Source organism: Balaenoptera ricei, chromosome 6 (genome assembly GCF_028023285.1).
Source record: "Balaenoptera ricei isolate mBalRic1 chromosome 6, mBalRic1.hap2, whole genome shotgun sequence".
Classification (NCBI taxonomy): domain Eukaryota; kingdom Metazoa; phylum Chordata; class Mammalia; order Artiodactyla; family Balaenopteridae; genus Balaenoptera; species Balaenoptera ricei.
Window position 1 is genome coordinate 8,250,366 of NC_082644.1, and position 142,697 is coordinate 8,393,062.

Sequence of the window (142,697 nt, forward strand, 5' to 3'; positions counted from 1 at the left end):
ATGGATGTCCAGGGTTCTGAGGAGCACAGGTTGAAACATCTAGACCAGATTCTTCCTGGAAGAATGGTTAAGAGAGGTGAGTCCTCACTCCACCATTTACCAGCTGTGTGGCCTTGGGCCAGTTACTTACCCTCTCTGTGCCCCCGTCTCCTCATCTCTAAAATGAGGATCATAGGATCTACCTCTCTCATTATACCCAATAAATGTTGACTGGTCATGAAGGTCTGTTCAGCTCAGATTGTACACATGGTGTCAAGGTTGGCTCTTTCTTTAATCCAGAAGACTTTATGAGCTCAACTTGGCTGTGGGATGCACCGAACAAGCCTATGTCAGTTGTCTGTTTTCCCTGATCTGCCTGTGAATCATGGTGGCCGCTGCCCTCAATTCTCTCCTTGTTGCCTCTGCGGCTGGGTGCCCAGAACAGGATGTGTTTCTTCCCTGTGAACATGTTGGGGTGGAGGTCTGAACACGTGCCCACGGATGCAGACCCACCTGGGGATGGCTGGTGAGAGCCTTGGGCAAGTTAACCCCGAGGCAGCGCTGGGCAGACTCACTCAGGGGGAAAACAGAAATAGAGTCCTTTCCCCAGAATAGAGTCCTGCCCGCCCCCCCACCACCGAGACCTCCATCCAGCAGGGACCTCTCAGCTAGGCCCACGAAGCCCCCAACCCCCGGCCGCAAACAGCAGAACTTCAGAGGCACCGGCCTGAAGAGGCTTGTCACCAGCAAATACAGGGAAAAAAAACTTGGGAAACTCAGACATCAAAGAGGACTGAGGTCCTGTGGGGTCCAAAGTCACAGAAACGTGGGTTAATACTATTAAAATGACACTATCTGCCCCAAACCCATTAGGATGGCTACTATCAAAAAAACAGAAGATATCAAGTGTTGGTGAGAATGTGGAGAAATCAGAACCCTTGTGGGCTGCTGGTGGGAATGTAAAATAGTGCAGTTGCTGTGGAAAACGGTATGGTGGTTCCTGAAAACATTAAAAATAGAACTACTAGATGATCCAGGCTTGGGTCTCAAGAGATATTTGTACACCCGTGTTTATTGCAGCATTATTCACAAAAGCCAAACAGTGGAAACAACTCGTGTCCATCGACAGGTGTCCATCGACAGATGGATAAACAAAATGCAATATATACAATATACAATGGAATATTATTCTGTCTTAAAAAGGAAGGAAATTCTGACACATGCCACAACTTGGATGAACCTTGAGGCCATTATGCTCAGTGAAATAAGCCAGTCACAAAAAGACAAATATTGTATGATTCCACTTACATGAGGTTCGGAGAATAGTCAAATTCAGAGACAGAAAGTAGCATGGGGGTAGCCAGAGGCTGGAATGGGGAGTTAGTGTTTAATGGGAACAGACTTTCAGTTTGGGAAGCTGAAAAAGTTCTGAAGATGGATGGTGGTGATGGTGGTTCAACAATGTGACTATATTTGACACTTACTGAACTTAAAAAGTGCCGAAGTTGGTCAGTTTTATTCTGTGTGTATTTTACCACACTTAAAAAAACCCCCAGACAACATGAAGCCTGGGGAAACTTGAGCCTTACTTTTTTTTTTTTTTTTAATTTATTTTTAAAAATTAATTAATTTATTTATTTTTGGCTGTGTTGGGTCTTCGTTTCTGTGCGAGGGCTTTCTCTAATTGCTGAGAGCAGGGGCCACTCTTCATCGCGGTGCGCGGGCCTCTCACTGCGGAGCACAAGCTCCAGAGGCGCAGGCTCAGTAGTTGTGGCTCACGGGCCCAGTTGCTCCGCAGCATGTGGGATCCTCCCAGACCAGGGCTCGAACCCGTGTCCCCTGCACCGGCAGGTGGACTCTCAACCACTGCGCCACCAGGGAAGCCCCGAGCCTTACTTTTAAAGTACCTAAAGGAATATGAGGTGGACCCCTTTGTAAGCTAAATCACTGGAGACAGTTGTATCCTTTGCGTAAATCTGGATTATTGTGTGTGAGTTTGCTGAGAGCTGGTCCACTGGTTTTTCAGCTTAGCTTTGGTTCTTCCTTATTCGTAGATGGGAAGTTTATTCACACTGAACATTCTTGTTTTTAAAACTGGTCAGTTACAAGGATACATTGACACCTGCTGTATGTCTTGCACTGGGAAGGTAGAGTGGAAGATACAAAAGAAGAAATAATTATTATATTATGTCTATGTGTCACTATTTGCTATGGGCTGAATTTTGCTTCCCCTAAATTCCTATGTTGAAGTTCTAACTCCCAGGACCTCAGGATGTGGCTGTATTTGGAGATGGACCTTTTAAAGAGGTGATTAAATTAAATGAGGTTATTGGACTGGACCTTAATCCAACACGACTGCTGTCTCTGTAAGAAGAGGAGATAAGGACCAGACACACACAGAGGGAAGACCACATGAGGACGAGGACACAGGGAGAAGACGGCCATCTGTAAGCCAAGGAGAGAGGCCTCAAAAGAAACAACTCTCCTGACACCTTGATCTTGGACTTCCAGCCTCCAGAGCCGTGAGAAAATAAATGTCTGTTGTTGAAGCCCCCCAGGCTGCGGGGTTTGTTACTGCAGCCAAATGCACCAACTCAAAGTCTCTTTAAATCCTGAAAACAACCCTGCAAGGGAGTCACTGCTCTTGCCTGCTTGTAGAAGGGGAAATTGAGGCTCAGAGGACTTGAGTTACTACCTCAGGGTCACACAGCTGGGAAGTGCTGGGTAAACCCAGGTCCCTGACTTCAACCCCCAGGGCTGCTCTTCTCGAAGTTCTGCCCCGAGGGTGGGAGCAGTGTGAGAGCAGATCTGCCCCGAGGGTGGGAGCAGTGTGAGAGCAGACAAAGAAAATTCCTAGCAACCAATAGAGAACAAAACGCTGAGGGGCACAGTTGGAAGCCCACCCTGGGAGACAAAGAGGACAGGGGACACCTAGTTAAGGCCGTTGGAGATTGTGGATCAGGGTCTTTGAAGGCCTTTCTTTGGGGGCTGTCAAAATAATAAGAGCTCGGGCTTCCCTGGTGGCACAGTGGTTAGGAATCCGCCTGCCAATGCAGGGGACACAGGTTCGAGCCCTGGTCCGGGAAGATCCCACGTGCCGCGGAGCAACTGAGTCCGCGAGCCACGACTCCTGAGCCCACGTGCCATAACTCCTGAAGCCCAGGCGCCTAGAGCCCTGGCTCTGCAACAAGAGTAGCCACTGCAATGAGAAGCCCTTGCAGCACAACGAAGAGTAGCCCCCGCTCACCGCAACTAGAGAAAGCCCGCGGGCAGCAACAAAGACCCAACGCAGCCAGAAAAAAGAAAAAAAAGAGCTAAAGTTTCTGAGCATTTACCATAAGACAGACACTGGGATAAACATCCCATGTGTTCTATTTTGTCTAAACCTCAAAACAAGCCTATAACATAGGAGTTATTAGTGTGCCCATTTTCCAGATGAAGAAACCGAGACTCAGGGAAGTCAAGCAAAGTGTCTGAGTTCACACACCCGGGAGAGGAAGCGCTTGAATTTGAACCCAGGTGTATCCGATCCCAAAGGTCGTGCTGTTACTCATTTTACAATAGCACTGCAAATGCCCTGGCTCTGGGGAGGGAGGGAGAAGGGGAAGCACAAAATCCATGAGGGGTCTGAGGCTGGGGCGTACTCCTTGCCAGAGCTCTGGGTGGGGGGCAGCGGTCATAGGCTCCACTCTCTCAGGCCTGGGCCCCTTTCCAATACCCTCACACGGACAGCTTGTGGCTGGGAGAATACTACCTCCACAGCCATGAATAGGGGCTGGGGGCAAAGAGCGGGTTCAGATCCAGGGTCCAGCACTGGCCAGCTAAGAGCCTCTGGACAGGCCTGGTGTGTGGAGTCTCTGCTGGTTTCCTCATTTGGGAAAAGAGTTTGGGCGTAATAATGGTGACCCCCTGCCCGCCTCTCCATCCCTCCCGGGGCTGTTTGGGAACGCTCGCTGGAAACAGCAATACCCTGCAGATGTCTGTCCTCCTTTGCTTGCTTCGCAGGCCCTCCGTGAGGCTCTCCCGGCCCAGCATCCCCCATTCTCTGCTGCCACGGTCCAGCTGCTCTGCTTGGGGCCACAACCCTATCCTGCTACTAATGAGCTGTGTGACCGTGGAAACACCGCGTACGCTCTCTGTTGCTGGTTTCTTTCTCTGTATTCCCACCGCCTTGATTGTCACGTGATCAGAGGAGTCAGAAACATGGCAAGTTGTTGGCCAGAGGTCCAGGGGGAGGGAGAGAGGAAAGAATAGGTGGAGCGCAGAGGATGGCGATGAAAATATTCCGTATGGTAGTGTGACGACATGGGATTATACATCCGTCCAAACCCACAGAATACAAGGCAAAGAGTGGATCCCAGCGTAAACCACGGACTGCAGTTAATAATAATGTGTCTGTGTTATAGCTCATCAGCTGTAACAAATGTACTGCCACTACTGCAAGGTGTTAATAACATTAGGGGAAATTGGGGGTGGGGGCGGGGTGAGGGGTAAATGGGGATTCTCTACACTTTTCATTTATTTTTCTGTAAACCTAACAGCTCAAAAGAGGAAAATCTGTTATAAACAAAACAAAAACATGACACATGGGGAGCCTCCATGAACAGTGAGGAACCTGGAACCCTCCTTGGTGTTACCATCCCCGCCTCATCAGTTTAGGCGGCTGGTCCGGGCACCACCGGAGCCCAGGGCTGCTTCGCCTCCCCGGTGCGCGCACTGTCAGCTGGGGCGCTTTGCAGAGCAACGGCCCTCCCACCCGCGACCCCGACTCACACCTGGAGGCCGAGGATTTCTGAGGTGAGAGCGCCACCTGCTGGTCCTACTCAAGCTGCCCTAAAAGGCAGTGACTGTCGGGTCTGCGCCCTTGTCCTGGGGGGCTGGGGGCTTGACTTTCACCCAGGGCCGTCTGCGAGTCCCTAGCGGCACCACTCATGCAACCACGAAGGTCATGTATGCGATGTCCAGGCTTGTCACCAGGAACGACACGGGAAAGGTCAGATCTCGTGACTTTATTACGGAAAAGTCCCAAAGTGCTGGAGCGCAGTATGGGTCAGGTGGGAGCCCGCGGGACTCAGGTCACCTGCAGTAGACGCCTGGCTTTTGGTGCCAGCACAGGAAGCCTTATATGACATGATGACAAACACGAGTGTGCCAGGCATTATTCTGAACACCTTAGCGGGTCATCCTCGTGAAGAACATACGAGGTAGATACAACTGTGGTTCTTTCCCGTTGTGCCAATGAGAAGGCGGAGGCACAGAGAGGCTAAGTAACTCGCCCAGGGGCACACAGCCGGAGAAGGTTCGTGCTGAGATTGGATCCGGAGTCCAAGCCGTGACCCACCTGCCAGGCCGCTCTACCTCTAGTTTGCTCATCTGAGAAATGGGCGTGCCGACCCCTCCCTGCCTTTCCAGCCCATCTGGGGCTGAGGAAGCCGCCGGGTGAAGAGTCCTCGTCAGTTGCACACGGGCCTAGGGCTGCAGCTCGTACTGGCCCTCGGTGGCCGTGTGGAAGTCCTCGAGCACCGACTGCAGGAACTCGAAGGTGGGCCGCTCCTCGGGCCGGCTGCGCCAGCACTCGGCGATAACGCTGCTGTACAGCTCGGGCGGGCACGAATCTGGGCGCGGCATGCGGTAGCCGCGCTCCAGGTTGCGGATGACCTCGGGGTTGCTCATCCCTGGAGGCGGAGGGGACGCGGCTGAAGGGCGGAGGGGCCCGCCAGGCACCGACCGCCATCTCCGCCCTCGCAGCCCGGCTGGTGCCACCTTTACGGATCCCACAATTTACTTTCCATTGCTTGGAGAACAGCTGGAAACGAGGCTGTAGATTATCTCAGTGCGGGACAGTTCCTCCTGGATGGGACCCCACCTCGCTTACCTGTGACTGCGCGGCACAGGCGAGCATCACTCACCGCGCAGGTACTTGGTGAACAGGCCCCACCCCCTCCCAGAGGCTGCTAAGAGGCCCCAGCCCTTCGGGCCTGAGGCTGGGGGGCTGGGGGTTGACCCTCAAGATGGGGCTTCGTACCCAAGGTGCAAGACCAAGGGAGGGGCACCTGCCCTCAGCTGAGGGCAAACTAGTTGGAGGAAACCTGAGTTCAGACCCCGACCTTAACTGAATTCCAGGTTTGGGGGCTCCCTGACCTCTGCTGGATGAAGGGGACACAGCTCTGTTGCCAAGAGCAACGTTGAGGAAGGGGGTGGAAGCCCCGCCCCCAGAGCGGCACACTTGGGTTTCTGTTTCAACCATTGGGCTCCATTCTGACATGCAGGTGGGCAACCGCAGGCACTGAGGATGGGACAGCTGCCATCACAGTCATCTCAGGACAGCCCTGAGCAGCAAGGTCGCTGCAGGATGCAGCCGCCTACCTGGGTAGGGCACACGCCCGTAAGTGATGATTTCCATCAGGAGGATTCCAAACGACCACACGTCTGCTTTGATGGTGAACACCCCGAAGTGGATGGCCTCTGGGGCGGTCCACTTGATGGGGAACTTGGCCCCTGTGAGAAAGCCAAGAGCAGCTTTGTGAGGCCGTGACTGATTGCCCCTGCACGCCCCGCAACTCCCTGCCCCTCCTCCCCTCCACCCTGCCCTGCCTGGCGGAGTTAGCGCAGCTGTGCCAGGCAGAGATGCATTCAGGGAGTCGCTCAGACCCCTAGGACACGTGACCAGGAGTGTGCAGACCCTGGGGGTCCGCAGCATGAAAGGACAAATACCACCCCTGTCACCGCTTTGGGTCTTTGCCCAGTGGGCTTCACTGGGCAACCAGCTCGTGTTTCCATCTGGGATGGGAGGGTCCTTTTCCACCTCCCGTGAGTCTTGTTTACTAACAGGAACCCATGGCTTGGGAAAGTCATCTAACTTGTCCCTGCCTTAATCCTTTCCTGCAAAATGGAAATGGTGACACATGGCTCATATACCTCCTAGGGTCACAGTGAGGAAGGAACTCAAATCCTGCTGCCCGTGAAGCCCAGCGGATGGCTGCAGCCCTGGCTGGCGTCCAGAACAGACCGCATGGCCCTGCCCTTGATCACCTGCACCTTGCCTGGCTTTATCCCCTGAAGTTCCCTCAGAGAAAGAGTCATGTCAATCCTTCTCCTGCATCAACTGACTAATGTGCTGAGCTAATTATGCTCACTAACTTGCTTGATGAAATGTATTTTGATCCTTTCAAATCCTCTTGTGAAGAAGATTTTTGCCAAAGTTTTACAAAGTAAAGTAGAGTGCCTGTGGAGACCCCAATTCAGGTATTAGGTTTTGCTGCTCATACTTTAGAGCAGTGTCTTCCAAAGTGTGTTCTGTGAACCCCTGGTTCTGTGGGAGGTTCACAGAAGTTACATGGAAAAAGTATTTGGGATTCCAGTTAGCTTGGGAGACCCGAGGTGAGGCACAAGTACACTGTTCCTTAGCTGCAGGACTTCTCAGTGCCTTTAATATGCTGCTGTGGGCTGGGAGTCTCCAAGGGAGGGCTGGATGGACTGGGCAGTGTCTCCAAACTTACTCCCTCACAGAGCCACTCCTCCTGAGGCACCTGTGCTCTACAGAACACTGTAGGGAAACACTGGACTAGCTGGGGGCAAGGCCAGAACTGCATGACAAGAAGTCCAAAGGGACTTGGGGAGTTGGGAGGCTCGGCTCACCCTCTTGGGCAGTGTATTCATTGTCGATGATGCGGGCCAAGCCAAAGTCACCGATTTTGCAGCACAAGGTCTCAGACACCAGGATGTTGGCCGCCCTCAGGTCCCGGTGGATTGAATTCATCTGCTCGATATACGCCATTCCTTCTGCAATCTGAGGGAATGGGCCCCACGGTGAAGGCCAGCCCCCCTTGGGGAGAAGGACTCCGGCCACCCTCTGCATCAGAGCCAGGGGCCCCGCACTGCTCACCCACCTCTCCTCTCCTTCCAAGGGTCTGCAGGGGAGGAAGGTGGCAGAAGGCAGGCAGGAGAAAAGGAAGGTCTCTTGAGAGGGAAGGAGAAGAAAAGGAAGGGGCGTGAGAGGAGGGGAAGGCAGGAGGCTGGGGAGAGGGTTTCATTTCCTCAACAAGTTGCAAGTACTGGAGCAGGGAGCCCTGGATTGGAATCATTGCTTAAGCTCCTTGGGGGAGGGGGTGTCAGTGCCCTGGCATGGAACGTGAGGGGATGGGTCTCCAGGGCCCCAGGGTTGGGGTGAGCATTAGGTGAGACCCGGCGGAGGACCTAACCCAGCAGGATCCTGACGGAACAGAGGCAGTGAAAGAAGAGAGTTGTTTCTGTCCCAGATCACCAGCATTGGGCCAGGAGGAGCTGTTTAGCCAAAGAAACTAACTGAGGGTTTATTCACTGCACTCCCAGTGGATGGATGAAGAAACTGAGGCAGAGAATAGAAAGCCAGTTTACCTCCTCAAAGCCAGCACTGGAATTGATCCCACTCCTCCTTAGGCTTCCATTGCACTGGTTTATTCATTTATTCATTCATTTATATGTTATATTATATTTTCATATTTATTCCTTCGCTAAATCATTCCATCACACACACGTGTTGGTATGGTACTGTGAGGGTTATAAAGCTGAATACCAAATATCTTATATCTGGACAGCATTTAGCAGTATTCATCCCATTAACAAATATGTACTATATTGTATTCATGTATATATATATATGTACTATATGAGCGGTATTAGAAATTAAAAAAAAAAAAAAAAAGGTCTAGCAGGACCCAGATCTGCTTTCAAGAAGCATCCACCAGGCACGAGGCTAGGGGAACACATGACCAAGGTGCTCTCTGCACTTTCTTGTCCAGAAAAACTGAATAGACGTGACCTTGACCTGGGTCGTGAACGTTGATTAGGATTCTGCCAGCTGAGAAGAGAGTCAAAGGCATCCTGGGCAGAGGGGACATTCTGGGCAAAGGCTCCCAGATGTGACAGGACAGGGGGGGAGCTGCCGTGTGGCTGCAAAGTGGGGCACATGGGCTTGTGGTTGGAGGGGAGCTTGGCATTTCATGCCTCAGAGCAGGAAAAGGAGCGCCCAGAAGGCGGTGAGTGCGGGCATGTGTGCGTGTGTGCGTGTGTGTGCGTGTGTGTGTGTGTGTGCACGCAGTGAGGTGTTAGCATGATCAGAATGTGGTTTAGAAGCTGCTCACCTGGAAGGTTCTGATTTTCTGGTTTCCTAACCTTCAGATTCTTGACCACACCTACTTATAAACTCAGGTGGCTTTTCACATCTTTTGCCTCTGGGTGACCCAAGATTTCCCAAAGGATTGACTAAGAGACCGCGGAGAGAGAGAGAGAGAAGGAAAAGCATCGGGGGAAAAAAGAGTGGGCAGGTTGCTCACTGCGCTGTGGTTTGAAACCGGTTACCAGCGTTAATTTTCCGAGACCACCTCAGCAGCCTGTTGGACCCGGCCTGCGCTCACCTCGGTGGAAAAAAGGGGTGGTGACCTCAGTTCCTGCCCTGATATTAACAGCAGATAACGGTAGAGGAGGAGGGGAGGGGCTGGTGTGGGATGCGGAAGGGTGCCTTTCTGCAGCAGGATGTGTGTGTGTGTGTTTATGTGTCTCACGGGCTGACCACAGACCGGAGCTTTTCTGCTGAGTTCCAGTTTTAACAGATGCACACTTGGAGCCACCAGATGTGCTTTGCTGCCGGGTAGAACCCTCAGCTAAAATCCCCAGGGAGGAAAGATCCCTCCTCTTCCTTTTGCTCTTTACCTCACGCCGTCTGAGTCTACAGAAGGCATTTGTGGGCACCATCTGAGGACAGGCGAGGTCACCACAGAACACGGGCCTACCGTGTGACATGGAATTCGTGGGAACTCTCTGGGTCTCCCACACCACCCTTTCCTCCCTCTCGTCCTTAGCAATAGAACCCACCTCGCTCCTTCACGGCTGCCCAGGATAAAGACTACATTTCCCAAGCTCCCTTGCAGTAGGTGTTGGCTGGTGACCGGTGGCCAGGGGGCTGGGAGAGCAAGGGTAGTGGGTGACTTTGGGGACGCGTCTGTAAAGGGAAGGAGGTGGGCTTCCCCGCCCCCCGCCCCTCACTTCTTCTTGCTGGCTGAGGACAAGATGCTAAAGTGCGAGCAGCATCCCTGGGTGGGAAGATGACCTGCTAAGACCTGGAGGATGGAAGAAACCTGGGTCCCTGTGACTCCGAGGAGTGGCCTCGCTGCCCACCCCAGACTGCCCACCTCTGGTGTTCACACATTTAAGCCATGATGACTTTGGGCTCTCTGTCCTTCACAGCCCAGCCTAAATCTAATGGACACAACCTCTGAATAGTTGATCTTGTTAAGCCATGGGGACGGAGGAGAGGGTCTGGGGGCCTGGCCCGCTGCACTCGGTTCTCACAAACCTGGGCCGACATGTCGATCAGCCTTGGGAGGGACAATCGGTTACCTTCATCCGTCTTCAGGAAATCCAGCAAGCAGCCTGAGGAAAGAGAAGTTGCAGCTGCACTTGTGCAGAGTGACCCAACCAACCGTGGCTGGGCCGGCCTCTCAGGGTATGGGTTGCTCCCCACCTGCGGCAGGAAGTGGGTGGCACTCTGTCGGATCTCTTGTGCCCAGAGAACAAACCCACCCACAGCTGCAGGTGCCTCTGCTCTACAGAAACTCCCATCTCAGCCCTCACAGCACCCAGGAGGTGCTGATCTGCTACCGGCTGCTCGGAGGATGTTAGGTCTCAGCCAAGTTCAGGGTCGTGCAGCCAGGGGACCGGAGCAGAACATGCTCATTCCCCGCACAACATTCCAAAGCATCTTCTTGCCCCCTTCACCGCCTGTTGGCAGAGATCCTTCCTCCGAGGGCCAAGGGCACAAGAAAGCACCAGAATGGAGAGACCCGTCTCCTGGGTTGGTGCAGGGAACAAACGCAGCTGCTCTCTGGCATCTAAGAGTCGGGGGATTCTCACCAGAGGGGCGGCTGAGAGGTGAGCAGGGGAGCCAGGTGGGGCCCCTTCATGACGACCTTTAAGGAGCTGTATTAGCACAGCACGTTAGGATCTGACCAGAATCAGCGTGTGGTCAGGGCCACAGGAGGGGTGAGAAGGAGCCCCCTGCCCCTGGAGAGCGTGGCCACACCATGGACCTCAGAGGCCATCTCGCCCATCCTCTCTTTTCGTCCATGTTGTAAAATGCTCATAAGGTTATAAAACGTTCCCTGAACTAGAACCGTCTCTGGACACCCAGCCTACTGTTCTCTGGACTTTGCCTCGCTCTGTCCTCCCCAGGGGGCATCAAGCAGTGCCAGGCACAGAAGGCGCACTCCAAAAATGCTGGTTCAAGGGCTCCTGCACCGAGGACACTGCTCTGTAAGGACCACTTATCCGTCTTGTTCTCACCATCCTTCCCTCCGCCCCCCACGCACATGGAACACCCTAGACCTGAAAGATGTTGGCTAACTGATCCAGCCCATGGCTCAGTGATCTCCTGCGGAGGTCTCCTGGCCAGGCAAACCCACGGCAGCAGATCAGCCTCAGCCTTCTCGGCCCCCCAAGCCTGGACTCCCACCCTCAAGCCTCCCTGCCTCTGTCTGAAGGATGCAGTCCCGGGCAGGGCACCACCTCTGGCCATGTACTCGGTCACGATGTAGATGGGCTCCTTGGTGACCACGGCGTAGAGACGGACCAGCCTCTCATGCCGGAGAGTTTTCATCAGGTTGGCCTCACCCAGGAAGGCCTCCGGAGACATGGTTCCCTCCTTCAAGGTCTTGATGGCCACCTTGATGTTGTTTTTGTAATAACCTGAGCCCCAGGGACGGAGAATGAAGAGGACATTCAGAAGACCCAGAGGCTATGGGAGGTGATCCCTTAACCAAAATCGACCTAAGCTTCCAGGAGCCATCCCTGCTCTATAGATGGGGCACTGAGGCCACAGCCGCCCCCGCCCCGCCCCCGGAAGTGGTCCTGGGCTGGAATGACAGCTCCTGAGAGAGATGGATGTGCCTGCTTACCTTGCGGGATGCCAGCTTGTCCCAGCCTCCCCCGCCAGACGGGAGCCCCAGGCAGTGGAGGAACTTACCCGGCCTGGGAGGGGGGCCATTTCACCTCCTTGCCCCTACGCCTGGGTCTGGGGTGCATCTCTTGTCCTTCAAGTAGCCTGCCTCCTACCCCTACGTAATGAGTCTCTTCTACCACCTGATAGCTTCAGCGTGGCAGGGAGCATTACAGCCCACGACAAAAGCATAGAGAACGCAGAGGGGGCCTGGGGACTCCTTCCCCCTTTCTGCGCCCTGTGATGTTTCCCTTATAGCGCCGGCACCTGCACACACCCACCCCCACCATGAGGTCCCCATCCACACTGAAGGGAGAAGGCAAGTCATGACTCAGACTTGCAACAATCCAGGTGGAGCTCCTGCCAGGGGCACCTCAGGCATCAGTCCTGGGTGCCAGAGGATTCGGGGGGTGGGCAGCAGGATCCCACCGTGAAATCATGCCCAGAGACACGGACCTTTCCAGGGATAAAATAAAGCACCTTGTGTTCTGAGAGTGCCCATGCTGAGGAGAGGAGCGACCATCAACTGTAATTGAAGGTGAGGCCACAGGGGTCCAGAAGTTAAGGGACTGGCTAGTCTCACAGCTGCAAGTGGTGGCTTTGGTCTGTTACCAGAGTCTTGGGGCCCCTGGTTCACCGCTCACCACGGTTAACATGCTGTTGCCACTCTATGAGTTAGCAAGGCGTTCCAGGTCACACAGAAATCAATGGCAAAGGCAGCTCTGGGCAGCAAAGAACGAAGGAGGGACTGGGCTGAGGGGGTGGGAGAGTTGGATTCTACTCCTGCTTCACCATCATGTGCGGAACAGCTGAGGGCAAGTCACTTCAGTGGTCTATGCCTCCATTACCTCATCTGTAAAATGGGTATATAGCCCCAGTCCCTTCCCCCTCATAAGCCTTTATGGGAAGCATGATGCCCTGTGCAAATCCCGAGACTTCTGTGCTTAAGGACGCAGGACAGGGAGAGAGCGGCTCCCGGCGTGACACATACTCACCCATCCAGACTTCGCCAAACTGCCCAGACCCAAGTTTCCTGAGCAGCTTGAGAGACTGCCGGGGGATTTCCCATTCATCCTGGGCCCAGGGGTTCTGGAGAGCCAGGCTCACACAGGGTTGGGTCAGCCTCTGGCACAAACCATCCCCTTTCTCTGCATTAGGACAGAAGAGGTGGGGCTGGAGCCAGACTGGCCTCATTCTCATGGGAGCCGTATCACTCCCAGCTGTGTCCCTGCCCCCTATTGCCCGCCCTACCCCACCCCGACCCCTCGTGCACACACCACACACACACGGCTCTCTGCGTTCGTTTCGCATTAAGCAAGGAATGCTATCATTGTCTTGCTGTCTCTAAGACTGAAAATACTTGTTACTCTCCAAGTGGTCACAGCCAGTAGAGGGGATTAGGGACACAGAATGTGAATCATTATGTTGACAGTTGTCAACTCCTTAGGTCCAGCCTTGGGATAATCCTCCACCCCTCCACCAAGATGGCACCAATAATTCACACCATCCTGAGATCTTAGCGATAGAGAGATACAAGGGCTCCTCTGGTACAAGCCCCCCATGCCCCCTCATCAGATGCCCCCTCTTACTAGAATAGTGCTGCACCAAAGCCTGCAGGGTGGGGAAGGTGTTTCGGGGGGAGATGTAATAGCCGCCTTCATCCAGGGAGCGGATCTTATAGTGTTTGATCACCTCCCCCTGGGTGGTCACATCCTTCACAGACAGAGAAAAGGCACCTGGAGGGTTAATAAAGACACATACATGAGAAGTAAGGCATAAAGAAGGAAAACCAGGACTGGGATTTGGGCTTCATTTCAATACCCTGGAAAAAAGTTCCCCGAATTCTGCTCTCCATTTTGACCACTTCCATCAAAAGTTACCTTTTCCTTCATCTCACCCTCCACCCTCCTGGAAGCCTTTCCTCGCAGCTCCATCTGACTCTGTCCTTGACGTTCCTCCCCAAATCTCCAAAAACTCAGCCAGGGAATCCCAGAACTCTGGAGCAGGCAGGATGTTATCTTAGCAATCAGGCTGTCCCCCAGCTTGGGCCCTGGGGCTTGGGGACCCTTTGCCATGGGATATTGAGAAATATAGAATTGTTGGAGGGACTAAGAGATTGACTCATTCATTCATTCATTCATTCATTCATTCCAGCTGAAAGGCTGACCCTACCCCACATGCAATAGCAAATTACAACCCCAAGCACTCCTGTCCATGGGGGAGAACATAATAAGACACTCCCCAGGGGTTCTGTTCAAATCCATACACACATCTAGGTATTCTGTCTTCTAGGTTAATGTAGCAGATGCCAAGGGTTAAGAGCAATTTAGGTGGCAAGAGTTTTCAGCTGAAAAACATTCCACGAACTTGATGTTTTTTACAAAGCGCCTCTGTCCAGCTCTCTGGGCACCACATTCCTCCACTCTTATTTGGAAGATGAGGAAGCTGAGGCCCAGAACGGGGATGTCGCTTTGCCCCAGGGCCCTCCGCTGGCCAGCGGCTGGCTTGGGGGCTCCCGTGCCCTTCCTAAGGGCGCGCCTACCGCGAGCAGTACCACCCTTTCCCGCCAGGTGTCAGGCTTGGACACCTCTTGTCCTGGGTGTGGGCGCTTGATTTTGCTCTGCGGTGTTTATCTTCAGGCGTCTTTCCTCCCCCATCAGCCCATCAGCCCATCTCAAATCCCTTCTCCCCTAACCCTTGGCCATTGCGCCTCTCCTATTGCCCACCTGCAAAAGGATGCGGAGAAGCCTTGCGCCCCGCGGCGCGCCCTGCCTCCGCCACAGCCCGCCCCACGCGCCCGACCCCAGCCCAGCCCGCACGCGGCAAACTGTGGCCCCGACTTCGCCCCGGGGGGGTGCAACGCGCCCCGGTATCTCAGGAACCAGAGAGTGGCTCTAGTGAGTCCATTCATCCACGCGTCACCCTAGTGAGGAAAGGGGCTGTTCTCCCCATTCCCTCCGCTGCACCCTGCTTGCGAATCCTCGAGATCAGCCAAGGAGACCGGGCTCTCCTCCAGCAGTGCCTCTCTCTTGTGTGGGCTCCTCCTAGGGCCTGTCCCGAATATCTTTTTACAATCTGGCATTCCTTCCTCTTAAAGGGGACTTCAGTCCTTGCAGTTCACAAAATCTGGATCCCCTTGTCCTGTCTCCACGCTGCGTGTGGGCTGCGCTGGGCATAGGCAAGGCTGGGATCCCAGAGATTGAGATTTCTTAACACCGTAAGGACCACCTGCCCTGGAACTGGGAAACGAGTCAGTCCTCACACAGATACCAATTAAATGAAGCTTGAGAAGCTAAGGGATGTCCTGGAGGCCTCTCGGGGCTAGAACTCGCTCCCTGGCTTCTGGGGGCAGTGTTCCTTCGCCATCTCCCATCCTCTGTCTGTGGCCTCCAGGGGCTTTGGAGTTCGGTGGAGTGTGGGCATGTGTATGCGGGGATGTGTATATGTGCGTGGGGTCCCGAAGCCTCAGCTCCATCTGGCCAATCCCAGCCTGGACTAGCTGGGGAGGGGGGCAAGGGCAGGAGGAGACACCCGCCGCCCTTAGAGACCCCTTCCTCCTTCACACTGAGGCTGGGGACGCCCTTTCCCTCCAGGGGGCCCCTTAGCAATAGGCAACAATTAAAACATCATTTCCGGGTGAAATGACGTGATGTCTGGGATTTGCTTCAAAGTAAGAGTGGTGGGTGGGGATACACACAAAACGAGATTAGCTGGGTTGATTATTGTTGAAGCTGGGTGTTGGGTACAGGGGCTCCATTATACTGTTCGCTTTACTTCCGTATGCGTTTGAAATATTCTACAGCCAACAAAACACTTATGTCATCTCTAATGATTCCCATATTGTTTCTTGGACATAGGTGCACTGCTATTCACATGGAGTAGTGGCAATATCCTAATATGTATGTGTATATAATTTAATGCATCCATGGGTGCATCTCAGGAAATTCTGCACAGAGCACTCCAACGCACCATTGCACCCCTCCACCTCCCCAACCTGGCTCTGACCCTTTGAGGGGCAATGAACTGCGGGAGCTCCCCTGAGCCTCCAGTGGGTTGTAAGCAGCTCTCTTTGTCCAGCTTTTGCTGCTTTAGTGTTTCCACTCACTGCAGTTCTCAAGCCATGGATGGAGCTGAGGGGTAAGCCAGAGGGCAGGGGAGGGGGTGGTGCTCCCACCAGGAAAGCCCTGTCCATTCTCTTTGCCCCAACACAGGGGGCCAGGCTCACAGTCTAGCCACCCTCTCTCCCCTTCACCTCCGATGTCGCTGCCGCCACCTCCTCTCCTGTAACAGGTCCCTCTGTGCAGTGTCCTGATAGCAAAGGCTTGCTTCATCCTGCTTGGGAAACTCCCCTCCATCCACCCAGGTTAGGCCAGTTTGACACGTTTTAGAGCTTGTGAAGATTTTCGGTGCCCCTCAGATGATCTGGGCCCTGACGCTTGTTCACTGTTGGTCTTGAATGAGTCACTTCTTCCCTCAGGGAGTCAGTTTTCTCATCTTTCAAATGGGGGTATTGGCCCAGTATCTCAAAGATGGAAGACTAGTGGCAAACGTGTACCAGGAAGCATATGTAACAAGGTTCATAGCAGCACGTTCATAACAGCCCCAAACTGGAAACAACCCCAAGTCCACCAACGTTAGCGTGGAGAAATAGCAATAACTTATGGAATATTCATATACTAGATTCCGTATAGCAGTCAAAGTGAACAGACTGTTGCTATCCTCAACAACACGAGTGAGTCTGTCATGGGCTGAATTGTGTCCCCCCTCTCCCCACAAATTCCTGTGTTGAAGTCCTAACCCCCAGTACATCAGAATGTGGCTGTCTTTGGAAATAGGATCTTTAAAGAGGTGATTACATTAAAATGAGGTCATTGGGGTGGGCCCTGATCCAATATAACTGGTGTCCTTATAAGAAGAGGTCACGAGGACACAGACACACACAGAGGGACAACCGTGTGAGGACACAGGGAGAAGACGGTCATCTACAAGCCAGGGAGAGAGGCCTCAGGAGAAACCAAACCTGCTGACACCTTGATCTCAGATTTCTAGCCTCCAGAGCTGTGGGAAAACACATTTCTGTTGTTTAAGTCCCCCAGTTCCTGGTACTTTGCTTCAGAAGGCCTGGCAAACGAATACAGAATCTTACAGTGTTGAGTGAAAGGAATAGGACACACACAAAAACTAAAATAGTATGATTCCATTTGTATAAAGGTGAAAAACAGACAAAACATGGGTGGTAAAACTATAAAGAAAGATAAGGAAGGATTTCCATCCAAGTCAGGACAGTGGTGGCTTCTCTGGCGGGTGGGGAGGTGAGTCAGAAAGGGGCACCGGTGGGGCAGGGAGAGGTGCTCTGGGTGTCTGGAATGTTCTCGCTCTTGTGGTTACACAGGTGTTTACTTAGCATGACTCTATAATTATGCACTCATTTATAATTTATGCAATTTTTAGATGTGTTTTATACTTTATAGCAGAAAGAACTTTGAGGAGGAAAGACAGAGAGAAAACTAAAGACAGAGAAAGAGAAAACCCAGTGGCCTGAGGGTGGTGGCAGAAATGTTCTGCTCGGTCGGTGGGTTTGAATCTATGAGTCCCCCAGATCTCAACGATCACCGCCCCCTCCTTGTATATCACAAACTTATACCTCACAGGCTCCTGGAAGTGTCTGAGTCACAGCCTCTAGCTGAGATTATCTCTAAGGATTCTTTCAGCTCCCAAATCCTTTGATTCCAGACGTGGCCCTGGGTCACACCCCCTCTTCCGCCCCCGCCAGCCTCAGCACCCCTGCTGACCAAGGCGGTGTGAGACTAGCCCGAGATGGGAGCTGCTCTCGTGCTGGGCACGTTTCCAGCGGGGCCCTGGGAGAACTGTCCATGTGTACAGCCCCGCGCTCAGTTACCGGATACCCGTGGGCTGTCCTGGCTGGCCTGATGTGGGAGGGACCCCCCGGGGCGGACGCTGCCAGGTTCTCCTGCCTAGCACCCCACACACTGGCCCCCTCCCAACTCCCAGAAGCACGGCCGCAGGTGGGGTTCCCGGGCTGCACAGGGAGGGCAGCGGAGGCCCAGGCTTACCTTTGCTGGTTTCGCTCTCTCTAATAAGAAAGGAGCCGGCCTTATTGATTGGAGCCAGAAGCTGCCTCTCGGCATCTCTCCGGCAAATTGATCTAAAGAACCACCTGGAAAAGAAAAGCACAAAGGCAGACAGACCTCAGAGAGTGGCCACACTCCCGGATATATTGTCACCCAAGTCCCTTCCCTCCAGAGATAAAATGTGTTCCTGTTGCCAACTTAACCCTGAGCTGAGCCCCTCACATTTTGCTACATGAAATGCCCCTCGGTCCCTTTCCCTGCTGTCAGCGATGGACTTGATGTTTTCTTGAAATGAAAGGAGAGCAGTATTTGGTGCCCTTTGTTAATTTCGCTCTGGGAGAATGCACCTGACACCTTCCCTCACAGCCCACCCTCCTTGGGGTCGAGTCTCTAGTGCCCCTTGAGCACAGGCTGGTCAGGGTGGATGTGCCCCGGCCTCACGCTGGTCCAGGGCCAGGCACAGGGCCGGGCGTGCTGGGCAAGGAGCCCTCCTGAGGGCGAGCATCTCTGGATGGGAACACTAGGCGAGGCGGCAGACCCGTGCCAGCTCGTGAGTTTGACAGACTCTGAGCTCCTTCAGGGCAGGGGTCACGTCATAATGGGTTTTGCATCCTCCCCGGTCCTGGGCAGAGCTGGGGCTCTGGCTCTGTTTGCTCTGGGCACTAATGCTCGAGGCCGTGGCTGGTGCCGTGTGCAGGTGGGTTATGAGGATGCCGGGGCGGAGCTGTCCCCTACGGCCCCCATCCTGTGAGTCCCCCGAGGTGCAAGCCCTGAGTCCTGCCCTGGAGGCAGGCAGGGGAGGAGCGTGGCTGATCAAGGCGGTGGGACATGGGGTCGTCTCTATCAGGTTAGCCAGGAAATGGGCAGCTCCCATTTCACAGATGGGAAGGGTGAGATGGGCTCCCTGAGTGACACCCTCAGTGTCACACAGAGATTTAAACGTTGCTGGGACATTAGACAAGCCTTTCCCAGCGGCACCAAGTCCCCACCCCTCTCCTGCCCCCTCCGAGCCGGGTTCACACCCTGCTCTGCTCTTTAGCTACTTTCTGGCTCCGCCCTGCACAGACTAGAAGCAGCCAGCACACGCCTCCGCTCTGAAGGGCCGTCTGTCCACCTACTTTTCCACTTCCAGGGTCTCTATTCGGGTCACAAAGTTGCTGGGCACGTAGCCTTCTCTTCCTGTGATGAGAGACTTGGCCAACCACCAGTCTCCAGCTCTAGGCGGGAAAGAAAAACAAAACAGGTGGCGGCTCCCACGGGCCTCTCTGGGCAGCTCACCGCCCACAGCATCTCAACCCTGGGAGGCAGAGGATTCGAGAGGCAGGTGGTCGGGCAGAGGGAGGGAACTGGGGCCGGTGGCTCAGTGATGCGGTGTGTCCAGGTCATTCCAGCTCGCCAGCATCCGATGGGCCCAAGATGCTCCTGGTCCAGGGGAGGAAAGGGAACAACGCAGCCTCCAGGGGAGGTTTGTCTCCATAGCCTGATCCACCCAAGAGGGCCCCAGTCCTCTGGTGAGATGCCTTCCTCTCGATTAATGGGACACGTTTAGGGTTTGGGGAGTGAGTTTGGACTGGAAGGGAAAGACAGAAACAAGGAGGCCTGCGGAGGAGAGGACCAACCGGAGCCCACAGGTGGTCAAAAGGTCAGGGCCTTCACACTTCATCGCAGAACATCAAGAAATAAAGGAGCCCTCAGGCTCCACAGGACAAGCCCGACGTGCGAAAGAGTAGCTTTAGAGCAGTTTCTGAGAAGAAACCCTGGATAAACTAAAGCTGAATTCACAGGTAGGGTCTCACGTGAGATCTTGTCTCGCAAGGGAGACAAATCTGGACCCAACAGACTCCAGCCCAGAGCTGTGATGGAGCAGCCAGGCAAGCGCTGTGGGCATCAGGAGGGCTTCATGGAGGAGGTGACGTTAAAGGTGGGTTTTGAAGGAAGAGTAGGATTTTGACAGCAGAGCAGGAGGTAGTGAATACGAACCCCTACTACCGAGTGACTGGGCTGGGCTGAGGGGCAGGGCACTGGAGAAGATATTCTGGAGGCAGCCGTGCAGGGCGGCGTGTTGGGGAAAAGGTAGGTGGGCGGGGGGTGGGGTCCTGCAGTCACAGGGACGGTGTCCGGGACACTTACTCCTTCAGGATCTGCAGCTTCTCCCCCTTCAGCATCTGCAGGTCCCGGTCGTTCATGGCTTTGTAGTCATACAGGGCCACCACAAAGTGTTCCTCTAGGGTGAACAGGGAAGAGATGGTCACTGCTTGGGCTGCTAGAGCGATGGTAGGGGCTGGAAAAATCCCGAAGATCTAGGGAGATCGGCTGTGTGGACCTGAGGGCCGCAGACCCATGTCTGGGAACCATCCCTTATCACTTCGGAGGCCATGACCCTCCCCTCTCTTCCCCTTCTCCCCCTGCCCTCCCTGCCTCTGTTCCAAGGGGAGTAGTGGTCTCGGAACGTAGCAGCTGTAACTTGGACCTGTAACGGTACCCAGGGCCCTGTCACGGTACCCAGACGAACTGCTGGTCCCTGGAACCGAGTGGGCTCCGGAGCTTGGCTTAGCGTCTTCCCAATGACCACTGCTTTTCTGCACAGCTCGGGGGGGCCAAGACCCCCCGCCCCGGAAAAGGTCACCTGGAGACCACTTAGCGTCCCCAGAAGTAGATGACTCAGCTTTGTCCCCAAAGTGTGGCTGTTCACCTCCCCTCGGCGGGAAGGGGGGCTGGAATAGATGACACAGGCGTCCTCCGGTTCTGAGATTCAAGTTCTCGTGCCAAAGGCAGTTGGTTTTACTTCCTTCTCCTGGGCTTCCTTCCTGGAGATGCGAAGCCCCCGGCAGGAAGTAAGGATCCCTCCTAACGGTAATTGACTGTGATCCTCCGCAGGATAAGAAACACCAGGCACCAGGCGAGGCCACTAACTGGATTCCAGCTCTTGACTGACAGACTCTGAGCTCCTTCGCGGAGGGGCCCCATCGTAATTAGTTTTGCATCCTCCGCAGTCCTGGGGCAGAGCCGGGCTCTGGCTTGTTTGTTCAGTGCAGCCGTGCGAGTGCTCTAATGCCCGAGGCCTCCCAGTGCTGGATGCAGGTGTGTTATGAGGATGCTGGCGCAGAGCTCTCCCGGAAGCCCCATCCTGTGAGCCCCCTGCCCAGGCCTCAACCCCCGACCCCAGAGGGCCGAGGTCATTCATTATGTCACCTCCACAGTCCGGCCCATCAGAGTGGAAGTGGAGACCGGGGGTGGTTAGAAGGCCGGCAGGGGGCCTTTGAAAGCGGGCTGGGAAACTAGATATGGGAAACTCCATATGCAACAGAGCAAAGGTTGGGACGCAGAGCCATCGACCTTCGCCCTTGGAGGTTGGGAGCTAGAATTTTTGAAAGCCTGGGTTTGACGATGCTGTTTGTATTTGCTGTAACTCTTTTGGTGCTCATTCGTAGTTTGTAAAGTCTTTAAAAAAAAAAAAAAGCCCACCCAGGCTCAGGTACACTAAATGAGCTGGTGCTTGGCTCCTGGAGAGACACCCCCCAAGGGCAGGTGAAGCCTAGGGCACCTCCCTCAGCCTCCAACCAGGCCTTCTCCTCTCCGACCCTCGAGGGCCCGTCTTCCCCAGGAAGCCGCTCCCACCTCGGCCCCTGTTCCAACTGCACGAAGCCGGGGCCCGGAGGATGTGGCCAGGGGAGACTCAGCTGCCGAAGCGGCCCCTTCTTACCTTGGTCCGGGTGCGTGGTGCCAGGAGCGGGGGGAGCCAGGTGGTTAAACACGATCTAGAGTGGAAATGCACGCGCTCTGTGTTAGGTCACGGCCCCGAGGCCTGGGCAGGGCAGGAGGGGTGAGACTGCTGGGTGCCAGCTGGAGGGTCTGGGGGAGCCTCTCTGCTGGCCCAGGAGGCTGCACAGGTAAATTCTACACATGCTGCCTCAAGCCCCAGGTGCCAGTGCCACCTCCCACAAGCCGGGACCACCTGCCCAACCACACACGCGGCTGGAGGAGGGGTACATGGGAATGCCCCAACTTCGTAAGAGGCAGCTGTGGAACTGTGAGGGGAAGCCGTATCACCCGGGTTAAAATCCTGGTTCTTCTTTAAAAGACGAAATTGCAAAAGAGTATTTGCTCTCAAGGGAAATTATTTTAAAAGCATATTTCCCTCAAACTCAACAGATGTATTCCCAGGTATGTACCCTGTAGAGAAACCTTTGTACTGGAATGCTCCCAGAAAAAAAATTTAAAAAATAAAAATCGTTGAAGTTTGGTCACCCTTTGACCAAAGATAGACGAATAGACAAACTGGAGCAAGTTATGCAACGAAACCCGGGGCGAGTTCGTGGCCACAGCACCAGGCATCCACGTGGGTAAAACCCACAAACGTAACGGAGATCCAAAACCCACGCCTCGGACGAATACGTGCTGTCTGATTCAAATGATTTAAAGTTCACAACGGGTAAAATCAAACTGAAGAGTGTTTAGAAACACATACATATGTGATCACACCGAAAAAGAGAAGCTAAGGAATGATAAACACCCTCAGGATAGTGGGGCCTGGGGTGACAAGGATAGGCTGGGGGCAGCAGACAGTCTCAACCGGTCACCTTCTACTTCTGAAGATGATGGGGCTCTTCATTTTGCTCTTTTTTCAACTTGACATATGTGTTACAAATTTTTTTTTTTTTGGCCATGCAGCATGTGGGATTCCCCCACCAGGGATCGAACCCATGGCCCCTGCATTGGGAGCACGGAGTCTTAACCACTGGGACCGCCAGGGAAGTCCCCAAATATTCTTTTTGTATTCCATATTTATTGAACACAATTTTGAAGTAGCATTTTGCAAAATGGCATGTATAGCGTGGTTCCACTGACAATATAAACATGTAATATAAATAACCCACAGATAAGGGGTCTGGAGGCAGGAGCTCTGAAGTGCTAACTCCAGGTATCATTGGGCAGTGGAATAATGAGTATTTATAATTTTTTTCCATAATTAATAGATATGACGTGACTTTTAAAAAAGTTTAAAACCTTCCAGGCTCTACTACTTATTAGCATATAACGAACACAGTCGAAGTCGGCGTTTTCCCAGTCGATCATTCATTCATTCAACAAACATTTCATTGCTACCTGCCAAGCCCTGCACTAAATTGGGACATGGATAGATAAGATTTCTCTAAGAAACAGGATTGGCAATCCCCCCTCCCCTCCCCATCAGGTCACTGTCAGAATAAAGCAATGGCCAGTCAAATGCACTGGTGAGGGTTGGGGGACCCAGGCATGACTCCCCACTGCCCCAAACCAAAAGGGGGTAGGTGGCCGGGCGGGGGAGACACGAACATCATTATCTAAAAGTGTCTCTTTGGGAATGCTACCGTCAAAGGCTGCCAACCGCTTTGTGAACAGACCAGAGCTGCATGATAGGCCCATGAGAACTTGAGGGCCTGCTGCGGGGGAGAGGGCCCCCCCAGTCCTAGGCTGCCTTATCCCGGGACGGCAAGCTGCTTGGAATGCCAGCAGCAGTGCCACGAAAGGGGACAATGACCATCAGGAGCTTCTGGGCAGGGGGTGGGGGCAGCAGATGTTGCTGAATGCCCCAGACCCCCCCTCACCCCACCCTTTCTTCAAGTTGACATTTTTGATATCCTTTCCTCTTCAAGGCTGCCCGTGTGCATTGAAAACTGGCTAAGAATTACCGGGAGCCCCTTAGGCCTGGTCCTGTGCCTTGCACACCTGCCTATGGTCACGTCCCCAACAGAAAGGCATTCTTACTGTACCCATTTTACAGATGCGGACACTGAGGCACAGAGGAGTTAAGTAACCTACCTGGAAGCACACCGCTCATAGATTTAAGCTCGGCAATTTGGCTGCGAAGCTTGGTACTATGCCACCGCTGCGACGTGGGCCAGGGTGGCAGTGGGAGGGGCCTACTTGTTGGAGCCCTGCGTTGTCTAGAGATGGCGCTGGTGCTGGCTGGAGACGAGCAGCAGCCCCCGAGCCGTGCGGGGGGGCTCCGTGCGCCCCTCTCCCACCCCCTCCAGCTGCGCACAGCAGTCACTCACCAGGGGCGGCAGTGGTGGGGCCTCTTTGCCCTGGGTGCCGGCCTTCACGGGGCTCCATCTGCCCTTTCCCTTCTCCTTGACCTGCCTTTTGCTGCTCACCACTCCCATCCTGTCGGAGAGCACACAGCAGATTGGCGATGTGAGTAGGTTTTCAGAGCCTCTGTACACAAGAGCGTCCCCAAACCCCTTCCGGCTGCCGATTAGAAAGGTGGGGAAGCAGGGGGGCAGTGAAGGTCAAAGTCAGAACATGGGGTCAGAAGTGGGTTGGGTGGGCTAAGCTTGCCTCCATCTTTTTTCCCAGAGCAGGAAGAAGTGGCCTAGAGAGGAGAGACTCCTGGGTTTAGGACACAGAGATGGTCTGGCCTGAGGAAACTTCCAGAAACCGCCAGGGTGGATCCCAGGCCCCTGGGGGTAGGAGCCTTGCCGTCTAGAAAGAGGCTGACCAACGTGTCTGGTGGTCTGGGTTTCAGTCTTCCCTTGGGAAAGTCACATTCCCTCTCTTGGCCCATGTTAGAACATTCTGAGGTTCTTTCCAGCTCAGGTTTTCAGGTGAGATGCTGTAATTTAGGTCACAAAGACAGTACAGGCATCTAATGCCAACTTTTCAATAATATCGGGGAATCTTCTTTAGGGGTGAGTGAAATATGATCAAGATTTTTCTTGGGTAAAGAATCTTCAAATGACAGATGTGAGAAAGACCCCGGGGACCACGGCCAAGAGCACCGCCACTTCACCACCAGCCCCATTCCAGGAGCGGCTGTTCAAGGAGAGCTTACTCTTGACCAAGAACTTCACCTATCTTGTATCATCCTTTCAAGTCTCTAAAATAAGGGTAAGTAGGAGGTCTGAGATGTTAAGTAGCTGGTTCCCAGTCAAACAGTTAACCAATGCAGAGCCAACTCTGGAGCCCTGGCTGACACTTATCCACATTTTGCGTAATGAATTATGGGGTTGTACCAGGAAGGGCTGCTGAATTTTATCAGGTGACTATTTAATATCTATTTATATGATAATTTTTCTTCTTTGATTTGTTGATGTAATGAATTATGTTGATCAGTTTTCTGCTACTGAAACATCCTTGCATTCTGGAATAAAAGCTATTTCGTTACAGTGCCTTAGTCTTTTTGATACACGGATGGATCCTATTTGCTAATATTTTATTTTGAATGAAAATCTATATTCCCGAGTGTGATTCGTCTATAAGGAATTAACATTAAGATGATTCTGGCTTCATAACATACCGGGGATCTCTTCGTCTTTCTTCCTATGATCTTGAATCGTTTAACAACATTGGGGCTATCTGTTCCTTAAAGACTACGTGGAACTCAGCTGGTAAGTCATCTGTTCCTGGGACCCTTTTAAATAGTAGATCTCTAAATAAATTTCCAGTTTCTTCCACAGGAATTTGTTGCCACTTTTCCTCCTTCTTGCACCACTTTGATAATTTATAAGATTTATAGGACATCTTTGATTTCCTCTCCATTTCTAATTTACCATGAAGTTTTGTTTTTTTTTTTTAAATTTATTTATTTTTGGCTGTGCTGGGTCTTCGTTTCTGTGCGAGGGCTTTCTATAGTTGCGGCAAGCAGGGGCCACTCTTCATCACGGTGCGCGGGCCTCTCACTATCGCGGCCTCTCTTGTTGCGGAGCACAGGCTCCAGACGCACAGGCTCAGTAGTTGTGGCTCACGGGCCTAGTTGCTCCGCGGCATGTGGGATCTTCCCAGACCAGGGCTCGAACCTGTGTCCCCTGCATTGGCAGGCAGATTCTCAACCGCTGCACCACCAGGGAAGCCCAACCATGAAGTTTTACATCGTATTGTTTTGTAATTATTTTCATCTCTTCTCTTTCTTGATTATGACTTATTTGTTGTTCCCAATATAAATTAAATGTACTTTCAATAATGACAACTTTTAATTGGATAACATTATCTGAAGGTTTCTATGACCAAATAAAGTCTCACCCTAGCTTTAAAATTATGAAAAAGGAGAGTAAAATCAAACCAGCATGAAAGTGGAATAGGAATAGACATATCATCAGTGACGCATAATAATAAGAATGCAAACAGATTCCAGTACATATGGAAACTGCATATATGAAAACAATGGCATTTTAATTCAGTGGAGAACTGAGGGTTTATTTTAATAAAAGGTATTGGGGAAATCACTATCTACCTAGAACAAAATACAATTGGATGCCAATCTCACACCATATTAAAAAAATAAATTCCAGGTGTATTAAAACAATATATTAAAAATTTAAAAATTTTAATTGGAAGAAAATTTAGGAGACTATACATATGACCCAGAGCTTGGAGATAACAATTAACAAAGATGGAATAGCTAGAAGCTGAGAGAGGACAAAAAGACATATTCATAACAAAAGGACAGATTCATAAATGTTAAAGGTACTACACAGTAAAAGAAACCATCATGAAGATAAGCAATAGATTGGGGAAAAGATTTGCAAAGCATACGGCAAACAAATGTCCACATATAATATACACAGAGCTCATGAAATTTGGCAAGACGTATGGGTTTAGCATATAATCTACTCGATAGAAAAATGAGTAAAAATTATAAATAGACACTCCATCCAACACAAATCCAAATCACTAAATAGGCATGTGAAAAATGTTGAAATTACTTACCAATTGGAAAATGCAAATCAAAGTAACAAGAAAACAGTACGTTGCATCAGTAAGATAGGGAAATATATAAAAGGAATGGTAATACCAATTGTTGATGGTAAAGAAAGGGAAAATTGTGTTTTCTTGTTTTCTACATTTCTGGTACAAAAGTATTTATTATTGTTATTTCATCCGTTCTTTCCCACTCCATTTCTAAGATGAAACCTCTGTGAGGTCTGGGATCTTTGCATTATACATTGTTAATCCAAATTGCTAAAACAGTGCCTGGCACGGAGTAAGTGCTTAATAAATATTGAATAAATAAAATATGAAATATTGCCAAACTTTTAGAAAGCAATCTCTCAAGTTCTATTAAAATGAAAAACTACACATATCTTTCGATTTACAATCCCACTTCCAAGAATCTCACTGCGTACCAAGACATCTTTATATAGGAATATATGAGATACAAACACATTTATTGCCGCAATAGTTGTAGCAACAAAAAACAAAACAAAAGAAACTTTGTAACTGCTCACCAACTGGGGAATTGTTGAGTAAATCTGCACTTTAAAAGTCTCTAAAATATTATTCATCTATCAAAAAGAACATGTTAGATCTTTACCAGCGAGGCTAAGAGGAATTGCTACAACATGTAGTTAGGTGAGAAAAGCCGGATGTGAAGAAGTGGGTGAGGCTGTCCCATATTCGGAAAAACCAAAGAATGAGACAAGAAACCCCTATGTAGGCACATGCACGTGTTTTTATGTTACATGGAAATAGGTTTGGGAGGATAAACACGAAGGTTTAGGTTTGGTGATTGGTGGAGGAGGTAGAGACAGAAGGGGAGGCAGAGACAGAAAGGGAGGAAGCATGCCCGCACCCAACAGAAAAAAAAAGCAAATTTTAAAAAGTGCGTGTGTGGGCGTTAATGCAAAGCAGGACTCCAAAAAGATATTTCCTAAAATGTTAATATTGTTTATCTCAAGTAATGAGACCTCGTGCGACTTTTACCTTCTTTCTTATGATTTTATATATTCCTTGAATCCTTTAACAGGAAGCATAATCTTATTGGTACAAGCAGAAAATGAAAAGAGACGTGAATGACTTGCCGGGGACCAGAGCGGGCGTAAGCTCTGGACCCGGGTCAGCCTCAGCTCTGGAGAACGGCTGCCTGGGCCTCAGGCCTTTCCTGCCTCTCCCAGCCTCCTGGCGCAATGAAGCGTCAGAGGGCAGCAGCTTCTAGAGTTTTCCCGACTTGGACACCTGCTTCTGCCCCTGCCCGAATGACCAACCCTATCTGGTCAACCATACTGCCACCAATTTTAAACTTCCTGGGCAGACCTTTATGTCCACTTAGATAGCAGAACTGAACATCTACATAACTTGACAGGAAGTAAAATTCCTCAGATTAAATCACCACTACTTACACTTCCTCGTCCTTCGACTCCTTAGCAGTGTGTATGCAGATGCTTTTCCATGGGTTTTATAAACACATCGGTTCTCTAGGGTCCCTCCACCCCAGAGGCTCTGACCGGAGCCTGAGTTACCCAGGAAGCCATGTGACAAGCAGAGCTGTGTCCCCGTGCTCGGGCTGCCACCCCGCTGTGATATTTTAGCAGTTTCAGGCTGGGTGGAGCCAGGAAACAAACGCAGAGTCCACGCAGAAGCCCAAGGCAACACGTGCGGCTCCCTGGGGGTTCAGGGGGCTTTGCTGCACTTAGAGGGCACCGGCCTCCTCCCAGCGGTGAAGGATGGATGGGAGAAGGATGTGAGTTGTGTGTGTGTGTGTGAGAGAGAGAGAGAGTGCACACACGTGCACCTGCGTGTGTCTGTGAGTGCATGACAGAGCAAGCATGTGAATGCACCCGTGTGTGTGCTTGTGTGTGTGTGTGTGTGTGTGTGTGTGTGTGTAGTGCAGGGGGTAGGGGTTAGAAAGAGGAGGGGATTGTGGGGGAGGGGACCTCTGCTTGTTTATTTGAAATGAATTAGACGCCCCTGCCGACCTTGACCAGAGCAGGGAGATCAATGTAGGCCCCAGGGGAGATGCTTAAAACGTGAAACACAGCCTCAGCCTGGCAGGGGATGTGGCAGAGGCAGTAACTAAAAATAGAGAAACTGGAAACCCTTTATTTACAGTGGCCAGCATTTCACAGGTTGAAAGCACTTGACATATATGATTCATTCAATATTCATGTAGCATCCATAGGGTGGTTACAATTACAGTAAGTCCCCTACACACGAACGAGTCCCTTTCCGAGAGGGCTGTCATAAGTCCAAAACAGCCTAGGTACCCAACTAACACAGTCGGCTATATAGTACTCTACTGTAATAGGTACATAATACTTTTCACACAAATAATACATAAAAAACAAACACAAAAAATAAACATTTAAAATCTTACAGTACAGTACCTTGAAAAGTCCAGTAGTACAGTACAACAGCTGGCATACAGGGGCACGTTCGCATCTTTGAAAGTTCGCAGCTTGACGGTTCGTATGTAGGGGACTTACTGTATTCTCATTTCACAGCTGAGGATGGAGTGGCGAGGTGGCTTGTTAAGGTCACACTGAAGGTGGCAGAGCCAGGTGCTGGAGGGGGGTTCTCAGCCCCCACGCTGCCCCCGACCTCCGTGCCCAAAGCAGGTACATGGGTGCCCTGCCTGGGGTTCCATCCCCTGGGCCCACAGCTCAGGTTCAGACGCACAGTCCTCTCCTCTGTGCAGGCTGCACTTGCCTCCAAAGCCCTCCTGCCCGGAGGAAAAACCTCCCGGGAGCCGCTGGACGTGGTGGGGGGGGGGGGGTCTGGAATTCCAGGCAGAGCCTCGTACAGCCGGCTCCCTCCTCCCTGGCTCTGGGGGGCGTGGGTGGTCCAAGCAAGCTGGGCTCAAAAGCAAGCCACGAATTGACTGCGTGAACCTGGGCAAATCACCTCATCACCTAGGCTCAGTCTCCGGACCTATAAAATTGGGAAGTATGAAACTACTCCTCGTTTTCATACATAAAGACTTCCTGAGAAAACATACTCAAAGGTGAACGCCGAAAAAAGCCAAACAATGGACTTTCCTGCCTGGGGGTGAAGGGGCAGTTCTGTTTCTGTGGAATTAAACCAGGTTTCAGTGCACTTTTCTGCTTGCGATGCCCTATCGGTGCGTTTCCTTCATCCTGATCCTGGCTTTATGGAATGCCATAATTTTAGCATGTTTTTAAACAAAAACTAATAACGTGTCAATTATGTCTTGCCTATTTGGCAAATCTTTGTCTATTTTTAGCCTTTCACAGATGCCTTTTAATTATGCACTTACCCATGATTACAGGCGTAATTCCAATGACTACTTGTGTAAGATTAGGGGGCAAATGCACCAAATCATTAAAACAGTTGTGCAAACGCTATTACCCAGATGAAAATGGTTGTCCTGCCAAGACTGAGCTGTTGGCAGGCGGGTGGCAGTTCATTCACCAGCTGACGTGCTCAAGTCCGAATTCAACACGAGGAAAATGTTTGGGGATGTTGACATAATGCACAGCTACATAGGTTTTATAGAGTTCAAGGACCAACAGCCTGTACATAAATCACATGGTTGTCATGCGGCCCAAACAAGATGAGGGTCAGAAAGGAACGAGAGCAGAGAGGGTGCTAAATAAATTCTAACTGGAGGACGAACTGGGTGACAGAGGAGAGCTTCATGGTGCCCTAAGCTGCCACTGGGGTCCTTTGGGATTTCCTAACCTTTCCTTTGGGGGTGAGAGCCTGGGTGGTGGTGGAGATGGTAGGTGGGGGACAGAGGCCACCGTGGATGGTGGGCTGTCGTGTGGCCCCGGGAAGTGTTGATGGCTCTGAGTCCCTCCACCTGAACTGGCTGCTCCAGAAACAGGTTATTTGAGAGGCAGGAGGATGATTTGGTGGGAAAAATCTTCTGCTTGAAATCAACCCTGAAATGCACATGGTTGCATGACAGAAAAATCAGTTTGACTCTGGTTTACTTTCTTTAATTTAATTTTTTTAATTGAGGTATAGTTAATTTACAATGTTGCGACTCTGGTTTATTCTTTTAAATAGCAGGTACTGTCATGTGTCAAGCGGTCCCCCTGTGCCAGATACTGAGCCAGATGCCCCATGAACACTGTCCTGTTTGAGAGAGACCACAGAGCACCGTTGACACGAATGCTGAGGTCTGAATCCTGGTTTCGCTACTTTTGACCTGTGTGTCCTTGGGTAAGTTGCTTAACATTTCTGTCTCTTAGTCTCCAGATAGTAACAGTTCCTGCTCCCAGAGTGCGGTAAGGATTAGATTAGTTATTACATGCTACTGGCACATCTTAGAACAGTGCCTGGCCCATAGTGTTTAATAAATATTTTACTATCATTCCACATATACAAATAATCAACCATAATATTTCCTTTAGTAACTGTGAGACAGGCAGTGCTACCTTCTTTCTACAGACGAGACGGACTTGAGACTTGAAGCCAAGGCAAGCTAGTAAGCTGTGCAGCCAGCCTTACGCCCACCCCTGACTGGTTCCTAAGTCTGGGATCTGGAAACATTGCCATGTTATTAGCCGAAAGTTCTACCCTCTGACTTAACCTGCCAGACATGGGTGGGCAGCTTCAAGTTGGAACAGGTAAGCCTATGTGCAGACCCAGGGCCCATCCTGGGCGTTGGGAGTCATGATGAGACGCCAGCCTCTCATTGGCGAGTTCCTTCTGCCCTCGTGGAACATTTGCCTACTTCCAAGCATTCCAAGGCCTGCCCCCCACGAATCCACTAGTGCAATGGCCATTTCCTAGATGAGAAGAGTACAGTGATGGGCCTATGACTCTGAACTAAAGAAGAGGCCAAAGAACTTGAATTGAAACTTATTGTTCGAGTCTCAAGTTCAGGATAACTCAACTTGAATGAGGCTACATCGCCTTTGCCCATATCGCTCCCCCCAACATGTGATCATGAAACAGCTGCAGTGTTGGCTCTTAGAAACTATATTCTTGTGTTCATTCAGTCACTGTCAACCGTGTACTGTGTCAGACACAGTGAAGACATGAAACAAGGAAGGCGTCTGTTCTCGGGGGACGATAAGAGGTGAGACATACACTCAAGTCACAACAAGCAGGGTAGGCAGATGACATACAGAAGAGAGGTCTTGTGAGCTCAGCAAGAAGAACTCACTTCCACCTGGAAGAAAACACTAGCTAGTCCTTAACGGATGGCTTAGATATCACTTTTTTAGATTAAAATTATTTTTAATGAAAACTTTCTAAATATAAAAATAAAGAGTGTAATGAACACCTCCATACTCATCCCCCTAGATCCACCAATTATCTTTAGAAATTGTTTTCTTGATTGAAGTACTTTAGGTGTTTTAAGACAAATCATTTTATACATAAAGGATTGAAACTTTGAAATGAAATGAAACTCATGGCTTGAAACATGCCGCGTCACCTGCACATACTCTGCACGTGTCTTTAAAACATGGAGACGTTTTCTCACATAACCTCTATGTCATTATCACACCTAACGAAATGAGCAATAATTCTGCGGTTTCATGTAACATCCAATCCATAATCAATTTCCCCAGTTGCCTCAAAAATGGCTTCTTGCTGTTGGTTTGTCCTACCCAGGATTCAAACAAGCTTCACACATTATATGGGATGGTTGAGTCTCTCTCCAGTCATCTTTACCGGAACTGCCCCCCAGCCCCTGCTTAGGTTTGCTTCATGCCACTGAGTTATCAAGTCCAGAGTGGTGGTCCCGTGGAATGTTCTACGTGCTGGAGTTTGCATCCTCGAGATGGCTCACAACTGCTCCTCTATCTCCCTCTTTCTCATACATAGAACTAACTCTGCAGGGCCCACTGCATTCAGGTTCATCTTTTCCTGGTAGGGATGCCTTATGGGGGTGACATGTGCTCTGTGTCACAACCTATCTGGAGGCCCAACTGTCCAGCGGCACCGCTTCAGTGATGCTAAGATAGATCTGGGTCCAGGTGATGCTGGTTTGATCCTTCCATTGATCAGCTCCTCATCAACATTTCAGCGAATGGTTCCATGAGGGGTCACTAAATACTGACGTGCTAATTCCAGCATTCCTTCCACACTTGTTAGTTGGGAGTTGAGAGAATCAAGGATGAGAACGAGAGAACACCAGGAAAAAATGCTGTGCATAATTCCACCAGGGTTGGGTAGTATCTGCATATAGAGAAATGGTGCTTTCCCAAAGACATCGACGCAAGAACCTAGTTCAGAAAACAGAGTTTTTCCACTGGCTGGATTCTAATGCTAGAATTAGTTCAAGAAACCACAGTTAACACCTTGTGCGATATTTTCAATACTAGTAGAATATTTGCCCAGTGCTGGCATAGGACCCACTGCAGAGTTGTAACTCCTGCCTGAGTATGTCAGGGCCACCGGGTGAGCTAGCAGTGGACTTGGACTTGTGTGTTCCCTTGGTCAAAGTGGTCGCCAACTTAGGCCCAGTGAAGAGGAGACACACATATGGCTATTTCAATTTTGTAAACTGAAAATATTTCTGCAGTGGAAATTCACTCCCCGCAATGGTAAAGTTGATCAAAATGATTTTCAGGTGGTAAAACGTTTGAGGGTGCTGAGCGAAACTTCAGGAAGGAAGACAACCTTCTTGTGACAATGTGTTAAGTAAAATATAGACACATGCTTACCGTGTCACCGACATTTGATTCTGCTGACATAGGCAAGCTTGAAATTTGTTAGGCAATTAGGCGGAAAATGGCACCATGATGATATTTAAATTCTTCTGATAATTACTAGCTTGTGAATAAAATTCTTTTATTGGGAGACACCACGTACATTTATACTAAAAAAAAAACAAACCACGGGCTTCCCTGGTGGCGCAGTGGTTAAGAATCCGCCTGCCAATGCAGAGGACACGGGTTCAAGTCCTGGTCAGGGAAGATCCCACATGTCGCAGAGTAACTAAGCCCATGTGCCACAACTACTGAGCCCATGTGCCGCAATTACTGAAGCCCGCACGCCTAGAGCCCGTGTGTTGCAACAAGAGAAGCCACCGCAATGAGAAGCCAGTGCACTGCAACAAAGACTAGCCCCTGCTCACCACAGCTAGAGAAAGCCCGTGCTCAGCAACAAAGGTCCAATGCAGCCAAAAATAAATAAAAATAAAATAAATCAAAAAAACAAAAGACAAACAAACAAAAAACACACAGTAGTGATAAGTAAAACGTGCTACCGATATGTTGAAACCTACAAACAAAAAAACTACTGGTGTATTTGGTACTGATGGGACCGTGGACCTTAATCTACTTTTAAGTTTCAATTTTTTTTGCACTGATTTTATTAAAAAATTAAATCATGAGTTCGCTTCCTAATGGAGTCAGTTATGATTCGTTAGCACAGCAGTTCCTAAGCTTGAATTATCAAAGCTGGGAGCTTGCAGCCAGTTTGAGGCCCAGTCCCAGCAGTTCTGACACGTAGGTCCGGCCTGGAGCCCCAGGATCTGCATTTTTAATTACTGCCCTGACCACGCTGATGCAGACAGGTTCATCAACCCCACTTCACGAAGACCCTTTCTTTCATTTGGCTGCTTTTCTGGAGTATTACTTGCAAAAAGGATTAAAAGATAGTCCTGAAGACCTTGGGTATTTCTTCATATGAGTCCCTCGTAAATAATGCTTGTAGTTTTCCTGCCTGTGATCCTCTTATCTTTAAAAGGAATGATTCTTTTTGTCCTCCATACACGTGTCCCTTACATATTAATATATTTCTACATAGTTTTTTTGACATGGGGAAAATCACTTCCCTTTCTATGACAGCAACCAGCATTGCTCTGATACTTGGCAGTTTGCAAAGCATTTTCACACATGTATCTCAGGAGCCTCAAAACGACCCTGTGAGCTGAAGAGAAACCTCATCCTCGTCCTCAGGAGGCTGAACATGGAAGTGAAGAAACAGAAGAAACTGAACAGGGATTTGTGTCACGTCTCTGACGTGAAGCCTTGTTCTCTCAAGCTGAGGCTCACAGGTGTCCTCCCAGATGCGCGTCTGTTCACGACCTGAATTGCTTTCAAAGGCACTATCCATCATCAGTCCTTTTGAGCCGCCTCTCCAATGTTTATTATGCACAACTCAGAAGTGGAATTTGTAAACAGAAGGGAGGCTTGTGCAGAGAAGCACCTCTACCAGGCTTGAGGGGGCGGGGAGACATTCGGACTGAAAAAGCTGGCTCTATTTAACGTTTGCAAACAGGAAATTGGAAAAGGTTAAAGACAGAAAGAAAAGAAAAGAATAAAAAAAGGTCTTAGGTCCCTGACATTTTTTGGGTTAACTGTAATTATTGTGAGGGTCTACAGACATGGATGTCCAGCTAGAGGCCCAGAGATCTAAAATTAACTTATAAAACTCTTTGTTGTAGGATTTGCCTATCACACGGGAGCATGAATACTAATGATTGCTAGCACTGGGCCTAGTATTCCTTCCTACTCAAGGCTGGACACTCTGCCATGTGCTTTACATATAGTATATCTAGACCTGACAGTAGACAGACTCCTTCCCGTTTTATAGATGAAGAAACTGAGGCTCAGTGAGGTCTAAAGACTTGATCAAGACTGCACACTGAGTCAGAGACTAATATTTAAAAACCAGTTCTCTGGCTTTGAAATCTGGCTGCATCTACTGTGTTCCAAAGTATGTGAAGTAATGAAAATGAAACACCTGTGATGACATCTGTGAAAAACATGAAAATGATTAGAAGATTATGTATAAGTAATAAGTGATAAACAAGTAAAAGTAGATTATGGTAGGATTTTAGAACAGGATGCAGGTCTTAGAGATTGTAGACATAGCAGCAATAGAAAAAGAAACTAAAGTGAAGTGCTCTCAATAAATAAAGAGAAATAAAAACTAGAAAAAGAACAGGGCACAGCGACCTGTGAGACAACTGACCACATTAAGTGGTCAAAAAACACGTAATTGGATTATCAGAAAAGGGATGGAAGAGAAAAAAATTTGAAGAAATGAAAGATGGAAATTCCAAATTTGATGAAAACTATAAACCCAAGGATTCAAGAAAGTCACTCAACCTCATGTATGAAGAAAACCACATCAAGTTACATCATGATCAAATTGCTGAAAACTAGTGATAAAGAAAAAATCCTAAAAGCTGCTAAAAAAGATACATTATAGTTCTAGAAAGAAATCATAGGGGAAAATCTTTGTGATCTTGGCTTAGGCAAAAAAAAATCTCTTAGAACATAAAAACATGTACTATGAAAGAAAAAATTGATAAATTAGACTTTTCCAAAGTTAAAAATTTCTGCACTTTAAAAGACACTATTAAAGAAATGAATACACATGAAACCACACACAGGGGAAAATGTTTGAAAAACATATATCTGATATGAGAATATATAAATAATTTTTTCAATGCAATAAAAGAAGGCAAACATTCAACTTAACAAATACTTGAATAAAGAAGATACTATATGATTGGCAAACAAGCACATGAAAAGGCGCTCAACATTATCAATCATTAGAGAAATGGCAATTAAAATCACCATGAGATACCCCTACACACCCGCCAGAATGGCTACGATTAAAAGACCGATCATAGCAGATGTTGGCAAGGATTGGGGGACACTGCAACTCTCATACAATGTTGACGGCAAAATGAAATGGAACAGAAACTTGGGAAAACAGTTTGGGATATTCTGGTTATTCTATGATCCAGAGATTTCACTTCTAGTTATTTATCAAAGAGCAATGAAAACAACTGACACAAAGACTTGTGCACATACATTCATAGCAGCTTTACTCATTAGCTCCCAACTGGAAACAACCAAAAGGTCCATTAACTGATGAATGGATTTCAAAAATGCAGTTGTAATTGACCACAATATCTGTAACAACATGTGAATCTCAAGCACACAGTGCTAAGTGAAAGAAACAAAACACAAAGAATATATACTGTCTGATTCCATACACAGTCCTCTTTCATTATCCATGGGGGGATTGATTCCAAGAGCGCCCATGTTTACCAAAATCCCCCCGTTCTCAAGTCCCATAGTCCGCCCTTTGTATTTACAGGTTTTGTATCTGCGGATTCAACCAACCGCAGATGAAAATTTCGATAGAGAAGAGAGGGTACAGGTGGAAGGCAGGTAAGGAAGGGCTTCTGCATCTTTCATAGTGGGAATCAATATAATTAGCCCAGAGATATATTTAAAATCAGGCACTGGTATTCTCTAAAGTTGTAAAGATAACAAAAAGGAGATTTAAAAACAAAAACTGTTATCATCGCTTATTTCTGGGTTGGGGGCAGTAAGGGCAAACTTTTAATTTTCAGTTTAGACCCTTTGGAGCTTTCCACATTTTAAAAACAATATTCATGAATAACTTATACAATGATAAAATCCAGTTCAGTAAATGAGTGGGTAGACATATTAGTAAAAGAATAAAAGATCTAACTGACCAAAAGTGCCTGGAATACATTATTGTTAAGTGAAAGAGTTTATTGCAGAATACTTTGTATAAAATAATTGTGGAAAAGAAAAAAAAGGGAGTGTATAAATATATTTGCAAATGAAAAGAAAATGTCTGAAAGCCCTTGGTATAAATGAAACTGCTAACAGGGCAGCTTCTGGAGAGTGAAATTTACAAGCAAAAAGATGTTACATTTTTGCTTTACATACCTCTGTGTGGTTTGGATTAAACACAGAACGATATGCTTAAATACATAATACCCTTAAATATTGTTTTTTAAATGTGAAGTTAAAAAAAAAGAAAATAGGCAATTACCTAAAAAAATATGGGGCTTGTGCCCCTGAGCAACATTCTAAAGGATGAAAGAAGTGACAGAATTCTATCCCTAATGTGTTCAGGCCATGCTTGGAGGACCCAGCCTCCTCTGATGAATCATATTAAATATAGTATCCTCTTCACACATGTAATTTGCTGGTAGTTATAGGAAATTCAGAAAGTAGAGAGGAAGATAAGAATTACTTACAACACCATCATCCAGAGATAATCACTGTTAGTTAACATTCTGATATGTAATGTTCCACTGGCATTTTTAAAAAACGCAAAATCGGGATCATTATCTACATCTTGTTCTGTGACCTGTTTTTAAGGGTGTTTCATGGCCACCTTTTCCTGTCGTTACCCGTTTTGCCTGTAGCATCACATGCACGGTTGTGGGGCATCTTATCGGAAGGTTGTACAATGCTTATTTTACCCATTCCTCTGGTTACACACCAAGCTGTTTCCATTTTTTTAGTATAGAAATAATGCTGCAAAGATGTCCTTTGTTCATGTATTTTATCCTTGTTCATGTTCCCCATTAATCTTTGTTGAGGTTAAAAATCCTAGAAGTGGGATTGCTGGGCTCGAGAGTGTAACACGTTTTAAGTCTTCTGATATATTTTGCCAATTGTCATTCAGGCATTTCACACAAGTGTATGTGAGTATGGATTTCCCTGCACTTTCTCTAAGAAAAGTTATTATTCTATTTATACTTACTAAATTACTTTATTTTAAAAAGCTATCTTTTACTTTTTAATCTAATTTTTTATAAAGCAAGTAATATACACACGTTGAAAAATCAGAAAATTCAGATCTACATAAAGAAAAAAATTAAGATGGCTTGACATCCTACCACGTATGGAGAACCACTACGAACACTTTGGAGACGAATTTCCAGAGTTTTTACGTATGCATATACACTTAAGAAAATGGAGCCGGACTGTTTATGCAGTATTATAACGTTATTTCAGTAAACACTATGGTGTAAACTATATATACATAAGTACAGTTTGGGAACCAATATTATTAATTGCATGTCATCTACAGACTTAACATTAATTTATTTAATCACTACTGCTCAAATAAGTTATTTTCAACCTTTGACTATTATAAATAAACCTGTAGTAAACATCCTTATAGAATATATGTTTAGTTGTTGGGCCAATATTTTTAAAGCTGTATTTCTAAAAGTGGAATTACTAAGTCAAAGAAGATGCACATTTTTAAGGATCTTGAGCGCTGATGCTAAATTAATTTCTGCAAAGGTAATACTGATTTACATTCTCACAGCAATGAAGAAAGCTCATTTCCCTCGTTCTTTGTCAGTAGCTTTTATCAAGTTTCAAAGAAACCTTTGCCAATCTACTAAGTGAAAAATGATAAACAACATGGCTTTAATTTTCTATTAATATTTATCATGTATTTATCAACCACTTGTGTTTCTCATGTGATGAATTGGTTGTCCATGTCCTCTACTCATTTTTACATTGAGGTGTTCATCATTTTTCTTAATTATATATAGGACCTCTTTATACCATAAATATATTTAATTTATACATTAATTTGTCATATATATTATAAATATTTTTCTCATTTTATCTTTTGCTTTTTAATTTTGTTTGCAGTATTTATTGTGGACAAAAGATTATCATCTTTATCTAGTCAGTTTACTAATCTTTCTTACCGATCTTTGCCTTTGGTGTTCCTGCTTAGAAATACCTTCCCCAACCCAAGATTATAGATATATACACCTAGGTTAAGGTGTATATATCTATTAATTTTCACTATTAGTTTTTTCACAGTATTTTATATGCATAAAAAGCTCAGAAACAAATGTAACAACACTAACACCAAACAGATATTAATATTTTGTCACACTTACTTCAGTTCTTTTTCCTCCTCCCGCTCTCTCTTTTTATGTCACCGATACAACTAAAGCTTGATCATTATTTTCTCCTTTCTTTGTCTCCAAAGTCATCATTATCTTGAAATGAATGGGTGTTGTTACCACGTATGCTTTTGTACATTTATAACATACAAATAAACAGCCACAAGCAATGTATACTTTTGTATATTTTGCAAAAAAATGGCTTCCTAATGCACGTAACCTTTTGGAAACCGGCTTTTTTTTTTTTTTTTTTACCCAAACTTGTTCTTGAGATTTGTTTATTTTGCTATACAGGTCCCTAGTTCTTCGATTTTTAAAAATCTTATTCCATTAAGTGAATAAACCTCATTTTATTTGTCCATTTATTTATTTTTTACCAAGGAGCAGTTGAGTTGTCTCCACTTTTTCACGATGACAAACTGCACCGTGAGGAGCCCATGTCCCTCGTGCACACGTGTGAGCATTTCTCTGAACAACGTGGCTCTAGTGTGCTGTGAGGACCCACAGGGCCGTCGGGTGAGATCCTTCAGCTTTGTTGCGGATTCCCAAAAAGGGTCTCCAAAGTACCAACTTGTCCTCCTCCCAGCAATACCTAAGAGTTCTCATTTCCTCATATTCTTGCCAAAACTGGCGTTATGAGACATTACTTTTTATTAATCCGATGGATGATAAATGGAATATTTTTGTTTTAGTTTGGTTTTTTCTCAATTATTTTTGAGATGCTTATTGATTTATATGGACTTTTCCCTCTGTGTATGGCCTATTTATATCCTTTGACCATTTTGAAAAATGCAGTTTTCTTTTTAAAAAAGAACTCATTTCTTTTTAGTTGTTATTGATCTTTTTCTACTATGGAAGGTATTTAGAAATTGATGAAATTTTGCTATGGTCCGTAACCAAGATATGTACAAAAGGATTCCCTATCACATTTGAAGCCATGCGCATGAAGGCAATGGCCAAATTCCTTGAACTGGATAAAAGAAATTTAAGAGGCAAGAGAAGTTTGTGTAACATTCAAGTACTGATCAACACCATCATTCAAGCACCTTGTCATGGTTTAATTCTAAGTGTTGTTTTTTCCCTCAGTGCTATATAAATAAAAGAAAGACATGTCCTAACCAAAAAAAAAAAAAGAAAACAAACTCATTTCTAAGAGGTATAAACTTCCAGTTATAAAATAGATAAGTCATGGTGATGCAATGTACAGCTCATTACTATAGTGAATAATATTGGATTGGCTACTTTTGAGATTTCCCCCTTTTGTTCAGGCTCTCAGAAGGAAAGTCACTTTGCACCAACACCAAGGAACAGTTTCAGGACTCCTGGTCCAAACTGTCAGACTGCTTTCCTGGGACAACGTAGGCTGCCAGCATATGTGGGAGAGGGCCCACCTGGGGCAGTGTGGCCCTGTGGCACCAGGCAGTGCCACGGGGAGGAGGGACCCCCTCATTTCCTGTGAGGATCCCTTTCTCCCAGATGGAGGCCTGTGAGCACAGGTCCTGGGCACGCGGTGGGGAGAGGACACCAGAGATGGGCTCTGGAGCTCGTGTGCTGGCTGGCACAGCGGGCAGCCAGCAGGAGGCCAGACAGCGAATAGCAGAGGAAATGGCCATTTCCGAGAGAGGCGAGTCTGTGCAGAGAGCAGCGATGGTGTGACGGACTTCCACAGAGGCCCAGGGCCATTCCTCGAAGGAGAGACCTCCCCAGGAGCGAGTGACTGGAGGCAGCTCCCCGAGGTTGGAAGGGCAGGGGGATGGCAGGAGGGGAGGCCCTCCGGGGGCTCGGCCTGGAGCAGAGCTGGCAGGGAGGCCGGAGGCGGTGAGGGCAGAGAGGAGGGCAGGCGAGGGAGCCGGGCTTCCTTTCAAGAAGCCACACGAACCCCTGGAGGGCTTCCAGCGGACCCACTTACCTGTTAGAAGGATCACGGCAGCTGCTGGGTGGAGATGGTGGCGCGACACCCGGAGGCAGGATCGCCGGGTGGGAGACAGTGCAGGGGTTGCGGTGAGGGGTAATGGACGAGGGTGTGGAGATGGGGGCCGGATGCCAGCACAAGGTGACGACGACCTTCAGATGTGGGAGGGGCTGTCCGTGGAGGGGAAAGAGACGCCCCTCCTTCCCCCCACGCCCCGCCTCCCAGATGTCTGCGCTCAGAATTGCAACCCAGTACCCAGCAGGGACTTGACAGGTTAGTTTTTAAAAGTTGAACGGGCTGAATAAGCGCACATGAAACTGGGTGTTTGATGTCAGAAGCCAAGGTCTGCCAGGAGCACCCGCCCTCTAGAGCCTTAGCCGGAGCCTGAATTTGAAAGTGCTCTGTGCCTCGTTTAGGATAAAGTGACCCCCCCAATGCCTGTGTGAAGCCAAGGGTCTGCTCAGTGGCGGGCGGGGGCTGCCACATCCTGGGCAACTGGGAGAAATGGGAGAACTGGGATCCAGACATGATTCAACCGTCAACCCGCTGTGGACACTGCATCTTCCCCCACCCTCTCCCAGCCTTGGTTTCCCTGTCTGCAAAGTGACCTCTGAGCGGCCGGTATCCATCACTCCCACAGTCAGCCAGCATCTGCGTATGCCCGGCTTCCTCCTCCTGGGCTCAGGGCTGGGCTGCTCTCGAAGCTGCTACAGGGGAAAGGTACCTCGCTGGCTTTCCGGAAGTCACTCTCAGCTGAGAGGCGCCCCTTGACTCAGGATCCAGTTGTTGGGACCTTGGGGAAGAGGACCCCACCATGTAACGGGGCCAAAGCTCTGAGTGCAGAGCGGGGGCTGTACTAGCAGCGGGCAGGGTCCCACAGGAGCGCGCTAGGCGCAGAAGGGGCGTGACCTTCAAGAGCTGGACGGCTGCCTCCTGCCCCCAGAAGGTGCGGCTCACGCCCGGGGAAAGCGCTCTCTCAAATATGACTCAGGAAGCAGGCGGGGCACCGAGGGCCGAGGCCCAGGCTGCAACAGCGGGAGGCTCTCGGAAGCCTCGGAGGCATCCGGAGGGTCCATGATGCTTGGAGGCCGGGAGGGCCATCGTGCTCACAGGGGAAAAGAGCTGGAGGAAGGGTCGGCAGAGCTCAGAGAACGAGCTGACTGCGTCACCACGTGTATTGCCACTTGGATTTCTTAGTAAACAGCTCAGACTTGAAATGGCCAGAACGAGCCCCTAGTTTTCCCCCCAAACCTGCTGGTCTCAAAGCTTTCCCATCTCTCTAAACGGCGACTTCATCTTCAAGTTGTTCACACTCTTTCTCCTACATCCCACAGACAAACCATCACTAAGTTCTGTGGGCTCAACACACAGCCAGGATTGGACCACTTCTGCTTCCACTGTTGCCATCCCAGTCTAAGCCGGGACCTTGCAGTGGTCTCCTACCCGGTCTCCTGCTCCTCTCCCTGCCCTCCCACCAGCCCGATGCTGGGAAATGTAGGTCAGACCATGTCAGTTCTCCCCCTAGAACCCTCCAACGGCCACCCCTCATTCAGTGTAAACTCCAGTGTCCTGTATAGCAGTTCCTCAAAAAAATAAACATAGAATTGGCATATGATTCAGCAATTCCACTTATGGGTATATACCCCAAAGAACTGAAGGCACAGACCTGAACATTTGCTGTACACCAACATTCATAGCAGCATTATTCAATATGCAAAAGATGGAAACAACCTGTGTCCATTGATGGACAGATGGATAAACAAGGTGTGTATATACACACAGTGGAATAGTGTTCAGCCTTACAAAGGAGGGAAATTCTGACACAGGCTACAACATGGATGACCTTGAAGGCATTACGCTAAGTGAAAGAAGTCAGACACAAAAGGACAAACACTGCATGATTCCACTTATATGAGGTCCTAGAGTAGTCAAATTCATAGAGACAGAAAGTAGAATGGTGGTTTCCAGGGGCTGGGAGGAGGGGGAATGGTGTATAATGGTGTGTTCGTTTGCTAGGGCTGCCACTCATAAAATGAGTGGTTTAAACAACAAAAATTAATTTTTCACAGTTCTGGCGGCTAGAAGTCCAAGATCAAGGTGTCGGAAGGCTTGGTTTCTTCTGAGGCCTCCCTCTTTGGCTTGTGGGCAGCCGTCTTCCTCTGCTGTCCTCACATGGTCTTCCTTCTGTGTGTGTCTGTGCCTTGATCTCTTCTTATAAGAATGCAGTCAGATTGGATTATAAAATAATAACCTTATTGAATTTAATTACCTCTTGAAAGACTCTGTCCCCAAATACTGTCAATTTTGAGGTACTAGGGGTTAGGACTTCATCATATGAATTTTGGGGAGGAGGGGGAAGGTGGGGTATAATTCGGGCTATATCAAACGGGTGCAGAGTTTCAGCTGGGGAAGATTAAAAACTTCTGGAGGACGATGGTGGTGATGGTTGCACGACTATGTGAATGCACTTAATGCCGCTGAACTGTGCAGTTAAAATGGTAAATTGTATGTTATGTGTGTCCTATCACAATAAAAAAAAGTCCAGAGCCCTTACAATGGCCTCCAAGACCCCGGATCTCCACCCGTCTCTCCCCTCCTTGTTTCCTTCCGCTTGCCCCCTCTGCTCCCAGCGCCCCGACTTCCTTCCTGGGCCATATACTCGCAAACCCACTCTCACCACATGGCCTTTGCACTTGACCTTCCTCTGCCTGGAACATCCTCCCCCAGATGTTGCTCGAGTGTCACCTCATTAGCAGAGGGACCCTCCTTGACCTTTGAAAATAAAGGTGAACCCCACCCGCCCCTATCAGGCACTTCACTCTACTTCACTCCATAGTCCCGTTCACCACCTGACACTACATAGACTTCCTAATGTGTTTAGTGTCCGTCTTCCCCTATGAGGAGAGGGCTTTGTTTTGTCCACGGATGTGACTCCGAGTCTCAGGAAGAGCGCACAGGTATTCCTAGTGAGAGAACGGCCAGCTCCTCTTCTGACATGGCCTCCTCCCTGCGATAAAAAGACACAGTTGAGGGCTTCCCTGGTGGCGCAGTGGTTGAGAATCTGCCTGCCAATGCAGGGGACACGGGTTCGAGCCCTGGTCTGGGAAGATCCCACATGCCGCGGAGCAACTAGGCCCGTGAGCCACAATTACTGAGCCTGCGCGTCTGGAGCCTGTGCTCTGCAACAAGAGAGGCCGCGATAGTGAGAGGCCCGCGCACCGCGATGAAGCGTGGCCCCCGCTTGCCACAACTAGAGAAAGCCCTCGCACAGAAACAAAAACCCAACGCAGCCATAAATAAATAAATTAATTAATTTAAAAAAAAAAAAAAAAAAAAAAAAGACACAGTTGAAGTGTCGTCAAATTCGGACCCTGAAGCAGCCCTTGAGGCTTCAGGGTTATTAAATGGTGTGCCAGGATGAAAATCTCTCCCTCATTTTGGTCCACTGTCTGTTCACGTCACCTCATGGCCCAGGACTACTGTCACCACCTTTCCTGAGGTAGCAGGAAGACGAGGGACTTTAAATCACAGCGGATGCATTTCCGTCACAGCCCCGCCTCTTGTTAGCTGAACGCCCCTGTGCCCCTCTGGGGCTGCTGCGTGAAGCTCGCTGGCAGCACCTCACGTGCGCAGCTCTTTACTGACGCTACCAGCCAGGTGTTAATGGCAGCCGCTCCTCTCTTCCACCTTCTACAGGCTCCCCTCCGAAACCGTCAGAGAGAAAGAAGGTCTCCCTCTGGGCGAACCTGTGGGGCAGCTCATAGCCACCCCTCCTCCCCCAGGGACCCCAGTGTCCTTCCTGAAGGCCCAGCAGGATGGAGTGCTTTTCCCTGTCACGTTCCTGGAACTGGCCTGAGATTCCCAGACCCCCGTCCAAGTCCTGGAAAGGCTTCCAATGAGCCTCTGAACTTCCTGAGGTTACAGAGGGTTTAGCTATACTCTGCCAGCCTGAGAAATCAAGACCACATCCATCTTTATTCTTCCTTCCTTCCCTTCTTCCTCCCTTCCTTCCTTCCTTCCCTCCCTCCCCCCGCTCCCTTCTTCCCTCCCTCCACAGTTATGGAGTAAATTAAATACATGCCATTTCCTTTCTCTCCCACATCCATGGAGTTTTCTGAGTTTAGTTCCTAGGAAAATGGGAGAAGATGGAGAAGTACAAGACCTCCTAGAGTATCTGTCTCTCAGCAGACATTAATAAGTGTCTCCTCAGTGGACCAGGAAGATGCCTTGGGAGGAAAGGTTGATAGAGCGGCAGCTGCCTTCTGCTGCAGCCCCCGGGCGAGGGAGGGCTCCACCACACAGTTTACGAGAAGCCTCAGTGGGCTGTGTGGTCTGAAGGCATCCACTGTGGCGTTTGCCAATGTTTTTTTCTTTTTCACTGTGACCCTCGGTAAGAACACCTGCCAGATGGAACGTACCAAGGTGCACATGCATGCCCCACGCCTTGAAACAAAGGCTCATGTGATATTATTTGCCCTTACTTCAAGCAAAGCACTTGAGTATTTTCTATTCTATTGTATTTCCCTAAAAATTTTTTTTTAATTGGATAAAATACACATAACATAAAATTTACCATCTTCATTTTTAAGTGTACAGTTCAGTAACAGGAAAAATATTCACATTACTGGGCAACCAACCTCCAGAACTTTTTCATCTTGCAAAATTGAAACGTTATACCCATTAAAGAAAAACTCCCCATTTCCCCCTCCGCCAGGCCCTGACAACCACCGTTCTACTTTCGGTCTCTAAGAATTTGACTGCTCTAGGGACCTCATAGAAGTGGCACCATACCGTGTTTGTCCTTCTGTGACTGGCTTATTTCATTTAGAATAACGTCCTCAAGGTTCATCCATGTAGTGGCATGTGTTTGAATTTCCTTCTTTTTTTTAAGGCTGACTAATATTCCACGACATGTATATGCAACCATTTATTTATCCACTCAACCATGCGGCTATTGTGAATAATGCTCCTGTGGAAATAGATATGCAAATATCTCTGAGACCCTGCTTTCTCTTCCCCTCTCAACGCCTCTCTGATTTTATCACAGCCCACGAATCACCTGTCTTCACTTCTGCTCCCTCAGCCTCGTTCTGCTGTCTTTGCAATCCCCACCTCCCAACCTGTTGACACTTCCTTTAAGATTCGGGGACCCCAGTTCTGGAGCCAACCACACAGTGTCAGCAGCAGCCCTAGCAGGGCCCAGCATGTGGACGTGCCCTGGGACCCAGGCACGCTCTGCTGGGGTTCAACACTAGAGCAAATCCAGGTGGTGGGCGTGGAGGCAGGGATCCGGTAAATTGTGTTAGAGTATGAAAATATTCTATCTGGGACTTCCCTGGTGGGCCAGTGGTTAAGACTCCACACTTCCACTGCAGGGGGCAAGCCTTCCATCCCTGGTTGGGGCACTAAGATCCCTCATGCCCTGTGGCATGGCCAAAAAAAAAAAAAGAAAGAAAGAAAAAGAAAAAGAAAATATCCTATCAAGGGCAAAAAAAACCCGGGAAAACTGCTTCAGTCTTTCTTGAATAATTAATTACTTTTTTGGAAAGGCAATCATGCTTTTTGCCCAGAAAACCTTGAAAGTGAATAATCTGGACTCATCTATAAGATGAGCAAAGGCAAAAAAGCCAAAAATACTTTTATGAAAGCAAGTTCCTGAATGATTTTATATTAAATAAGTTGAACTATATAACTTACTTACAATAGTGCCTTAACACATAGTAAGCACTCAATAAATGTCAGTTATTATTATACCATGGCTTGATAATATATTATTTTACAGACCCCCAAACTATCAAGAAATATTTATATTTGTTTATTTAGAAGCTTGTGTGATTTGGGGGAAGATTTTTAAGTCTCGCTGAGCCTCAGTTGCTTTATCTATAAAATGGGGCTAGGGATATGTTTCCTGCTTGCCTTAAACGATCAAATGAAAATCATTCAAATAATCTGTAAACTTTAAAGTACGATACATAATAAAAAATCTCTGTTAAGACCAAATAATAAAACCTAAAAATTTAGAACTGTCCATCTTCTAGACTATCCACATCCCTACTGGATAACTAATATGTCATCAGGTGGACTTCAGTGCAGTATTTATTTTTATTTTACTTTTTTTCAGTGCAGTGTTTAGAGTGAAGTTTTTTTTTTTTTTTTAACATCTTTATTGGAGTATAATTCCTTTACAATGTTGTGTTAGGTTCTGCTGTATAACAAAGTGTATCAGCTATACGTTTACATATATCCCCATATCCCCTCCCTCCCACCCTCCCTATCCCACCCCTCTAGGTGGTCACAAAGCACCCAGCTGATCTCCCCGTGCTATGCAGTTGCTTCCCACTAGCTATCTATTTGACATTTGGTAGTGTATATATGTCAATGCTACTCTCTCACTTCGTCCCAGCTTACCCTTCCCTCTCCCCGTGTCCTCAATTCCATTCTCTACGTCTGCATCTTTATTCCTGTCCTGCCCCTAGGTTCTTCAGAACCTTTTTTTTTTTTTTTAGATTCCATGTATATCCGTTAGCATACGGTATTTGTTTTTCTCTTTCTGACTTACTGAGTGAAGATTTGTACATGCTAACGATGATATTGATTAGACCACATTAAGGAATGATAATAAGTTCTGGAAAAGAGCTAAGGAAACACCCACCATGATTTTCTTGGGTGTTGGTCCCTGGGTCTGATTGAAGAACCAGTTGTCATTCATGGCATAGCCCATCCATCATCCTGGCACCCTGTTTCCATTACGTCACACCCTCCCCTGGCCCACAGCACTTCTTACAGCACCAATCACAGTCCTTTGGGCTTCTGTTTAATGCCTGCCTTCTAAATTAGACTTTGTGAATGCCTCAAGGGAAGGGGCTTTTTTTTTTTCTCATCTTTGTATCTTCAGGACCCATCTCAGCACTTGGAACGTATTCTAATATGCAGTAGAGCTTCCTCTTCTTTTGAATGAATGAATCGATCAGAGAGAACCCAAATATAAGAAAATGCCTACTTATCCACTTCCCCCTAATATCTCGCTGCCATAAAGAGTAATCAGTTTAATTTACCAGGACTATAGTAGAAAGATGCCATTTATACCAAAAGCCAGTGTTATTCTATGTACTGATTATCGATCCCTATCCAATACTATGGGGTCAACAAGGCACATTGATCTAATGTTTAACATTGTATTACATCTAAGATGCCCAAAATGAAATAATTTACTCTTTTTTATTTCCCATATTTCAGGAAGTCTTTCGCCTTTAAGGGCTGCCAATTTTCAGGAATAATAAGTGGTTAACTTAGCAGAGATTCTCAGAGGAAGCAAGGAGACCTGAGATTGAATTTTGCCCCATCTTCTTGCCTCCAGGTACGCATGCTTGTGTTTAAGGAGATTCAGGACAGGATTACTAAGAGAGAAAGGAAATCAAACACATTGAGGAAGCCAAAGTCACTTAAGGGTGCCAAATAGTTTGTTGTTACTAAAAACATCTGTTTGAAGAGAAGAGGCCCCTTGGTATTCAGGAAATCATGGGCTGAAGTCTCCCACCCGTTGGGTTGAACTGTTGGGTTTGGTCTCTTGGATTTCAAAGTTTCTTTGGCTCCTTAAGCCTTGAGTGATAACATTTCCGTGTGATAAACTCAGCTCATCTCCTATGGTTAATTAACCAACCACAAATATTTCTGTGTCAGTCCAACTCCCTGGAGAGAAATGCAAGGCCAAAACATTTCCTCTTGTTGAGAACCAAGGATGGCCATAATCATGGCAGAGCCTCTTATTTGAACACATTCGCAATTGGCTTTGGTTAAAGAAGTAAAAAGAGAAGCAACTCTCCGAACCATAAGGCACTTTAGCACAATGGGTACGCACACGCAGAGCTGGCAGTGAGATAGGCTTGGGTTCGAATCCAAGGCTCCCCAGATGGGGATCATATGGTCACCATTCCACGCCTGGACTTCCGGTATGGAGACACAGATCTTTTGGATTCTTTTATTTCAACCCCAGACTCGCAAAAGGGGGTGGGAGGGGAGGAGAGAGAGAGAAAGAGAGGTCTGTTGTTTTTAAAAACATTTTGGGGGCCACAGCCTCCTTTGAGAATCTGACGAAACTACAGACACCTCCCCCCGCAAACACACTTATGTGCATACATGTCCAACTGTGTGCTCATTCTCAGGACCCTTCTTCCCCAAAACCCTCACAACGATTCATGGACCTCTGATTAAGAATCTTGGTTTAGACTATGGGACAAATGAGGCCAAAGCCTTGGGTTTTGTTTCCTTATGAGTCATTTCATTTCACAGAGAGGAAAGTCTGTTTTCCGGCCAAAGACCACATCAGTAACCCTGGTCAGCGAATATAGTTGCTGACAACGAGGGAGCTAGATGAGAGGATGAAAACTCAGGCCACTATCACCACGGCTTCAAATGCAAGTCCAAGTCCACCCCACTCCACCCCCAAATAAGCATTCCGTCTCCCTATATAACTGTCATTCCTTGGACGGACTAGAAAAGAATACTCTTTGGCTGACTGATGTAGTTCAGAATGACTTTGCAAGCTACATGTTATTTTGTTTTTAATCATAGCCCTCTAGGATGTTAAAAAAAAAGGAAACTAAATGTCCAGTTTGAAATAGAGTTAACACAATGAGATATTATGCAGCTTCAAAAATGATCACTGTGAAGACATGTAGCCATGGGAAAGATGCTTATGTTAAGATGAAAAAAAGAAAGCAAGGAAGAAACCTCCAGAATCCGAAGGTCTCTGTCCCTTATGATTCCAGCAATGAGAAGCTGCATCGTATGAACCAAGACAAGCAAGTCTTGGGTAGAAATCAGAGGTTAGTGGAATTATTGATGGCTCACATTTATTTCCAAAAATGTTTTGGTATTATATGATTCTTATAGTTCTAAAGAAAGGAGGTAAATGATACATCTGTACAAAATCAGCCTATTCTTCCAAATGGCTGTGGCGGATCTCCTGCTTCTAAGTGGCCCGGCCCTTTCTGTGGCTTCCCTGTGAGCAGGTGGAGAAGGAAGGCCCCCGGCGGACCTGGTCAGAGCTCCGCAGACCTCATGGAGCACAAAACCCCAGGCTGCAACTGAAAGAGCAGAGAGAGCACATCCTCATTCCTAGGCCTGGGTCCTCGTCATCCGAGTCTGGGCTGACAGGGAGACTGGTTCCCGCAAAGAGCAGGAGGAATTTCACGTCTAAATGGACGTGACCTCCTGCGTTTTAGATTCCCCCCACCCACAACCAGAGTCAGAAATAAAGGACACACCCAGGTGACAGACCACTCCCCTGCCAAGCTGGAAATAGACACAGGGTCCCCGCAGGGTCCGCATGGGTCCTTGGAGTTTAGCTACTCTCACAACAGCCACCAAGAGAAAATTGCCAAGGATCTTCCTGCAGTGCAACCAGCTGGGGGGCGGGGCGGGGTGGCAGCAGCTTCATCAATAAGGACTTGACCTTCTTAAGGTCACGGTCAGCACACTAGTCATTAGCATGGAGGCGCCACAGCCCAGCTCTGACCTCAGGCCTGGCTCACGTCCCTCAGGCGAGCTCCTAACCGCCTCCCTCTCATCTCTGCAGCCCTGCAGCTGGGGGGGTTGTGAACAGCGAGAGCTGCCATCACTGCATCCTGCAGATGTGGCTTTCCCTTCCCAAAGCGCTCAGCACAGGCAGGGCTGCCCTCCTTCTGCAGCTCCTCCACCGGCCTCTGCTGGCCCCTAGAGAGATGAGTGGCTACCTCGTCTGATGGCCCCGAAGCCCGTGGCAGGACCTGGGTGACAGCCCCGTCACAGACAGATCAGATAGGGGTGGGCACAGTGGGTGCACATCTGACCTCACAGAGACTCTCGTTGCTGCGCCCTCGGGGCCTCGCATGAGTCTGGCTTAGCGCACGTGGGTGTGGATGCCAGGATGTGGTACCCTGACAGCCCTGACCAGGGGCAGAGGCTGGAATAAGACATCCCAGCAGCGGCCTGCGTGGATTGACGAGGAGGATCAGATAGACCGCCTCAAAGGCCTGATTCCCTTGAGCTCCCCACCCCCAAACTTGGACCCAACCCTGGAGAAAGGGGGAGGGTGCTGAGCTCACTGGGGTTTTTCCACTACCCGGCAGAAACAAAGATGCTCAGACTAGATGTTCTGTTTTTGCACACTGAGTGCGGCTGAGATTCATACCCTCCCACGTGGGTCCACACTCTGTCCTGACCTCCCTGAGCCCACCAGATGTCCTTCCAGAGGCAGCAATACCTTCATCATAAACTTGCTCAACCCGTGCTGCTACCTTCTGTGGAGCTGGTGTCCTTGTCAACAATTTCAAAGGTTCCCCTTAGCGTCATTGTTCTCACAAGCAGGACATTCTTCTTCTTCTTTATTTGGGGGGCGATGATCAATGAGCCAGATACTTACTCCTGAGTGTTCCCAGGCTGTGTGGCCTTGGGAAGGTAAAAGAGGATAAAGCAAGGGGACAAGCTTAGCACTGCTCTGCCCTCCCCTTAGCTTGGCAAGCGCAGCATGGGAAAGCTTCAAGGCAGTCTTAAGGCCAGACAGACAGAAGTGAAGAGTGACGAGGTCCAGCCCGAGGGCCAGGACAGTCACCGATGATCTGTGTGACCTCGTGAAAGGTACTCTGCTCTCTGGGTGTGTGGCTGGGAGTTGGCGATACAACTGGGGTGTGTAAATGGGACCTGGGATGGAGACCGTGCCACCCAGCTTGAAGCCCAAGGCGCTTTCTCTTAAGCTCCCTGCTGGGCTCCGTGGAGGGAGCCACTAGCCAGGCCCGGGCGGAGGCGAACGGCCATAAGAAAGAAGCTCACGAGATTTTAGAGCTGGACCTTCAAGGATCCACAGGGGCTCTCCCTGGGGAGATGGGCATTTCAGGCAGAGAAGAGGATTTAGCAAAAGCTCTGAGTTGTGATGGGCACAGGGAGCCCTCAGGGACAGGACCCCTGGGCCCAGTGAGCCTGGAGGTGGACGCCAGGAGGGGAGCTGGGGAAGGAGACCCAGACTGTCTCGTCTCTGTTCTCAGGCATCGAGGAGTCAACAGAGATTTTACCCTGAGTGGTGACAGGGCCACATCTGACCTTTAGAAAGGCCTCACCGGCCACACGCAGGAGGGACTGGCGTGGAAGAGACTGGAAGCAGACAGATGAGCTCCCAGGGTGTGCAGTCATCCAGGCTGGAGTGGGGGGACCTGCGCTAAAGCGATGGAGACCTGGGGGCGCACTTGAGAAGGCGAAGTCAGTGTGATCCCCGCGCTGCCCTCACACAGGGAAGCCTGGGGGAGCTCCGGCCGTCCTCGGCCTTGGCTACGACTCCTGCTTCCCCTGAACTTCAGGGCTCCTTTGTAGGAGCAGAGTCTCCTCCCGGAGATGCCACCTTAGCGGGAGATGGGAGGAAGGAATGGCAGGGCACCAGGGGATTTCAGACCCGGCCTCTCCTGCGGAGTGTGGAGTCAGGCCGAGGAGCACCAGCCCCCGAGGACGGGCGGGCCTGGCACCCCCATCCTCCCCTCTGACGTGCCCACAGCCCAGTCCCAGCCCGGTGCTCCCACAAACACGCCGGGCCCGGCTCTGGGTGGGGGAGTGGTGGTGGCTGCTCTCGGCCCTCCCAAGACCCACTCGGAGCAGAAGAAGACATGTTTTGCCATTTGATGACAGAAAACATTGTGCGGTAGAAAGTAGGAAGCAGGAGAAGGACTTTGGGGAAGAGGTGCTCCAGCGACTAGATTTCTCCAGAATAGATGAGGCCTGGAGATCTCTTTATGGGGCAGAATGGATTCATTCACTTCTGTTGCAAATGCAATTTGTTGTGCTGGGTGGTTTCTTGGTGTTGTTGACAAGTGTGTGTGTGTGTGTGTGTGTGTGTGTGTGTGTGTCCATGTGTACGTATGAGCCGGTGTGTCTCTGTGTGTGCTTGTGTGTCTGTGTGTGCGTCTATGTGTGCATGTGTGTATGTGAGCACACCTACATCAACAAGCCCCTTGCCTGCAACAGATTTTCTTTTTCGTCTTTCTAGTATAAAATTCTTAAAACAGGGTCCAAAAAGGACTACCCCCCCCAAACACTGCCTGCCGGCAAGGTCCAGCCTCCTAAGGCTAAAACCTCAAGGGGTCCTGTCTCAGGGGTGGGAGATGGGGGCACGCTCCCCAGTCACAGGGCCCAAGGGAGCAGCCATCACCACACGGGAAACATCTTTTGAGCACCTGCTCAGGGGAGATTGGCTAGTGGTCCCTCCCACCTGCAATGAGCTGAAAGTATTTAACCAAGAGAATTCATCAAAGACCTTAAAGATAAAACTTCTGACAACATCATACGCCTGGACAAAACCAGCTCCTGAGGCCCGTGTCTCTCTCCAGCCCTTCTCACACCTTTCCCTTCCCTTCACTGTCAAGGCCCTTTCCGATCAACAGGACGAGAAGGACCACACGTGGTGACGGTGACCCTTTCACAGGCAGGCAGCCTCCGCCGCAGTTCTGATGGCACACAAACAGACGGGAGGAGGGCAGGGTGCACGTCACGAGAGAGTGGCTTTCTGTGCAGGCTGCAGGTAGAGGTTCCACGCGCCAGGATGAATGTGGCGGAGCCATTTGCACGGATTTAGCAAATGCCGAGTTGCACCCACCTCGGTCCACCTGCGCGTCCCGCAAGGGGCCTCGAGGAGAAAGGTGTTAGGCCCTCCCGACGCCACCAAAGTGTGACCTTCCTATGAGCAAACTCTTGTGCAAGCAACTGAGATCCTCCTGAAGACCAGAAGGAGGGAGACAGTCACAGGGCCTGTCCCCTCGGCTCTGGGCCAGGAGCCTCTCTGGGGGTGTTATTTTCGCTTCCCGTTTGCGAGTTCTCGGAGGGCACTTGTCTTGGTGACAATGTGGCGTGGAGGACCCTGGGAACTCCATCTGACCAGGAGGGGAGGGTGGGAGCGGGCGCCTCTCACTGGCTGCCCAGGTGGGAGCAGCCTCAGCGGGGGTCAGGCCGTGGCAGAAATATGGGCTCGATGAGCCACATCCCTCCTCCGCACCTGTGACAGGGCCACCGGGCCCGGTTGTCAGGAGCGACATCTGCAATCTCAGCCTTGACAGCTGGGAGCCACAGCACTGTGTCCTGCACTGAGCCCCGGGCCCCTCTAGGAAGCGTCTCCGCCCACACTTCTAGGTGACACGAGTGGCAAAGGCCTCCCCTGCGGGGGCCACCTTGCCTCATTCTTGGAGCAGGTCCCAGGAGCACACGGAAAAGCTGCCTTCTGCCCTTGGAAGTCGAACACAAGCCAATCCTTCCCGTGCCAGCAGCCCCAAACCTTCCTGCTTTGATGAAATCTGATGAAAGCTGTAAACGATCTTTGCTCAAGACCTGTCCATTCCACAAAAGCTTGCATGCAAGTTCAGGGAGGTCACAGGCTCCATGAACCTCAGCAGGGGTCCATGATCTCCAAGACTTAGGTCGCCAGGTGCAGCAACAGGTGCAGAGACACGCCTGATGTGGGGAGAAGGTCTCCATCCAGGGCCCTGCACCCCTCCTTTTTCCCTGCCACCAAGCACACAGCAGGACCACTGGATCCCTGGGCTTCTTCTGCCAGGCTTGGGACTCAGGAGAGCCCAGGAGGCAGGTTGGTCTCTACTTGGCCCTGCTCAGCAAAGCCCAGATACAGACAAGGCGCAGATCTGTGCTTTGGCACTGAGATATTATGCCTCTCAGGCAGCCATGTGCTGGAGCCAGCTCACGCTGGTTTGTAAGAGCCAATTGTTAAATTTGGGGGGTATTTGTGAGCGGTTTGTTAAGTACATTGTTATTCAAAATTAAAATGTACCAAATTAAAATTACATAAAATATAATTAAATGACGTTAAAAACGGAGGTAATACACACTCAAGCCTCATCACTTCCTAGATATTTTACTCTTGTCTCTGCTCCAGAAGTTATTTATATCAGTTGTACCTGTAGGGTGGACACAGTGTAACAGTGTGCTACCTCGCCTCTTTCCGGCCTCCCAGCTTCGTGTTCAGCCAAGTCACGTCGGTGGCTTGAAATCAGCTATGACGAGAGTGTTTACACCACAGGAATAGGCAAGGGCTACACATCTGGGGTTGATCTGTTGCGCTGATTTTCCCAACTTAAGACAGTGATGGAGAAAATGTTGATAATGTTGATTTCATTTAAAAATATTTGTAGCTGTGAATAGCACCCCCCAGAATGGGGAAAAATTTTAAAGTAATAAAAAACTATTTTCCAATTTAGTAAAGAAGTGGGTCACCACGCAGACTAACAAGTGCAGTTCCGACACGTCTTTGTGGTTTCAGTCTGATCTTACTTCTTGGCATAAATGAAAATATCAGTGAAGTTCATGTGCATCTATGGCAATCATAGTTTGACTTTGGATACAAGGGTTTGGCAAAAGTCCACAAAAGCATTCTATGGAGAATCAATGGGCTATATGGTAATTATAAGAAAGGATATTGTATATATTAATGTTTGTAAATTATGCATCATACATCCTTCATACCAGTAAAACTGATGATTAACTTATATGTGTGAATGTGTATATTTGCTTCCCGGAAAGCTGGTGGTTAAGCATGTGCCAGCACGTCCCTGCTCTCAGCCCTGAAGATGCCTATCTTAACCTGACACATCCCTGACAGCACTGACAGGTGCCAGGGAGTCTGCCAGACCGACCGACAGACAGACAGACGGACACCACAAAATAGAACTGGTTCTTTCTCATTAGGAAAAGGAGACTTCAGCCTTTCCCATATAGCCACCCAAATAAAATCATAAAATGGCTTATTACTTTTGGTCCTATCTTCAAATGCAATACTTTTTAATTTTTATTTATTTTATTTTGCTGTGCCGGGTCTTAGTTGCGGCACGTGGGATCTTTGTTGCTGTGTTCAGGATCTTCGTTGCAGCATGTGGGATCTTTGGTTGCGGCATGTAGACTCTTAATTGCGGCATGCATGTGGGATCTAGTTCCCCAACCAGGGATTAAACCCGGGCCCCCTGTGTTGGGAGCACAGAGTCTTAACCACTTGACCGCCAGGGAAGTCCCCAAGTGCAATGCTTTTTTTTAAAAAATGAATTTATTTTTTTAAAGTCCCATTTACTTTAGAAATGGTAGGAATAAAAAGAATCTTACCATGAAATAGTTTTATATAATCTCTGTAACAATAGAGGCTAGAATAACTGTAAAAACAGACAGTTGAAACAGGCTATTTGTCTAAGTATAATAGACTCACAGCTGGATATCTCACAATAGGTTGGCCCTCTTGTTAAAAAAATAAAGAAATGGCCTATGCTTTGTACACAGAAAGGGAGCTAATTCTTATTGAGTACCCTCACCATGCATCAAGCTCTTTCCAAAACACTGTCCTGTTTTTGTTTACTTATTTATTCATTTCCTGATGTTTCCAAAAAGATTTGGGGCCACTTATAAAAATAAATATGAAATAATAGGAGAGAAAAATAGACAAAGATATCAGACGAAAGGGTAAGTTAGGGCAGGAAAGCAAATTTGACAGTAAGGCAGGTTCACAGAAATACAGACCCTGAGATGGGGCTCCCCAACTGCTAATATGGTTAGATGGAAATTTGGCTCTAAGTGTCCTGGAGTCTGAAGCAGCGGGTGGGAAATGACCCGTTGGAAGAGTTGGCGTCTGCTGCTCGGGCGAAGAGCGGGTCTCCCGGGTCTGGAGTCTGAGAGTAATTCTCCCAAGGCTCCTTTTAGGGTGGTGCTGAGTGCAGTGGTGGGCGGCGGTCTCAACAGCATTGCAGCAATGATGCCACAGTGAAGGGCCTGCCTTGTTTCTTACAGGAGCCTTGTGTCCTTGCCAAGCTGGGCGCCCGGGCCTGATTCAGGAATGTGGTTCCCTGAACAGCCCAGGCACTGAGATCCAGACACAAGCTCTCAGCCCAATAAGCTCGACACAGGGGGAGCACCCAAAGTACCTAGATTTCATGTTTCTCAATCTTATTAAACCCATTTCCTCTTTTGAGAAACCAAATCACACTCTCCCTTTTCAAGATTTCAAGATAAATGTTGTGCATACAAATAAATCTAAGAAGTTACAAATGTGAAATGTGCCTTTTCAAATTACAACGACTCCTTTTACACGGAGAATTGATTCTTCCATGAAGCATTGAATAGAATCTAGATGGAAATATTGTGTCCTCCTCAGCTTCAATTCACCAAAGAATTAGGGCTTTGGAGTTTAATTCTTATAACATTGTGATGTGCTATTATCAACAAATAAAGAAATGAGACTTAAGGGTATAAGTCCCCTACTGAGATAGGTGAGGCTGGCAGTATAGTGTGAGGTCAAACAGTTGTTATTTCAGGAAGACATTTGGTGACATGCCCGAGGTCCAACAGCCAGGAAGCGGCAGGACTGAACCTTGAACTTGGGCCCTCCGTTCCACAAGCCCAGGCATCCAACCTCTCAGCTATAGGACCTCTCAGCCACGGCTGCTTTGTCTCTCTCCTATGCCCAAGTCCCTTCCCCTGCCTTGTACATACAACACACTGAGATAAAATTAAATAATCCTTCCTAACCATCGGACTTGGTGAGTCCAAATATTTCAGGGTGGACGGATCCTTTTGGGAATCTGATGAAAGCCATAAATGCTCTTTGCAGAAGAATGCTTGCGTCCACACAGTTCAGGGAGCTCACGGATCCCGTGAAACCTAAGAGGGGTCTGTGGTCTCGAGGTCAGAACTCCTGACTTAATCCATTAAACACAGAGCTACTCATACCCGTGCAGACACACGTGAACATACTCGACCATCCCCTGCACCTGAGCGATCCTGAGAGGGTGAGCCTCTTTAAATTCTGTACCCTCGGAGCCCCACTTGCCTCACCCTGGTCCTGGCGCAGCAGCCCAGGTAACAAGGTGTGCAAAGAGGCCAGCAGAGAGTGGCCTTGACAAGGCACCCGAGATAACTTCTTTCTACCCCCATGGTTTTAGGAAGCATCAGGGCTTTGGTGAGGGGGCACCCACAAGCCACACAGTGGCCCATGGGGAGCCGAGGGGCCATGGCAGAGCCTCCGTGCTCCAATCATCTCGTTCAATTTAGTTCTCACTTCTGTACCTGGAGCTGGGTGCAACTGTTCCCCCTTTACAGAGAGCTAGGTCATTTGCTCGACCCTCCCAGATCCCCCGTAAGTGGCAGAGCCTGGTCCCAGTGCAGGATTGGCTGGCCCCAAGGCCCAGCACCTTGCCCTGGTCCACTCTGCCTTGCAGGAGCAGAACATGCTGAAGACCTGGTGACACCCCATCTCCTTCCACAGGGGCCCCCATTAAAGCGCCGCTGTGGCCATGGTCCCAGAGTCCACTGTGACTAAGGGTGATCGTGAAATCTCACATGCTTTTCCTCCTTCCAGCTTTCTTCCTCATGTCTTAAGCTTATTTGCATTCAAGAATGTGTCCTTGTTTCTGTCCCTCAAGAACCACTCCACAGGGAATTCACCCTGCGCTGGGCACTGTTCTGGGTGCTGGGACCCAGAGGGGAGGGAGGAAGGGCCTGGTCCCTGTCCTGGAGGAGCCCAGGTCCAGAGGGGCAGCAGACCAGCAAGCAAATAGCCCTACGCCTGTGCTGGAGGCCATGGGGACACAGGGATGGGTTTGGGCACTGGTGGCAGAAGAGAAGACATTGGTGCTGATCCTGAGAATCAGGACAAGCGGGACTTGCCTGGATGAGGAAGGGGGGAGGGGCCCCAGTCAGAGGGCCCAGCAGGAGCGCGGCCCCGTGGAGGAGGTCCAGAAGCAGTGAGGGAGCCGGAGATATGACAGGGAGGGGACTGCAGGCCCAGTGGTAATCTCCGCTCTCTAATTTTGATCTTCATCTAAGTGATGTGATTTTCATCTAAACGCTATCTCCCCACAGCTTCATAATTCTTTCTTCTTTCTCATCTGCTTCCGCAGCGTTTCTCTAATCTGGCTGAGATATCACCTTCGAACAAGGGCACACCTGCTCTGCCGGGCCTGTTGGGGGTGTGTGTGTGTGTGTGTGTGTGTGTGTGTGGTGTGTGTGTGTGTGTGTGTGTTGGGGAGGTCAGGCTTCTCTGTCTCCCTGGTACCTTTCCAAACACCTGACCCTCTCATCTGAATGCTGCAGATTCTAGGGCAGTGCAGGAGCTGGCTCTTCAGGAGCCCCAGTCCGGCTCTGCATCCCTCTGGAGATGCTCCGCTCATGGGAGAGCGCTGGCCAGCACAGCTCACTGTTGCTTGGCTGACCACAGATTCTGTGGGGATGGCTGAGGAGTTCATCGGGTATTCCATGCCGGGTCTGGGCCCTCCCTGGCCTCCACGCCCGGCCTCTTACTTCCTCACCGGTGAGGGGCCAGTTGTGGGTAGCTAGGCATGTGCTGGGGGCCCAGGAGCCTGAACCAGCGCAGTGAGCTCTGCTAGGAGACAGAGGTGGGGTATCGGCCCTAAGTCCCCTGACACAGAGTGAGGGCTCAAAAAATGTGTGCTGCATGAAAACATAAATGAATCATGAGAAATACCACGCGGAGAGGGAAATAAGGAGCTTTCTGGGAATAAGGTGGGGAGCCGGGAGAGAGGATGGCAAAAAATGCAAGAGGCTTGCTGGGTTCCAGAATGCTCAAAGAGAGGGTGGGACCCCCGGGCCATGGAAGCCAGTTTTCCTAAGCATGCTCAGGTTTTGACCATTTCTGCTCCAAGGCAGGATAAGCATAGTTTTGTTTTGTTTTGTTTTTTTAGCTTTTTACTTTGGAATAACTTTAGGTTTACAGAAAAATTACAAAGATAGGATAGAGACTTCCCATACATCCTTCACCCAGCTTCCCCTAATGTTGGCTTCTTTCCCAACCATGGTACATTTGCCAGAACTAAGAAAGGCACATCAGTACAATGATAGTCATTAAACTCCAGACTTCATTTAGACTTCACCTATTTTTCACTAGTGACTTTGAGGTTGTTGTTGTTCCAGAATCCAATCCAGCCCGGATGTGAATTCTGGATTTAGTTGTCATGTCTCCTTCCTCTCCTCTGATGTGTGACGGTTTCCCCATCTTTACTCATTTGTCATGACCTTGACAATCTAGAAGGTCAAATAGTCTGTAGACTGTCCCTCAATTTGGGTTTGTCTGATGTTTTCTTATGACTAGACTGGGATTATGGGTTTGGGGGAAGAATAGCACACAGGTGAAGTACTTTTCTCCTTGCAGACAAAGTTACGCAATAAATACGTCTTATCCCTGGAGATGTTAACCTTGACTTTGTGACCAGGATTCTCCACTATAGTGTTACCGTTTTTCCCTTTCCATACACTCTACTAAGTCCAGTTCTCACTTAAGCTGAGGGGAATCAAGCTCCCTTCTGGGAGGGAGGAGTATCAACATATATTATATGGAATTCTCTATAACTACAGAAGCGCGGTGATAACTCTTTAGTTCATTGGCAATGTGGGCAGTTGAGGCTAAACACAGTGGTAAACACAGTTAGGAAATGACTAGAAAAGTTGTCAAAATCCTAGAATTTTTAAAATCCTTTCAAAATATGTTGTCAACTGTTCTTTCCTTTTCACAGTTGGTCAGATAGATCTCTTAGCCCAAAAGGTCATCGTTAAACCTATTCCATCACCCTACCCCCAAATGTCTGAAAAATGGAAAACCTTATTTAAAAAAAAAAAACAACCCAAAATGAAACAAAAGCAACAGCCAATCATTGACCTTGAGCCAGACACCCCCGCGCATCACCGCTGGCCTCCATCAGCTCTGCACCGTGGTACCTTTACTCTCGTTTATAGGGAGGCTCTTGCCTGGAGCCCACAGCTGCCGTGAGAGCCCACGCATCTCGCCACCACCCGCCTCAGCCTCCTCCTGTCTTTCCTCCGTGGCACATTCACCACCTTTTCCAGCTTAGAAAGCCTGAGAAGCAGAATCTACCCTGGATGGACGAACTTTTATAAATCAAAAAACTCTCTAAAACAGAAATGAACAAACAAAAGGGCAATCTGTTCATAGCTGTGGCTCGGATCCTAAGAATGTCTTCTCTCTCCGCCCATAACCCCCATAGCGATGTTCCTGCCCGGTCTCCCACCCACAGGCCTCCGGGCGCTGTTGGCACCATTTGAGGAAATGAGATGTTCGGGAAGGCGGAGACTGCATCTTACCTTGGCAGTGCTCAGCGGCCGCTCACCATAGCTCTTCAGGTCCCCGCGCCTTGTGGGGCAGTGTCCTTCCAGCTACAGCCAGCAGCTCAGAAGCAATCCCAAAACAGGAGCCCATCCCAGGTGTCTCAATCAGTTCAGTAGCTCGTAGCTTCCTGCTGACGATGGCAATCACCCGGCCGAGGTGGCAGGCTCCCCGGTCTGTGGTCACAGCTGCCCCCAAGGAGCCCCGCCCCTCCCGCCAAGCCCTTCAAAAGCTTCCGTGGGCTCACTGGGTCCAGGAAAAAGCCTGTGAGGCAGGACCACAAGCAGCTGGTCTTTGTCTGGGCCTGGGCCACATCGGTAACAACGCCCCTCTGCCACTGGGAAATTTTCTCATGGGGTTTTGATTTAACAACACATATGTTGTTTTTCCTGCAGCAAGCCTGGCAGAGTCCGTAACCTCCAAGCTAACTCTGCCAGGTACTGCGCTCTGCTTTGCAGCGTTTGTCTTCAAGGCAAGAAGGAGCTCGGGCTCTGCTGCCTTGTGCCATCTGGGTGAGCAGGGTGGCCATTCTCCCAGGCTTGCTGGTTTTTTCTTGTCTTCCAGATAGTCCTGAATGACACCTAGCCCATGGGATACTAAGAGCACAAATGATAGAATGAGTGAGAGGCGGCACAGAATTAGCTAATTCCCTTGTTTCTAGCACCCTAGCCAGTCCTTGATTTTGATCTCAGAGCCTCTTCAGTTGTGCTATTTCACTCAGCTATGAAAACTCAGAGGAGCAGAGAATGAAACAGGTGATGGGGAAGGACCCTAACACCTAGAGTGGTGAGGTGCTGTCCTGTACCACACCGGCGGAGGGACCAATGGGACCAAGAAGGTTGCTGAGATGACCTCTGGAGACTTGCTGGTCCAGCCAGACGTGGTGAGCCACTGGTCACCTGCTTTCTGATGCACAGACAGAAGGGAGCCAATGGGTGGCCTCCTCTCCTGCCTGTATGTCCGGGAACCTCAGTGAGGGTGCGGCAGGGATAGAATTCAGACAGGTCTGCTTCTACTCCTGCCCTGGGACCACAGTCCAGAATTTCAGCTTCCTTATGGAGTTTCTCTCCTTGGATTTTAGGACTAAGACAATAATTCTCTGTGAGCTCCTGGTAGGAAAGAGCTTTTGGACAGATGTTCATGGCATCAGCAGCGGCAACATGGAGTTCGTGGGTTCTAAGGCTCCTTGGAAACAGTCTGCTTCATTTCTCCCAAAAGGTTTTTTGTGAGAATAAATGGATTAAGGTATAAAAATTTCTATTACAGTACTTAGCACGTAGTGAACTCCAAATAACTGGTAGCTGATGCGAATATGCCTAATCTAAGTCCCAAATCTGATCTTTTTAAAAAAACTGCTTTGTCTTCTTCCATCCTTGAGAGCAAAGGGCCCAGAACAGGGCCCAGAACCAGCTGTGCTCAGTGAATCATAGGTGTTATTATTTTTGTATTCACTTCCTGACACTTGAGAGTTGGACCTAAACATTTAAACACAAGTTCAAGGACTCCCAAGCTTATGATTTAAAAGTTACTATTTGAGATGAGATGATTCAGTCTTGTTGTTTCAATTCAGTTAACACAACAAACTTTGGTGACTGTTCGCTCTAAGCACACACCAGAGGCCAGGGATACGGATATAATAGGCACGGCTCTCCTCTGAGGGACTCAGTCTAAGGAGCCTGGGAAGGGGTCTGGTAGACAGACAAGTATCATGGGATGTGGTAAGTGCAGCCATAGACGCCTCAACAAGGCACAGTATTAGAGCAGAGGCAGGAACAATAACTCCATCAGTGATTATTGGGGGGTGTTACCAAGGAGACGGCTTTGAACATGGTTTATCACTAAGGATCCTGCAAATTCTCAGAGGCAGACACCTGGGTTGAGTCTTTTACTAACCAAGGGTCCAGTGATGCTGTCTGAATTACATCTAATTTTTTTTTTAATCTGTGGGGTTTGAATCTGTGAGTTTTGAAGAACTTTAAATACTTGGACCCAAGGATACAGAGAATATAGCAGGGAGCAGGAAATCCACCTTTCTAAAGAGAAAATCCATTTCCTCAAACTCCGACTGATCTATTCAAGGTTAGGGTGAGAGGGGATGTGAGAAGTTTGCAGGGAAGGGAGTTCAGGTAAGCTGGTTTTTACATGATCTGGGGAAAAAAAAAAACTTCACCTTTCTGTCCACCCCCAACAGACAGGGGTCGGAAAAAAAACCGAAAATGTATTCCAGCAGCCACTCAGAAAAGAACAAGGAAATGACCTTGCTCTTGAGTTTCAGTTGTCTAAGCAGAAGTGAAAGTTACTTTCTGCCACTTTCACCCTGACAGAGTCATAGAATCCATGAAAAAGGCAGGGGGAGGTAGGGGGCGAGGCAGGGCAGAAGATGGGCAGCAGCAAGATGTGTTAGGTGAGGCTAGGGGTGTCCTTAGAAGAAACTTTTGTTAGAGAACCCTGGAGAGGGCTCCCAGGGCTGCGCTGAGATTAAACCCCAGCTCTGAAACCCCCAGCTCCGTGTTCAGCCTCGCTGGCTCCCCCATTTATTTTTGCACATTTAAAGTGATTTATGCAAAATTCGGAGCTATCCTTCTATGTGTTTGCACCAGCCTTCTGACATCAGTACATTTCTGAAAAAATCAAAAGCTGTGGGCAATAGAATATTTGAAAGGAAGAAACATTGAAATAATCCAGTCCAAGATTCACTTAGGAATGGTTGTATGAGAAGCTGGTCAATTTCCCCCTGAAATAAACAAGTAGAAAAACCAGATAAAGTTGTTAAAACCCACCATTTAAAGGCACTGGAACATGACCAAAGGCAGAACAACAAATTGAGAAGTGTTTAATCTTGAAAAACTGCTCTTGCATCAGAATGGCCATGAGTCTGTGGTCTTCTTGCTTGGAGTTTCTATCCCTCGCTCCCACACCTTAGCTTGGGTGATGAGAACGACAGCTTTACTCGTGGGAATGATGGACTTGTTTGAGGGCTGTTAGTGAAAACCAACAGCCAGGTGGAGGTGACAGATCTGATCTGGAATGGGGAGGTGAAAACCTGCCATTTATGGGTTAAAAGGTCATGGAATCAGTTCAAGACCAAAGTGAAAAATTGCAGCTTTTCTGGCTTGAGAATATAACTTCTGTTCAGAGTGGCCTGCAGATCACCCAGGAATGTAATGGGGGTAAATCCTGGAAGTAAGTTAAGACAGCCCCCAAAGGGCTGAAATAATAAACTCCCCACATGTCCCTCACTGACTCCTAAAATACACACGAGTCACAGAGACCAGAAAGAGTCCAGCAAAAAATGAAAACCAAAGGAAACCTAAGAACTTACTGTAGATTTGAATTTGTTCCTCCAACCATACACAGCTTGGGCAGCGGAAGGTAGAAGGCTCACATGTTCAATGTCGCTGAGCATAACTTCTCTCCAAATTAAATAGTGCACCAATAGGGAATACCCTTAGGGAGCCAGACTAAAAAACAGAGTAAATTACTAAAAGTAAAAACTACACAGTGATATCAATGGCTGCACACCATGGAGGAGACCAACTTTGCAATTCAAGTGCAGAAAAGTTAATAAAGCAAAACACATCTTTCAGGCAAATGAAACAGAATTCAGATATACAACAGAATTCACTGCAATGTCCAATTTTCAGCTAGAAATTACTAGACACACAAAGAAACAAGAAATTCTGACCAGAAAAAAATCAACATTATGATGCCACATGGATCCAGATGCTGGATTTAGCAGACAAAAGCTTCAAAGCAGCTCCTATAGTTACGTTCGAGAAATTAAAAGAAAATATACTCAAAGAATTAAAGGAATTTATGTTAAGAATGTGTCAACAATAAGGGAATCTCAACAGAAAAATGGGAGTTGTAAAGAAGAATCAAGCGGAATTTCTAGAGTTGAAAACTACAAAAACTGAGTATTTGTTTTTCTCTTTCTGACTTACTTCACTCTGTATGACAGACTCTAGGCCCATCTACCTCACTACAAATAACTCAATTTCGTTTCTTTTTATGGCTGAGTAATATTCCATTGTATATATGTGCCACATCTTCTTTATCCATTCATCTATCGATGGACACTTAGGTTGCTTCCATGTCCTGGCTATTGTAAATAGAGCTGCAATGAACATTGTGGTACATGACTCTTTTTGAATTATGGTTTTCTCAGGGTATATGCCCAGTAGTGGGATTGCTGTCATATGGTAGTTCTATTTTTAGTTTTGGAAGGAACGTCCATACTGTTCTCCATAGTGGCTGTATCAATTTACATTCACACCAACAGTGCAAGAGGGTTCCCTTTTCTCCACACCCTCTACAGCATTTACTGTTTGTAGATTTGTTGATGATGGCCATTCTGACTGGCGTGAGGTGATACCTCATTGTAGTTTTGATTTGCATTTCTCTAATGATCAGTGATGTTGAGCATTCTTCCATGTGTTTGTTGGCAATCTGTATATCTTCTTTGGAGAAATGTCTATTAAGGTCTTCTGCCCATTTTTGGATTGGGTTGTTTGTTTTTTTGATATTGAGCTGCATGAGCTGCTTGTAAATTTTGGAGATTAATCCTCTGTCAGTTGCTTCGTTTGCAAATATTTTCTCCCATTCTGAGGGTTGTCTTTTTGTCTTGTTTATGTTCCTCTGCTGTGCAAAGGCTTTTAAGTTTCATTAGGTTCCATTTGTTTATTTTTGTTTTTATTTCCATGAAATGACATATTTAAAGTGCTAAAAGAACTGTCACCTAAGAATTTGCTATCCAATAAAACTATCCTTTAAAAAATGGAGGTGAAAGAAATACTTTTCCAGATAAATAAAACAGAGAATTTGTTTCTATCTGACTAATACTATGGAAAAAACTAAAGGAAGTCGTTCTAACTGAAAGAAAATTATACCAGATGGTAACCAGTTGACAAAAGGAAATGAAAAGCACTGGCAATGGCAAGCATGTAAGTAAATTTAAGAATATATAATAATAAAAAAAGAATACATAATGATATATTATCTTCTCTTAACTTAACAAAAACATATGATTGCTCAAAGCAGAAATTATAACATCATACTGTGGGTTTGTAGCACATATAAATATATACACCAATAATAGCACAAAAGAGGGGGTAGTGAGAAATGGAGCTACATTGTGCAGAGTTTCTTTTTTTTTTAATTTTATTTATTTATTTATTTTTGGCTGAGTTGGGTCTTTGTTGCTGCTCGAGGCTTTTCTCTAGTTGAGGCGAACGGGAACTACTCTTCGTTGTGGTGCAAGGGCTTCTCATTGCGGTGGCTTCTCTTGTTGCAGAGCATGCGTTCTACGTGCACGGGCTTCAGTAGTTGTGGCTCGTGGGCTCAGTAGCTGTGGCTCGTGGGCTCTAGAGCACAGGCTCAGTAGTTGTGGCTCATGGGCTTAGTTGTTCCGCAGCATGTGGGATCTTCCCAGATCGGGGATCGAACCCATGTCCCCTGCATTGGCAAGTGGGTAATTAACCACTGCACCACCAGGGAAGTCCCCAGAGTTTCTTTTTGTCACCAAAAAATCAGTATTAATTTAAAGTAGATTGTGATAAATTGAAGAGGCATACTGTAATCACTAGAGCAAACATTAAGGAAAGAAACTGAAGAAAGTTAAAAAAGTAAAGAGGAGAAGTGATCTCAGCAAGTTAGCACACTAGGAAGTCCCAATGCTTGTCCTTCACACACACACACACACACACACACACACACACACACACAAACTAATAAAGAACTACAAACAGATGAAATAGCATAGCACTGGCAGAGCTCTGAATGAAAGAAAGAACTTGCAGCAACTCAGTGGGGCACGAAACCCAAGGATGACTGCATAGAAAAGCGTAGGAGGCATCTTCCTGGGATCACCGCATCCCCCAGTCTGGCACAGCTCAGTGGCAAGAGGGATGCCCTCAGCAGGACCTTCCCACATGGGGGAAGGGAGATCAGGAGGACCACAGCAGCCCTTGTCACCACTGAGACACCAAAAGCTTTCACCACTGAGGACTTCCACAGGGTTTGCTGACACTGACGCCAGCAAACGGAGATGCTTGGAATCCATACTACTGTGTCCCCCTGGAGAAGAAGCCACTGCTGCGCTCCCTGCCTTGAAAGGAGCTGCCGTTGCACGCCCCCCAGGGCCAGAGCTGCCATGTCCCCACTCCATCCTCCCCTCTCCAAAACAGTTGTACCCACGGCCAAGACCCTAGCTCAGAAGCCACTCTGTATACGCTTGACATTGGCACCACCAGCACCACAGCAAGTTCACTGTGCCCTGAACCTCAGAGCCATAGTCACTCCATGTGTGCCTGCATCTTGGACACCAGTATCATTGTCACAGCAAGCCTGCCTGCACCCTGGATCTGGAGGCCACAGCCGCCCTGCACATGCCAGACCTGGTCCTATGACCACGGCACACACGACTGCACCTCAGACTCCAGTGCCACCATGGTAGTGAACATGCCTTCATGCCAAACCCAGCACCGAGAGGGATCTTCTTGACCACAACATCCTCCTGTGGGGAATAAAGAGAACCAGAGCATCCCAGCAGCCTTCTCCAAAGAGGACCCCAGCCAACTCTCACCACCACCAAAAACACCCACTGAGTGTTCAGCATGATGGATAAAATAAAGTATACTACTGCATCACAGAATTTCAGAACAATGAAGTAAAGAGAATACCCATCCACAGGCCTCCAGAGAGAAAAACAGGGGACAGAAGACCAATGACCAAAATACAATAGCTTTGGACTCCTCAAAGTAATCATGGAAGCCAGAAAATAATGGAACAATGTCTCCAAAATTCTAAGGAAAAGTTATCTCCAACTTAGAATTCTGTCTTAAGCCAAACTATTAATTAGGAGTGAGAGTAGAATAAAGACATTTTGGGGCATTCAAGGTCTCAAAACATTGGTTCCACGTTGCCTTTCTCAGGAAGGGACTCGGTGATGTGCACCATTAAAACGAAAAAAGAAATCAAGGAAGAAAAAGACTTGAGATCCAAGAAAGAGAACAGCCAAGATGAGAGAGGTGAAAAAGATTCCCAAGAAAATAATGAAGAGAAATCTCAAGAAAATAACTGTGATGCAGGCTTAGGAACAACCCATGCATTTTGGAGTAGGTCAGAGGGCTCTGGGGGATTTCTTCAAGAAGGTGATATTATCATGTTGCCCAATATATTCGAATGTATTAAGAAGAGACTTACACAACTAGGGACAACTAGCTTGGAGGGTTGAATTAATGATAAACACACAGATAATGAAGCAAATGAAAAATTAAGTCAATTATATCCAGGGAAAGTTTATTATTGTGTTTGAAAAAAAAAAGTATAGCATACTACATGGCTCAGCTGTGAGTAGAATTTACGTAATCATAATACAGACACTGAATACTTATAAAAATTACACGGCTCTCCTGGAGAGATGGTGAGATAAGAAGGGTGTGCTGGAGAGATTGAAAAGAGCTAAATTTGCTTCATAATAAGAAATCAAAAGGTCATGTCTGAAACTGAAAAAAATCAAGAAGTAGCAATCTAAACATGCTACTGATATTTGGCGAAATGGGGGTAAATGTCACAAGCATCTGCTGAAATTTCTGAAAGTACGGGCTCTGGGGAGCAGAAAAGAGCAGGCAGCCGGCAGAGGCAAAGGAGCCCTTTTTTCGTGGCAAGCCTCTCTGAGTCTTCAGACTACATACATGTATGACCCTGAGAGACACTAAAACTAGATTTAAAAAAAAAGGAGAAAGAGAGAGAGAGAACAGGATGACACAGGTTTTGGGGCGGGGGGTAGGGGGCGGGGGAGAACTTCTGTACTCACAGGTGGACTATTGCCCAGAAGCAAAGGGAGATTCTGGGACGGCAGCCCTGAAAAAAATCTTGAGGCAGCAAGGAAATGTGATTTTTAGCAGTCATCCAGAAGTTCACCAAATTGCAGTCTTATCCCTAATCCTTGGGAACTCCAATAGGAAAAGGACTTGTTTTTTCAGAAATAGTTCCATTCAAAACTGGAGAGGGTACAGGGCCCATCATTAAGGCTTTGAAAGTCATAACCCCTGGGCCCTAGAGGAGGTGCCTGCAGACAAAAGGCCTGGGAAGCACACAGCAATGACTTCCAAACTTTTTTTATTGTGACCTGCAATTTACATTACAACCCAGTACACACATGTAAATAACTAAATCCAAAGTTTCACCCCAAATTACCTATTCTTACCTTTCATTTATTCTACTGTGTTCTATTCCTATCCCTTCCCCTTTCTTCTGTGTGCTTTGTTTTATTTCATTTTTTAAATGCTGGTTTTGACCTACTAAATTACTACCACTCAGACATCAAGCTTACAAAGCCCAAAACACTGGTGGGAAACATCTCGAAGGGACTTCTGTGAGTCTGGGAAGCACTGGTCCCAGAAGGGAGAGCACAGGGGCAGCTAAGAGTTAAAATCTCAGTGTTGTAAACTTGTTGGCTGTGAGATTCTAGCTGCATCACCTAACCTCCCGGGCCTCAACTTCCTTGTCTCTAAAACTAAGATAACAAAACCCAGCTCTTCAGGTTCTGGAGACGACAGGTCTGCAGAGTGCCTGGCCCTCAAAAGGCCCTCAAAGATGTTCTTTTCTTATAAGTCAAAGGCATGATGCCCCAGTAACATAGACCCTTATGAGTGAGTCCTCACGTGTCCTTGAAATAGCTTAGTGGTCAAGACCTTGGCGTCTGGAGCAAGACAGTCTGGTCAAACCCTGCAACAGACATTTAAAGCACAGACAACTGGGGCAAGTTGCCCGACCTAGCTGGGGAGGACAATAATACCTGTCTCTTAGGGTTTTGTGAGGATTCAGTGAGCTGACATAGACAAAGCATTTTGAATGGTTCCTGACCCGTGAACGCCGTGTAGGCGTTTACCAGTATCACTGTGATCGTGTTGGCTGGACACATGAAACAAGTGACAGCGAGGCAGGCCCCACGGCTCCCGGGAGGGCATGAGCCTGGACGTGTGGCGTGTCCCCACGGGCACAGCTGCACTGTGGTTTGCAGTCAGAGACTATGCTGACAGCATTAAACCTTTGCACTTCATTTTCTTAGGATGGCCTGTTGTATCCACTGCCTCCCAGATAAAAATTGGATGTCACAGGAAGGCTCTCCAGGCACTTGTGAGCATGCGTTCTCCCAGCCAGGAACCTCACTGCAAGTTGGTGTTTAACGGTTCCATTCCTGGCTAAGGCCTTCCCCAAAGCCCCTGGCCTCACCCTGGAGGTGAGGAGAGCGTGGCTATGTCAGAAAAACTTAGCGCCGGTTCCACCGCTGACAAGCAGTGGCCTTGGTCAAGTGACTTCAGTCCTCTGATTTCTAATTTTCTCCTTTTCAAAACGGGGTAGCGATCTCTAGTCTGAAGTAGGGCTGTTATTAAGAATAAATGTGAACGTTTGTACAAAGCCCGGCACACAGTCAGAAAGCCCATTCCCTCTCCTTATTCTGAGTAAGGAACAGATTCAAAAACCAAGAGCCTCTATTACCATGACCTTCTCCTGCCTGTCTAAACATGGGGGCATCCCTGGGTGCGGGCTTTGCTGTTTACAAAGCATGTTTATGATCGTGATCGTACTTTGAGTTCTCAACAGACAGCCCAGCGAGAGAGAACTCCTCACCTACTTCTTACAGATACAGACATTGACTGCCCAATCCACGCGGCTTAGCAGGGCAGCCCCAGGACTCTGGCCCTTGTCCTGCACTGACTTATTCTGTGCCTCTGGACAAAAGGCTGCAGGACCCTGAGCTTCACCTACAAATTCCAGGGAATGGACTTGGTGATTTCTGAAGTCCTCCTAAAGTCTGCGTATTCTGTACATCTCAGAGTTCTGTGGGTGGAATTAGTTTTTGGCTGAACTGTGTCCCTCAAAAATTCATATGTTGAAACCCTAACATCCAGGACCTCAGAATGTGACTGTATTTGCAGATAGGGCCTTTACAGAGGTGATTAAATTAGGATAAGGTCATTAGGGTCGGCCCCAGTCTAATCTGACTGGCATCCTCATAAGAAGTGGAAATGTAGACACACAAAAAGAGACACAGGCCGTGCACATGCACAGAGGAAAGGCCACGAGGACACAGGGAGAAGGAGGCCGTCTGCAAGCCAGGGAGAGAGGCCTCAGAAGGAACCAACCCTGCTAACCTCTTAATCTTGGACTTCCAGCCTCCAGAACTAAGAGAAAATAAACGTCTGTTGTTGAAGCCACTAGTCTGTTTTACTTTGTTATGGCAGCTGAACAGACCAATGTCACTCCTGTGACATTCAACTATGGATGGTCCCAGGCTAAGTGCTGTTGAGGTTAAGTTGACCACCACCGTCTGAGTCACTAGACTAAACAGTTTGGGGCGATCTGTGGAAGATCGTGGAAGTTGTTGTTTTTAGCTTTGCTTTGGTGTTTGTTTCGCTGGTTTCTATGTGCCTCCCCAGATTTCCCTTCCCTCTTCTTCTGGTAAGAGGTGTGCTGCCCGGTCACAGGGAAGGGCGATGGCTCCTGGCCATAATACCCACCTTTCTGACAACAAAGATTGGCCTGCGGAGAGGTCTGGGGCCCCAGCACGGCCAACAAGAGCACCCCTGGGGTGGCCGTGCAGATGATGGTAATGACAGCTGACTTTGATGGCACGTTGCTGTGGTCACCTACTGTTTTTAGCCCTGTACAGCTAGTATCTCCTTGAGTTCTCAGACAATTCTATGAGGTGGTTTATTTTCTATTCCTTGAGAGGCTAAGTGACTTGCCTAAGTCACAAGGTGGTAAAAAGGCTGAGCCGGGATGGATACGCAGAGAGTCTGGCTCCGGCGCCCGTGCTCTCTGCTGAGGACACTAAGCTGGGACCACTGGTGGGTGTTTTCTCACTGCACAGAGGAGGCCTGTTTGGAGTCAGAGAGGCTGGGTCATTCGGGGTGATTGTGCCCAAAGAACAAGGCAGACGCACCATATTTAAAAACCGAATGGGAGGCAATGGGATAATATTGGCCTCCTCTCTTCTCCACGGGCTTCCTCTGCCAGCACTGAGAGGGGACTGGCCCCTGGGTCCCCTCGAAGCCCCTCAGCGTGAGCTGTTCCCTGCGGGACCCTTGGGCAGGTCGTAGCTCACCTGCCCCCCGGCAAGGGTAAAGATCCCAACTCAGCCGACAGCCCCAGGTCCCTCCTTAACTGGCCTTCCTGCCCCTCGGTTGCAAAGGGAGATACTGTTACCCACCAGACAGAGTGCCCATGGGCTTTAACCACGAGCCCACTGTCTCCTATCGGGGAAGGAGCAGGTGCTCATTAGGGACCCCCATCGTTTTAGCGCAGCTGAGACAATGGCGCGCCTTCCTTGAATTGCTAAGATGTTTCTCTATCCCAGAGTTCACCGACCCTGCCTGTATCACCAGAACCCAAACCTCCACTTTTCACACCTGGGGCAAGGGTGAGAGCCGCCTTGCGGAGTCTCTGGGACACCCTTTCCCAGGGGCCAGCAACCTCTCTGTCTTCTAAAGCTCCCTCAGGAAAAGGGCTTTCCCCCGCCCCGGGAATCTCCGCACACCGGGATCCGAGGCCTCGGAGGGTCTGAACTGCTCAAAGCCAGGCCCCCAGTCAAAACACCCAGCACCTCCATCTATGAGGCCTTTGGGCTGGGGCGGTGTCCGCTTGCCTCTACACAGCCACTGCCCCCTACGAAAGAGGGAAAAATGCCCGAGCAGAGAATAAGATGTCCAGAGTCACTGACACCTCAGTGGACAGTAGTCTGCGGCTGCGTCCCTACTGGTCAGCTGACTGGGGGCCAGGCTGTGGATCCAGGAGGTAACGGATGTGGACTTTGTGCTGAGAAGTGGGAACGGCCCCAGAGCCACCTGCAGAGGAAGTTTGGGGTCAGCACTGGGGTGCTCACGGCACTTGGGCGGGGATGGGGGCGTGTGAGGGCGCTTGAAAGGGGATGGGTGGGTGGGAGGTGTGTAAAGAGCCCTGGAAACCTGCGTCCACACCTCAGGAGACCTTCACCGTGTGTGATCCCCTCCTATCTGCTCTGCAGCTCGCGCCACGCTCCGAAACGGGGCGCCTGACTATCCTCACCTCATCCCCACTGGGAGTCAACTCAGCGTCTCTGACCTCACATGTCCAAGACCAGTATCTCAATTTTCCCTCCCAGACCCACTCGTCCCCCAAATCAATGAATCAACACCACCGCTGACTCTGTAGCTCCATCCAAAATGCCCAGAAGTCACCCTCTCCATCTCTTTTCCCCAGTCACAGTGGGTCCTATGTGCTCCGTTTCCACGAGATCTGGCATCTGCCCGCTCACGGCCACCCCAGCGCTCTCACCCCGCGCAAGGCATCACTGGCCTGGACGGTGGCGTTCTCTGGACACTCCCCCGACCCCGGTTCTCTCCCTGAGTCACCCTGTTTTGTTTTCTGGATGGTACTTATCCGTAAGTAAAGTTACCGTGTTGATCGGTTTATCTGATGGTTACTGCCCATCCCCTTCGCTGACTAGAATACAGGTCAGCCCCACAAGAAAGGGCCTTACCGTTCTCGTCTGTCACTGCGTCCCCAGGGTCTCCAGCAGTCCTTGGCACACCGAAGGTGCTCGGTCATAGCTGCTGAATGACTGGAGAATCCTCATCTGGGTCCTACCGTCCCCATTTTCCAGGGTTCAGAGAAGGAAAGAGATCTGCTCGGGCTGCCAGCTGGCGAACAGGAACACCAGGACTGGATCCCGGGGCCCCTGACCCACAGGCCAGTCCGCTTTCCTCTCCAGTGCGCCGCCTCCTAGAAAACTCTTCCCAGACCTCCAACCCACAAGCCCACTAATGACCGGCTTGAGCTGACAGCAGCTGTTCCGGGAGCTTCAAACCCTGAAGGCTGAGCTGCCGCAAATCAGACTCTCTCTGTAGTTTAAAGAGAGATCAGCAACGTCTGCAGCTTGGCGACTCGGGGCCCTCCCTGGACCCCTGAGGGGCCACCCCGGCCTGCTGTGGCCACCCCTGATGGGACACGGCTGAGTCAATGGAAGGGCTTTTGGGGCTGAGTGCCCAGGACGGTCCTGGGCCCCATGCAGAACAGTAGCAGAAGCTGAGACCAAGCCTGGTGACTCAGTGGAACCCAGAGCAGGAGCTCGAAGGCCCAGGGGGAGCAGGGAGAAGGCACAGGCTGCCTGCGTCTTTGGGGCCCCAGCCCTCCTCTCAGGCTCCCAAGAGGGGGATCGCCCCTGCTCTGCCCTCAGTACCCTCCACTTAACTCATTTCTTTCCCCAGACTCCGGTCCTGCCTCAGCCCTGCCCCACATTCCAGCTTAAAACAGTCTCCCAAACAGGACACACGGGAGTTTCTAGCCTACTCGGGGGCCTACAGCCAGAGCGGCCTAAGTTCTCGCTCACCTGCTTCAGCATTGGGAGGGACCACCTCCACACACAGGACTGAATTCCAGGCCCGGAAAGGTACGGGGTAGGGCACCTCTTGCATGGCTCTGCCCTTGCTGGGCTCACACACACTCCAGACACCCAGGTGCAAACACCTCAGCCCCCGGGCCTTGAGGAAAGGTGGGGCAGGTTGTGGAATTTCCCCAAGTCACAAATGGAAAACATTTTAATGTCCCGAGCTCAGCAGTCAGGTTCCCATGCAGGCTGTGGGGCACTTAGGCAAGTGCCCACTCTCTCCTCGGCCCCTCCATCTGCAGAAAGGACAGAGCAAAGTTGACCCTTCGCTGATTTCCTGCAAAAGGAGATGGTATAATCTACTACCCTCTTTTAGCTCCTGAGAAAAGAGGATTGATCACACAGGCCCTTTAATGACAGGGGAGAGAGAGCCCCTGCTGTCTTTCTGTAAGTCAGTGTCAGGGAGGCTAGTGGTGGCCAGACCACGTCCCAGGTGAACTAAGGGAGCCACGTCGACTCGTGCCTAGGACGGGAGAGGACAGACGACCCAGCTCTCAGACTACCCACCCCGTCACCAGCGGCCCATCCGGGACACTCTGGCATCCCCGGCTTAGTTTGTTGCCTTCCATTTCTTCTTTGGCAGAGGAAACTAGACACAAGGGTTTATAAGAATGTGTGCTCATTCATTCATTCCTTTGTTCACTTATGCAAGCATCATTGATTAGTCACCCTCTGTGTCCCAGTCCTGTGCTGGCATTGGGAACATTTCCAGGGATGGAAATGAATAAGACACCACCCCTGACCTCGCAGGCTTGGAATCTATTAGGAGAGACAGACAACAGGTTGGTGACCTCAGGGTGAAGTGTCAAGAGTAGCATTTTGTCTCGGGTGACAGGGAAGCGTAGATGAGCGGTACTGATTCAGGTTAAAGGGGTGGTTACTGGGGAGAGGAAAGAGGGTAATAGAATCCACAATACACGTCGGGAAAGATTAGAGAATCGATGTATTCTAGGGCCTGCAAATAGGTACATCAGACCAGATTTATTAACATCTTCTCTATTCCCTTCCAACACTTAAGTAGATCATACAAGTGTAATTATCTAGCCCAGAGCCTAGTGTTTTGCAGGTACTAGATATGTTTGCATGGGCATGTTGGTATGTGAGTGGGTTTTAGAAAGCTAATGGTTCTTCTGAAGGCAAGATGTCTTTTGTAAAGACATAATGCAGAATAAGATGTTTGGGTTTTTAAAAAATATTTATTTATTTATTTATTTATTTTGGCTGCACTGGGTCTTAGTTACAGTATGCAGGATCTTTAGCTGCGGCATGTGGGATTTTTTTTTTTTTTTTTTTTTTTTAGTTGTAGCATGTGGACTTCTTAGCTGCGGTATCAGGGACCCAGTTCCCCGACCAGGGATCGAACCCAGGGCCCCTGCATTGGGATTAAAAGTTTGGATCACAGCTGTATTTTAAACTTGGCTTCTGCCTGATTTCTTTTGGGCTCCATCTGATTTCTCTTAGACTCTGAGTCCCATAAGACTTGCATTGTTTGCTTAGCTGGACTTCAGGGTAAGAGGGGCCAGTTGGGCGGGCTTGGGTAGGGGGAGGATTTTATAGTTCCTCTAAGATGCTGTTCTCTCCCAACTGCCAATGCATTATTTTTCCCCCTTGGAAAACTTCAAAGATAATCCACCCCCTTCAGCGTACGAGTCCTGACTTGCAAGGATGCAGAAATGTCCACAGGGGAAACTGGCTTGGAAAACTGAGGTCAGGTCCAAGGAGAACAGGGTGGGCCCTACAGAGAGAGAGCATAGTGAGTCTGCCTCACTCGGGGTGCGCCAAGGCGGGAGGCACTCGCTGCAGAATTCCCAGCCCCAGGCTGACCTGACCCTTCTTGTGACAGCTAAACCACCTGGCCTGCATGGACCACGGCCTTCCTGAGGGGCAGGGGGAAGAGTCAGGATGTTAGGTCGTCCTGGCAGTGTCCTGGTCACTCACATAGCTCATGACCCCGGGATGCCAGGCCACTGAGGAAGAATATATCCCACCGTCTCAGTCCATTCAAGCTGTTCTAAGAAAATAGCACAGATTGGGTGGCTTATAAACAATAGAACTTTATTTCTCACAGTTCTGGAGGCTGGAAGTCCAAGATCAAAGCACAAGCAGATTCGGTGTCTGGTGAGGGCCTGCATCCTGGTTCATAGCTGGTGTCTTCTTGCTCCGTCTTCATGGGGCAGAAGCAGCGAGGGAGCACTGTACGGTCTCTTTATAAAGACACTAATCCCATTCATGAGGGCTCCACCCTCATGACCTAGTCACCTCCCAAAGGCCCCAGCTCCTAACACCATCACAGTGGGGATTAGGATTTCAACATATGAGTTTTAGGGGGGGTACGTTCAGACCATAGAACCATTCTGAATATTTTCCTTCTCTTCTCTTTTCCTCCTTTCTTCTCCTCCCCCTCCTCCTCTTCCACCTTCTCCTCTTTCTTTTCCTCTCTCTCTCTCTCCCCCTTCCCCCTTCTCATAAGCCTATGGCATCATCACAACAACCATTTTCAAGGAGGGCTGATTCTGTTTCTAAACATTTTGATCCTATAATGAAGCATTTACCTGAAAGTGACTCACAGGGGGTTCTGCAGAAGTAATTTCTCTGTGTGTTCACCATCTGTCACCCGTCCCTTGGTTTCCCACATCCTTGAGAGCATTAGTAGGCCCATCTCAGGGTGCCTCTCCCTGTCTGCTGCCGGTTCTGTCCTTGGACCAGAAACAGTCCTAGTCATGAGATGGTAGTCAGGGTAGTGGCAGGCTGCGTCCCCGCCAGGACGTGCCCTGAGTCTGTGCCTGAGGACTGTGGCTGAACCACAGGGTATGTTGTTCTACTCCGTGCTCTGTCCTATTTTCCTCGTGTCAGGTTCCAAACAGAGCTACTTCATGTTCAAGGAAGACAAACAAGGCAGCTAAGACATTCAGGAATCCTGCCAGCTTGATTGTTTCTTATTTGCTCATGCTGGGGTTTAGGCTAGAATGAGCAACACGCACGACCCTTCTCAGATGGGGCACAATCAGAGAATCAGTTGGCGCACAGATATGGTAAAAAAAACACATCATTTATTGGGTTCCTACTCTGTGCCAAACTTCTGTCAGGCGTTTTATAGGCATTGCTTCTAATCCTCACAACGACCCATAGTGGGAGGCATTGTTACCCTTGATGTGTAGGTGAGGAAACTGAGGCTCAAAAGGGTTAGATATTTGCCCAAAGCAGCCCAACAGCAAGTGGCAGAGCCAGGATCAGACCCAAGGTTCCCAAAGCCCGAAGTGGGCACTCAGTATACTTCGTCCCCTCCTGGCTGGTCAGGATGGGGTGGAAGAGAAAGTGTGTATCCCATTTGCTTCAACTTCTATGGGGACAGTCAGTTTGAGTTGATTTGGGGAGAGCAGTGAAGTATAAGGGAGATTACGGAGGTCTGTCCTTGCAGTACAATTCTTGGAAAGGGGGTGAACATGAAGACCCACAGACTGGTTTCCCCCAGAATCCCTCCCCAGTGATCGATAACAAGCATGCCGTTATCTTTTTTGACTTGGCCCTGTTTCTGCCTCTAAAGCCCATGCTTATGGTCTAGGTCTTCTTAGTGATAGAAAGATCAACTTTATCCCTGTATGTGACAACTTCTCCTGACACCCATCCTTGGCCTCTGTATCATTAGAGATTGGCTGGTGGAAATGAAAAGAATAAAGTCATCAGCCACTAGGAGCACTGCCGAGTTCGTGAAGCAACTGGGAATCGGCCGTGCTTCCATCAGGGGCAGACTTCTGCGGCAGGCCCTAGACTTCCTCATCCTGCCTTCTGGTCGGGAGCACCTCACCACCCCCACCCCCCCACCCGCCAGATTAAAGCAAGGCAGAGAACAAGCAGGCGCTACCCAAGATATGGGGGTACAGCCTGGCCCGTGAGTGTCTCACCTGCTGGCTCTCACCCCAGCCTCATTGCAAACCCACAGGACTCTTTCTCTCTGTCTATCTGGCCTTGACCTCTTGCTGACCCAGACTTGAAGTATCTGCCAGGCCCTCCCACTTTGCAGCTTCTGGTCCTGCCTTCTGCCCAGCATGATACATTCTATTCGGTGGGTGGGGAGGATCATGGAATCCTGGGTCAGAATCTGCCAGAGCTTGAACCTCTCGTTCCAGTGATTTGACAAAGGTCTAATTAGTAACAGAGCCAGGACCGGAGCCGGGATCTCCCAGTTCCTATCCAAGGCTCTTTCCATCGTTCAAAGGAGGTGAGATGATGCTTAGAAGAATCTAGAAGGCTCTCCTCTGACCATCAGGGCTGCTTCACCTCCATCATTAGTGGCATCGTTTCTGCTTTCCTTCCAGAGCTGGGAGTGCCAGAGAGGCCTCATTCCAGCTGTCACTCAAATGTGCTGGTGCTGGGCCTGGAAATACTCTGCAGCATCTTCTAGATGGTGAGTCTTACAAATGTCCATAAGATAAAAGTGCAAACTCTGCAGGACAAGCCACGGTGGAGAGGAGAGTGACCGGGTGACAAGAGTTCACACTTGCGGGCAGTGTCCTGGGCTTCTTAAACAAACCAGCAAGCCGGGCCTGTAATCAGGCCCACCCTCAATGTTCGAGAGGTCTAAAGCCAACACATAAATGGAGGCCCACGTGCCATGTGTCCAAATATTTGAGAGTTGTAAACGAAGCTAACAAACTCTTAGACAATGTTTGTTCTTTCCTCTTGCCTGGACAAACATATCTTTATAACAACCTCAAAGGCAGGTTTCAATTCCAAATCCTTGGACTCCTGGAACGCCAGGGGCAGGGAGGTGAGGTCTCAGCCCCACCCGTGGCCTTCCCCCTTTCCTTTCTGACCTGAGGGCCCTTGCGCTTATGCAGGAGAAGCCCCATCCTGAGAGTCCAACCTTCACCCACACTCCAGAGACCAGGAAAGAGGCCTGCACAGGCCCAGATGCTGGCCACTTGGGCAGGAAATTCCTGGATCCTGGATGCTTAGAGCACAGAATAGGGAAGGAATGGATTTGGAGTGGGCACGTTCTCTGGCCTCATGGCCCCCTTACCTGGAGGAGACCCAGAGCAGGGCTCTCTAAAGCGTGGGGTCTAAGGCAGGCCCTCTTGCCCATGTATAAGGCTAGTATTACTAAAATGATTTCCATTTTACAGATGAAGTAACTATAACTATAACTTGAGTGACGCCATATAGGCACACGCCAGTCACAGAAGAGCTAGGGCTTCAACCCCAGCCTGCCGGCCTACAGATCCCCTGCTGTGCCCCTTCCCCCAACACCGCTCTCCCCTCGGTCCAGCATCCCCTGGGAAATGCAGTGAGCCACTCCCTGCCAGGCTCTCAACACTTCTTGCCGCTAGCAAGATGGAAACAATCTCTTTATTGGTCTCCTTTCCTCCCGTCTTGTCCCCTCATCCATCCAGGTTTTCTAAGACACAATAGCCATGACCCTCATCCTTCTTAACCCCCTGCCTTCAGGGTCATGTTCAAAGACCTCACCTTGGCCCATCATGCCCTCTTGCACTCTTCCTCTCAGCCATGGTCAAGCCCCTTCTGGCCTGAACACACTCTTGCAAATGCTGTTCCTCTCCTGCCACGCTCCTTGTCAGGCCTCCCCACTGCCTCTCCCAGCCAGCTCCCTCGTCCTCCTCAGCTGGGCTTAGACGGCATCTGTCACCTGCCCAACTCCAGTTCTAAGGTGGATGCTCTTTGTTAATTACTTCCTACACCAATAAACGGCAGGCACCGCACCCGATACTTAGCACCGGCTGGCACAGAGCGAGCCGCCCATAAATGCTCATTGACCCCCCTGGGCTCCCTACAGGATGGCAAGTTGGTCCCCACGTCCCTTCAGTGCTTCTGCCTGAGTCAACCTCTTCTGAGAGATAAGGGCAGCAAAGAGCCATTATCCTTGCCAACATCAATGCCTCCAAATGACAAACACTTCCTGGATCCTCTTAAAATGCCGGGTCCATGATGGAAAAGTCACTCCCAAAGGCAGATGGTAGAAACTAGAGGACTCTGGCCGGGGACTTCGAGCTCTAATCGCTCCCTGGAGCAGGGGAGGGTGTCATCATCCTCCGTGTCTTCCGGAAATAGAGCCAAACAGAAATTTCTTCTTTCCTTCCTTCTCTCATTCAATGAATGGGGACCAAATTTTCATCACCAGCAGGGATACACAGGAGCCTCAGACAAAGGAGTTTGTCCCTGAGTAGCTTAAAAAGGCTGGTGGGAACAGGTAAGACTAATTTAGAGAGTGCTTTGTGCTGTGGGAGCTGAAGACAGCAAAGACCCATCCCAGGTGTGCATTCTTTGCATTCCCTGGGGGAAAGGCGAGTCCTTACAATGGTCTGTCAGGTCCATGGGATCTGCCAGCACCCCTGCCCTGTCACCTCCCTGGCATCATCTCCCACAACTCTCGTCACCCACCCCTCACCCCCGCACCACACTCCCGCACGAGGCACCCCTGCGCAGGCACGTGTGCCCACAAGGTGCCTTCGCATTGGCTGTTCCCTCTGCCTGGAACACCCTTCCTCCCCTCACCTCCTGACCAACTCCCTCATCTCCTTCAAATCTCTGCTCACAAGTCACCTTATTCACGAGGTCATCCCTGGCCATCGCACATGGATCGAGCGCATTGTGGTTACTGAGGCTGCCTTGCCCATTGCTTGGAGGGACCGCGGGGTCAGCGCGGTGCAGAACAAAGTGCCCTAGATTCGGGGTCAGACCAGCTGGCTGACTCTGAGTAAGCCCCCTAACCTCTCCAAGTTCGGTGTCCTCACAGGTAAGGTAGGGAGAATAGATCTTGAGTGCCCTATTTCACAGGACTTCTGCAGGATCAAAAGAGACAATGCCTCACTCATCTTGCCTCTTGAAGATTAAATTGGATCCATAGGACTGATCCAAAAGGCAACTTTAGAATCGGTGTGTTGTCACCAAGTCCAGACTCACTCTCCCAGGCTCGGCCCAATGTTCCCTGATCCAAAGGGCCACTGGGGGGGAAGAGCTCCCAGGTGGCCCGGCTGCTCTGGGCTCCAGCCCAGCCTCACAGCACCTCGTATAAAAGACAGCTCCATTCAGAGCAGGAGACATCAGGTATGTACCCCGAGCACGGGGCCATCTTCTCTTTGTCATAGTGTTTCTTGACATTGCTAATTACAAAAACTATTCGCTGCAGAAAATGTAAAAAATTAATGCAAGTCTGTAGAAGAAATGTAAATCCTCTGTTATTGCGCCATCCAGAGAAAAACCACAGCTAATATTTACATATACCCTCCCAATCGTTTTTCTACACATATAAAAGAATTAGATATTGTTAGAATTAAAGCTTTCATCATGTCTTATTTACTTTGACATTGGATGTTCCAGTCTTATTTATTTAGCATGAGATCATTAGCATTTTCCTATGTCATCAAATGTTTGTTGAGAATGTTATTTGGATGGTTACATGCTATCCTGTGCTAGAGCGCGAGCTATAACTCCGTTGACCCCGTCACATGGTTAGGTAGTAGACTTGAGACTGTTCCAGCAGAGATCGGGCTCTTCTTCCTCGTCTTGCTCATCTCTGCCTTGCCGACTCTCCTGGTCCTCATCCAGGTCTGTATGTACCAGGCAGAATGGGAAGCAGGGGGCAGAGACCCTGCCTGCCCTGGACAGGCTGCCTGTCTGTGTGAAGACAGAAGACAATGTACTCGCAAGAAGCAGGAGCTCCATGCCGAATGAGGGGCTGGGAGGGTGAAGACGGGAGAGAGCATTTCCAGATGGGGTGGGACGGCTCCACTAAGGAGACACTGGAGCATCTGCCACATGCTGGGGCCGGAATACACTGGTGAGCAGCGGGGCAAACGCTGAGTATTCAGCCAGGGTCGTGTGGCCAAGGACAGCCAGCCCAGGAGGATGCCGAGTTCCTGAGTGGGACCACGTCTTCTGCCTGCAGACATGATTCCTGCCCCTCAAAGCCTACAGCCTCGGAGGCAGACAGATACTAATCAAATAGCCTCACAAATAAAGATAAAGTGACAACTGGCCCAGGAAGGAGAGGATCACCTAGTTTCCCTCAGGAGGCAGAAGTGTGGCCTGCCCCGTGCCGGAGGAGCAGGTGTAGAAGGACCTGGAAGAGCATCGGTCTGGAGGGCGGAGCGTCAAGCTAGGCCAAGCCCAAGAGGTAGGCAGAGCCAGACCACACGGGCCCGGTGGCCATGCTGGGTTTTGATCCTGGAAGGGATGGGAGTTGTTGGGGGGCTGTAAGCAGAGAGAAGCCAGGATGGGCTTTCCATGCTGCAGCGTTTGCTCTGGCTATGGAGGAAGGGCTGGCTCAGGGGAAGAGGTGGGGAGCCAAGAGCGGGTGCAGGGCCGTGAGCAAGGGGCTGGCGCTGGAGCTGGGGCAAGCCCACGTGAGCCAGGGCAGTGGCACAGGTGATGGGAAGAAGTGGAAGAATTGGATCCATATTTAGCAGCTAGAGTCCAGAGGTTGGGTCAACGCTGTGACTCTCCAGAAAACCCCTGTTCGAGTACACTTGCTGGTTTAGCACCACCAGCCCGTTCGCATGAAGAGGTGCTCCCATTAGTGGGATGCCTCCTTAGACAAAGTCCTTAGCGGACGTCCTAGAGAAGAGGGAAGGAAGGAAGTGGGACAGGGCCCAGATGGGGAGTTGCAGTGAAGGACACGGGCACCAGGGGGCAGCACAAGGGTCTCAGGCACAGTGGGGGCCGAGTCCCACAGAAAACAAGGCCAGCCACCTTGGGTCACGTCACTTTGCAGTGTGTACACCTACCCTGGAAATAACGACGCCTGCCCTGCACCCCCAGTGCTGTTGTGAGCATGGCAGATGAGATAACTTTGAAGGACCCTGCAAACCCCAAGAGTCTGGGAAAAGAACTTGGCCATGTCTAGGCTGCCGCAAGAGTAAGGCAAACTTCCAGTAGTCAGCCCTGGGGGACAGAGGTCCCAGGAGGAAGCAGAACACCCCTCACCCCCTCCCTCCCCTACCCCCATCTGAACTGGAGTCCCCTGTCTGCCGTCAGAACTGATCCTAAAGGCCAAGCTGTGGTTAGTGGGGGAAACACACGGTCTCGGGCAGGCCCCCCTGGGCTACTCCCATCTGGTCTGGGAGACAGATCTGGAAGAATGTCTGTTTCTACTTCTCCTCTCTGAGCCTCAGTCTCCTCATCTGTAAGCTGGGGGTGCCCACATCTGCCCCACCGAGTGGCTGTGACGGTGTTGTGGCACGTGCTAGGCACTCAGTATGGGCCTTGCTGCCGGCAGCTGGAACTCAAGCCGCTGGTGGGTGGAGTGTAGGCTCTCAGCCTGCCGATACCGCTGCAAGGGGGTTCTCCTGCCCCCTCCACGCAGGCAAACTGCTGACAGCGGCGAAGCCACGTGGCCACGTTTGGAGGAAAACTGCCTTGGTTTCGGTTTTCTGTGTTTTCGTTTTGTTTTGTTTTTTGTTTTTTTAAAGTCTATTTGGGTTTGGTTTCGTCTAGGGTTTGGCCATCGCGTGTGCTTTGTTTCTACTTGCGGCAGGGCGGCTGCGCTCGTTCGGGTCCTGGCCGGGAACGAGCCGCTGGAAGGGCTTTAGGACCCGGAGCGCATCTTCTGGCCTGGCGCGTCCCCGTCCCCGGAGCCGCGGGCGGAGAGACTTGAATGAGAGGCTGGAGGGGATCGCGACTGAAAGGCTCTCGGTGGAATAGCTCCGCCGTCGCCAGGCAACCGCCCTGACGCAACGCAAAAAAAAAAAAAAAAAAAAAAAAAAAAATCCCTTAAAAAAAAGAATAGTGCTGAGAATTCCCAGGAGCAAGAGAGAAAGGGAGGCAGAAGCCGGCTCAGCCTCGAAGCGGGGGCCTTGGGCTGCGGACGAGCTGGGAGCCCGCGTCGAAAGGAGGAGGCGGGGACCTCGGTGACACCCCTGGATTGGGCCTCGGAGCGCCCGGGAAGGTGGGTTTGCGGCAGGGCGGGGACGATCCCAGGTCTGGGGGCCGGACCGGGGGTGATGTGTCTGTGGCCGGTGGCACTGCCAGGGGAGGGGACTCGGGGCGCCGCAGGTCCCCAGAGCTGGCAGTGGCGGGGAGCAGCCCAGTCCGGGGCTGGGGGAGCACGGACCCCAATGCGCCTTGGAGCGGACACCGCCCCCCCCCCACCAGCCTGCAGGAGATGAGGTCCTGCCTCACCCGCTCCTGGGGGCTCGCTCCCCTCAGGGGGAGCGGAACAGCTCGGCTGGACTCCCATCTCCCATATCCTGGCTGGCCCCTTCCAGGGATAAGATCTGGGTGGAGATGTGAGGTTTGAGGTCTGAAAGGGAGGAGCCCCATTCAGTCTCTCCGGGTCTACTCCCAGACTGCTGGTCACCTCCAAGCCCACCTGGTCCCCTCTGCCTACTTCAGGCTCAACGATGTGGTTATTCCTGCCCCAAGGATGCAATCCCTAACTCAGGAGAAGTGACCCAGGGCACTTGGGCCCGAGGGTGCTCTGAAAGGCTGAGGCCAGTGTGATCAGAGGGAACTGTACAGCCAGAAGGGCCCCGGGGAATGAGAGGATCAGCCCTGCGGCTGGGCACCCAGGTCACTGGGAGAAGGCGGGAAGGTCTGTGGCCCGAGGCCAGGGGGCAGGTGTCTCTGTGCACCAAGTCGGATTGGCTGTTCTGCTTTTTAAAAAATCCCTTATTGCTTGTATCTTTTTTTCATTCCCTGTCCCTCCGGAGAATCCGGAGAAGATCTGGAAGGTGGGTAGGTTCCAGGTCGGTGGATCACGGCCACTGTCTTAAACCCACAGGCGCGTTCTCCCAGATTAAGTTTCCACCAGCTCCCAGCGGTTCCTGGTGAATCCCTGGTGGAATGAGCCCAGATCCCACCAACAGGGCAATCCCCAAAGTGCCCGAGGGAGGCGTGGCTCTAAAGCAGCTTCCTTTCCAATGCCCCAGAGACAGTCCTGCCGCCCACCAGGCGGGATGGAGAGTGGAGAGCTGGGCAAAGTCCAGGGAGAGCAGAGGTGGCCTGACCGCGTCTGCAGGGTGGGAGCTTCTGCTAGCGGAGTTTTAAGGGGCCTGGCAAAGCAGCCGCAAGCTGTTCTCAGAGTGCATGACGATGAGGGCTCTTCTTTCCTGAGTGCACTTGCCAGTCAGGCACTGCTTGAGAACCCTTCACACCCGGCGGTCATTTGATTCCCACAATCACCCTTTGAGGGAACATTATACCCCCATTTTGCCAATGGGTCTCCGAGAGATTCAGTAACTTGGTGCAGCTCATGGGGCTGGTGAAAAGAGCAGAGAGATTCAGCCAACGTGCTGACTCCTAAGGCAGTGCTCTCAAAGGAAGGCTGCTTTTGGACATCTGAGCAGAGAGGCCAGAGAGGGGGAAGAAACCAGTCAGACCCAGACCAAAAGATAGCTGGGGGACGGGGCTTGTCCTGTGACCTGGGGACATCCCTGGCACCTCGAGGGCCCTTCAGAGCCAGGAAAGCAGCCAGGCTCTGCCTTCGACCTGGCTGGCTTCAGTCCTGCTCCCCTGAAGCCGAGAGAGAGAAGGGTCCTCCCTCACCCCCCTTTTCCTCCTTGAAGACCCCCAACTTCTCATGCACTCGCTCCTGTCTTGTCCTCCCAATTACATGCATGGATTTCCACTAAATTAACAGTCCCACCTCCGTGTCTACCCGCTTGGTCTCCTTCCAATATGGACTCTGGCAGGGAAGTAAATTAAGGGAGCGCCTAACTATTGCTGAGAGACACCCACTGAGCCCCAGGCCAGCGAGGACGAAACTGCTTGTCGGGCTCCTCACCCACACACGCAGGCGGCTTTCTTCAGGTGAATTTTGCCCATGGACAACTCCCTCAGCCCCACAGGAGCGTCTGGAATTCCCAGAACCCTCTGGGAGCTGCGCTCTCCCCAGCAATCGCTCTTTGCCTGCCTGGGGCATAGAGCTATTTGCAAAGGTGGAAGATGAATGATAATCGGAGCAGCTTGCTCCCTGGCTTGTAGACTAGGGGGACAGAGTTCTCACTCACGAATTGGAGACCCTCTAGGATTAACCAGGATGGCTCTTAATAGGCGCACGTACCCTGGGATTTGGACTGGGGCGAGGAGAAAGGAGGGAAAGGCAAATTCTGAAGAAGACCTCGAAGAGGCGAGCATGGGCTAAACGGAGGGCAGTGGGCATGCGGACCCGGAAGGATCTGGAGGTGGGCAAGGGGTGTAGAAGGAGCTTTGCCATCAGCCTGTAGAGTTTGAGCCGCCACAGGGGGTCGAGTTGCCGACAAGAGTTAGGAAGACTGCAAATGTCAGCTTCTACGTGGCTAGGACAGCTGCCCTGGTGCGTGAAAGCCCGGTGCTTCCCCACTCTGCCCCCCAGCCCCTCCACGCTTGTCTCTGGAGAGGTGTGGGAGCGGAAGGAGAGAAGAGGACAGAGAAATGGAGAGGAGAAGTTACAAGTGTGCGCTGCCCCACTCCCGGCTCCTTTCCTCCTGAATGCTACCCGACGGTCCCCCCCCGGCCCCCCCAGCTATGCTCGCCCATGAAAAGCTCCTTAAGGAGGGGAACGCAGAGCACAGCAGCTGGCCTCCCTGCGGGCACACCCCTCCAGGAAGGTGGGGGGCAGCGAGCTCCCCAGCGTCAGGGGCCGCTTCACTCCTGACCCCTGTCCAGCAGCCTTGGCAGAGCCCTGGGGAGGGGTGGGGTTCAGCTTCTCCCGGGGCACAGACTGAGCTCCCGCTTCTTCAAGGCTGTCTCTCCAGTATGGCCAGAAATTCCCCTCGGGTATCCTGATCCACATGTGGGAGCTGGTCGTGGGTTCCCAGAGACTTTGTCATAGGGCTCGTCCCTTGGGACCTGGAAGGCCCAGCCCAGAGCCGATTTCCAGGTACATAATGGGCCCAGACGGTGACCTCCACAGAGGCCACAGCTCAGGGCCCACTGAAGGCTGAGCTGTGTTTCCTCATTCCAGGAAGCCAGCAGGGCCTGAGTGTGAGCCGGGCACTTCAGCCGCAGCAGGCCAGCTGGGGTGGTCCAGGGTGATGAGTGTGCAGGAAGGTTCTAGATCAGGATCCTTGAGCGGGAGGCCACTTCAGGCCCTGGTCGCCCCTGTCCATCATCAAGTTAAAGTGACACTGTCTCCCTCGTCCTGTGAGCATTTCCATGTGCCTCACCCGGGGGACACCGCCTTACTGTACACTGTCCTACTAGTTTGGTCCAAACTCTTAGGTTCTGTTGTGTTGTTGTTTGTTTACTTGTTTGATGGCAGCCACTGACAACTTTGAGGAAGGTGAGAGCAAACCTCCCTATCAGGCCGGATGGAAATAAGCCTCAGACTGAATTCTGCCACACACCTAGACATTTTTTGAACACTGTTTATTTGCCAACGGGTCCAGCAGAGTTCACAAGGCCTGTTCTGTGGGCTCAGTGAAGTCATAGCCATCTGTCTCTCTAGGAGCCCCGACCATATCTCCCCCCGAGGTCTCACCAGATGCTTTCACTCTGCTCCTTCAAGAGTCAAGAGTGTCTCAAAATTCGTTTGGCCCGCATATCTTGAATACCTCTGTTTTCACCTAGGAGAATGCGCTTCTAACGTTTACTCTGCCCGTTCTCAAATGTCTGGTGCTGAGCGGTAAGAAAGACAGCCAAGCGCTTCCCAGAGCCCCCTCTGCAGAGGGGACCGTACACCAGGCTGCCAGTGCCAGCCGGGGTTGGGGTGTCCCTCGTTGAATGCGGCTGGCTGCAGCTGGCCCGCTGATACCACACAGAACATCTCATGTCTGTGAAGGGTTTTAAGATCAATCATTGACATCCCACCAAGGAAGCAAGACAATGGCCCTGTCCTCAAGGAGTGCAGTGTCTGATCAGAGCTGCCGACGAGAAAAGACCACTCGTGCAGCCCAGAGTCCTGGACAGACAACAGAGTGATGTCCTGCGCATTCTGGAGTGCACAGAAACGTGTGGGCTAACTTTAGTGGTTCTGCAGCCAAGGAGAGGTCCAGCCAAGGGCTGTCATGGGCAGGAGGTGACCGTCCTGTTAGAGGCCTAACTAAGAATTCACATACACTCTATCTCATCGGATCCTTCCAAGGCTTTGCAGTTGATTCCACTATGATCCCAAGGTCATAGAATTAGTAAGTCGCCGGGCTGGGCTATCAACCCACGTCCACCAACACCCATCCCTGCCCCATCCCTAACCTGCTCCATCTCTTTCTCCGGCTCCCGATTCCTGCCCTCTGTGAAGTGTGAACCCAGGCAGCTCAGCAGCCCAGCTACGTTCAGCTCAACTGACCTGAGAAGGGAGCAGGGGTACACACCCTACTTTCTGTTCTCCTTGGGCCCCAGAGGGGGTGCAGGGCTGCACTTTGGACGAGCTGCAGACAGAGCTGGAATGGCCCCTCTCTCCCACATCCTTACGACGGGCCCTGCCCAAACACAGGGCAACTCTGAGGGCCCTCCAACCCCCTGAGAGGTCAGCACGCCCAAACAGACTATGCAGGTGAGGTGACCTACATAAGTGAGTGAAACGTCTTAGGAAGTCCTTGCCAAACCATTGGGCTCTGGAACTTTCGATGCAGAGTAAAACAGAAAGCCAATCGTCCCAACAGTCTCCCATTTGAGCCAGAGCTGGTTGCTTCTGCATATTCGAAGTTGGAGCCCGTTATTCTGTGGACTCGGACAGTCCTAACTCTGCCTTGGATGGGGGCCGAGACAAATGCCAATTAGGAGGCACTTTGGTGGGGCGGACGTACCCCACGGGGGAGGATGTATAGCCCCAGCGTCTTTAGCTGTGAAATGGTGCCTGAGTTTCGCTCAGCTGTGAAACGTTCCCAGTTCTTAGAGCCAGAGCACCCGCCCGAACTGCCTTCTGCTTTGATCTCTGCAAATTGCTTTAAAGGCCACTCTGTGTCTGCTTTCTCCGCCCTAATCCCCGTTGCCATGGCCTTTGGCCAGAAGAGTCCTGCGGCCACATGCAGCAGTTGGCCGGGCGGCGGCGACAGGCTGCCTCACCCATCCTGAGCATCTGCCTTGTCAGGGTTCTCACGGAGGAGAATCTCTGCCTCGGACTCTGCATTTCCCATGGCTCATCCCCCCACTCCCCCCGTGGGACCCTCCGATTCTCAGGCACCTTTCTCCCGGCCTGTCGGGGTGGAGCAGCCCTTTCCCAGGGCCTCGCGGCCTTGGGAGGGACACGGCGGCGACGCCGGGTGACCCAGCAGGCCCCCCGCTCCTTTCAGCGAGGCAGTAAATTAGATCTGTGGCTCCTGGGAGCCCGGGCCTCTTCCCGACCCACAGGGACGCACAACTCTTTCTTGGCGGTTTTCTCAGCCACCTCTTTCACTGGGCGAAAACGATAGGGAAGTTCTCCCCATCCCCAGCCTCGCGGCAGGAGGCCCGCGCGCAGTTCTCTGCGGCAGGGAGCAGGGCCCATCAATTATTCAACGTGGACCGAGCACTTTGTGCAGAGGCCTTAACAAGTATTTTTATAGACTCTTGTCTCACGAGGTCCCAGAGAGACAGAGCAAGGTTTCTAGACAATGGAAGCTGCACTTGGAGTGCGAAGACGCAGGTCTAAGCCCAGCCAGCTCCCCGAACAGAGCTGTGTGACCCCAGGCAAGCCTTGCAACGTCTCTGGTTTGTGATTTCTCTGAGGTCTAACTCTCAGGAAAGCCGCTCCAGCCCAGGCCATCGAAAGTGGGGAAAACGTTTGTAAACTGCAGTGTGATTTCCTAATGTTTGTGATTGCTCCTGTGATTCCAGGTGTGGACGCGGGAGCTCTGAGTGATAAGCTGAGTTGTGGCCGTTAGCACAGGACGTTGCAAACCGAACTTCAGTGAGAGGAACGCCTGAGAGAACGCTGGTGAGTGGGTTCCTGTGCCCCCTGCCCCCTGTGGGTGCGATTTCATGACGAGGTGACAACCCCAACGGGTGCTGTGGTCTAGGCTCTGTGCTTATTGGGGAGGAAGGAAGTGTCAAGGCCGTTCCACCCAAACCATGCATTTCACAGGGGAGAAAAAGAGCCCTGAGGGGAAGTGAGTGGCCGCAGTCACTGCGCTGGGGGTGGGCATGGGGTCCCTGGAGCTGACGCCCCAGTCAGGGACTCCTGTTTCCCACCCGCGTTGGGCCTGTCCAAAACGGTGGCCCCATTCCCCTTCCCTAGCAGCAGTGCTGGGACTCCTGGAGCAGGCAGTTGGGGGAGTGAGAATCGCAGCCCCCCGGGCCTCTCACCCCCGGTATAGAGGGCTGTAGAATGAGGTGGTGTTTGAACTAGGCTCAGAGACTCATCAAATGCAAACCTGAGGCTACGGGGAAAGGCTAAAACATCAAGTTGCGACCAGTCTCCCAAACCACCCCGTCCCCCCACTCAGACTCTCTAGAAACATTCTGACCTTGAAGCTGCAGGAGGTCTTCTACTGGGCAGGAAACCATCTGGAGGTGTGAATTTGTTCACTAGCTCACAGCACCGCCATCCTCAGCATTTATTGAACGTCTGCTGTTTGCAGAGCCCTGTGCTCAGGACACAAAAGAGAAAGGAATGCGCTTCCCATCGAGGAGCTAGACAGTGGGCAGGGAGCCAGACACTCCCACGGTTCAAGGTCATACAGACCACGGTGCCGTGTGCGTGACAGAGGCCAATGCTGGAAGCAGTCAGAGAATGGCCTGGAAGGTGGGGTATCCTGGAGGGGTTTGGCCAGCCCTCAGATGAGCTTCAAAGCAGAGCTGTAGACCCAGTGAGAAGGGAGTTCCCCGAAGGGCCTGTGATGGACAAAGGGATAAAACCGACTGCCCAGAAAGTCCTCCTTCTTTCATTCATCCAATCACTCATTCATTCATCCAACAAGTTTACTGAGCATCTACTATGTGCCAGGCACTGTTCTGAGTGCTAGGATCACAGCAGTGAACAAGAGAAAGTCACTGCCCTCAGGGGACTTACATTCAACGTGTAACATCCTAGTTCTGTGAGTGAGGAGAGCTATGAAGAAAAAGGAAGCAGGGACATCTCAGTGGGCTGGTCAGAGCTGGTCTCTGTGGAGGTGATGTGTGAACGGCTGCGTGAGATCAGGGAGAAGCCAGTTGATGGAGCAAGGCATGAGGGCGGGAGCACAGCCTCAGGCTCTTAGAGGAAATGGCTGGAGTCTCACAATGGTTTGTGGCAGGAGGAATGATCCAGGCGGCAAACGGGTGGCTTCCAGGAAGTGGAAAGCGGAGGGCTCTCGTGGTGGCAGCTCGCAGCCCCTGCGGGCGTGCCCTCCCCTGAGGGGTGCATCACCGGTGCATGGGAGGAACCCAGGTACCACTCCACTTCCCTCTCTAGCATCCCAGAGCACACACGCAACAATAAAGCCCCCCCACACACACACCCCACACACACACCCCCATCCCAGCTCAGTTTGCCCCCGCCGTGCACGCACAGTTTGTACCCAGGGTCCTGTCTCTGCACCATGCCTTCCCCCCCCCCCCCCCCATCTCTGGCGCTCCCAACACCAGCTCTGACCAAGACCTGGAATAAAGATGAGCTGGGAAAGATGATCTGTGAAGGGCCAGACCAGCGGGTGTCCCCTCCTGCTTCGGTCACCATGGCAACCTCAGAGGAGGCGAGAAAACACGTTCTCTGGCAGCTCCTGGAAGCGCCCTGGTGACCGTGGGCCGCAGGGCTGTGTCCCCCAGCCTCTCAACCCCGGTCGTTAGGGCTCCCGTGAGTCTACAGAACACAGATGGGATTTCACAGCCTCCATCGGCCACCGGAGGTCAGTCCTGAGGCCCAGCCCTGCGCGCTCAGTTTAAGATAAACATCGGGGTTTTATGATTAAACCTAAAAAAGCCTGCCTCGTCCCAGCTCCACCTCCTTGTCCCAGACCTACTGACCTGTCACCCACCTGGAACGAAGAGGGACTCGCTGCTTTAGAAAAGGAAAGCAAAAGGCTCGGGTGTGCGCCGTGGCCTGAGCCACCCTGAAAGCTTGTAAGACGCAGTGCAGACGCTGGAGCCCTTTTCCCCGCTCTGTCCTCAGCCCGGCGGGAGCGGCAGGGTGGACGCTGCAACACCTCATTTCGAAAGAGGGGCCGGCGGAGACCCAGACAGGCGAGGCGAGGTGACTCCCCAAGTCTCAGAGCTCCCGCCGGAGAGGGGCTCCGGTCCCAGAGGACAGACCCGCAGCCCGGGAAGCAGGGGTCCCCTTTGTCCTCAGCCCTGGCAGCCCCTGAGCCACTCTCAGGTCACGGCCTGTGGGTAGAAGGTGGGGATGCGTGGCCCTGCCGAGAGCTGGCAGGCGGGCCTGGCCCGGCTGAGGCCACCGTGGGTACCGTCCCTCCCTTCCTGCAGCCCCTGCTCTCAAGACGCTGGGCGGCCCCCGAGCCCTGGGCCCGAGTCCCTCCAGTGAGCGTTTGAGGCCTGGTGACACATGTAACGCACCCACAGGGCGGCTCTCTTTGGGGGACTGATGGGTCGGGCTCATCAGCCGGGGGCCTGAGGCCCACAGAGGTAGAAGGCAGATGAGCTGGGGCAGCAGCAAGCGCGGCAGCGGACACAGAGCCAGCGGCCCTGCCCTCACACCCCCTGCCCCGGGGAGTGGGCCCCGCTGCTGGCTCTGTGTCCTGCGGGGACGTTTCTGCAGTGAAGAGTCGGCTACGCTGTGGCTAAGGCCCTCCCGGGATCTGAATTTCCTCAGCAAGGCAGGTCTGGCAGGGGTGGGGTGTCCTAAGGGTCCGTTCCTGCCTTTACCAACCCCGCCCGCGCCCCCTGTGTGTTACCCACTGCTCTGCTGCTGGGGGCCAGGGCCGGGGTGCACAGTGAGCCGGGCCGCACAGTGAGCCGGGCCTCACACGCGTGTGCAAAGCAGTCTGCGCTGCGTGTATCACCAAGCCTAAACCCAGAGCGTGTCAGCTTATGCACGAGGACCCACGGGTGGCACTTCTGCTGGAAGGAGCGGCACACGTGTCAATTTATCCCTGTGGAAAACTGTTACTACAGCCTCATCAAGCGTTGCCTGTAGTAGATCGTAATTTAAGAAACATATCAGGGACTTCCCCGGTGGTCCAGTGGTAAAGAATCCGCCTTCCAGTGCAGGGGACGCGGGTTCCATCCCTGGTCGGGGAACTAAGATCCCACCTGCCGTGGGGCAACTAAGCCCACGCGCCACAACTAGAGAGAGAAAGCCCCCATGCCACAACTAGAGAGAAGCCCACGCGCCGCAACGAAGATCACGCGTGCTGCAATTAAGACCTGACGCAGCCAAAAATAAATAAATAAATATTTTTTTTAAAAAAAGACAAGAAACATATCAACTATGAATGTAGATGGACTCTTAGTAAAAGCTTCTTTGAGTCCACAATGGTCATCCGCTCTCTGGTTCTCAATTGGAGGTGGCACCCTCTAAGGGACACGTGGAGATGGGGGGACGGAGCCTCTTTTGGTATTCAGGTTGTTTTATGACACTGCTTAGCTCTCCCGTCATATGCTTTGCCTCCCCAGATGAACTGTATGTTCCCCCTCATTTCAGTCAGCGCTCTTGGCTATAAGCAACAGAAAGCAGTGTTATCGTAAGGTGTACACAGAATTGGCAGGAGGTAGAGACCCAAGAGAGAAAACAGGCAGAATTGGGGCAGCTCAGAAAACCGAGAGGCGAGAGGGCCCGTAGTGATCTGTCTGAGACCCACTCATCGGGGCACTAGGTTTTTATTCACACAAACACCCCCGCCCGGAACACTTCTGACACCAGATGTGTGAGTTTCCCACCCCAAACGATCCTCCAGTTCTCTGCAGACACCAACTGGGTGTTCTACGATTTAACTCAATTTTGACACTATCCACGTAAAGGTAGCGTCAGATCCCACAAGTTAAGGGCTCAGTCCCACAAGACTGTCCCCCACTTCACACACCAATTGCAAGTCCCAGGTTGTCACCTGAACTTCTGACCAACTGGCTGTAAACCAGGAATTGCCCACAACCCCTTCCTCAGATTCAGTCATCTGTTAAATAGCCCACAAAACTCAGGGAAGCATTTAGTACTCGTATTTACCATCCACATGAAGAGGTCCATAGGGGGAGGGGTGCAGAGCTCCCGTGCCCCCTCCAGGCGTGCCATCCCCCCAGCACCTCCGCGTGCTCACCAACCTCATTGGTGGTTGGCGATTAGGTCAACCTCCGGCCCCTCTCTCCTCCCCAGAGGTCAGGGATGGGGCTGGAAGTTCCAACCCTCTCATCACGGGTTGGTTCCCCTGGCAACCAGCCCCCATCCTGAGTGGTTTCCAACAGTCACCTCATTAACATAAACTCAGGTGTAGTAGAAGGGGGCCTCTTATTAATAACAGACGACACTCTTTCCACCTGAATGCCCTGGAGCTGTTTCAAGAAGTGGGAAGAAAACTGAGATACTCTAACAAAAAATACTCTTATTGCTTTCATCATGTAGAAAATTACAAGAGTTTTAGGAGCTCTGTGTCAGGAACCAGGGATGGAGACCAAATACATATTTCTCACTATATTACAATATTACCCTCCCACAGTCCTTCAGTAAGGATGGTTTGCCTAAGATGATGCCACGTCCCCCTGCACTTGACATCTTCCTCCAAGGCTCAACGTCCCTCCATCCTGGCCTCACATGCCCCAGACTCAGAATCCTGGGCCTGAGCATCTGATCGGCCAAGCTCAAGTCTCATGCTCCACTGTCAACAAGTATCCACTGTGTCATTTTATGTTCTTTGTCCAACACACGCTTATGTTGGTTCCAAATGTCAGGAACCCGGTTCAAAGTAGGAGGATATATAAAGGCTCTATAAGCAAGGTCAGGTGGAACTGCTTCCCACAGGGCCCAGTTGAGGGCCTCAAGCTATCTCATCTGCTTGGCTTCGTTTGCTAGGCGGACCCTCTCCCTGCGGTGAGCAGCGGGGCCACGGCCGGCTTCTGGGTGGTTCTGACACAGCCACCCAGGGGGGCTCTGATGGGCCAGTTTGAGTCATGTGGCCACCCTGAGGTGAGAGCTGTGACTTCCTCACAGGAAACAGAAATGCTCTTTCCAGGGGAGGGAGGGGACACTGGGCAGAAGTCACCTCACCTCACGATGCTGGACCTGGAGGAGGTGGCCGAGCTGTCCCTCTCCGTGTGCCAGCTCCCAGTCCCGCCACCTGATGCAGGGTCTCCTAGGGCCTGACAGCCTGTGTCCAGGCGCCCGAGGTCAGGGCAGGTCTCGTGAGGACAGGTGGGGAAGCCCAGATCCCCTCTGCCTCGCTGAGCCCATCCAGATGCGGGGGGAGAGGCATCTGTGCTCTTTGCTTGTTCACTCACAAACATTTAAAGAGAGCAGCTTGGCCCCTAAGGGCTGGGGGTTCCAGGGTGCAGAGCCTGGTCCTCGCCCTCTTGAAGCTCAGAGTCCGACAGAGGAGACCATGGAGAAAGTTCCTGGTAGAAATGCTGTGGCCTGGGAGGGCCGCTGAGCCCAGCGTTATGAGCCAGCCCGGAGCCGGACTGCAGGGTTTCGAATCCCACCTTCGCACTTAGTTCTGTGACCCCGGGCAAGCTACTCAGCCTCTCTGTGCCTCAAGTCTCCTCATCTGGGTCATGGAGACAAGAATCATATTGCCTCGTGGGGGCATTGTGAGGATTAAATGTGTTCGTGCACATTAGCTCTTAGAACAATGCCTGGAATGACCCGCTCTGAGTAAGCGTCAGCTAATATTGTTGGGATGACATAATTGTTTCCCCGATGTGGTCTCGTTGCATCCCGGGGGCACACACAGCCTGGGCAAGTCAAGGAAAAGTTGAAGGGGCAAATCCCTGAGAACTGAGGCAGAGAAGGGAGGGAAGGGCATTCTAGGCTGAGGGAACAGCTTGTGCAAAGTCACGGGGGCCGTGACAGGGCCTGGAACTCAGTGTTGGAAGGATTGCGTATCGTGGAGAAGAAACGAGAACCCCGTACTGGAAGGAGCAGGCCCGAGCCTGGGGATCCAGACGGGGAGAGAGTGGCTTCGAGTTTCTTAGGAAAACGTAGGGCAAGAGGGAGGGAGGGAGGGAGTGTCCCTTGAGAGAGGGCGGGAGAGACAGAGAGAGTGAGACAGAGAATGGGCCAGCGCACCCTTCCCTGCCCTCGGAGCCCCTCTAGGAAGTGGGTTTGGAAGTTGTCCAAGTGGACGGATTAGGTCACGATGAGACGGGGTGTTGGCCGAATGACGGGGCGGCGCCCACCTGGCGCCCCCAGCAGCTGGGGGAATTAGCTCATGGCTGGCACGGTAATCTGCGAGGCAGCGACGGTGCGCCCAGGGCGAGCCAGGAGCATGTTTGAACAGCAGTCCTGTGTGCTGCGTGGGTCCCGAGCGCTGGCACGTTGCTGCTGCAGGAAGGCTGACGTGCCCCCGGGGGTCGTCTTCTGCTTCAGGAATTTGGTGTTCCCCTGCAGCCCGGTGGCCTGCCTGGCGGGGCATGCCTGGGCCTGGTCGGATTACCATCTGGCCTTGTTTTTCCGGATGCCTCAGGCCCCAGGTCTGGCAGCATCCTGTGGCTTCCCTCCTCCGGCTCTCTGCCTCTGCCACGTCCCCAGTGAGTGTCACTTTGTCTAGGGCTTAACTGTAGACCAGGCACTGTGAAGGACTCGATATTTGTCACTTTATGTAATATTCAAAATGACCTGTGAGGTTGATGTTATTACCCTGGGGCTGTGGCTTCGTGAGCCAGGGACCTGGGCAGCCCACAGGCCCCTTGAAAATCTTTTTTTTTTTTTTTTAATTTATTTATTTTATTTATTTATTTTGGCCGCATTGGGTCTTCGTTGCTGCGCGTGGGCTTTCTCTAGTTGCGGCGAGCGGGGGCTGCTCTTCGTTGTGGTGCGCGGGCTTCTCATTGCGGTGGCTTCTCTTGTTGCGGAGCACGGGCTCTAGGCGCGCAAGCTTCAGTAGTTGTGGCTCGCAGGCTCAGTAGTTGTGGCACACAGCTCAGTAGTTGTGGCGCACGGGCTTAGTTGCTCCACGGCAGGTGGGATCTTCCCGGACCAGGGCTCGAACCCATGCCCCCTGCACTGGCAGGCGGATTCTTAACTACTGCGCCACCAGGGAAACCTGAAAATCTTTTTAGTTAGTACTTTTTAACGAGGCACCCTGATTGCATTTTGCACCAACCCAGCAAATTGCATAGCTCGTCCTGGTTCTCCCCACTTGTCAGGAGAAGACACAGAAGCACAGAGTGGTCATGCCCAAGATCACAGAACTGGGACCCTGGGGGGGGGCTGACCCCAAGGCCTATGCCCTCTGGAGTAGAAAAAGGCTGACCCGAGTCCCTCAACCTCGATTTTGCCATTCTCGAAATGGGGTGACCCCTCCTGCTTCTCGGGGCAGCTCTGAGGCTGGAGAGAGGACGTGCACACTGGCTAAAGCTTAGCCGATCAAGGATCAGCACCGCTGATTCTCAGCGCACTGGCGTTCCCGCCAGTGTTTTCAAGCCATCCTGACGCCTTCTGTGCAGGTCTTCTCTGAACTGATTTAGAAACCTCTAATTAAAAGAAGCTCCCCCCGTCCCCCGCCCCCTGCCCAGGAGGCAGCTACAAGAAAGCAGTCGTAGCTGTCCCCTCCACACCGCCCCCTACCCCGCGGCGCTGAAGGAAGGCCCTTCCTAACAGGTCCTCCCTCCCTCTGCAGGCAGGGTGCAGGTGGCGGAAAGGGGGAGGGAGACAGACGTCCCAGAAGCTTCTTCTGCTCACAAATCTCAGGGCTCATCTGCGACTAGATCCTCTCCAAAAAGCTTCGCTGGAAATAACCAGCGCTCCTGGTCAGTGGAGGACGCCCTGTAGGTTAAAACCACCCCGGCACACTCCAAACAGACTCTGGCACCTTAGCAAAGAGGCAGACGGCGCCTGGGAGGGGCCCCAGACTGCGGCTAATAAATAGGTCTTTAGATTTGGAGAGATTCTTAAGAGGCCTGTGTGACGGTGAGGCCGCACAGAAGACCCCCATGAGAATACCCCAGATTTGGAGGGCATGCTAAGCCTGCAGAGGGTACATACAAACCTTAGTTCTGCCGCTCCCCCAAACCTAGGAGGTTGGTATTATCACCCCCATTTTACAGGTGAGGAAACTGAGGCTCAGCAAGCCTGGCAACGCCTACGGCTGGACCGTCTGACCCCAAGTCTAGTGTTTCTGTCTCAAGACCAGCGGCTCTCAGCCCTGGTCATCTCAGGTTACTTGGGGAGCTTTAAAATATGCCGATGCCTAAGTCCGGCCACAGACTTCCTGAATCAGGACCCCTGGGACGGCCATGGGACTTGTGTTTGTGGAGGTTCCTCAGGGGATTCTCATGCGTGTGGCTGGAGGCAAGAGCCAGGTTTCTGTGCCGTTGGTTGGGGTGGAAGATTTCTTCTCATTCCCGGGGCCAGGCGCAGAGCATCCCTCTGGTCAGATGCCACTGCAGGAAGGGGTTGCAGGAACCATCCAGAAAGACAGCAAGCTCAGCTCTTCTTGAGTAGCTCCAAGCCTCAGTGAGAGAGGAGCCCACAGTCTCCCTGGTGGCCCAGCCTGCCCACCATCGCCCCATGCCTGGTCCCCATCACCCCAGACAAGCAATCACAACTCTTAGTTTCAGCTTTTCTCCTCAGGCACACACAAGTCAATAAAAATCTCTTCCTTCCCCGCCTTTTCCACACCAAGGGTGGCATCCCCTCCAGGCTGCGAATATATATATTTTTTCCTGTACGCTTTATCTTGGACCTTGTTCCAGACTGATTCAGTCTTTTTCACGGCTGCACGCCCTCAGCACAGATTTTTAAAGCTCACCCTGAAAGCCGAGGGCTCCTCTCCTTGGCCCAAGTCAAATGTCTCCTACTCTGATGGCCCATCTCCACCTGCCGGACACCGTGGGATATGGAGGCTGGGAGCCCAGGGCCTAATTCTGGCTCAGAGCTACTCCTCTGCCTTGTGACTCCTAATTATGGGGCAAGGGCCTGGCTCACACCTCCTCCCGGGCGGTGGGAAGGCCAAAGCGGATCAGAAGACTGCAGCCCTGGCCGGGGAGGCGCTGCTGTGTGGGCATTTTAGGTGAATGTGAGAACCATCTTTCTAGAAGGTGAGTCACCGCCTCGCTCCGTTTAACAATCCGCCCAAGTGCAATCGGCTCTCCCTCAGCTGCTGCAGGTTTACTTGCTTCCTCCTCCTCTGACGAGGTGAGAGATAAGGTGCTGTTCTTGGGGAAGGAAGCTGGGCGTGTGCAGGAGGACTTGCCCCGAAGGGCTGGAGCCTAGGACGGGGCTGTGGTGGACGGGGCGGGGCGGGGTCGGGGGGTCCCTGGACCCAAGGCTCACCTGCGTCTGCATGGGGACCCCCCTCCGCCCCTCCAGACAGCCTGCGCTCAGAGAGGCCTGAGACCGGCTCTGTCCTTGCTAATCACTGGGAGCTCTTGGGTGAGTCATTTAACCTCTGGAGACTCAGGCTCCTCGTGTGTAAAATGGGGACAAAAAGAAGTAATTACAGACTTGCAGTGAGGAGTAAATGAGGTAATAGTGGTGGAAACATTTCATAAATGGTGAGACAGTGTACAAAGTCAATACTTTTATGATTAACTTTTTTGCATGGACTTAGGGCGTTGAAGTAGCCTCTCTTCCAGTCCTGAACTAGCAGCCAGCAGCCCCGTGTCTCCCTGAGCCTCAGTGTCGCCTTCTGAGACTGCATCGAGGGGAGGGATAGGCGCTGACATGGTTCCAATCCTTCCTGCAGGCCTCTCACCAGCCAGCAGCTTCTCGCCGCCTGCCCTTCCCTGTGCGGAGGGGGCCCTGTCCCACATCCCCTCCAGTCTTCCATCTGCCTTCACCTCCAGCACTGACAGATCTTCTTGGCAAAGCTGCCTCCAAAGATTCCTGCTAACGCTTGTCTGTTCCTGCCTCTTGCAAAGCATGGCGCCCACAGCATCTTAAACCCAGATTGTCTGCAGCTGCTCCGGTGGACACTGCAGCTTACCCTTCCTCCCTCTGGACTCCGGGAGCTGCGCCGGTCCTAGCGATGCCCTCGGGAGCCTCGGCCCCAGCTGGATGAGACCCTTCCGGAGCAGGACCCGACCTTGCCACCCACCAAGACTCCCACGGTGCCCTCCACCACCTCCCATGTCTGGCTGCCCAGGCAGGTTCTAGCATGTCTGTGCCCCAGATCCGAGTAGAAGACGCAGCCAGTGGGGAGGAAGGGCCGGCAGGAGCAGCCCCGCCTCCCGACGACCACCTCCGGAGCCTGAAGGCCCTCACGGAGAAACTGAGGCTGGAGACCCGCAGGCCCTCCTACCTGGAATGGCAGGCCAGGCTGGAGGAGCGGACGTGGCCCTTCCCGAGGCCGGTGGCCGGGCAGCGGGGCCGCGTGGAGGAGGAGCCCTCGCTCCCCCCAGGAGCACCCAGGCGGCACCCTCCACCTAATGGGATGGCCAGCCAGGACGACGGGGCCCCGTCCACTGGCAAGCTGGAGGGCTTTGAGAGCATCGACGACGCGATAGCCTGGCTCCGGAAGGAACTGGTAAGTAAGTGGCTGTCCCTCCAGGGAGCCCCAGAAAAGATGCCGTTCTCTCTCTGTCTCCGTCTCTGTCTCCACCCTTCTGTCTCTCCGTCTCTGTCTCTCCCCCATCTCTCCCCCTCCCAACTGCACATTTTCCTGTTTAGTCAAGGGTGGGCCTCATTACTGTGTGGTCCATGTGCCCATCAGCCCCCAACCACAGGTCCTTGTGGAGAGCCTGAGCCCGTGTTTTTTATTTTTATTTTTTTGGCCACGCCTTGCAGCATGTGGGATCTTAGTACCCCGACCAGGGATGGAACCCTCATTCCCTGCATTGGAAGTGCGGAGTCTTAACCACTGGACCGCCGGGGAAGTCCCCCTGAGCCTGTGTTTTGAAGGTGTCCCCAGCCTTCCCCAATGCCACTCCTGGCATCAGAGTCCCACGCACTCCTTCCTGGATTGTGACTGCCCCCTTGCTCTCTGAATGCCTGTCGCCCTGCCACCCGCCCAAGCTGCCGGCCGCTCCTGTGGCCCTTCATGCAGCAGCCAGCCCCGCCCCACGGCGCTGCTCTGGGCAGCGGCGCTGCGTGGGGCAAGCACAGGGCAGCGCGGGCGCTGCTGTAAGTAGCTCGGGCTCAGCCCAGCAGCGCTCTGCCCACGCTGACGGGTGTACAGGGAGCTGCCCAGGGGCAGCGTGGCTGATCAGGCCCGGCGGGGGGGAAGGCTTTGGGCTGAGGCTCGGAGGCTGAGTAGGAAACTGCCCAGAAGTCAGAGCTGGGAGGGCATCCAGGTGGAGGCAGTGTGAGCCCTGGGCGTGCGTTGGGAGCTGGGGCCAGCAGCTCGACCTTTTTTCTGCCCGCGGGCACGGCAGGCTCCCACCAGGGGCGTCGCTCAGCACATGAGAAGGGGGTTGGCGTGCAGAGCCGTGTGCCCGTCGCCCAGGGGAGAGTCACTGGTCCTGGGCATGGCGGTGTCTCAGCAGAGCCAGCTGTGATGCTAATCATGTGCTTTCAACTCCTGCGCCACCCAGCCCATCACCTGCGGCCCAGGTCACAGCTGCCCAGTCGGGCCACTCTGGCCACAGGTGAGCCAGCAACCGAGGGCCAACCGCCTTCCAGAGCCTCCAGTAACTCCTGGTCCCACAGGGTAGGCAGAGGCCGGCCTGGTTTGCTGGGCAGAATCCTGAAAAATAAATCGCCTTTGGGGCCTGGAATTCCTTGTGAGTTAAGATAAAGAACTGGGGCCAGGAGGGCTCAGGGACTCAAGTATCTGATTAATCAGACATCTTTTTTGGTTTTAATCTTTGATGTTGAGGCTGTTTCTCAAAAGACATGTCTCCACTATGTCTGTCCTGGTGACTGGAGTGTTAGTTGCTTGCAGAGAAGACGCGGCCCCTGGGGGTTCGCGCTGCATCTCCAGACTCCCCATCGCCACTGGGTGCTCTCGGGGCATGTAAGGGGTGAGGACGGATGGACACAGAGCTGCTCTTTAAATCCTTGAGGCTGCACTGCTTTGATTTGTTTTCATAAAGAGGAACCAAAAAATAGTCCCATCAATCAAGGATTCAGTTTGTTGGCTTTGGGTCCATTTGAGGTTTGATTGCTTCTGGGAGTGGAGGCTTTTACTTTCTAAGTAAGTTAGCATCCCGCGTGGGTCCCCGTTGGGGGTGGAAATCAGAGAAGGAGTTTCCTGGGTGTGAACCAGTAGGGCATTCTCTCAAGTTGTCGCCCACGTCCTCTGGATGAGAGCCGCCTGTCAACCCTGGCTGTATGTTACACTTACCTGGGAAGCCTTGAAACCCCCAAATCCCAGACTACACCCCAGACCAGTCAAGCCAACATCTGGGGGTGGGACCCGGTGTCAGTAGTTTTTCAAGCTATTCTCAAAGTACAGCCTGGGTTGAGAACCACTGCCATAGACCTACAGGCCGTGCTCATTTTTCTTGCCAAGCCCATTGCAAGCCAAGCAGCACGAACTGCCCCGGCCGGCCGGAGTGCACTGGCTGAGGGGAGGAAGGTGGACCAGGCCAAGGGCACCCAGCGGTGACGTTTGGAGTCATACTCCACAGGCAGGGAGAGGAGTGTTAATCGTCGGGACTAACGTGGCTGCCTAAGGCTGTTGTAAATAAGTACAGGGAACATCGGCATCATTAATAATGCTTTATATTTGCATATTTCCCCCCTTTCCATGCCACTTCTCTGTGCTACCAAAGGTGGGTAATAAGCATAATAATAATAATATCAAGATTTGTTACCAATTGAGTGATTACTGTGTGCCAGGTGTTTCACATGCATGACTTACCTCTTCCGAGTGTCACATCACCTTCCTGTTGCCCTGTTTTACAGAAGAGGAAACTGAGGCTCAGAGGGGAATGTAGCAATAAGTGAGAGGGTAGAAATTTGACCAGTGGCCTGTCTGGTTGCCTCGCCCAGGCTCTTCTTAGCCACTGTACTACATAGTGTCTTCCAAAGGCCGTTGATTTTGTTCCGTGATTTCACAAAGATGTCGGCAGTCAATAGGTGGGGCAGAGGGAGAAACAAAACTGAGAGTCCAGCCCTCATGCTGTGGTCTCTTTTGTTCCTACAGCAGACCTGTGCGATTGCTGTTATGTCTCCATTATCCAGATGAGTAAACTGAGGTTCGTAGAGTCAGACGACCTGCCTAGAATTATATGACTAGTAAGTGGTGAACTCAGCCTTCACCTTTGAGAGTAGAGCTTTGGGGAGAAAGGCAGGGGGTGAGAGGTGTCCCTCCCACAGGGCCCCATCGGGCAGGCCTCCTCCAGCTGCAGGTAGAGAAACTCTCAGAGCAAAGACTCTCCAACTCTAATGGGAAGATTCTGATCTTGTTAAAATGAAGATTCTGATCCTGCAGGTCTGGGATGGGGTCCATGATTCCGAATTTCCAACAAGCGCCAAGGTAGTGCTTGCTATACTGCTGGTATACTTTGAGAATCAAGGACTGAAAGGCAGGCAAGACTGGGGTCAGAGAACCAAGAAGGGACCTCAGAGGGAACCCCCAAGGGTCCCCAAGCCTGTGCCCTAAACCCCGTCCCTGCTGTAACTGTCCTTTGGGCTTGGGCTCAGCCAGTGGGCTCCGGGGATGAAGCCACATCATCCCACACCGAATGGTCCAAGAGCTGAATTAGTCCAGAAGACTTTAAGTCTGAGGTCAGAGCGGCCCAAATGCAGACCAGCAGGCAGGCCAACTGAAACGTGCAGTTCTGCCCGCTTCTGAGATTAAAGAGTAACAAAGGCAACCTATAAAATCCTTTGACTGACTTGAAAACAGAGTTGAACATTTGATCAACACGCCCATGCTCCTGTTTTAAGTCTCAGTCAAAACATTAAACTTCACATCATTGTTTTCCCTAATTCGTCATCTGTTAACTCATTGAAGGTGTCATTAAAAATTAACCTGTTTTTTAAAAATAGTGATTTCAAAAGTGGTTTCAAATAACCTTTGTTTTATTTTAAGCCCAGAGTCAAGTTTTCTCTATACCCAGGCAGGCTCTCTCTACCGATTTATCAGACCCATGTGCAAATTTGTCTTTTCTCTTGATGTGGCCAAGGAAACATGAAAAATCTGTAATTCAGTCAGCTGTGTAGCTGTTTGCCCCACATGATGCCAAACTCACTTGGCTGGTAGTTCGGGCTCAGTCGTGGGTTTGTGCCCTGAACGGGTCTCTGACCATCAAGAGCTTATACCGGAGCAGTTGATGAAACCAGCGAGGTTCACGTTGTCAACGCTGACCCTCCTAGAGGCAGGCGATGTCGGGTCTGGAGGATGGGTGGTCCACCCCTACCTCCTAGGAGGTTAGCTCAAAGGCAGAGAGTGACTGCCTGAATCTTGGCTTATTTCCAAGGCCAGAGAGGGTCCTAGCAGCTCCCTCAGGGTCCACCCTTCCTCTCAGCTTTCACTGCAGGGAAAGTGCAGTCGCTCCTGACACCCCCAGGGACCTGCAAGTAGAGGGTTTTCCTTCAGAGTCACACGTTGGGGGTACAAGGAAGGTGGGAATCCTTAAGCCCTGTTGGCACTGCTCCTCCAGCCAGGAAGGCTTGACCTTCATCTCCCTGTGCATTCAGGAAAGGTGTCACCATCCGGCCATGGCAGGCAGGGCTGCCGCCTCCGTGCCCGGCAGCTTCGGGCCACCTGACACCCCAGGCTGAGACCCGGCATCGTTTTCTGGGGAGACCGACTCAGAGCCTAGTGAAGTGACCCTCTGCAGCTCTGCTTGATCCAGGCTGCTCCCGCTGCCAGAGGCCACAGCCTCCAGCTTTCCACCTTCAGGGTGGCCTCACTAGGTCCAAGTGGCCTGGAGTGGGGCTGGGGCAATGCTTCAGGAAGGGGTGAGCTAGAAAGGACTTGGCCCTGAAGCTGTGGGTCTCAGCCCTGTAGCTGAGCCTGAAATTCAGAACATATCACAAACCTCTGATTGCGTTTGGCCCCAGAGCTTGCAGCCCGAGAGAAAAAGGGACACTCCCTTCTGCCTCTCTCTTTAGTCCTGCTGAAACGCTCCCCTTGCCAACCTGAAGGATAAAGAAAAGGGAGAAATCGTCTACTTGGCCTGTGCGGTGCCAAAACTAAAACCAAAACAAAACATTCCAGCTTCCTAAGGCGTTGTCTTTGTAGCGAGAATCCGTGGGCGTCAACAGATATTTTTCTTTTAGCCTCATGCAGGTGTTTGATCCCCACAGACATAGCCCCCCCGCCAAAAAGGTGTTTATGGTTGTTAGAAAAAGGGAAAGGAAACCTGACAAGTTTTAATTTTTCTAAGGCCTGCCGTGGCAGGAGGCCCGTAGCCCTGGACCCAGCTGGCCTCTCCGGGTTAACCCTTTCTTGCCTCTGCTGCCCGCTTGACAAGCACGTGACTGGTGTGTCCAGGCACAGCCCTCTGAGGCCAGTGTTATCCACTGCTACTGAATGATAGCGGCCAAATGACAGTTCAAGCTCATTGAGCATCTTCTGATGGGGATGGAGGTGAGAGGCGTGAAGGTGATAGCCACGTTAACCCCGCCCATCTGGGGGAGCATTTTATGGTCCTCAAGGCATGTTTACGTACAGTATCTGAGTGAGACGGCTTGGAGGTATTTGCTATTCCCGTTTTACAGATCGGAAGACTGAGGCTCAGAAAGGTGATGAGCCTGAGAGTCAGAGAGGTTAAGTGACTTGCCCAAGGTCATATGTAAGGGTGTGGCTAAGCCAAGACACAGACCTGCATCTCCTGGCTCTGGACCCAGATCTCTTTCCTTTGTACTGGGTACAGGTGCTCACATCAAATGTTCAAGTCAGTGGGCCCACGAGTTGTCAAAAAGCCTGCATTTAAAACTCTGCAGATTTCAGAACGGGGGGGACTTCCCTGGTAGTCCAGTGGTTAAGACTCCAACCCTCCAATGCACGGGGCGCAAGTTCAATCCCTGGTCGGGGATCTAAGATCGTGGTGCGGCCAAAAAAAAAAACCAAAATCAGGCCTTGATTTTAGAACGGGACACGTGTAAGGGGTCACAGAGAGTTATTAGCAACATCTCATAACAACCCTATGGCAGGGATGCGGGCAGACATGCCCGGTCCATAATGAGGATAATAACTTGCTCAGAGCTACCCAGGGGGCTGCTGGCTGAGCTGGGGTTTGATGCACAAGAGTTTCTAGCCCAGGTGTCACTTTGCCCGAGGCTAGGTCTTCTCCGCATAGCTGGGGCTGTGCACCCATCCACTCCTGCAGGAGGAAGACCATCTCGTTAATCTGGCCAGATACCGCCCTTTAGCGGTTACTAAAGAATTGCTAAACAAAGGGGCCCACAAAGGAAATACTCCAAAACATCAATGATCTTTACTTCTGGGAGCTGATATTATCCTTTGGACTTTTCCGTAGTTTCTGAAATTTCCAAAATAGAAATATATATGATTAGGGAGAAAAAAAGATTATAAAAGTAAAAGACAAAAGACGGGAAAGAACTGAGCTCCTCTTCTTGCCAGTGTAATTGGCACACATGCCTCCCCTCATAGCTTCCAGATTAAATAAGGCATCGGATCTCCTAGAAAAAGATAAAAAATGAGATCTGCCATCGCCAGACATCCCCCACTCGGCATTAGGTGGGAACTGTCGACCAGTGGGATGAAGGTGGTTCCAAATCAGGAGATCCTGCCTGCTTTCCATCTCTTGGCCACCTTGCAATGCAGAGAAGAGGATGGGAGAGGGAAGGAGAAGACACCTGATGGCCGCACTTAACCAGAAGAGCAGCGCGAGGTGGTCCTGGGGCTGTAAGAGGCAGGCGGGCGTCCTTCGATCCAATTTGTTCTTTCAGTACGAGCAGTGTTGACAGAATGCCTGGGCTTAGGTGCTGGTGCCGGTGGGGACAGGGCCCTTGTCTTTATGGGGCCCCCCACTTTGTGGATGAGACAAACATGTAAACAGTGACACCGTGAGACAAGAACTATGCTAGAGGAACAGTAAATATAGTCCCCAGATGCTTTGGGGTGTGAGGCCCATGTTGAGTCATCACCGAGTGCCAGGCACGGTGGACTTTGAAATTAACCAAAGGGAAGTACACATCCCTGACTTCCTTAGCAACCACATCCGCGTCTCCAAGGCTTGACATTAGCCTTCTCCTTATTCCCATTCCCATTGTCCTGTGATAATTAAAACCCGGCTCCTTGGAGGGGCACCCTCCCAGCTGTGGTAACTACCTTCCAGGCTGGTGTGTCGTGACTGCTGGATCAGGCACCCAGTGCATTGGGTAAAACCACGGATCCCTCCCAGCCCTCTGTGGAAATTCAGATGCCTGTAAGGCTGGGACTTCACATGTGCCTGCAGGTGATTCTAATGTGACAGGGCCAGTAACCGGTCACAGGTGGAGTCAGCAAAGCATGCAGTTTGTAACTAGATTAGACGGTCCCGTCAAGTTCTACCTCATCCTGGCTGTGTGAGTTTAGGAAACCCCGTTAGCCTGGCCCTGGGTTTTGTCATTGTAAAGCGGAGATTATACATCCTACCTGGCAGGGGGTTGTGACGGGACAGTGAGGAGGGCACAGAGGGCAGAGGGCACCTGCTGGGCTCCTGAGGTGGGCAGGCACTATGCACACACATCCATGTGCCTCTTCTATGGTGGCACTATTACTACCCCCATTTTATGGGTGAGGAAACTGAGGTAACGTGACTCGCCTGTGATCAACCAGCAGAGCAGGGATTGGAGCCCAGATCTGCCGGCCTCAGAACCCCTGCTGCCCAGCCAGGGGCTCCCGAGGTCAGAAGACGTGAAGGCGCGTCGTGGTTCACGAGGTTTTGGGCCGTCAAAACCTCAAACGTAGTTCATGAGTTGAGCAGTCAACACGCTGTCTCAACTCCTGGAACTTTGGGCTGTCGTTCTCCAATGTTTCCCGATTCTACACTCTTTCAGGCACTCTCCTGCCTCTGAGAAGGACGCTCGTTATCCTGACACAGAGGGTGGCACACAGGGCCTCGGGACTGTTCACGTCCAAGGTGCCCCTGGGCTGGACTGTCCGTTTCTGAGGTGTGCGTTATTTTACAGGCTCTGGACCCACCCTTGCCCTGGGGCTCCTCCAGGGGCTGAAAAGCCGGCACTGCCCCGAGGTGTAGGCCGTGTCCCCAGGCTCAGGCGTGAGCCAGACTCAGCCCGAGAGCTGACAAAAGCCAGGGAAAGGCCACCGAGGCTCCCTCCAGGTGGTTAAGCCCTCGGCAGCAGGGAGATGGTTTCCAGAGCTGCACCGAGGGTCTGGCACTTGGGGGGCACCGCTCCCGGCCGCTGGCAGGGCCAGGCCAGGCCCCGAGGTGCCCAGGAGCAGGGGAGGGGCCCGAGTGGCAGGCGGCCCTGGCTTCTCTACCTCCCACGTGGCTCCCCCCCAGGGTGGGTGCCCCCCCGCCCCCCCGCCCCCCCGACCCCCGGCACAGGGACTGAGGAGGACAAAGCCTCCTCCTGCCAGAGCAACTGCTTCTCGCCGTGCTGGTTACAACTGTGGACAGAGCCATCGGTGCTCGAGCAGGAAGGAACCCAAGGGGTGGTGAGCCTTCACTTTCCAGCCAGAGAGGGAGATGGGTGGAGAGGTCCTGCGAGTGTCCGCTAGCAGCTGCTGCTCGTGGGCTCCCCCTGCCCACTCTGGCCTCTCCCACGCTCCGGCCGGCGGCCCCACGTCGGTGCTGGCCACACCGCATGGCGCTCAGCAGTCCCCGAGGTTTCCTGAGCACCCAGGGTGTGCTCAGGCTCACCCCCTAGCTCTGGCACGTGAAGCGGAGCCAGGTCACGGACACCCCACGGGCACAGCAGACACCCTCCTGAGATGGGCTCTGAGTCCAGTCCAGCCCTGAGGCTGCTGTGAGGCCCCTCCTGGGATGAAGCCCAAACCATCATTCCCCCTAAGGAGGCAGGTTCCAGGGTAACGGAGCGTGAAATGACTTGGGAGAGCTAATGGCCTTGCTCACACTTGCAGAGAACAGATTTGCTTCACTTCCTTTTGAAGGCACAGGTGGGAATCTATATATAGAAACCGCAGGTGCAGGGGCGCCTTAATCACTCATAGGAGACCTAGTTCCACAGGGCTCGCTTCCTGACTCTTGGGCAGCAAGGGTTCCTGGCTGATTCCTGGGCTCACTCGGTGTCAGACGTGAAACTCCCAGCCCATCTGTTTCCAAGCTGGGGAGCCTAGAACCCAAGAAAAGTCTAGAAGTCCCAACACAGGTGCTCCAGGGGTCTTCTGGGGGCTCCCTAAGGATGCCAGGCACCTCAGCCCTGTTCGATCACATTTGACAACGGCCCTGGCTAGAGCTGGTCTCCACGCGATCCCTTAATGAAGCGCTACTCCTGCCTGCGCTGGTGGGTGCTCCCTGCAGGTGGAAGTTCAGGAGGCAACCCAGGGAGCTCACGGCAGAGCAGGAAGTGCCAGGGGGTCTCGTCTCTGTCTACTCTCTCTCCTAGAGACACCCCAGCAGGAGAGGCGGGGGCCAGCCCTCCCTGCAGTCTTGCTTGGGGCTCAGGGGGAATAGCTGTGCTGTGGGCCCCACTCCAGCAGCCTGGCACGGGGGGCACCATCCTGGGGCTAGCTGTTGCCCAGCAAGGCCCCCACTTGCTGTCCAGGGCAGCGGCAGGGAAGTTGGGGAAGTCCCCGGCCCACCCTGCGGGCCTGAACCCATCGTGTCCAAGCTGAGGACACCCCCGCCTGGGAGATGCCTCCACGGCAAATGCTGAGGTGCTTCGGCGTTACTGGCTCTGTGACTCTGGACAGACCACTTGGTGACGAGATGCCGGCACTGCCCTACCAGCCCAGCTGGCCATACTTGGTATTGATAACAATGTGAAGGGCGACACAGGTGTCAGGTGTGAGCAATCACCCCCAAAGTGTGTGGGAAGCATGGGTTGGTGACTAGTTCTGCTCCAGGCAGTTGGGGAACAAAGGAGAATCCCACTGTCCTCCAGAACTCCTAAACCTAGTAGGAGAGATAAGAATGTCGTATGGGAAATAAGAAAAAATAACTGACGGCTTAGCTCTGACTATGAAGAATGGATAAAGTGGAACTAATATTTGTGGAACCCCATGTCCCGGACCAAGTGTCTTATATATGTTTTATTTATTTAATTCTCAGAACAGACATTATTATTGCGCCCATTTCACAGATGAGGAAATTGAGGCTCAGGCAGCTTGAGCAACTTGCCCAGAGGGGCACCTCCAGTGAGTGGTGGTGAAGGACTTTGGACCCACAAGCCAATGCTCTGTTCATTCTACTCGAGGCCTCTCCCCAGGCCTGGAGGGCAGCCTGGGTGGGAAAGTCAGGGATGGTGTCCTAGGATTGTCCCACCTGTGGAAAATCAAGACCTGGCTCTAGGAGGATTGAATTCATTCATTCATTCATTCGACCAATGCCTTTTTTTTTTTAACTTAAAAAATATATTACTTTATTCCAACTTGTGTTTCCACCTCAGCCAATGCCTTCTGAGCACCAGGCCTGATCTCTCCCGCGTGTTTTACTGTCTGGTGAGGAGACAGGCAATGCTGTGTGTAGGTGTTGCCGTAAGAGGTATCTATGGTTGGGGTGTCACCCAGCCTGCAGGGATGGGAGGCAAGGGCTGAGCTGGGCATGTGGATGATGGCGTGGGAAGGAGTGGTTCTGGGGGAGGGGACACAGACCCAGCGTGGCTGCCACAAGGCGCCAGGGGCTCAGAATGGGAGTTCAAGGCTGGAGAGAGCAAGGGAGCCAGGAGGGCCGCTTGTACCTTTGAAAGGTTTGAAGAAGGGGAGAAACCTGGCCGCTGGCCTCTTGACTGCAGGGCTGAGTGCAGAGAGTGGGAGGGGGGCAGGGAGGCATGAAAGGATGCCGAGGTGCGGGCTGACAGGTGAAGGTGGGTGTGCTCACCTGGGCCTGTCTTTCCCGTCTCTCCCCTCTCACAGAATTCCTTTCTTGGGTGTACGGCTTCTAGGGCTCCCTCACGTCCAGGATGCAACCTTATGAGGTGGGGGGAGGTGACGAGCATCCTCTTTCCACAAAGGGGTCACATCTCCTGCCCCGGGCCACTCATCTCCTTATAGGCTGAACTGGGACTGTCTTCATCCATTCAGGCCGCTGCAGCAAACCACCTCCGACTGGGTGGCTGATAAACCACAGACATTCAATTATCACAGTTCTGGAGGCTAGAGGTCTGGGATCAGGGTCCCAGCATGGTCAGGGGAGGGTCCTCTTCCGAGTTAAAGACTTCTCGCTGCATCCTCACATGATGCAAAGGGACGAGGGGACTCTCTGGGGTCTCTTTTATAAGAATAGTAATCCTATCATGAGGGCTTTACCCGCATGACCGCATCACCTCCCAAAGGCCCACCTCCTAATACCAACACACTGGGCTTTAGGGTTTCAACATATGAATTTGAGGGGGACACAAAGATTCAGACCAAAGCAGACTAGAACCCAGAGCCTCTGGGGACAGACCTGGGGGCCTTCAGAATGCACCACCCTGTCTTTCCCAAAGGTCAGCCTCACTTGTGCAGGTGGCAGTTTGGCCTAGGACCTTCCAAGTTTGAAAACCAAAGACTTTATCATATAGTATGTAGAGCTTGACTCTTGCCATTGGGGACGGAGAGTCCCTGCTGGGGCCTGAAGCACCCCCTGCTCTCTGTCCTGGCTCTGGGGCTCTGCTCCGACTTTCCCTCCCGGCGGACAATGGCTCCAGGGGCATCAGGAGAACCCATATTCAGCCTGTACCTGCCCCAGCGCCAAGGCTGGGGCTGCAGAGCCAGCGGAGGCCGAAAAACATGTTCCAGCCTCTGCCTGAGTCAACAGCATCCCCTGGAAATCAATTCACAAACCCAGTTTGGTTTCTAGGTGGTATTTGAAAAAAAAATTTAATTTTTCCCAGCACCTGAGGTTGTCATCCAGCAGCACACCTCAGTGACAACCCTCACTTTCTTTCCTCACAGCATGACTCTGGCTGTTTCTCAGAGGCCAAACCCAAGATCAAATAATGAATCATGTTTTATCCAGGCTTCTATTTCTACACAATGCTGATTAAAACAATAACTGGACGTTTAGTTGAGCTAAGTCATGAGACAGGTTATGAAAACTCTTCCCATGGTTCAAGATTAAGTCTCATAGAGAAGGGAGCATGTTCTGAGAAATGGCCTGGATTTTATACCCAGTCTCTCTTCAGCATCAATCAGAGACTAACTGTAGCTGTCGGGCTGGGATAGCTTAGATTCCAGCCTCAGAAATCAGGATTGAACAAAATGCCCTTGATCACCTTGGGATTTTTGTTTTCCTGTCTGCCTGGATACTGTCCATTCCAAGAGCTGTAAGAAGGAAATAGATCATAAGTAATGTACCATATAAACCGAACAACACTGGCCAAAGAAAAGTAAGAATTTCACCACGTAGGTCCTTTCTCTCCAGGCCTAGGTGCAGAATGTTGAAATTGGGCAGGGCCTCCCAGTTTTGAGCCTTTATTAAAAAGACTTAGACGCTGGCCCTAAAACCTGGCCCTGGTGACTCAACTATCAACATGAGTTTAATGCTCTCCCTGGCAAAGGCTCAGCTGTGGGATATGCCGATTTCAATCCCCCCCTCCCAGGGTGGCCTGTTGCCTCTGCAGGATAAAGTTACTTGTAGGATTCTCAGAGGCGCGGCCTGTCACTCCAGCAATCCTCCAGTAGCGGTAATAGTATTTGGTGAAAGGGTGTGTTCCCACGGGGTGAGAAAGCACAGGCACCACGGGGGTGGAGGCTGACCCGTGGCCCTGTTGCAATAGCTGTGCTGTGGTCAGTGCTTGGCTGTAGCCAACACACGTTTGATTCTCTGAGTCAGATAAGAACGGCTCTTAGGAGAGGCTGGTTGTTTCTAAGGTGGAAGGTGAAACCCCAAGGGAGCGAAGAAGTGACTAAAGGCGGTAATCAAGCTGCTCTGCAAGAGGAAGAGGGAGATTTCTTGGGTTTTGCTTGAAGGGATAAGGGGACATGAGGGGCGGAGAGGCTCTGAGAGTGGGGAGGGGCTAGAAAGGGAGCGTCAGGGAGGGCGGCGGTCGGGAAACTCAGGACAGAAGAATCTAAGCGTGTAAGTGGTTTGCTGTGATGTCTCTTTATCCGAGTGCCGTGGATCACTAGTGATTTCCTGGAGAATTAAAAGAGGGGCCGACTCCTGCCTCTGGACTGGCTGGAATAAAAACATTTGCTGCAGTAAAATGGTGCAGAGAACGGTATGGCGGTTCCTCAAAAAATTCCGCATAGTATTAGCATAGGATCCAGCAATCCCACTTCTGGGTATACTTCCAAAAGAAGTGAAAGCAGGGACTTGAACACATACTGTGCACCTGTGTTCACAGCAGCACTATTCACAAGAGCCAGGAGGTGGAAGCAGCCCAGACATCCATCCACGGATGAAAGGATAAGCCAAATGCGATGTATACGTTCAGTGGGATATAATTCAGCCTTAGAAGGGAAATTCTAACATGTGCTACAACGTGGATGAACCTTGAGGCCATTATGCTGAGTGAAATATGGTATTCACAAAACGGTAAATACTGTACTGATTCCACTTACACGAGGTAATTGGATAGTCAAATTCACAGAGACAGAAAGTAGCATAGTGATTGCCAGGGGCTGGGGGGAGGGAAAATGGGGAGTTATTATTTAATGGAGACAGTGTTCCAATTTTGCAAGATGAAAAGAGTTCTGAAGATGGTTGGTGGTGGCAGTTGCACAACAATGTACAAGTACTTAATGCCACTGAACTGTACACTTCAAAATGGTTAAGATGGTAAAATTTTATGTTCTGTGTATTTTAACACAATTGAAAAAATCCTGGGGGAAAAAAAAAGCCTCTTAGCCCTGCACATTTTGCTCAGGTTTCTTCGGGGGCTGAGAAAACTCATTTCTATATGGATTTGGCTTGATTTCAGTGGAGTTACCTCTTAAGCGGGGACTCAGTTTAGGGTTTAAGGTGTGGAGTCCCCCTTGGAAAATTCCTGTGTGGCCCACAGAGTAGGTGGGAAGGGGGCCAACACTGCTGCTTTTCCTTGTAGCCCTGGAACGAACACTGTGTCTTTGAGCATCAGGGGCAATGTGGATTTACATTCATGAATCATAACAAAATATGTCTTGCAAGCCAGTCCTAGGGTGGGCTGCTCACGCTGTGATGGGCCCTCAGGACCCTCAGGAAACAGAATGATCAGCCTCTTCTGGTGTTGGGCTCCAACAAGTGGAGGGACATTACCTTCCCCACTGGAAGCCGTTTCCTTCCCCTTATGCAGAGGCGAACGCCTCCAAGCTCAGTGGGTGTGTGAGGTGGCTCCACCGAGGTGGCCTTTGTCCAGCCCAAGGAACCTGGACAGATGCCTTACTATCAACCCCACCCCCCCTTTCAGCTGACTCTGATGGGTTTTCAACACTAAATTGTTCTCTGACCTTGGACCAGACATATTGGCCATAGAAAAATGGCCCCTTCCCCCCACCAGGCCTCCCTGCTGACCACATCTCACAGGTACTTCCAGACACCTGCTCAAAACTGAAATTCTCCAACTTAAAAGGATCTTTTCAGATTGAAGATGCAATTCCTGAGGCCAATTCCTTGGTTCACATCTGAGCCATAGGGTTCCTAGCTTTCAAAGAGATATATCTTCAAATTACAGGATACCCCAAAGAGAAGTGGTTCAAGCCAAACTCACAGAAGACCATATTAAATAAAGCAGTGGTGTGAGCTGGCACTGACTTTCAGACAAATTGGACCCCCATCTCCTTCAGAAGGGCTTAGGCAGCACCTAGCCCAGTTCTAGGCATGGCTGGAGGCTCCAAATAAGTGAATGAATGACCAGCTGCCCTCTGGTGAGCCCGCCAGCATTGATTTGGCACTATTCTAGATCAATACAATTTCTGATTGGCAATACATTTGGGTTGTGATGCCCAAGGATTGAGAAGTAAACTAATGAACAGGACGCTATGAATTTTAACCCCGTTTTGCCATTAAATACTTTGCTGATCCCCAGGCAAGACTTTCTATCTTGGTTTTTCTCACCTATAAACTCTGTATAAAAGAGATCTGTAGAAGTACATCAAAACATGGAAGAGAGAAAACAGCAATGAAATGCTTATTGGTGAAGTTGCTAATTTTTCTACCCCGAAATGCACTTGGTTCCAAGCCCGAATTCTTAAATATTTAAAATGCATTTAAGACAGACATTCTTAAGAATGCAGACATTCTTAAATGTTTAAAAAATAATGTGACTGCATACCCACCACCCAACATAAGATACAAAACATCATCAATAGAGTTGAAGCCCCTGAATACCTTCCCCAATTTCAGTCCCTCCTTCCTGCCCAAAGGCAGCTGTGCTCCTGAATCTGGACAAACGTGATAGCCACTACGCTACAGAAATGACGCCTGAATTTGGTATTTATCATTCCCATGCAATTCTTTATACCCTTACTCCATTTATATATATCTGTAAACAATGAGACACCCGGAAATACCTTTAAGCCAGGACTGACACGCATGTCTTCCAGAAGGATTTTGACACAGTATCTAGCTTAGCACAAAGCATTGTTTGGCAAGCACATCCTTATTTGTCACCCCACTCTCTGTGTCTTTTCACCTCCCTGAGCTGGGAACGGGCTACTCTCTCTAGGTGGACCCCAAATGGTGATGCAAGCCCTTCATTAGGTCTCGTGTTAACGGGCCTGGGCAGGTCCCGGACTATGGAGCTGAAGCACCGACCCCCCCACCCCTCTCCCCGGCCCAGCTCGGCGCTGACGCCTCCCCCCCCCCCCCCACCCCGTCTTCCTTGCAGACGGAGATGCGGCTTCAGGACCAGCAGCTGGCCCGGCAGCTCATGCGCCTGCGCAGTGACATCCACAAGCTGAAGATCGAGCAGACCTGCGACCTCCACCGGCGGATGCTCAACGACGCCACCTACGAGCTGGAGGAGCGGGACGAGCTGTCCGACCTCTTCTGCGACGCCCCGCTCGCCTCCTCCTTCAGCCTCTCCGCGCCACTCAAGCTCATTGGGGTCACCAAGATGAACATCAACTCCCGCAGGTTTTCTCTGTGCTGAGAAGCCCTAGACGGGGCGGTGGAGCCGGAACGAGGGTTTGGGGGGGGTGGGGGAGGGCGTGGGAAGGAAGCTGAGGCCCAGCTACCCGAGTGGGTCTCCCCGAAGGCAGGGCGTCCCCAGGACCTGTGACACGTGCTCTCAGGGCCCAGCTGTGGAGCTCCGTGTCCCCATGCCTGGCCCTGGTTTAATACCCAAAGAGTCCTGCAGAAGGGCTGCTGCATCCGCTGTTCAGTGAGACCTGGGTCCCCAGGGCACACGTCTCATCCTCCCCTTAGTGACCCATATTCCTGTTTCCGGAATCACTGGTGCTATGACCTGGGAACCCAAAGGGGGACCAAAGCTGTGATTCTTGCACAAGGCTTCCCCAGGGGCACCGACCCCCAGGGGCACTGACCCCAGAGGGAGGTGATTAGATGTCAGCCGTGCCCATGCCACTGTTGCTGTCCTCTAAGTACTGGCTCAAGTTCACCCTAAGTGGGTGACTCAGCAGCCTCGACAGGGACCCACCAGCAAAGGAAGACCAAAAGGAATAACACGTGGAGCTTGGGGAAGCAGGCCCCAGAGCCGCAGCCAGTGCCCTGGATGAGGTCTTCGACCTCGGCCCTACAAGCGCGGGGTACACTGTTGCCTGTGTGTGTGGTCCCACCAGTGTAGCTGGGGGGCAGCAAGCACACCCGCCCTCTGCTGCCCGCTCTGGCCACATACACCAGTCCCAACCTCCAAAGAGCCCCTTTGCTGCCACGCCACAACCCTGGGGAGTGCCTAGGAGTGGATTCCCCCCTGGGAGGGGGGGCGGCCAGCAGAGGCCTCCTGGTGGATTCCGACGGGGTCACCTCCGTCACCTTCGTGCCCTCCCCAGAAGCTCGTCCTGAGCCTCCACTGAGATTCTGTGCCTGACTTAAACAACTAATTTTAATTGAATCAGACTGTTACTAACCTGTGGTTAACTTGTCAATAACTGTTTGATTTTTGTCCAAATGGCGAAGCCAGTGGGTAGGTCAAGTACAGAGGTTCAGGGTTTGATTTTAGAAGATTCTCCCTCAAGACAAGTGGGAGGACCAGCAAGGTAAGGACTGAGACCTCAGCAAGTTAGGAAGTTAACCCAGTAGAAGGCCCCGTGCCGGGGGGCTGGCCTGTGACCCATCTAGCCGAGCCCTCTGCTTCATAAGGGAGTGAGGCCAGGGGAGGGGAGTGGTCTCCCTCAGGCTCCACGGCTCTTTAGCGGCTGTAGAATATTGATGTGTTAATAATAATCATTATTAATTACGCTACACAGATCACGTATCCATGAACTTGAACTCCAAAGATGGTACTAATGCTTTGCCAAACCCACGAACTGCCAGCTGCCACTCTCCACTCACGCAGCCCCGTCACCTCCCGAGTTACGATTCCCACTGCCGTCACGGTTCCATTGTCCATGTGAGGCGTCCTCTTGCTCTGTCTTTCATGCTTCGTCTTCCTGTAGAATTTCACTGGGGCCCAGGCACACACACGCACACGCACCGTGACCCACACTGGGGAACGGCTGCTTTTCTCTTGTGGGCCAGGAGTGGGAGTTTGTGGATGATCGGTCCCTAGTTAGAAGAGAATTTGGTGTTTCCTTGTGACTTCCAAGAGCCGGAGGGTTTATGCTTCCTTCAAAGACGGTATTACCACGCAGCCAAGATCTGTTTTTGCTTCGACTCTGAGCGGTGGCAGAAGTCTGAGACGCAGAGCATTTGTCCGTGAAGAAGCCCTCAGTGGAAGGCTAGGCCCCCTCGGGCCGGCCCCGCCTCAGGCAGGAAGGAGGGAGGTTTTCTCTAGCTAGTGCAGCCTCTCCTCAGGGGCTCTGCATGAGCACTGCCAGGTCCTCCAGAGGCGTGCCTGCCAGGCGTCCTCCAGAAGAGCCCTTGAGGTCTTGGGGTGGCAGGCCAGCCTACACGCACGCTCACTCTTCAGAGACGCGCACATACACACACTTGAACCCACACGGGCAAGCCCATTCCACAACTGAAAAAAAAGGCCAAACTGATTACTTTTCTTTCTAGGAACCAGTCATTACAGTAACTAAAAAAAGCTGGGTCCAGCCACCGCTGAGTGATTTCCCTGAGTTTCGTCAACCCGGTTGAGTTGGAGTCAACTGGGCAATTTAGTTGCTCAGTTGACCTAATGATTCTTTGAGGTCAAGAACACTTGATGGTTTTGCAATAGGCACACTTTTTGGAATAGGTTAGATGTCTCAGCTATTGTGCTTAGTTCACGCCAAGGGAATTTTATTTGGGGATAAGGGGGGAGGAGGAGTCGGGAAGCGACGTGCAGGGAAAAGACAGGCGTGTTTTCTTACTCACTCTCCAGTGTCTGGTAGCATCCTTATTTCCACGGTGAGCACAGACAACTAACCAAGTCAGTTCAGCTTTGTGAAGTCCCTGCCTCCTGTGGGTCGAGAGATGCCCGAGTCAGTCGCAGCCTAACCTGCGTGCCCAGCTCCCTAGGGCAGCCTTCCGGCTTTACCACGCGTATATACGATACTGTTGCAGTTTTACTCATTATCTACCGTCTCCCTGCCATCCCTCAAGGACCCCTGGGTGTAAAACTCGAAGTCTCCATGACACTGCCTAGCAGGGTGATGTCTGACGCCTTCGTGGGCCCAGCAGTGATCACAGGCCGGGGGAGCCCGGGCAAGCTTGAGATGACCTGACCCAGCCTCAGGCCTCCTCCCTGTAGCAATACCAAGTGCTATTACGTAATCGATGGACAATTTATAATTTTATTTTTTATGATTGTTTGTTTCTATATTGCTGTTAGAAAAAGTGAAATTAAAATATTTCAAAAGAATATATTTATAAAGAGGAGAAATGTGCTTCCTTTTACCTTGTTCCTGTTACAGCACACACAGGGCCAAGCACTAAATTGAAAGAGAAAGAAGCGGGAGGAGGGAGGGAGGGAGGCGTGGAGCGAGGAAAAGTCACCTGAATCACTCTCCTTCCTTTATGGCACCTTCCCCCAAGGAGGGCTGCTTGGTGGTGTTGCCATCAGGAGCTTCCCGGCGTGGGCTATGTGAGCTCAAGATGTGAAATTAAGAGATGCAGGCATTCATTATTCCTGAATTTGACCAAGGCCAGAGCCAAAGCAAATCCACTCTCTCTTACATTAGCCACTTCCAAAGGTGACTCTGATTGGATTCAGAATATATGGGTCAAACTCAGAGCACTGTTGGATAGCGGACCCACAGGACATGTATTTCAAATCACAATTCTATCATCCAAGTACGGGGCTTAGCGTTACTGTCCTGTGCAGAGAACTCGTGTCAAACTTTTTCAACATCTTAGGTGGCGGTGCTCAAAATGAAGCCTGCATGAGGATCACCTGGGGCACCTGCTGCAAATGCACATTCCCAGGGAATTCCTGGGCTCCACTCAGAGGTTCTGGTGTGCAGCTCTGGCACGGGGCCTAGGAATCTGTTTTTAACAAACACTCCAGGAGACTGACAGGGGTGGCCTGCAGACACTTGGAGAAACCTTTAAAGGGACAAAGCAGGCAGGGAAGGCATGTCTTGAATGGCTCCTGTCTCTCGTTCCCGGGAGAAGTCCATGTCTGCAGGTCAGAGCAGGTGTTAGGAATCCCATTCTGTAGAAAGAACAGCTGGAGAGAAGCGCTCTAGCCGTTCGTTGAGATCGTATCCCCTGCTTACACCAAGCGGATGAGTGACTGAGATCTGTCTCCTGCAAAGGGCTCCCAGTATGAATTGGTGCATGGAGCACAGGCCATGAGCTGAGGGACGGATGGGCACCTGGAGATCCGCCGTCACCATCGGCCATGTGGTTCACAGGGCGCTAGAGAAGCCACTGGGCCTTTCCACCCCTGCAGATGGGACCGCACACTTTTTCAGCCCAAAGGGAAATGACTCTAATTTGGCCTCTAAACAAGTCAAATACTTTTAAGTGCCACAGAGAAGGTAAAAGGTGACAGCAGTGCCCTCCCTTGTGTGGGAGGGGGCTGCTTTTACCACGTGGTCAGGGAAGGCTTCTCTGAAAAGGTGCTCTTTCAGCTGAAACTGCAGCCATGCAAAGATCAGGAAAAAGTGTTCTGGAGAGAAAAACAAGGACCCAGATTCTGAGGCGGGAGGGAGTGTGGTGGGCAGTGCGGCTCGAGTGGGGTCAGCCTCGTAGGTCAGAGTAAGGAGTCTGGGTTTTACTGGGATTGTGCCAGAAGTGTTTTGAGGTCTTTGAACAGGGGAGTGATGTATGATCTGATTTAAGTGTTAGCAAGATCTATGTAGAAAGTATGGGGGATGTGGGGCAGATGTGGCATCCCCCGGAGGTCAATTACAGTGGACGCGAGTGACTTGGACACCCATGGCAGCTATGAACAGGGTGACACACGGTCTGATTTGGGATTTACTTCGGGACCTAGTGTGGGATGTATTTTGGATACTTTGGAGGTAAAGCCAACAGGGTCCACTGGTAGCTTGGATGTGACGTGTGCAGGAAATAGAGACTAAGGATAGCCCTCTGGCCAGCAGCTGGATTGGGGGGCGGGGGGCTTACTGAGATGAGAAATTTTGAGGGGAGCATGAGTCGGGGAGACAGGTAGCATTAACAGTTCTGTCTCAGCCGTGTTATATTTAAATGTCCATCACACATTCAAGCAGGAAGTGAGTAGGTGGTTGGCTATAAGGACCCGGACTTCAGGAAAAGGCCAATGTCAGAGGCATAAATTTAGGAGTGTGGATATGGGTGTTTGGATGATATTAAAAAGCACCATACCTGGATAAACTCCTCTAGGAGGAAAGCATAGGCATAGAAGAGGGGGCTAAGTACAGCATCGTGGGGACTCCAGCACCTAGGGGTGTGAGAGAGAAATAAGAACAGTCACAGGAGACTTAGAAAGACTAGCTGGTAAAGTACAAGGAAAACCAGATGAAGGGGGCATCCGGGAGCCTTAAAGAAGAAAATGTTTCAAGGAGAAAGTCGTCAATATCAAATGCTGCTGAAAAATCGAGGAAGAGGTGGACAGAGAGATAAACAGTGTTTTCAAGCAAGATGGAGATCATCTGTCTTTTATTCCAACGGTAATAGCCCTTTCAGTCCCGGGGTAGGGACAGAAGTCCAGTTGTGTGGGTTGAGGAGAAAATGGAAAGTGAAGAAATTGACTCTTTCAAGTCAGTTTGCTATAAAGAGAGCAGAGAAATAGGAGCTGGACAAAGTCATAAAGTCAGGGAAACAATTTTTGGCTTCCTCGAAACAGTGTATGACAAAATAAATACATAATAGAGTGGCACTGTATATTAACAATGTATCAAATCATAATACAAATGTATAATAAAGGTGCCAGCATCTAAGACATGCAAATGGCAATAACCTGTTAGGAAGGGAGAAACTGATGGTGCATGAGAGAGAAGAAAGTAATTGTAGCAGTGAAGTTCTTAAGGAGAGAGGGGGCTGGGAGGGGAGTAAAGACACCCCTTCCACTGTAGGGAGAAGGAAGGCTGAAGATGAGTGGGTTAGGGAATCTCTGGTGGGAAGAGGAGGAGGGTCCCATTGGATCCTTCCTATTTTCTCTGTGAAATAGGAGAGTGACTTGGAGGTGGTGGAATGTTAGAGGTTTGGGAAGAAAGAAGTTTTGAAATAATTATCTCAGCGAATGGGCATGTTCATTTATTAGGAAGGATAGTGTTTGGGAAGAAAGAAGTTTTGAAATAATTATCTCAGCGAATGGGCATGTTCATTTATTAGGAAGGATAGTCAAGTCACCCAGCAGTGCCAGCTGCCCATTTGAGGCTTGTGGACGTTCAGTGTGATGCAAATCCAGTGAATGTGGTTGCGTGTTTGTTTGTTTTTTTTCCCTCCAGCAATGGTTAGATGCCGCAGTGCACACACAGAGCAGGCAGACAGTGGCCAGGGGATGTGGCAGGCAGATACATGGGAGGACAAGGAAGCGAAAGTTAAAAGTGTTTTGCAAAGGAGCAACCGTAGTGTTGAACCAAGGAATCCAAACCCAGTGAGGAGGGAAGAGGGGACATGGGGACACGGGGGCGGGGGTGACAGCAGTGCTAGAGTGGTGGGGTCCATGGTTGGCGGTCTCGGTGCCATCTGGGACTCGCTGAGTGACACGGCTGGTGGAGAAAAGCTGAACAGAAGGTGATGATCAGAGTATGGGGACAGCAGAAGTGACATTTCAGGGATGGTGCAGCTTCTTCCTTCAGAGACCCAGCCTGATGCTACATTAGCTGCCTGGTGGCCCCAGTAAGTGTGTACCTCATGCACTGGTGACATCAGTCAAGACTGAGACCGCCCCGCCCCCTGCAGATCTCACCCGTCTTACTTAGAAAGGGGTTTTTACGCTCTGTCGACAGCATTCTCTTTGGCTTCTTGGCAAGAGCAGAGCATCTCCCCCTTCCGAATGCTCTCTGTCAGAGCCCCGAGTCTGCAGTTGTGATGGCTGGAGAAGGAGCACTGGAGGAGGACAGTAGTGTGGGCCTGCCAGGACACACAGGCCAAGGACAACCGTGGGCCTATCTGATGGGAACCGCTCAGGCACACTGAAGCTTTCAGATAAGGCTATTTTTAAATACCCTGTTCGCAGGCTCAAAGCAAACAGCGGTGGAGACAGCTAGGCAGTCTCCGAGGGAAACTGACTCAGGAAGAGAGACTGCAAACGTTGGGGGGCTCTGGACAGCAGTCACCCACACTCGCTGTGAGGATATAAGTCCGCCGGGGACATTTCCTGACTGGCAGGGACAGGTGCCAGGAGTGGGTGGAAATTCCCTGGGAGACAATCCGGTAAGGCGTGGTTCAGCTCTGCAGGACTGGAGTGTATTTATTCCCTAAACCATTCTGTCAAACAGGGAATCCCTCAGTCCAATCGCTCTTCTTCCTGCCCCCTCCTCCACATGGGGGCAACTGGAGCCTGAGAAAGGACCACTTGTTGGAGGACATCCAGGGTCCCAAGGGACTCTGCCTCCTTCCAGAAAACTCCCCTCCCCAGGGGGGCCGGCCTGGGCACCACCCACTGCCCCGAGAGCCTCCCCGGGATCGGTCGCCCCTTCGGGGTGGCACAGGGCTGGGGGGCAGCACAAGGGCTCTCTGCGCTGTCCCATTGCACCAGGCGGGGTGGGCGGGAAGTGGAATTGTTCCAGCATCCCAAGCAGGGGAGGGCCTGATCCAGGGCATCCAAGCTTACGAACCACTGGAAGAGTCAGGCAACGTGATTCTCGGAGCTGTGCTGGATTCCAGCAAGCTCGGCAGGCGTCACTTTGGGCTTCTGGCAGTTACCTGAGCAGGTATTCCCAAGAGGTCTTCTGTCGCCTGTCTGCCTTCCGCCACCACTGGGTTTTCACTCACACAAACAGTTCCGCCCGGAACACTTCTGACACCAGATGTGTGAGTTTCCCACCCCGAACGATCCTCCAGTTCTCTGCAGACACCAGCTGGGTGTTCTACGATTTAACTCACTTTGACACGATCCACACACAAAATGTCGTCTCCTGTATCCCCCATCCCCGCCCACAGTGGCCTCTGGGCTCGGCTCCCTGTACCTCCCTCTAGGAAAGACAAGACTGAATGAGCCATCATAAAGATACAGCACGGTGCCCAGGAGGTAAAAAGCGACGCTCTGAAAGCAAGGTTCTGTTAAAAGTTTCCAGCCACTTCTATTTCTAGCAGAGGAGACAGTGAGTCTCCCCGAGAAAAACCGCAGGAGCGGCTCCTTTCAGGGAAGTGGGTGAGAGGGGGTCAGCCTCCCTGCCCCTGGGGGAGGGGAGCCAGAGGGGCGGGCAAGCTGCATCCGTGCCAGAAGGCTTCCGAAGAAAACGACCTTGACTCCTTTACAGATTCAAAAGCACCTCTAAGGCCCAACGCCTTGCTCCTTCAGGGGATCACAGACGAGCGGGTGAGACGAGCATCCTAGGGGCTGGGACACAGGGAGGAGGTGACAGCACCCACTTTAAGGGACAAAGCAGAGCTTAAGGAGCATGAGTCTCAGGGAAGAAGGGAGAGGAGAGCGACTTACCCGGCTGAAATGGGGCTGGAATTAAATCACATAAAATAACAAAGGAACATGGCTTTTTATGGACCCCAAGCTGCAGGTGGGACACACCGTATGCTGTCAGAGTCGGGTGGCTTTATCACTCAGAGTACGATTTTTTTTTCCTGTTGCAAACAAAGCAGCAGGTCCAGGAGCTGGAGTGGCTGACCAAGGTCACCGTCCGGTTGGTGCAGAGCTGGGACCGCACCGCGGTCTCCTAACTCCTCATCCTGGCTCTTCCCAACGCCCTCTCTTCCCTGGAGCCCTCCCACCTCCGAGTTCTCCCTTCCAACTACACAGAGAAGGAGGTCTGAGAAAACAAATCTGAGAAGTTCTTCCCCCTGTAGACAAAAGGTTTTTTTCAGACTTTATAATGTGGTCCTATTGAGTTAAGGAAATCCTAAAGTGCCCCCTGCTGGAAAAACAGAGGAATCTACTCACACGTGGATTGTCTTCCAGATACTGTAGCAGCGCCAATAACTTACACCTTGATATTTGCTTGTTTTCTTGGCATTTGTGATTGTCATCACTTTCCATGTTTGCTGGAAAATTCAAAGTTCAAATGCTATTTCCACCACTCAAAAACTGAGATCTCTAGCGGGAGTACCCTGTCACAATTTAATTAAATTCTACAAATACTTTTTAATATTTACTATGTGCCAAGCACTGTGCCAATTCTAGAAAAGCAAGGTGACTAGAAGGTGAAGTTTTATACAGCACTTTGGTTTCATTCATGCCATCTCAACTGAAATTCATGTTTTATGTCAGTTGTGGCACACAATCCTTTATAAAGAAAATAAAATGGCCATTAACTTGAAAATAGTGTGATGTTTTAAAATCTATTGTTTAATGTGGTGTTTTCATTCTCATTTTTAAAAGCTACAGCTCCTAATTAATGAAGCTATTTTCCCTATTACAACTGAAAACTGAGAAACCCTTACATCTTTCTATCACCAGCTCGCTCCTATCAAAACGCCTGGACTGGTCCAGATTTCCCCCTTGTTGGCCTTGCTGCATTTCAAAGCTCTAGCAGTCTTTCTCAGCTTGCAACTAAAATCTGGCTTTCTCTTCAAGAGGGAAACACTTTCTCAGATAGTAACTCAAGTAATTCAGTTTGCCTCTTCAACCCCACCCCCTGCTGTTCATCTCTATCTGTCTTTCCTCCCATGAGTCAGAAACAATATGACTGCATTCATGAAATGTTCTCCGTTCCTTATAGTATAACTTTCCGCATGACTAACTGTCCTCAGTTGATGTGTCTCAATTCATTTTATTTTTACTGTCTTGCTTGCTTATTTTTTTCTGCCTCTCTGGGTTGCTCCCCTCTCTAAATGGCCACCTTCCTTTCTAACAACCAGTTCATCTCCACCTTAATTATCCCTGGCAGCATACCCAGATATAAATTTATAACCACAGCAGGTGGTTACAAAGTGCAGGACAGTCTCTTCTCACGGCCTGACTCACTGGCGCCCTCTGCTGGTGCTCCTTCCAATCGGCTGTGAATAAGGCAAGTCACCTGCAAATCAAGACTCGGCCCTTCCAGGCGTGGCCGACCTCAAAGTGTTCTTGGTGTGAAGACATCACACCTGGATCTCAGTAAAAAAAAACAAACAAACAAAAACAAAAAAACAAAAAAAAAAAACAAAAAAAAAAACCCGCTTATAAAACATTAGAGATAGCAGATGACAAGAGAAGACCTGAGCACACCAAGTCCAAGAGAGGAGCCGGAAGGTACGGGAGGTAAACCAAGTGAGACTGTGCACGTCTTTCCCTTCTCTAGACTTGTCTATTTGAAAAAAATCCCTGAATAATTAGAAATTAAGCAACATACTATTAAATAACCCACAAGTCAAAAAAGAAATCATAATGGAAATTAGAAAATATTTTAAGCCAATTGAAATGGATACATAATATATCAAAATTTATGATATTCTGGCTAATACAATAATTAGAGGGAAATTTGCTTTAAATACTTATATTAGAAGGAAAGAAAAATATAAAATAAATATTCTAATCACTTACCTTAATAACTTAGAAGAAAGAGCAAATTAAGCTGGAAGTAAGCAGAGGGAAGAAAAGAAAAAATACCAGCCCCCAAATCAATTAAATAGAAACAGAAAAACAATGAAGAAAATCAATGATACTGAAAGTAAATTAATTGAAAGGAAATTGAATTCTTAATTAAAAGCCTTCCCATAAAGAAAACTCTAGACCCAGCTGGTCTCACCAGTGAATTCTATCAAATATTTAGAGGGAAAAATAATATGAATTCTCTGCAAACTCTCAGAAAATAAAGGAAGACACAGTTTCCCATTCATTTCATAAAATCTTCATTACTGATACCAAAACCAGACAAAGACATTATAAAAAAGAAAGAAAATATTATCTCTCATTGAAAAAAAAATACTAGCAAATTCAGTTTAGCAATATACAGAAAGCAAGATTTATCCCAGCTATTCAAGGTTGGTTAAGATTCAAAAATCAATTAATGTAGTTCACCATAACAGGATAATTGAAGAAAAAAAAGATCATCTCCACAGACGTAGAAGAAACATTTGAAAAGCTTCTATTCCCATTGATGTTACAAACTATTAGCAAACTAAGAATAGAACGCTTCTTCAAACTGATAAAGAAATATTTGAAAAATCTAGAGCTAACATCATACTTCATGGCAAAAACAGAATGCTTTCATCCCCAGTTTGGGGACTAAGCAAGGATGCTAACTCCCATGGCCTCTTTTCCTCAGTGAACTGGGTATCCTGGCCTATGCAATGAGGCAAAAAACATAAATAAAAGGCAGAAAGATTGGAAAGTAAAAAGTGAAACTGTCTTTATTGCCAACGGCATGATCACATATATGGAAAACCCTAAGGAACCTACAAAAAAAGCTATTAGAACTAATAAGTGAGATAAATAATGTCTCAGGTTACAAAGTCAATATTAAAAAATCAATTGTATTTCCATATACTAGCAATTAGAAGTTGAAAGTTTTTAAAATTAGCTTCCAAAAACATGAATAATTAAGTATAAATTTTAAAAATGTGGGGTAAGACCTATTCCCTGAGAAATATAAATATAAAACATTATTGAGAGAAACCAAAGAGACCCCAAATACATGGAGACATATATACCATTTTAATGGGTTGGAAGACTCAGTCTCCCTACCCAATCCATAGATATAACACAACTCCAGTCAAATTCCCACTAGGCTTTCCTGTAGAAATCAACAAGTTGATTCTAAAATCTGCATGGAAATACAAAGGACCTGGAAGAGCCAAAATAAACTTGGAAAGAAATACGAAGTTAGAGAACCTCACTTTCTGACTTCAAGACATTATGCAGGGACAGGAATCCAGACAGTAGAGTACGGGCATAAGGATAGACTTAGAGATCAATGGACAGAACAGAGGGGACAGAAATAGACCCCCGCACATATGGTTAATCGATTTTCAACAACTTGCCAAGATAATTCAGTGGGGGAAAATATAGCCTTTTCAATAAACTGTTGAACTGGATGCTCATATTATTCATAAAGAGGAAAAGTGAACCCTAGCTTCACTCCACAACATACACAAAAATTAACCCGAAATGAATCACAGACCTATTATAAAAACTAAAATCATAAAATTTCTAAAAGAAAACATAGGTGGAAATCTTTATGACCTTGGGGTAAGCAAAGATTTTTTAGATAAAAAACACAAAAAGCCCAAACCAAAAAAAAATTGATAAATTGGACTTCATCAAAACGTAAAACTTCTGTTCTTTGAGAGATATTGCTAATGGAACGGTAAACCCCGGACCAGGAGAAAATATTCTCAATACATATGACTGATAAAGAACTTTGTAGGACTTCCCCGGTGGTGCAGTGGTTAAGAATCCGCCTGCCAATGCAGGGAACACAGGTTCGAGCCCTGGTCCCGGAAGATCCCACATGCCATGGAGCAACTAAGCCCGTGCGCCACAACTACTGAGCCTGTGCGCTAGAGCCCGCGAGCCACAACTACTGAGCCCACGTGCCACAACTACTGAAGCCCGTGTGCCCAGAGCCCGTGCTCCGCAACAAGAGAAGCAACCACAATGAGAAGCCCCCGCACCACAACGAAGAGTAGCCCTTGCTCACCGCAACTAGAGAAAGCCCACGCACAGCAACAAAGACCCAAAACAGCCAAAAATAAAAATTAATTAATTAATTAAAAAAAAAAAAAAGAACTTTGTATTCAGAAAATAAAAAGGCTTCTTACAACTCAATAATAAAAAGACAACCTACTTTTTTTAATGGGCAAAAAATTTGAACACACCCTTCACAGAAAAAAAAAATACAAAGGGCCAATAAGCACATGAAAAGATGCTCAACATCATCAGTAAGCAGGGAAGTGAAAACTAAAACCACAGAGGTACACCACTTCACACCCATGAGAATGACTAAAATTAAAACGACTAGTAACACCATGTATTGGTGATGTGGAGCAAACTCATGTATTGCTGATGGAATTGTAAATGGTACAGTCACTTTGGAAAACATTTTGGGAATTTCTTATGTGGTTGAACATATACTTACCATAGGACCTAGCAACTCTAAGGTATTTATCCAAGAGAAATGGAAACAGATGTACACACACAGACTCATCTATGAATGTTTACAGCAGCTTTATTCATAATAGTCAAAAACTGGGGAAAAACCTAAAATGTCCTTTAGTAGGTGAATGGATAAAAAAAATTGTGGTATATTTATACAATAGCATAAATATTCCTACTCAGCATAAAAAGGAATGAACTACTGATACGTACAGTAACACAGATGGATCTTGAAAATACTGAGCAAAATAAGTGAAATACAAAAGAATAGGTGTACAATTCCATTTACATAAAGCTAGCCAAAAGTCTTATTTAATTCATGGTGAAAGAAAGCAGATCAGTTGTTACCTGGGGCAGGAGTGGGGATTGACTGGGGGTGAGGCCTAGGGAACTTTGGGGGGTAATAAGGAATATTCTGTGTCTTGAATGTGGTTGTATGAATATATAAATTTGTCAAAGCTCATCAAAATGGGTTTTGGATGCATAATAAATTATACCTGAGGAAATTATACCTCAATAAAGTTGATTGAAAAAACACCTAAGCAATCTGGGAAAAAATAAGGCTTAGAAAACACTAACATAACAGATAAAAAGGAAAATCACGACTTTATGGAGTCCTAGAGATGGGGACCAGAAGACACGAGAGGTAAAGCAAGTGAGATTCTGTGAAACACCTTTCCCTCCCCTGGCCTCAGTTACACCCATGGTACAGTGGACAGGATCCTGTGTGCTGTCCCCTGTAAGTTCAGTTGGTTATTTCTCTGAATCAATTGCCGGCCGGGCCTACACACAGTTATAACCATCATTACAGACAGCCTTTCATATCCGCACTGGATTTTATGGTCTGTGGCCAGACCTCTTCACAATCCTCACAGCCACTCTTGACTTAGATACTATTGTGGTCTCCATTACTACAGAAAAGGAGACTGAGGCTCAGGAAAACCAGGGATTTTTTTAAGATCACACGGAAAATGATAGACCTGCGATTCAAGTCCAAGTGCCAAGGAACTCTTTCCAATTTTCCAAACTCTCTCACCTCCCTATCCTCTTGTCTCCCAGGAAAAGTAACTCAGTTATTATGTAATTAATTGAAATCACCATGAGCAATAACGTATCAGTAACAACAGTACCAGATCTAGGAAGTAGAACTAGGGTGTAACATTCATTTTCTGGTTCAGACCGGTCCACATGTGTTTCTCAAAAGACAGAATGCCTATAACGGCTGATTGTTGTGTTTAATGATGCTTTGCTTATTAGTATCTCAATTCAACAAATACTCTGTGGGGAAGGCATTGTTAGGAGCGGGGCATTCAGAAAGGATTAAAGCGTAGTCCTGGCCTTCCCAGAACTTAAAAGCCAGTGTTACACCCTGTTCAGCTCAGGACTGTTTTCTCCCCTGTGTGATCCTAACACCAACTGTTACCTCCTACCGAAATCCCATCAGCTCCCACGTGACTCACAGAATGGGCGCCAGATGGGGGCACCATGTCCGGATTGTCTGTTTTCCAAGAAGTATTAACGGCATTTTCCAAAGTCAAATGGAGGGATCTGACAAGGGCACTGGGGCCCACAGTAGGAAAGAGCAATTTAAATCAGACCTAGCTTGCGGGATCTATAACACAGCACTGTTCTGAATAGGGCTGTAAGCCTCCAGCCTGACAGCCCCAAGCTACTTGACAACTGGTAAAGTTACCTTAGAGTTTTCAGATGCTTTTTAACATAACTGTCAAATATGATAAGTCAAGCAAACATAGGTTGTTTGTTTTTTTTTTTGTCTTTCCTTGCATATTTTAAAACAGCTCTTTTACGTATTATAGCAAATACCTCAAATTATAAACATTTCTCTGGGAAAGAGGTGGTATAGGATGGGGCACTTCCGTGATAAGCACCATTCCCTTTATTTATGTCCTGCCTTTTGAGGGCAGTGGAAGGAAAGCAGAGACTGTTATTCCTGTTTTCCATGATGAGAAACTCCACTGTGAAGCACCCCTTGGTTTTGTGCATCTCAATCCTTTTTAAAGTTTTGACATATGCATGCTTCCTTCTCTGATGCCCCATCACACACATTCATTTGAAAAATTAAAGTGAACTACACCTACCTTTTTTCATGTCGTAACATGTAAAATTAACTTTCGCTGCACTTTCTGTATGTGGAACACATAAGGAGCAGAAAGGGTGACACAAACCTGATTTTTGGCTTCCTCAGGCACCTGTTGGCCCCCTATGGGATGCATCCTTGTTCATGGCACACAGAATAACCCTAGCCTGCGTCTCACGGTCAAGTGCAGCAAACATCAACCCGTAAAATACTTTCTCCAATTGTGTCAACCTGGTCAGGACTGGTGTGTCCCGTGGTGGTAGGGATTTGTATAAGTTTTTTAATTTTATTTTATTCTGGCCACACTGCGCAGGATGTGGGATCTTAGTTCCCCAACCAGGGATCAAACCACTTCTTACTACCCCTGAAGTGGAAGCACGGAGTCTTAACCTTCCCTGGACCACCAGGGAAGTCCCTGTATAACTTTTAAACACAAAATTGTTCAATTTTAAAAAACTTTTATTGAAGTAGAGTTGATGTACGATGTTGTGTTAATTTCTGCTGTACAGCAAAGTGACTCAGTTATACACATATATATTCTTTTCCATATTCCTTAAAAAAAAAATCCCTCTGTACGTGAACGTTGTCCTCAATGATGTAAGATCCATGAAAGGCAGGGTCTTTATCTTTTTAGCTCCCTGCTTTATTCCTAGCAGTTAAGACAGTGCCTGGCACACAGGTGTCCTATAAATATTTGTCGCATGAATGACGAGTAAGCGTTCCCTGTCCACACGTGACTGTCCAATGAGCCCCTGTATCAGTTCTTTCACGTGTCCCTGCTCATGTTTATGGGCTGAAGCCCCCTCCCAACTTATCAACTGAAACTCAGCTGCAGCCTCTCCTCCGTGAAATGAGCTCCCCGTGCAGCTGTGATCTGAAAATAGTGAACAGCAGGAAGGATCATGTAAATCAAATCAGCAAAAATATAGTCTATTTCATATTGAAATAAACTAAATTACAGAGCTACTACCATGACTTATCAAGGGATATAAATGATTGAGAAAATAAATCAATAAACCATTCTAGCAGTTTCCAAATCACGTATTGATCTTTTAAAGTTTTTGCCATGGTTTTTTATTTTTTTATTTTTTTGGCTGACTAGCTATCACCTGCTAGATGAAACCATAATTGCCTGAACCATAATTTGACTTAGAGAATCACATCAGGCTCTCAACAACATTCCACATTCGGCTGATATTTGGTAGGTGACTTTTGTCTTAAGTAAATGTCACGTAGCATCAATGCTTTAGTTTTTGGTGCTGAATCTTCCACTGAACTAAGGAATTTCACTAAATAATTTCTTAGCCCTTATAGTCCTGTTTGATATTTCTATTTATTTAATATTTCTGTTACCAACTAAGTCATACAAATGTTCATTGAAATGTCCTATTAAAGAATTGGTTTAATTTTATCAACTTATGTTCACCTGCAACCCACGAAGCTTTGTGAACATCAATCAGCCATATGGAAGGAACTTAAAATCCGTTATGGTTTTTACTTTTCTCATCAAACATGCATCTATATATAATTTATTTAAAAATTAATAATTTGTCTCTTGTACTTGATATTTTATTTTAAATTCTTTATTTTTTCTCATATATTTATATATATATTATATTATATATGATATATATCTTCATTATTTCCTCATTCTCAATATCTTCTGCTTCTTTCTTGTTTTCTGTATTTAGATTTATAAGTGTAATGACTATCATTCATCAAAATAATCTATCAGCTTTAATAACTGAAATATTTCTTTCTTGTAAAACAAAACAAAGTTTTGAGGTCTGTTAGAATATTACTTACTTAAACCAAGTCTCTCATTTAAAAAATTTTTTCTGGGACTTCCCTGGTGGTCCAGTGGTTAAGACTCCACGCTCCCAATGCAAGGGGCCCAGGTTCGATCCCTTGTCAGGGAACTAGATCCCGCGTGCCACAACTAAAGACCCCCGCATGCCACAACTAAAGATCTCGCATGCCTGAGCTAAAAGATCCCACATGCTGCAACTACAGATTCCTTATGCCGCAACTAAAAAAGATCCTGCCTGCCGCAACGAAGATGCCGCAGCAGCAACTAAGACCCAGTTCAGCCAAATAAATAAATAAATATTAAAAAAATAAAAAGACTCCACCCATCCAATGCAGGGGGCACGGTTCGATCCCTGGTCGGGGAAGTAAGATCCCGCATGCCACGCGGTGCAGCCAAAAAAAATATATATTTTTTTCCAAACATTTATCTACTCCCATTTCAGTTTCCTGCTCTATAGGCATTGGGTAATTTTCACATTTAGATCTAAAGTCCTCAACTATTTAAGCCCCAAACTCCTTTCCCTCTGTAGATAGTCTAATCACCAAGCAGTACTCAGAATCACAGAGCCAGGCCATCTGTACCCATGGCCCTTGCTACGGGCACTGTGATAATGGACCAGTGCTAGGTGCCCAGCACCTGGATGTGCCAGCCCTGGGCCTGGTTGCCCTCAGATCCGTTCCTCATCCTTTCCCTGCTCTGCTGTATGTTGAAGGGGCAGCTTGCAGCCTGCAAGCCCCCTTCTCAGGGAGGTCTCCGATGGGAGGCACCGGTGGGGACGGAAAGGCAGGAGGAGAAGAGAAGCATCTCCATCTTGTCTGCAGTTCCAGCACTGCCGTACAGGCCCTGTGTGGCCCAGGTTCTCCCAGGAGACCCCAGCCCCTGGCTCTGGTACTCACCATCGCCTCCTTCTCTCTCTCAGCCCAGGGATGGAGGGCCTTCTCACCGCTCCTGGACTTGCATTGTCCCTGGTTGATCCCTGAGCCTCTCCATCCCCTGGGGAACCAATTTCCTGCATTAAATCTCCTTTGCTACCTAGATATGTTTTCCTGGTTAGCCTTTGGCTGATGTGTTGCAGTTTCAACGTCTGGTAATAACATCCCATGGGGAGGTTCTGCCCCTTCCCCTAGTGGCCTTGGGTTCTCCTTTCAACACCTCCCACGGCTTGGGTCTGCCTGCTGCCAGCTCCTCCCAGCTCTGCTTTCAGCCAGCATCTTGTTTGTGGCTTGAAATCGTGTATGGAGGGAGCATTAGTCGTGGAAATCTGCAAACACTACAAACCCTGCTCACCCTGCCCATCCCCACTCCACCGAGGGCCAGCTGTTGAACATTCACCAGCACGCCACTGGTGGAGATCTGGGTGAGATCTGCAGTGGACACTTGTCCATTAACTGCAGGCAGAGCAGGGGGCTTCTCTGCAGAGGTGGGTTTCTGGCTCACCCCACCTCGCCTAAGAGGAGAACTGGCCCCTGCATGAAGACAGCTGTACGTCCCCAGAGAGCCTCGCTAACTGCTGTCTCTGGAGCAGGGCTGGCACTAGGGTGATGGGAGGAGGAACTCACCTCGGGTACAAAATTTTAGGGGGCATTGGGGAAACTCAGTAATCAAGACAACTAGTATTTTCAATGCAATATTATTAAAGATCAAAATTAATGCCCCCCACCAAGCCCCACGATGAACAAAATATCAAAATTTTAAGGAAAGACAGGATTGGACAAGGCTGAGATCATGGTGAGATGAGGAAGGTAAGTCATGCAAGATTCATCTTGGTTAGATTTTGATAGTTTGTTCACATGGATTTTTTTTGCATTAATTTTGATTTTTTAAAAGGTTCATGACTTTGCGTTTGGCAATGATTTCTTGGCTATGACATCAAAAACACAGACAACAAAAGAAAAATAGATAAATTAGAGGTCATCAAACTGAAAATTTTGTGTGTCCAAGGACACTATCAACAGATTAAAAAGGCAAGCAGAATGGGAGAAATATTTGCAAATTACATATTTGATAAGGGATTAATATCCAGAATATTTAAAGAGCTCCTAAAACTCAACAACAAAAAACCCAACAACCCAATTTAAAAATGAGCAAGTGAGCAAATGAGCAAATGAGCAACTATACCAATAAAAATTAATCAAAAATAATAAAAAATAAAAATGAGCAAAGGACTTGAATGGATTTTTCTGCAAGAAGATATACAAATGGCCAATAAGCACACGAAAAGATGCTCAACATCACTAATCATTAGAAAAATGCAAATGAAAACTGCAGTGAGCTACCACCTCACACCCATGAGGATGACTATTATTAAAAAAAAAAAAGAGAGAGAAATAACAAGTGTTGGAGAGGATGTGGAGAAATTGGGACTCATGCATTGCTAGTGAGAACGTAACATAGTGCAGCTTCTGTAGAAAACAGTATGGTGGTTCCTCAAAAATTTTAAAATAGAACTACTATATGATCCAGCAATTGCACTTCTGCATATATAACTAAAAGAATTTAAAGCAGGGACTCAAAAAGATATTTGTATACTCAGCATTATTTATAAGGGCTACAATGAGAAGTAACCCAGGTGTCCATTAATGGATGAACAGATAAACAAAATGTGGTCTATCCATACAATGAATATTATTCAGCCTTAAAAAAGGAAAGAAATTTTAGCACAGGCTACAACATGGATGAACCTTGAAGAAAGTATACTAGGTGAAATAAGCCAGACACAAAAGTACAAATACTGTGTGATTCCACTTTTATGAGGTACCTAGAAGAGTCAAATTCATAGATACAGAAAGTAGAATGGGGGTTGCCAGGGGCTGGGAGGAGGGAAGAATGGGGGATTATAGTTTATAGTTTATAGTTTATAGGAGAGAGTTTCAGTTTTGCAAGATGAAAAAACCTAGAAATGGATGGTGACAGTTGCACAACAATGTGAATGTACCTAATGCCAATGAACTGTACGCTTAAAAATGGTTAAGATGGCAAATTTCATGTTATGTGTATTCTACCAAAATTTTTTTTTAATTAGGGGAAAAAACCAAGGTGCAAACCAGTATGCAATCAGTTACTTTTATGGTAAAAAGGGGGGGAGGGGTTAGACACTAGTACTTTATTTGCTTGGATATGCATTTTTAAAGCTCTGGAAAGATGCATAAGAAACTAAAAATAAACTTTACCTTGGAGGGGTAGGGTGGGAACTGGGCAGATAGAGGGCAAGGGTCGGTGTGACATTTGTCATGTATCTTTTCTAAGAATTTCTAATTTTATACAAACAGGTCTCAGAAATTCCCAGCTGCTTATGGGAAAGCAGAAATCAGATTCAAGTGTTGCCTAATGGCCACATGGCCGCCTCTGAATGATAACTCTTTCTGGTGGGGTTTACCTTGACCTGCCATTGATCGGTGCCTTGTTATCAGTCTTATCTCACCTGAAACCCAGCATGAACCGTCAGACCAACCAGCAGAGCATTTTCCTCTGCAAACAGTCCAGCTCCCTTGAGAGCAGTGGACCTTGAGGGCACTGGGACCCTTCCCTCTGGGGGCATGTCCATCTTTCTGCTGGGCTTTCTGTCACGTCCATGGATATTCTTTCGTTGGTGATCCTGCACTGGCCAGACCTGCTTGCCAAGCTCTCTGTCTAGCAGGAAGACTCAAGGGCACCCCCTGCTAGCTTTACTGAAGGGTGACCACTCTGGGCACAGTCGGGGGACCTGAGGACAGACACCTGTGGGGTGGGCTCCCCCTTCGCCCTTCACCTCTCCTCTATCCTCCCCTGCTCAGGGAGCCCTGGCCCCGAATCTATTCCCCCCCACCGCTGCCCACCTCCCCTGGGCCTGCACCTCCAGTCCTGCCCTCCCCCCCCACCCCCATGCAGGAGCCCTGCCCCTTAGCCCCATCCTGCAGTCAGACACACATAGGTTTGAATTCTGGCTCTGCTGCTTACGAGCTGTGTGACCCTGGGGAAGGTAGTTAACCTACCTGAGCCTCAGTATCCTCCTGGGTAAAATAGGGACACGAAGAAAGGCATAGGGACACGTGCGGTCTCCTGCTGGGAGGCCGTGGTCCACACCGGCTTCTGGTGCCAGCGTGGTTCTGCCTCTTGAGCTGGTTGGTGGCCACACAGGACTTTGCTTTATAATTATTTACTAAACTGTACATTTTTATTTTATGCACTTTCCTATATATATGTTCTATCATACAGTTTCCAAAAAAAAAAAAAAAAGCTTTTTAAAAAGTAAACCTATAGAAAAAATATCAGGGGCTAAATAAAGGCTAGTTTAGTTACCCCCCCAGTCCCCATTACCAATACCATTTCAGTTCTCTCCTTTCTCAAAAATCCTTTTGATTCTCAATTATCACAAACCCCTTTCCCTTCCCAGCCAAGCTCCTAAAATGACTGCTCTGAACCTGTCCCTCTGCTTCTCTCTCCACGTGTCCTTCCCATGAGCCACCGTGGGTGTCGGGCTGTGCCCTGACAGATCTGATCCCCCACCACGCTTCTGAGGGGCTGGACCATTGCTAGCTGCCAGGGCCATGGGCAGGGTCTCCTTCCCCACTGCAGGGAACCTCACCTCCCAACATGAGTCAGCCTCGTCCTGGCGCACAAGGCACGCCCCAGGTACAATCCCAGGTGTGAGGTTCTGTAAATGGTCCAAAGCAGTGTCACCTGCCCTTGCACCGGAATTATCTGGGAGTAATTCACCCACTTGAGGAAAGACACCCCTTCCTCAGCCCCACCCCTGAAGAATCTGCCAGGAAGAAAGCTCCAGAAAGAGAATTCTTATCCACCAAGCATCTACTACACGCCAGGCACTTCTCATACACCAGCCTATGTAATTCGTCTCCCAGTCCTATGAAGCTAGTGCTGTGATGGTCCTCGTTTTGCAGGTGAGGAAACTGAGGCACAGAGGAGGTGAGTAACTTGCAGTGGGTCACGTGGGCGGGACGGTGGAGACAGGATTTGAAACCACGACTGTGGGGCTCCTTTGGCCATGCCCTTCCTGAGACCACTCTTTTCCATACATTGCTAACTTAGTTTCTGGTAGTTTCTCCAAAACGTTCATGTGCACGCAAATTACCTGGGCTCTTGTTAATTCTGACTCACAGGTCTGGGGTGGGGCCTGAGACTCTGCATTTCTAACAAGCTCCCAGGGATGGTGTTGCGGTCCATGGACCTCACTTTGAGTAGCAAGACAGGAGAAGTGAGCATAAATGTGACCCAGGGAGTCACTGGGGTCTCCTTACTTTAAGGGTGAGTCAGCTAAGGTGGATGGACTGAATGTTTGGGTCTCCCCAAAATTCGTATGTTGAATCCTAACCTGAGATGTGATGGGATGAGGAGGTGGGGCCTCTGGGAGGTGATTAGGTTAAGAGGATGGAGCCCTCATGAGGGGGATTAGTGCCCTTATAAAAGAGACCCCAGAGGGATCCCTTGTCTCCACCCTGTGAGGACACAGCGAGAAGATGGCCGTCCCTGAACCAGGAAGCAGGGCCTCACCAGACACCAAATCTGCCAGCACCTTGATCTCGAACTTCCAGCCTCTAGAACTGTGAGAAATAAACACCTATCGTTTAAGACACCCAGCCTATCACATTCTGTTATAGCAGCTTCAACGGACTAACACAGGACAGGGAAACGGCTGATCCGCCCTCAGTAGTAGGTCCTCACCCTGGAGGTCCCCTCACCATACTGCCCAATCAGACACAAAGCCCAGACCTCTGCCTCCTTATCACAAGGACTTGGGACCTTATCATTATATTTGTGATGGTGACCTGTGATCAGTGATCTTTGATGATATTACTACTATGACTCATTGAAGGCTCAGGTGATGGCTAGCATTTTTTAGCAATAAAGTTTCTTTTAATCAAGGTACGTAAATTGTCTTTTAGATATGATGCTATTGCATACTTAATAGACTACAATATAGTATAAACATAACTTTTATATGTACTGGGAAAACAAAAAATTCGTGTGACTCGCTTTACTGCGATAATCGCTCTATTGTGGTGGTCTGGACCAGAAGCCGCAACATCTCTGAGGTCACCTGTATCAGTGTCTCCCCACCTTTTCACCTGTGGCATACAGAGAAGGTGATAGAACTCGTGCCCCGTGCTGGAGCACAGGAGACGGTGCTGCCACTGGGGCAAAGCCCTCGCCCGAGGGTCCCCACGGGCCAAGGGCATCAGGGTCTCTGCACACTTGTGTTCTATCCACAGCACCCAGAGAGAAGCCCTGGGGGGAGATTCTTAGACTCCCCTTCAGGACGCTCATTTCCCACACATTCTATTGATGTTCTGCTCGTGTTCTGTTCACAGTCACATCTGCAGATTAGCTCAGGGTTCAGGTTGTTCTCTGACCAGAGGTGGGTACCCGGTGACCCCCCGGTGACCCCTGCTCCCTGGGACTCGGCCTGTTCGATCTGATCCCAAGTTGCTGGGTCGCATCCACGGCACCTGCCCCCATCCCGTCAAAACTGGTGCTACCCTTTCTGACCTAGTTATTTGGTCTCATTTCCCAACAACAACCAGCGTGGCCTCCTTCCCTCCCTCTTGTGAAATTAGTTGCACAAAGAAAGAGAAGTTGGGGCCTTTCATGTCTCTAAGTTCCTTAGGTATGATTTTTGCCACAAATCGCTCCTGCAAACTGGCCCAGCCAGCCTGACGCGCTTTCCAGAATGCACAGTCCACACTTCCCGGCAGATGCCTTTCGAGTCTTAACCACGCGCAGAACCTGCTTCTTTCTTCCGGAGCTGCACGGCAGGAACGCTGGTGTGGCATCCTTGCAAATCTCCACGGTATGACATGGAGCTGGCACACAGCTGGAGGCCTCGGCCGCTTTGACGGCGCACAGAATTCCCGAGCCTGCACACGCTCAGCTGAGCGCCGTCTCTGCTCCGCCTGTGCCGCCTGCCCCGCCACAAGCCAGGGACATTCGCCAAGCGCAGGTGCAGAGCTTCCTGCCCAGGGATATGATGCTGTACCCCTGCACACGGCTCTGGTTTCTGGAAGCACAGGCCCTGCCAGGGTTCCCGCCAGTGAGAATGAACCGTCCACGGGGCCGAGATTTGAAGAACGGCGGATCTTACTTGACAACAGACCCCAGAGGACCCTAGACAGGGAAGAGTTGCTGCCCTTGGATCCACTGACCCAAGTAAGTACTGCGGGGCCTCGGGAGGAGGGAGGATGAGGAGAGACGTCAAAGGGGCCTGTTGAGATGAGGCCGAACGCACCTGGCACCTCAGCGACAAGGTGGCATCCACCCCCCTTTCCAGGAGCACCACCAACTTCACAGGGCCCGGCAGTGTTGACCCTGGCAGGACGGGCGGATGCTATCAGCTCGCAAGGTCTGAGCCAAAGGGGCCTGTCAAGATGAGGGCCAAACACACCTGCTGCCTCAGCGACAATGTGGCATCCAACCCCCTCTCCGGGAGCACTGCCAGCTTCACGTGCCCCGGCGGTGTTGACCCTGGCAGGACGGGCAGATGCTATCAGCTCGCAAGGTCTGAGCTTCAAGGGAAGGGCAGAGCGGCTGATAAGCAAAGTAGGGCCTGAGAACTGCACCAGGCACAGGCACACGACCTACCGTGCTATTCCCTGGCCGACCACAACTGGGGCTTTGGAGGATTGCCCAGCTCAGGCCTGGTACCGCCAGCGGGGCTGGGGGGGTGGGGCAAAGACGGCCAGCCCAGCCCCCAAATGTGCCCCCAAACGTGAGCGGTCTGCATTTTCCTCCAAACGTACACGTGAGGATCCCCTCACACCATGGTTCTTTACTCTTTGGGGTAGGGGGGGACCCTTTGAGAATCTGATAAAAGCCAGCACCTTTTGCCCTGAAAAATGTAGCATCTAATGTAAGGCTGAGAGTTTGGTTTTCCATCCCTCTGAAACCTGGTTGATAGATAGATGGGAGGATGGGAAAGCTACTTGGAGTGTGGGGAGAGAAGCTGCCTCTGAGGCCCCAGAGGAAGGGAGGGGAACAGGGAGAAGTGTTAGCTAAGGTTAAACCCTGAGGTGAAAGAAAAGACGGGCAGCACCGTCTCTCAGAGATGGCTGATGGAGTAAAGGATGCCAGATCCCAAATGGGTGGAGTCAGATTAGCAGAGCATCTTCAGTGGTCCCGACCTGATCACCTGGCCAGGGAGAAATCCAGCAGGAGCCCAAGAACGTAATTCATGGGAGGCTTTGGGAGTAAACTGCAAGTCTCTCCTCACCCGCATGATATAACACATCATGATGAATTCAGGGCGCTGGACAACCGTCAAACTTGGTCATTGTGGGAGACTCCCAGTCCCTGCCCCCTGGTGGTCACTTTTCTGGGGAACCCCTCCCCTTGGGTGTAAGCAAGACCTTGCCTCTAACCAATAGAATATGGCAAAGACGATGGAATGTCCCTTCCTTGGTTGGGTTATGTTATGTAAGACTCTGTCCTGCTAGCAGATTCACTCTAGAAACTCTCCTTGCTGGCCGGATGAATTAAGTGACCATGATGGGAAAGCCCACGTGGCAAGAAACTTCCAGAAGCTTCTAGGAGCTAGGACTGACTTCTAGGAGCTGAGGGCAACTGCCAGCCAACAGCCACAAAACACCAGGGCCCTCAGTGATACAAGCACCAGGAAACGAATCCTGCCAGCCACCTGAGTGAGCTTAGAAGCAGTTCTTCCCCAGGAAAGCGTGCAGATGAGAACCCAGCCCTGGACCACACCTTGATTCAGCCACATCCTAAACAGAATCCTGCTTAGGATCGCCTAGGATCATACCTGATCCACAGAAACTATGAGATGCTCAATGTGTGTTGTTTTAAGCCACGCTGTTTGCTACACAGCAATAGATAACACAGCCACGGAGCGAGAAAGTAGCTCAACGGCTTTCTCAACCTGTGCTGTGGTCAGGAGGGTCCGTATTGGTAGACAAAAGCACAGAGGTTCCAGGACAGGGATAAGTGGTTTCTCCATTTCATCTCAGGAATCACTGTGTTTGTTTTAAGTTTAGCTTTTATAAAGTCCTGCACATTATGCTGGAAGAGGTATTCCTTTTATTCTGTGAATTCATTCTATAGCTAAACCTTATCCCTGGAAACTGTTACTGTGAGCCATCACCTAGACTTCAGAAGACTCATATTTGCTTAATTATTTTTTTCATTGGAGTATAGTTGCTTTACAATGCTGTGTCAGTTTCTGCTGTACAGCAGAGTGAATCAGCCATACGTATACATATATCCCCTCTTTTTTGGATTTCCTTCCCATTAGGTCACCACAGAGCACTGAGTAGAGTTCCCTGTGCTATACAACAGGTTCTCATTAGTTACCTATTTTATACATAGTAGTGTGTATATGTCAATCCCAATCTCCCAATTCATCCCACACACCCCCCTCCCCGCTTCCCCCTTGGTATCTGTACATCGCTCTCTATGTCTGTGTCTCTATTTCTGCTTTGCAAATAAGATCATC

General features: G+C 50.0%; 2 protein-coding genes across 3 annotated transcripts; one reads left to right on the forward strand and one right to left on the reverse strand.

Moving 5' to 3' along the window:
- Positions 1-5,024: 5,024 nt before the first annotated feature.
- Positions 5,025-74,920, reverse strand: BLK (BLK proto-oncogene, Src family tyrosine kinase). 2 transcript variants are annotated; one of them, XM_059926206.1, is made up of 13 exons: positions 74,807-74,920; positions 24,081-24,189; positions 21,746-21,800; positions 20,173-20,266; positions 19,161-19,259; positions 18,025-18,128; positions 13,540-13,686; positions 12,946-13,098; positions 11,521-11,700; positions 10,313-10,389; positions 7,618-7,768; positions 6,346-6,477; positions 5,025-5,654 (listed from the first exon to the last, which is right to left on the reverse strand). In XM_059926206.1, exons 2-13 carry the CDS (start codon positions 24,186-24,188, stop codon positions 5,449-5,451), a joined length of 1,506 nt encoding a protein of 501 aa, XP_059782189.1. In that variant the 5' UTR covers position 24,189; positions 74,807-74,920; the 3' UTR covers positions 5,025-5,448. The 2 variants fall into 2 exon arrangements, with proteins under 2 accessions (XP_059782189.1, XP_059782191.1); XM_059926208.1 differs by lacking the exon at positions 12,946-13,098.
- A 9,453-nt stretch (positions 74,921-84,373) lies between these two features.
- FAM167A (family with sequence similarity 167 member A) lies at positions 84,374-119,558 on the forward strand. The gene is made up of 4 exons (XM_059926790.1): positions 84,374-84,764; positions 90,551-90,650; positions 100,480-101,259; positions 116,508-119,558. The coding sequence occupies exons 3-4, from the start codon at positions 100,891-100,893 to the stop codon at positions 116,769-116,771; spliced, it is 633 nt and encodes a 210-aa protein (XP_059782773.1). The 5' UTR covers positions 84,374-84,764; positions 90,551-90,650; positions 100,480-100,890; the 3' UTR covers positions 116,772-119,558.
- The last annotated feature ends 23,139 nt before the right edge of the window (positions 119,559-142,697 follow it).

What these genes read in the sequence shown, in the direction of transcription:
- BLK (XM_059926206.1), bottom strand. Translation starts at nt 24,188, where the DNA reads ATGGGAGTGGTGAGCAGCAAAAGGCAGGTCAAGGAGAAGGGAAAGGGC. An exon ending in AGAGAGCGAAACCAGCAAAG is followed by an intron (nt 13,687 to 18,024) that starts GTAAGCCTGGGC and finishes TTAACCCTCCAG; the next exon opens with GTGCCTTTTCTCTGTCTGTG. An exon ending in TTTGGTGCAGCACTATTCTA is followed by an intron (nt 13,099 to 13,539) that starts GTAAGAGGGGGC and finishes GTCCTAATGCAG; the next exon opens with AGAAAGGGGATGGTTTGTGC.
- FAM167A (XM_059926790.1), top strand. Translation starts at nt 100,891, where the DNA reads ATGTCTGTGCCCCAGATCCGAGTAGAAGACGCAGCCAGTGGGGAGGAA. An exon ending in CCTGGCTCCGGAAGGAACTG is followed by an intron (nt 101,260 to 116,507) that starts GTAAGTAAGTGG and finishes TCTTCCTTGCAG; the next exon opens with ACGGAGATGCGGCTTCAGGA.